Source organism: Elgaria multicarinata, chromosome 1, assembly GCF_023053635.1.
Source record: "Elgaria multicarinata webbii isolate HBS135686 ecotype San Diego chromosome 1, rElgMul1.1.pri, whole genome shotgun sequence".
Taxonomy (NCBI): domain Eukaryota; kingdom Metazoa; phylum Chordata; class Lepidosauria; order Squamata; family Anguidae; genus Elgaria; species Elgaria multicarinata.
Window position 1 is genome coordinate 54,839,778 of NC_086171.1, and position 144,179 is coordinate 54,983,956.

At 38.6% G+C, this 144,179-nt stretch overlaps 1 protein-coding gene across 12 annotated transcripts; it reads left to right on the plus strand.

Moving 5' to 3' along the window:
• The first annotated feature begins 657 nt into the window (after nucleotides 1-657).
• SATB1 (SATB homeobox 1) lies at nucleotides 658-103,832 on the plus strand. Of its 12 annotated transcripts, none has more exons than XM_063128439.1 (12): nucleotides 658-1,353; nucleotides 3,952-4,187; nucleotides 7,824-8,000; nucleotides 8,562-8,688; nucleotides 9,420-9,543; nucleotides 38,041-38,152; nucleotides 42,085-42,467; nucleotides 53,154-53,366; nucleotides 59,101-59,256; nucleotides 97,914-98,117; nucleotides 98,771-98,865; nucleotides 103,045-103,832. In XM_063128439.1, exons 2-12 carry the CDS (start codon nucleotides 3,977-3,979, stop codon nucleotides 103,544-103,546), a joined length of 2,304 nt encoding a protein of 767 aa, XP_062984509.1. In that variant the 5' UTR covers nucleotides 658-1,353; nucleotides 3,952-3,976; the 3' UTR covers nucleotides 103,547-103,832. The 12 variants fall into 12 exon arrangements, with proteins under 12 accessions (XP_062984509.1, XP_062984482.1, XP_062984488.1 ...); XM_063128412.1 differs by having other exon boundaries at nucleotides 42,085-42,539; nucleotides 98,771-98,866; nucleotides 103,049-103,831; XM_063128418.1 differs by having other exon boundaries at nucleotides 42,085-42,539; nucleotides 98,771-98,866; nucleotides 103,058-103,831.
• The last annotated feature ends 40,347 nt before the right edge of the window (nucleotides 103,833-144,179 follow it).

Consider the following 144,179-nt stretch of genomic DNA (forward strand, 5'->3'; position numbering starts at 1 on the left):
TTTTTAAAAGCCGGTGGCCCTCGGTGTTATTTTGTATTAAAATGAGGAGGAGGAGGAGGAAGAAGCAGCAGCGGCGGCGGCGGCAGCAGCAGCAGCAGAAAGCAATAGCGGAGAGGAAGGAGCAGGAGCAAGGGACGGCGGCAGCAGCAGCAGGAGGAGGAGTGATGAGTCAACTAATAATTTAATGGGGACAGAGAGAGAGAGCGAGAGGGAGAGAGAGCGAGAGCGAGCAAAGCAAGCTACGTCCGGGGGACACACACTCACACACAGCCCTGTAACATCCAGCAACAACCACCAAACCGGCCTAAATAACAATACTAGCCAACCGAGGGACAACAAGAATTTGAAAGCTCACAGGATTTATTTTATTACTATTTTTTGGAAACCTGATTACCCTTCTTCCCGCCCCCCTCTTTTCATCTTCTCTCCCCAACGTTCATTTTGCCTAACTCTTCGGAAGTATATTATTATTTTTAATTCTCTTCTAAGTGAAGTGATTGTTTTTATTTTATTTTTTTCACTTTTGGTGGTGACTGTTTCCTTCCGCTCCCCCCTCCCTTTTCCAAACGCAATCTCTCCGGGTAAATGAGAAAGGAGAGGTTGTCTGCATTATTATTATTAATAATAATGATAATAATAATAAATAGCAAGGGCAGTAGTGAAACTGAATTTTAGTGCCTTTACTTGCAACTTTTCTATAACCTTTAAATGTTTTTATGTTTCTTTTCAGTGGGGGCTTTATGCAGAAAGTTTTGGTATTAGTTTTTTCGTGGGGAGAAAGGCATGTCTTTAGCTGTATTTTCTATGTCAGTGTGCTATGTTTTATTAGAAAATAATTGTAAGAGACAAACTCAATAGATCTGCTTCTAAAAATATTAGTCAGAAAAGCTGTTTCACTCCCCCCCCACTTCATTCTCTTATTTGCACTTTTTTTGTTAATGAATGCAGACTTAGACAGGCTATACCTTTTCTCAGTTTTACTCTTTATTTTTTAAAAAGAAACTTTATTGTTGTCAGGATTCCGCTGTCTGATTACATTTTTCACCTTTTTCATTTACGATTATTGAAAAAGCTGCATTTTAGTATATTGATTATTGCCCTTTTTTCTTCTTGCCTTCCCTCCAATGGCTACTATGTTTGGCATATGTATTTCCCCTACCCCCTCGTAGAAAAATAGAATTTTGAGAAAAAAGTATCCTTCAGGTTTCCATCACTTTTAAAGATTTTTAAAAATAAAATAAAAAAGGAGTTAGAAAACATCAGTCTTGAGCTGCTGCTGCTTCTTCAAGAGATCGGTCCGCAAAGGAAATCTCCTTTGTTTCTATTATTTATATGCTGTCAAGTTTTGAAGTGGTGAGTTTCAGGTCTTTTTATAAAATTTCGCTCAAACTGCGGTGTTCCTGTTTCTAGATAGTGTTTTGCTTCTTTGTCTCTTTAAAAGGTCACAGTGAAAGCTTGGCCTGGATTATGACAGCCATATGGAATGGATAAGAACAGAGCCTCTCTTAAATGTGATTAAGGGGTTTTATCTGGAGGGAGGGGGAGGGGAAAGGGGAGGGGGCTAACTCTCAAAGTGTTAAAGATACAATACTCTATTCTACTTGCAGAAGCATAGCTCTGATGACTGAATTCCACTTAGAAAATGCTTAGAATGCCATCTTCCTATCCTGGTGGTGCACTTATGAAATTGTACCTTGAAGCTAATGTTGATGCTGGAAACTTGTAGATGGAACAAATGGTTGAACATGAAACCAGCAGAAGCTTTTGGCCTTGTCATCTCCAGAGATAATAGTTAACTTCATGGAGCTGTCACAGGCAGATCATGCTGACTATTGCTCATTACTATTTTAGATGGAGGGAGGCTTTGGTGAACTTTAGCCTTGGGCACAAGAGTTTAAATTTGTAAATTAGGTGTTTTATGTGCACAAATTTTGTTTTGCAACATCAATCTTTTTACAAGATGACTGAGTGAAAGGATGTATAGTGTTCTTAAGTCCAATTTAGAATGACCTACACAGTGTTTTTAAATCAACATACATACAATTCCATTTAACTTACTATTTTTGTTTGTTGGACGTGAGATAATGTTGATCTGGCACATGATAGTTCTGTTTTTTAGCCCAATTCTTGAAGCAGGTGAGTGTTTAAGTTGTAGAGTGTGGCAGTGATTTTCCTGTTCAAGGCATTTTGGGACCATCCGCTAATTCTAGAGAAGTAAGAGAAAAAACTAGAGTGACGGACAAAGTGATCTGGTGAAGCACTACCAAGCAGTGTAGATGTTAGTAATTTAGATGTGCAGTTTTGGGTTAAACAGCAGTTAATGTAATGAAAAAGAATAATCTTGATTAAAAAAAAGTGATTAAAGTAGGCATATTTATTGTTAATGAGACTCATAACCGAAAACAGATGGGACCACAATCAACGGTAAACCTTTGGTTCGCAGCATGTCACCCTAGAGTGTAAGGATAAATAACCATTATATTCTAAACTTTATAGTTATTCAGCTGGCATTCTTAAGGTTGTTTCTAAACCTTCAGATTAACACAGTTTTTATGAAAGACAAAGCAGCCAATGATTAAACAAGAAACAAATTACAAGGGGAATATACAGCATCTCAGCCAAAAAGATTTTGCCAGAGCTGGAAAAATGTGAAACTGTACATTCAAAATTGTTTGTTAATAGATCATGCTTTTCTTTCTATGTAATCCCCACCCCCACCCCAGTCATGTTTAGCATGTATGTACAGCTTCATAAATGGCTGGTCACCTGTTTTTAGTGATCAGGCTGCATATATAATAGAGCAGACATTGTAGTTAAACTTCAGTAAGGAAGAGTGACAGCTCACCTAGTATAAAGTAAGTATTCATTTAGAATAAAAGTACAACCAAAGCGCTTCACTAATTTTCCAAGAGTCAACAGTTTCTCTCTTTCTTCTCCCCCACCCTGTCTCTGTGTCCCTCCCCCCCCCCCCACCTGCCTCTCTCTGGCATGTCAATATTACAGTACTCAATGATTATATGGAACATGTATGGTGTGTCATACAACATTATTATTTTTTGGAAAAGAAAAAAAATAATGGTGCAAATATTACAGGGATATCTACTTCAATCTGAGTAGAAGTTGTGGATAGCTTTGTTCTTTGCTTTCACATCTATTCCAATATTGCTTTCCCATCTATTCCAATATTGTAATAGGCATCACATAGATTTCATAGGTGCTGAAAGGTTTTTAATTTGATACCCAAGAAAGTTGTAATTGTCTGAACAAGCTTCCATGTTTTCCTCCATATGGCTTTTATAAGATGACATAGTTGATCCAGCATTTCATACAGTGCTATATAACATGGAAAAAGTTTACCTACATTTTTAAAATCTGAGCTTGCTCAATCTTTTAATATATAAATTATGCTTAAAATGCCCAGAGACTGTCAAGCATCTGGGGCATTTTACTTTTATCTATGAAGGAGATGCATATGCATGAAAGATCACATTACTAGTTTAATCTGTTGCATGCCTAACTCAAATTTCATCCTCTTTGTTTCCTAAGGAATTGGACAATACAACATTCCCCTTACTAAACAAATATTTTGATAAAATAAGGAATTTGTATCATGATCATAATCATAGAACATGCACATTAGAGATCTGTAGCAGTGGGTATACTACTGTGTGAATGCTACTAAACAGTCACACCTACTATTCTCACTCATGATTTTCTAAGATAACGAAGCCTGTATATAAATTGGTTATTGTATATAGCAGATTAAGAAACTCCTAAAATTGTAAGATAGTTTGACAATGAAGCAAATATCCTAAAAGTGTATTTTTCTTTAAGAGACATTTAATATTATGTGAACATGCTATACAGATGTATTATGTACATGTGTAAAGCTGCCTACATAAAACTACGCACGCGTATACAACACATATATATTTTTTTAAATCATGGCAGGTGATCTTTAGAGGCGGGACTGAGTATGGATCATTTGAACGAGACAACTCAGGGGAAAGAACATTCAGAAATGTCTAACAATGTAAGCGATCCGAAGGGTCCACCAGCCAAAATTGCCCGCTTGGAGCAGAATGGGAGCCCATTAGGAAGAGGAAGACTTGGAAGTACAGGAACTAAAATGCAAGGAGTGCCTTTAAAACACTCTGGACACCTGATGAAAACACATACTAGAAAAGGTAACACAATAATTCTGAATCTGTTTTAGAAGAAACATACTTCCAAGATTTTGCATAATTTGTACTTCACTATGACATTTCTGTTCTACAAGTATCTCATCCTTAACTCTGAAGGAAATGGCACTTGGAAGATTGAACTGCATGCTTGGGTGGAGCATCTTGCTTTTCAGGGTGGAGTCTTTTTAATAGAAAAAAGAACCCTTATCTTCACATTATCTGCCTTATTGAGACCAAATAATGTTACCAGTCAAAGATAACTCTTGTAATAAACTCGTCCTGCATGGGGTGTTGAGCTAAACACTTTTTTATAGCATGTAAATGAATAATAGGTTCTTGGAACAGCCAGTTTTCTACTTCTATCCTTGACAAGGGTCCAAAATTGGAAGGTCAATAGCATTTCTAAAATATTTGCTGGTTGGCTTTAAGAAAGCGATACAAAGCTTTTTTGGTGTTCGTGGAAAACTCCTTTATGATGACCATTTTTCGCACTTTGTTTCCTTAAGTACAATTCATTACTGAGCAATGAACAACTTGGGTGTCATATTGTTCAATGACTGGTTTGCTGTAATTAGACATTCTCACAAGAAAAATAGGTTTTTAGAGCCATTGACTGATTGTGGTATGTGTGTGTGAGGCTGTGTTTGTATTATGATTATTTTAAAATAGAATTAATAGTATGCATGATCTTTTTGGATCATACACAGCAGTCGTGTTAATTTAAATCCAGATATGCTGTATATAATTTGGCATTTGTTTTAATACTGCTTTTCTCAGTATAATTGCTATATGTTTATAATTCAGATTTCTTCTTGCATTTGCTAAGCAAAGTATAGCATTCAGCCAAGACAATTAAACACAAAGTTAGAAGGCACTGGCATTTCATTCTGATGCATAACATTTATCATACAATCATTTATTTTTTCCTTGGATTGGCGAAAACAAAGAATATATTGATCTTAGAATGAACAGGCACAGCAGTCCGTATTGTTAGATCTGTATCTATTAAAAATGGAAAAACAGCACTTCAGCAAATTCTTTGGCCTCTGCTCGTGATTACCCTATTTATTGATTGTTTGCCAAGAATGTATGCATCTTAAGAAAGCCAGGGTAAGGCATTAAAAATATAATTTATTGCTGCTTTTTAAACAGAGTGCATTAATATTGTGCTGTGAAGCACTGGGACTATATAAAAAGGACTTTCTGACGCCTGCAAACATATAAGTTCCATAAATTCCTAAATAGGAGATTTCAGCTGTCTCTGGTATTATGTGATATTTGCACAGCAAACTTTAATGCCAGGACAGTTTTAGACAAGGATTCTACAGACTTCTCTGCTTCTTATGGCAGACATGCTGTTTACATAGACTCATAAACCTTCAGCAAAACCTCTAACACTGCCTTCAGGTTTAAATCATGCTGTATTTTTAGCATTGAGCACTGACCAGTGCTTTCCCCTTTAATACTAGAAGGTTATAAAGTTGCTGCTCTTGGAGATCTTGCCAAGTACTTTCAAGAGTGATCAGCTAGCTGAGATTGTGGTCTCCTGCATAACATTTTTCACATTTAACAGAAGGGCACTAGTGACAGGTTGTGGAGATTTAACATCTGTAGTCATATGGTACCTTTTGATAGCTACAGTGGATAAGAAGAAAACTTGTATTTAAGTAGTGATTTGAAGGCCTTTCTCACAATAGTAGAGTTCCCTGTCAATTACAGTATAAAATACAATTACTGTATTATCCATGTGGGGATAAGTTCAAGGAGTTTTAATTGAGAAATTGGCTCTTTTTATTTTGTAATGTAATTTCTTATTTTCTAGTCAGTCAAAGGAAATAATGACATACACAGTATTGTATTTCTAAGGTATGGAATAAGTGAATCTGTAGATTCTGGAATTAGTGTTCTAATAATGATTTCACTACCCCCTTCTTACTCCCATGCCTTGTTCTGTTTTGGTTATGATGGGTCAGAATATATTGTTCTATCTGTGATTTGACAAATGAAGCCAGGAAGAAATCAGCGGTCTACATTATAATAATAATACTCTGGTCTTTTTCCTTCCTGATACCTCTTGCTATGAGATGCAAAATGCTGCCAAGTGTTTAGGCTTGTGTTTCATGCTGAGCCTATTCAGCAAACCAGAGAGTTTGTGCACCTTTCCAAGCAAGCCTTAAGGGGATGGTTTGCCAGAGACTGACTCTCTAATGAACAGCTCACTGCAGATGTAGTTCAAATGGTGTTTGCGATTATAATCTACTACTATGTAGGAGTACAAAATGAACAAAGGGATTCTAGTACAAGTTACTTTGATGTCATCAATAAATCACTTTTACCAATGCAGTGTGCATTATATACCTTTACAAGATTAGATGACTTCTGTAAATGTAGAGGGCAGTGCTTACAGAGGCATTAATGTTGTAGGACTAATTGGCGATCTTAGGCGCCCTGTAAAAGTAACCTTTGCCATCATTTATGCTAAAGATTATGCCCTTCTGGCAGTATGCCATGAGACAGCTCCTGTGCAGCAGCTGTTTTAACTCTTTCACTTTTTGTCAGTAAGGGGCCTGATCTTCATCTCTGAAGTCAGTTGGAGTTTCATTGTTGGCTTACTGGATGTAGGTGTTATATTTACATACCACTTTCCTCTTATTTAAGTCCTCAGTTGTGATTTCATAAGAAGAGGTCCTTCTTATAGCAAATGTTATGTGAATGGTACTGCACAACGTGGTTTATTAATCTTCTATAGCTAGCAGAAAGTAAAGCAACATTTATAGAAACCTTGCCTTGTAAGAGTCACAAATATACACGTTTAAAAGGCTAAACATATTTCAGTAGCACTGCTATAATGCCACTGAGATCTATGAGATCTGTGCCTTATGATTTATAAACCACTTTGACTACAGTGGGACCACATCAGTATAATAAAGGAGGCAAATATTTTGTTGAAGTTAAAAGTTTAAAAATGTTAATTATGAGCTTATATTTATAGAACAGTGTTTATTTTTTAAAAAAAGACAAGGCACAACAATAACTTAGACAACAGTAAATACAAAATAGCATTGTGCACATTATTTTGTCTTTTCTGAATGTTTATCTTGTTATATGTAGCTTCAATGTGTCCTGCTTATTTCCAAACAATAAAATCAATTAGCATTAGGTTGGGTTGGGTTTTCTTGCACCGTTTTGTTAATGTAAAATTTGAAGAACAGCCAGACAAAGGTGAAATTTTGTAACAATTAGTAATTCAGTATTTTTGGCACCACTGAGGAAATTTTATTGTAAACAGAATTATGTAGATGGCATTGCAATGCTTACTCAGAAGGCTTCTGCAGTGTGTATTTAAGTAGACACGCTGCAGACTCTCACAACAAATCAGATAGGATAGGGACAACCAACATTATTTCTCTGCAACCAACCTTATAATTTCCACAAGGAGGTACTGAGTTTTAGAGCAGATGAAAAGCTATACTTAACACTTGATATAATGTTTATTAAATTTATGTGTGTGATGTATCCTATATCTGGCAAGACCCTATGGGTAGAATTTCAACCAAGTGATATTTATTTAGCAACCCATTCAGAAGGTACATGTAAATACCATACAATTTTTGATTTCTTCAAATTACTGTGTTACAGGAACCATGCTTCCAGTTTTCTGTGTGGTGGAACATTATGAAAACTCCATTGAGTACGATTGCAAGGAAGAGCATGCAGAATTTGTTTTGGTAAGAAAGGACATGCTGTTCAACCAACTGATTGAAATGGCATTGCTATCACTTGGATATTCTCATAGCTCTGCTGCCCAAGCAAAAGGTAAATATGTCTTGATAAATTGTAAAACAATCTGTATTTACACTTACGGGAGGGGTTAGAACATGATATTCATTGCTTTCAGGAATGCTGCACCAGTGTGTATAATCAACAACAAAGCAAAACGATTTTTTCAAATTTTGCTTAAATGCATTTTTGTAGTCATTTTTTTTCATTGCTTTGTTTTTAAATGCTTTCAGTGCAGTAATCATCATTGATAATCTGTACCACTGAAGAGCCACAAGGAAGTGTAGAGTACATTTCAGCAGATGTATTCAGCAGATGACTTCAGCAAAGTCAACTTTGCTCCAGCATTGAGTTTCTCTTTCTGTTCTTTACTGGAAAGTCCACAAACCCATATTTTGTAGTACAGTAATTCACACTAGGAGGTTCTTTAAGGTTTATTAAAAATACAACTTATTAGCTACTAAAAGGAAAAATATGTGGTAGGCATTGAATTAAAAAATAACATTTTTTATTTTACCTGTTATTTTACCTGTTTCCTTAAAACCAGTGACCTCATGATTAAATCCCCTTTCCCTGTCATGTTTCTGTTTGGTACAGGGCTAATCCAGGTTGGGAAATGGAACCCAGTTCCTCTCTCCTATGTGACAGATGCTCCTGATGCTACAGTAGCTGACATGCTGCAGGATGTTTATCATGTTGTCACATTGAAAATTCAGTTGCACAGGTATGTCACACAGAGCAGCAGTCTTTAGTTCAAAAGTATAAATAATATGAATATTCAGTTCCTGCAGAGTTAAGCAGATAATCTGAAAAATAATACCTGTATTCTTTTGTTACTGCTGTTCTTAAGGAAAAAAAATACAACTCCCCCCCCCCCCCCAATATTGTAGAAACCTTATATTCGCATAGCTCCGATTCATAGCTTTTCTTCTGGTATCTCATTAAAAGTATATTGCATTTTAGTCAATTAAATGATGCATTGCAAGAAGGCATTTTACATAAAGTTTACTTAAGAGAAAAATATTTTTGCATATCATGAACAGCACCATCTGTGTGCATTTTGAAAAAGAATGACTTGTTCGCTCTTATAGTTGCAGTCAAGGTTTTTAAATTTCACTGTATCTAAAAGTGGGGGGAAGCTAATATATTAATTCTTTTCATGATCAGTTGTGAGAAGGCATTACACCTTAAATTGTTTTACCAAGCGCATCAGAGCAGGAAGGTAGAAGTAACATGAAAAAATAGTCGCCACATGCAGCTGATGTATAATTCATGCATCAATACAGCAGATGTGTTGTATAAAGTAATTAACTAATCGGAACAATCAGGAGACTGAGAGCAATCTCCAGATGCATCTGCTTGATGCGCAAAATGAAATCTGTCTGTCTTAAAGGAATGTTCTGCAGCAGAATGCAATCTTGTAATAATCCCTTTTCTAATCTATGTCTCAAATAGTTGCCCTAAACTAGAAGACTTGCCTCCTGAACAATGGTCTCACACAACAGTAAGAAATGCTCTGAAGGACTTACTAAAGGATATGAACCAGAGTTCATTGGCCAAGGAATGTCCCCTTTCACAGGTACTTAGCATAACATGTAATAAATAATAAAACACTACAGGCAACCTTTATTTGAGGTTATACCGACTGTAGCTACTGTAATCTTTTACCAAAACTGCAAATTTGCACGACTACTTCATCAGCTGTTAAAATGCATAAATTCATTTTTAAACAACTATTGGAGTTTTGTATCCTGTGAAAGACTTTTAGCTGAGGTTTCACTGTTTTTTTAATGTCAAATCTTTGAACTAGACTATTGTTAATAGCTTTAATGGATCACATGTATGTCACAGTCGCTAAAAGGATCTTGACTTTATCTCAACTACTGGATTTGAATGTTGTGATACATCAACCAAACTAGTGTAAAATGTTGGTTCATAAAAGTAGAGTCATTTCCGAAAAGTATTAGATCTACAGAAAAGTATTAGATCCAATCCAAATATTGAAGAATACTTAGTAATAAGTAGAATTATACTTATGCTTTGTATGTGTGAGAAAGATTCTAGACATGCTATTTAAAAGTGCTTTTGAGCTCTTCCCACTGTAGGTGTGCATATGTGAAATCAAATGTACTAGTATCAGAGTCCTAAATAGATAGCAAATTTACCTTCCTGCATGACCATCGATCACATTTTAATGTTCCTGTGTTGTTGTTTTGTTACATGTCAGCATATCTTCTATATGAAGTGCTTTTTTGGATCCTGTGTTCACCATCTTTCAATATTTTTTCATGTTTAAACCCTCTTTCCTGTATGGAACTGTCTCTTTATTCACCGTCAATAAGCATGGTGTGGTTCCCTTACCCAGTTCCTTCTGCTTTTCTGTAACCCAGAGCATTTGACCAATAGTCATTTCTATCATTATCTTTCCATTCGGCTGCTTTGCAGTGAAACTGATAAGCTCAGAAAGAACAACATTAATTTAATCAATCCTTCCTAAAAAAATTGTTTTAAGTATTGCTATGCCACAGTGCTGGTGTGCCTGTGTGTGTGTGTATGTGTATGTATGTATGTATATATATATAGATACATACATACACACACACACACACACACACACACACTTCTTTGAACTTTTTTTTTTAATCACCTGAAATTGATAAGGCAACAAGCTTGTCAGTTCATCAAAGTTCAGATAGTAAGGAATAGTGAAGGAATTGGTGATGGACAGGTCATGCAGAAAGAAGAGGTTTCACACTGTCACGAATGATACCGTGAAGGAGTGGCATCAGACTCACAGTCTCACTCCAATTTGGGCACCATACAAGCTGTGCAAGTGGGGGGGGGGAATATCTTCCATGCTAGCTGGAGGGGTATTGTGACATTTGAAGCAGGAAAAGCATGACTTGTAAATAGTGGTAAAACATTAACTGAAGTGGTGCAAAAATTCCCAGGTGATCACAGAAAATGCATATTTGAAAATGCATGCGTGATACTATCCTTAGAATGAACAAAGCAGCTCATATATTTATCTTAGTTATACTTACAAAAACCCTGTAAGATAAAACAATATTTTTATTCCTATATGTAGGCTGAGGCTTAGAGCTGCTGGTTTGAAGATGCCTAAGTCCACCAAGTTTATTCAGGACAAAGGCAAGGTTTGGACTGGGAAGTTCCTGGTTTACAGCTCAGTCTTCTAGCCTTTATTCTAGTTCTGTTATTATTCATAGCTTACTTGCTGAACAGTGGTTTATCTATAGGTTTTAATTACACTTGGTTTGGAAGGTTTGCTTAAGTTTTATTATGGTTAAGATTACAGCTTTAATATACATAGTTGGAAATCAATCCTATTTGGATTAATAGATCTTGCTGCGGAATCAAGGAAAAACTTGCTGTAGTTTAGTTAAAATAAATTATGTTATAAACACTTGCTAGTTGTAAAGGATAAAATGGATGTTTTTAAGTCCTTCTTTTTTTTTGAGTTCCCATGGAACTCCTTTAGAATATGTTTATGTAGGCAGAACATTGATATTTAGGAAGTTCATAAGTTTAGTAGAGACTTTCCCCAGGGTTTCGTTCTCTAGTAATGTGGCTACTGAATAGAAATCTATCACTGTTCTCTTTAGAGGTTAGAAACAGAAGCAGTATGTGTTTGCAAGGTTTACTGTGTACATGCATTTGTTGCATTTATAGATATTTACCTCGCTTAAAGCTAAGGAGTTCTCATCCAGTTCAGCGTCTGGATGGAAAATTGCCTGGGAATTCCATGTAAACTGCTCTGAGATTTCCAAAGGAAGAGTGAGATATACGTGTCATAAAGAAATGTAACTAGAATGCATAGATGTTTCCCTTTTGTACTGCTTTTAACAGAGTCTGCAGATTTGTTATAATATACACAGCCTGGTGTTATGCATATTTACTCAGAAGTAAATTCCACTTTTTTCAATGGGATTAAGCGTGCACAGAATTGTACTCCCAGGTCTCCTGACTTTACTTTATGGGATGCTCATGGAAAGCAATTCAGTTATCTGAAGATGTATTATTTTGCTTATTTTGGCATGTTATTGCAGTGTAGTTATTGCAGTCTAGTTGCAGCTTGTCCACAGATGAAGGTATGATGCAATGACATACTGTGAAGACCTATCTTTGTTTTTATCTGTACCTTATATTATGTAGCACTCCCAGTATCGGCTGAGTAGCATTAATTTAAAAAGATAATTTGGAAACACAAGTTTAATCTCAGTACACTTTAGAACTGAAATTAAGGATTATTTATTTATTTATTACATTTCTATACTTCCCAATAGCCGAAGCTCTCTGAGTGCTTCACAACCATTAAAACACAACATGATAAAATACATTATAAACATTTAAAACTACAATATAAAATTAAAATAAAACTTATGAGCAGGGCAAAGATTTAAAATACAGTAACAGATTTAAAACAACAGAAACTTAAAATCTAAAATGCTTGGAAAAATAAGATTTTCACCTGGCGTCAAAAATTGCATATCATAACTATTGTTTAAATTATTGTAAAAGGTATTATTTTCCAGATTATTGTTCTCATCAACTAATAATTTAGATAGATATGACAAGTTTTACATGGTAAAACAAAGCTATGGCCTTTTGGAAAAAGTTACATTCCATTTGATTTGTGTACTTCATGTCACTGGGTTATTTAGTTATAGCTGAAAAGGGCATAGACTTGAACTGGTTGTTACATTGTGCAGAGATTAACCATTTTTGAATCAAGGATATTGTCTTATTATTGTATTCCATGAACGAGTACTGTGGGAAGACAAAGGAGGAGTTTCTCTACATTTAAGATGGGTCCAAATTCAGGCTTTGCAGCAGATTTCATTAAGAAGCCTGGTTATTGTCAGTCATGCTCAATTCTGCTGAAATCTTATTATTTAAAAATAAATTTTGGATTTCATATAAATTTTGGCAGGTTGCTTCATGGATTTATACAGCAGTCATATTCTTTAAGACTTACCTAACAGCAATAAGGGCTTTTTTTTGTAAATAAAAGCTGATGATCCATTTTATCAAGGTTCCTTGCACCAAGCAAAATTGCCTGATAGCCCTTGGGACACATCAACCCTGTAAGTTGCACTGCTTTGCTAACTCCCCTGATGGTTTTGGTTAGCATTTTCTACCCATCATTGTAAAGAAAATGCGAGTCTTTAATTTATATGTGTGTGTTATGTTGCATACGCACACACACTATTTTTGCAAAAAAAATATGCCATGGCGTTAAAAATAGATTTAAATTGTATTTATTTGTAGGCTTCATCTTTGAATGAAAGTGTAATCTTTTTGTGTAATTCACTAAGCAAATGCCAGGCCTTTAATTTGCTTTTCTTTTTTTTTTTTAATAAATGGAAACAGTGGTTCCTGAAACTGATTTTTTTTGGTCCAGTTAAAAAAATATTAGGAACTTACGTTAGAACTGAACACTCTCGTTCATTTGTACTCTCCATACTAGAATGTTCTGGGATGTACCATAGTATATATCCACTAGAACCTATGGATTCAGCACTTGTGCAAAATGACTTATGGCTTTCAGGGCAGGCACATTGTATCCACCCCCATGTTTTAATTGGGCTATGAAATGCAGGATAGTGGCTGTATACATACCCTTTTTTTTAGATTAGCTGAGCACTTTATTTGTATATGAAGTGTAAAAATGTTTGATTTCACATTTCAATATTTTAAAGCAGGGTTGTACAAGTTAAAGCCCCAGGGCTTCATGTAGCTTAATTTCATGCGGCCCTCTGCCTAATTTCAAAAGTCCTGTGCAAACTATCAGTTCAGGCCTCTGGCAGAAACTGTCCCTTCCCCACCAGCCCTCTCAGATGGGGGAGAGACAAGGGGTTGGTAGAAAGAGAGAGAGAGAAAGGGATGGCCTGCCATTTTTGGTTCTGGTCCCACCCACTGCTACCTCCGGCTCTGCCCACCAACAACATGTGTTCCCCATCCCTGCTCTGATATTCTAGGGACAAGAAGTTGAGACTCTCCTTCCAGAAGGTAGGGCACTTTAATTTATAAACTGGGCTGCATAGGTCTCTAGGGGTGGAGTAACAAGCATTGGTAGTTCCCATTGCCTTATCTCCATCAATAAATGCTGAGTTTGGTTAGAGGAAGTAGCACTCTAGGTTACAGACACTCTTTTCCCATTGACAGTTCTTATCAAAATCCTTTGATGATATCGCCAGAAACCCCAACTACTGTATTTCTTCGATTCTAAGATGCCGTCGATTGTAAGACGCACACTAATTTCAGTACCACCAACAGAAAAAAAGCTTTGATTCTAAGAAATAATAAACGTACCTGCGATTCTCAGACGCACCCCGTTTTTAGAGATGTTTATATGGGGGCGAAAGTGCACCTTAGAATCAAAGAAATACGGTATTCTCTTTTGTTTACATTAAGTCTAAAGTGTTCTACTCTTTATTGGTAAGGATACTGTATATTCAGATATTGAAATCCATATAAAACTGTTGGTTATTTTTGCTGATAACTTCAGTTGAGGCCATCTGGAGATTTGGACTGAGGGGCATCAATATGCAGATGACATCCAGCTCTATCTCTCTTTTTCATCAAATCTAGGAGAGGCAGTGGGTGTTCTGAATCGCTGCCTGGCTATTGTAATGAGCTGCATAAGGGTCAATAAACTGAGATTAAATGCAGACAAGATGGTGATTAGTGGATAGTTTTTCTTCCCAGCTCAGTGTTGTTCAACATGTTTTGGAGGGGGCTGCACTTGCCCTAAAGGTTCAGTTTTGCAGTTTGGGTGTAATCGTTGATCCAACATTGTCTCTAGAGACACAGGTCACCTCAGTGGCTAGGAGTGCCTTTTATCAGCTTTGGTTTATACACCAACTGGGACAGAGATTAAGTGGCTACAGTTATGCATTCTCGTCAAGCAGCCTCGGCATGCATTGTACATGAGACTATCTCTGAAAATGGTCCAGAAACTTCAGTTAATCCATAATATGGCTGAAATTTGGATTTCAGTGATTTCAGTATATGACACCATTGCTTTGTCAGTTATACTGGCTTCTAGTCCATGTCTGGGCTCAATTCTTGTGCTAATTTTTTTAATGGGTTGTGGCCAGGTCGCCTGAAAGATTGCCTCCTGCTGGATAACTGTAATTAATACCTATTCAGACCTTGATGTTATCCTTGGAGGAGTTCTCAGTGCTAATGCCAGGTGAGATCTGGTGAATGATTACTATCAGGAGGGCCTTTTCAGTGATAGCACTGTGGTTGTGGAATGCTCCCATCCCACCCCCGAGGCTCACCTGATGCCTGCTCTGTATTCCTTTTGGTAAGAAGCAAATATTATTTTTATTCCCCCAGGCTTTAAAAATACATATTTGGGGCTTTTCATAGATCTTTATGGTTTTTTTGGCTTTTAACGTTTTAAGACCTATCTGTATTGATTTTATTGATGTATCTCTGCTCTATTGTGTCTTTATTATTATTATTATTATTATTATTATTATTATTATTATTTATTTATTTATATAGCACCATCAATGTACATGGTGCTGTACAGAGTAAAACAGTAAATAGCAAGACCCTGCCGCATAGGCTTACAATCTGTATTTTTATTGCTTTGTATTGTGTTCTTAAACAATTTTATGATGCCACCCAGACAACATAGAAATGCCATAAATATTATTGCAGGACAGTAGCATCCATTCATATTTGCATATGTATAGAGAACCAAGATGGACATCTGGCACTTGCAGAGGGATCTTTCTCTTCTCTCATCTCACTGGTGTACACTTGTCAAGGCAGGTGTTAGAGGTCGGTACCTGCCAAAGCCTACATATTGCAGGAGTCCTGATGCCAGCTCCTTGGAGACTCCAGGCTCTGCAGGAGCACCTCCTCTTTGCTGCTGTTGCTGCTCCCTTTCTGTGCATGTAAACAGTGATAGGAGTGAAGAGATGGAGCAGTAACCTTTACTCACCCGAGTGTTCTACCTTTCTGCAGTTGTGCAAATTGAGCCCAGAGGGGGAAAAACAAGTAAATAGGCAGCAGTGACAGTGGTGAGGAGGATGTGGACCCACTTAGAAATGGAGCCCTTCTGAGGGCATTTTGCCCAAGCGTCCCCCAAAACATGTAGCCAGTATGGGCTATGGTAATACTATTGGTACAGACTACTTCAACAATTATTACTGTAATATGAAATCTTTCCTTTGTCACTTGAAGACAAATCTTTGCCAACACTTTTGAATATGAGTGTAGACGTGTAGCTACTTTTATCAGCATTAGTTGTCAGGTACCAGGGTAATTGTGAAAATATTAAAAATTAGATTTGTGATTCAACTTGGACCCTGCTGAAGCAAAACCTAATGAATGTCTAATAGGATAATGTTCCATAAAGCTACCTTCTCTTCTGACTTCATTGACCTGTGAAAATAATAGATAAGGTACTACAACTTATTTTCCCTCTCTCCCCCTTGATATGGAACTTTTTATTTAGAAGAACATTAGACAACACTTGCCTGAGGGTTTGAACAGGTAATAGCCAATTCTGTTGTCAGACAGGTCTAATGCCTGATATTTCACATCTCTTAAAGCTTTTAAAGGATGGTTTTTATTTCATTAGCAAAATCAGATTGCTTTCCAGAGCAACAACATACTCTCCTTGCCTCAACTTCTAGAATGACCTGTGATATCATTAAATTACAATGCATTTTTATGGACAACAGGATCCTTTTTCATCACTTTTACAAATGCTTATACATTTCAGGGTTTTCTTCTCTTTCGTAAGCTCTAGTGGCCTCATCCTTCTACAGAAGAATTGACTAGATTTACAGCATTTTCTAACATTTTCTTGTTTAGAATAGATGTATGCGAAGTATAAATTGGCTTAGCCTACACTCTCCTCTTGGCTTAATGAAAGCTAGTGTTGGAAAGAGATACTTCCTGTTAGGTTGCACTTCCTGCAATCATTGCTTATTGTGCCTAAATTTGGGCTTGAACAAACAAAATAAGAATTATGACGACTTGAGCCCAAAGCTTTCCAATCCCAAAGATCAGTGCCTGCTTGTAATGGCTCAGCCTTCTGATCCATTTCCCCAAAATGTACCCTTGCAAAGAAGAGGAGCTAGTGCTAGGGAGGGCTGGGGTAGAAGGCTTGAGTAATTGAAGATGTTCCATCTTTAAGGCCTGGGATGGTCCTATAGAGAATCCTTTGATGACTGGGAAATGAAGTTTCCAGTGCATGCTTAACATATTTAACTGGGAGGCATTGGGTACTCTTACTTTCCAGGACAGAAAGCCAGAGTCCTGTACGCTACTAAATCCCTCCCTCTCTCTTCCTTCTCCACTTTGCCAAAGGTGGACTGGACAAATGGAAACAACTGGGCATAGGAGGCATGGGTGGAAGGGTGCTGTTGCACCATATCCTGCTTGTTCATCCCTGGCCGATGGCTGGTTGGCCACTGTGTGAACAGTGCTGGACTAGATGGACCCTTGGTTTGATCCAGCATGGCACTTCTAACGTTCTTATGTTCATTTTCTTGTGCTTCATTTTTCTGAGATTTTGTAGACAACTCTCTAAACGCTTTACTACTTAAATGAATTTTCCATCTAAATACCCATTCGATGAAATTGATGATATGCCCACTTCCACACAGTCTATGGAATAACAACATCCTGTAGGAAGATTAAAGGATGTTGACAGAAACAGAATTAAAACACAAAACACTGGATAGAGGATAAGACTGAGAAAGGGTGTGTTGGGTAGGTGGGAGAATGCATCAAGAAAAAATCTCCCTCATTTCTTTTTTATTCCTGTCTTCTGTTTCCCCCTTCTTTTCACCCCCGAAGAACCTGAGAAATACTAGTAACCAGAGCTTGATTACAGAAAGTCATGAGAGGCAACCTTGCAAAGGATCCTCTTGTTTCTGTAATTATTAGGATCGCAAGGTGTTTAGACATGGCCAGGACTGTAGAAGAGTGTATAGACAGCTGTGGATACATATTGTTTAGAAATAATTGTGGCTTAAAACATCCTCTGTCTTTCTCTTTTACTTTCAGTTAGTGGTGCAATTAATTCTTAAAGTGGGTGGAGGGGAAAACTTATATTCTCTTCTTTTGCCATTTTAGCTTGTTCTCCTTTAGAATGTTCAGTATTCTCTCCTAACAGAGTAGATAAGTTATTTTGAATAATGTTGTGTGTGTGTGTGTTTTTTTCTCATGCTAAAAAAAAACCCCAAAAAAACCTTCTTACACTTCCCAGGAAAATTTCTCTTCCAACACCCTCTTGTACACGAAGTTGTTCTCTTAAATCTGGCAGCTCAGCAGCAGTATTACTTTTAAGACCTTATAGCCCTTGGAACATGTGCATATAAACTCTCCAGTTGAAAATGATTTGTACTATATTTTAAACTTCAGTTTCCAGTCCTGTTTTTGGTATCATTCTGTATAGTCGTAAGGGATTTTTTTAAACTTTTAAAAAGAATTCTTCATGTTCTAACAAATACATGGAATTCTCCCAATCCCCTCCCCCAAAAAAACTCTTAATTCCTAGAGCAGCAGCCTGGTCTTGATGATGATGATGATGATGATGATGATGATGATAGTGATGATATATATATGGTAGCATTTTAGACTTTTCTGTACTATAATAAAATGAAAAGCAATGAAAAATAGGTTGAGAAGGGAAAGACCTACTACAAGTGGAAGCCAACAACAGTGGGCCTCATGAAAGCACCCGGAATTTATTTATTCATTTTAAAAAGTCATCATTGGTTTTAAAACATGTTTAGAAATGCTAGCAGATTGCTTCTTTTTATTTTAGCAATCTTGAGGGGAGCCGCAGTAGCTATTTCTTTCCCCCTGCCCCCACTCTGGTTGCATGCTGTGGGTATTTGCATAATTACCCTTAATGGCACAGCCTGACGTGTCATGTGAACCTGGCCAGGGTGGCTTGTTGCCGTGGGTAACCAGCCACCCAGAACCCATGAGCGGTTGTAGGATTTGTATTTATGTAAATTATGCAAATCTCCCTGGCATGTGACCATCACATGTGAAGGAGAGGGAAATAAGCCACTGTGTCCTATTTCCCCTTCATAACCTTGTGAACCGGGCCAGTAGTTCTTTATAATGCTCAATTCAATTAAAAAGAAAATATACTCTGTTAGAGTGAAGGTAGTTCAGGGAGAACCCCCTTCTTGGGATCGCAGGAATATCCCTCTAACCTATGTTCTCTGAAATGTATATACTGTTACTGACAGAATCATCTTGAAAATAAGGTATATCGAATTTCTATCTTATAGTAGACTTTATGTAGCTACACATGTTAATTAAATAAAATATGAATGTTCCACAACAAGAGAGCTACCTAGTATCCACTTTTTAAAGATTTATTTTCCTTACACTGAGATTACCTCCAAGGACATATTATGTGAGAAATGTTCCTGAGAGAGCAGATAGATTATCTTCAGTTGACATGTAGATCCTGTGACTGTGTTTATGTATGTGTAAAAAACTAGAGTGTACTTTTGCTACAGCATTAGGAAAAAGAGACGGGTGGTTGTATATATGCACATACACACAATATGTAATGCCTGTTCTAAGTATCATTTTAATCTGTATTTTAGTCCTCTTACGTCTTAGCCTGTGCTAAGATATCATTTTTATTTCTCTGCTTATTGTCCTCTTGGATCTGTTTAGGAAATGGAGCTAAGAAACCTTTATCATGTACTAATAGTATAGAATGAGGATGTTTTTAACAGGTATTACATGTTAGAGATATGCTTCAGATTTGGCTGAACCCTGAGTCCCAAACTGAATTGTAGTGATTGGACAGGTTTGGGAGGAGTACAAATCAAAGTGGGATTCCACTGATGTGGACTGAATCTGAACACTCCCGAAGAGAAAGACAGACAATGTGTCTCCAAAAATTGATATATTTCCCCCTCCCCCCAGTCTCTACCTATAAGAGAAACACCTGGGTGGGGAGAGGGGAAGGGAGAGACGGAAGTGTTGTTTTGTGACTGTCAGCTCTGGCTTCTAATCATAGTGAATGGTTTAACCAGGTTTCTCCAATCCTAGTGCTTTGTGGGAGGGATGTTGAAGTAATTTAGTGTTAAGTGCACTTAGCTTTTTCGCACTCCCAGGAGTGCTAAAGTATTAACGTTAAAAGAGGGTTTGGGGGAAGGTGTAGCACTGAGAGTTTGCTTGGAAACTGTTGTATGTTCTAGTCCTTCTGCCACTGCATGTATCCATCATCTGTCCTATTATACTTTCAGTGACTTTGGTGTCAATTTACCAGAACACAAAAAAGTCTTAAACTGTTTTTCATTCAACATAATTACCTGGTCTCTGAAATTTTACTGGGTTCTTGCCTAGGGAAGCCTCTATGCCATAAACAATTTTCATACAGTTTGCCCCATACCCATGGAGGGAAGTAAATCACAAACCCTTCCCCCATTTGAATTCTTTTTGGAAATTGTCAGGATACTTAACTAAGGGCATTTCTATGGTGTGTGTTGAGGCTACCTTGTTGGGAATGGCCCAGGACTTCATGGCTTCTATGACAACCAATATCTGCCCATTCATTCGGCAGTCCACACTTTGGATCTGGTTTTCTGCACAGGGTAGGATGAAGGTATCTGGGAGTGTAGGAACCTTCTATAGTTCTCTTGTCAAGGACAGATCACTAGCTGGTGGGGTTTAGACTTGTTGGGGCTCAGAGCCTTTGCAGGGGAGGAGTGAGTAATTATGATTGTCTGCCCCAGGAGACTGATGGCTCTGGATGGTTTTCGGATGGCTATTGGGGACTTTAGTGTCACCTCAGCAGGTGATTCTTTTGAAGCTCTTGTTGATCTCACACAATCACTCCTGAATGTCCTCTCCCATGAAGTGGAGCCAAATGAGCTCCTTGGTTTTCTAAGTTCCTACGTACGATAAAATGTGTAGGCTGTTGACAAGTTACATTGGTGGAAAACGCGAAGCAAGTTGGATAGAACATGGGCTATCTGAAGGCGTACTTTATGGCAGTGAAGGCAGTGAAGAAATTGAACTTCCCTGCCACCATTGCATCTGTACAGAATCACCCTACAGACTCTGTTGGGTAGTCAAAGGTCTGTTACGAAAGAGGAAGAGGTGGACCACTCATTGTAATCAGTTTGCACACATAGATAAAACTGATTGTATCCATGCTGACTTCGATGCAATAGTTGATAAAGATCCAGTGGATGTAACTTTGGTCCCTGTTTGTCTGATTATAATGGATACTTTTCCATTTGTACAGCCTGAAGATGTGGACAAGATTGTTAGAAAAGTGAGGCTTATCATTTTTGTGCCACACACACACACACACTTTTGTTAAACATCTACTTAATGCTACTGCTCTAAACCTGTCCATTAATTTGCTATTTGTTTTTAATTTATGAACCTCTGTTCCATTTTATGTGGGGACTTTAAAATAATATTTGACAGTGTTTTCACAACATTGTGGTCTAGCTGGCCTGGAGAATTGCTACTGTGTCATCAAAAAAAGTTAATTTTAGCCTGAGTAAACCATAGACCAGGGAGATGATTTAAACATTTAGTAGCTTTCACTCCAAGAGGAGGATATGAACTAGCGATGAAGAATACTTTTAAGGTCCAGTGCAGGTAGATTCATAGACATTAAGAAGCTATAAAAGCTTCAAACTCAATATAAAAGAGAATTGTTTTAGCTGTAATAATAACCAGCATATCTAGCTACACACAGCCAACACTGATTAATTTCCTATCATGTATGGCCTTTGTTACATCTGTACTGCCACTACAATAAAAAAATAAGTTGTCTGTCTTTAAACTCATTACTCCCCCTGCAATTATCTTGCTTCTGTCTTAATATTTCTGACCTTCTGGAAATATCAAGACCTGTTATTCAGCCATCTTACAAATGAAACAGATTTCACATTGAGATGGGTAGTAGGTGATTTCACTCAAAAGTAAGAAAAACAATTTGCCACTAAAATGCTTATTCCCAGTACAGAATCCCTGCAAAACATTTCTTGAAAATCAGGAGGTGCACACTCCCCCCCCCCCATTCCTATGGTAGGAAACATAACTGTGCTAGATGTGGTCAAATGTTTGTAGATACTGTAAAGTTTTGCTAAATTGATGTTATTTTATACTGTGTTTGAGGCTTTTACTACTTCTTACCTGTGCATCTCATGTTTATAGAAGTTCCTGGCTATGAACCCTCACTTAATTTAATAGACATTTCATAGGATAAATAGTTCTTTTGAAAACATACTTTCCATTCTGTTGAAAGTTTTTATTGTGGAATGTTGTCAATACTATAAACAATATAAGAGAGAATTTAAACATGAGAGCTGTTTGTCACTGGTTTGTCGAGCCTTGGAACTTATTGCCAGTGAAGTAAAACAAGCCAGAAGCTTTTAATTCTACGTTTAAAATATATTTGATTATCATTTTTATATAATTCCATTAGGAATTGTTTATACACAAATTAATTTTTTTAATGTAATGACTGTAAAGCACCATAATTATTTGCATGAAAGGTGTTACAGAAATCCTAGCATTTGTACCATACGTGAAGCATTGATTCTGGAGTTAAGGCCATGGACATGGACAATTACAATTTATTCCGATAGGTATTCAAACAATCTCTAAATATAGGATAGAGTCTTTGGTCCCAGTCCTTTTCATGATCTTCTTTAGTGTCAGGTTCTCCAACTCCACAGTGTTAGCCCTGCCTCCCCTCAAGTCTTATGTATAGAGAGAACAATGTTAAGTTAACAGAACAGTAATATTCTTCAATTCCATACTCTGCTACTATGAAAGGCAGACCTAGTGAGCAATCCACCTGGCAATCCACCACCCAGCAATCCACCACCCAGACTTTGAAAGGTAAGCACTATAAGTTGTACATGCTCAAGAGGTCTCTCAACCTTGCATGAAGCATCGGAGCCCTGAGAGGCAGCTATTGCAGCTGCATCTTCTTAGCAACTAACAATGTCCTCCAGCCCCTTTCTGCTCTTTGATGGCTTACCGGGCTGGTAGTCATGGCTGGAAATTCTCCCAACTGTTCCCCCCTGCCTAGTGAAAGCCAGGTCTGTTTTCACTTCCATCCTGCACATTTTCCTTGCTTGTGGAGTCATGCTCTGGGGCTAGTACCCTCGGCACCCGAATATTTATTTTTAACTATGTGAATATGCTACTGCTCCCAATAAGTTAAAAATCCTTTACTTTTAATAAAAAAACACCTCAAAATATAAGCAAATAGGCAGAATCGTTAAAATCAATGTTAGAATTTAATTTCACTTTTCTTTGCGTATTATTTTGCTATGTAAACATACATGGAAATATTTTCAGTACTTTTGACCAAACTTCTTTAATTAAAAAAAGTTTATTGTTCCTCAGTTTATATAAAAGTTTATATGTCGCTCAGAAATGGCTACCTTAACATGCCAATATTTTAGAATTTTTAAAATATGTATAATATTATTGATTAGAGCTGAGTTTTGCATGACTACCTTGGCAGTATCACTAAGCACGGACTGCTGGGTAGATGTCCAGGGCTATGCAGTTCAAAGGACACCCACACCCACATATAAACACAACAGCACCAAAGAGGTGGCAGTGGCAAACCACAGTGCAGAAGCTGTATTGCACTGGCATCTAAAACCGAAGCTGTGTGTTAGTTTAATTTCAATAACTCTCCAGAGCAAGAAGGGTAGACCTGGATGTCCGAGGGGGGCTGCCACCCTCACTGTGGGAGGAAATAGTTTAAATTCAAATGGCATGTGGCTGCAGCCTCTGAATTGCCCAGTGCGGTGGGCTAGCTGGCACTTGCCTTCTCAGCTTTGACAGCCAGCGGAGGGGAGCTGAGCTGAGTTGAGCAGAGCCATCACTTTTTAAATTACTAAAGGCAATTTAAAAAGTAGAGCCATGGCAGTACAGAGGAAATAAGAGTGGTCCTGCCACATAACAAAATATTTTTTACAAAAACAATGGGACAGTCATGGTTGGGAGGCGAAAGCCCCTCACCCAGGGTCCCTTCAAACTTTGTCAGAGCCTCTGGGCTACATGATTTGCACATCCCAAAACCATCTTTTGTTAATTGCAGAACATATTGCAATCTTTCTCTGGTTCTGATGTTCTTCTGAAGTTATTTATTTACTATTGCTTCATTTTTACTTAATGATTTTCCCCTATAATCTTACATTGTTATCTAAGAATTAAGCATTTCCAAAAGGCATATCTAAATGATATTTTTGTACAATTTGTACCAATTAGATCATAATAAGACTATGGATTGTATCCAGACAAATTTAGTCATGCTTTAGTCCCATTGAAATATGTCGGACAAATTAGTCATGCCTCTTTTTACTGATTGTATATAAGCCGCTTTGGAAGCTTTTTTTGGGGGGGGGGAATAAAAATATTTTAAATACATAAACTTAAATCCCATTAATTTCAGTGGGGCTAACTAGTGTGGATCCATCCCCATATTTATAACCTCACTGTAACAGCTGGTGTTTGCTTTTGTGTGTATGTGTGTGTATTGTGTTTGCATTTGCTCTTGCACACACACACATACAGACCAGTAACAGAGTCATTGTTATACCAATGTCATTCATTAGAAACATATTCAAAGAAATCCTTGTGGTGAGGGTGAACATATAGAAGAGACTGCAGGGATCCCAGTATTCATGAGCAATAGATGAGCAGGGAGAATTCTAAGTACTGTCTATACCAGCCTTCCCCAACCTGGTGCCCTCCAGATATTTTGGACTTAACCCCCAGCATTCCTGACCATTGGCCATGCTGGCTGAGCTGAGTGGGAATTTAAGCCCAAAATAACTGGATAGTATGAGGTTGGAGAAGACTGGTATAGGAACTATGGAGAAGGTAAACGTAACTTAGCTAGTGGTTGTAGGGGAAAATGAAGGAGAGGAATATCAAGCTAGATTCTGGAAAATTAGGATGCAAAATGACACACTCTTGGCTGACATGCCAAATCCATCTTGCCCTTTGATCAAATAATGTAATGAAGGTTTTCTGATTTAATCCAGTTACACTGTTTGTTTTCTACAACATCACATAACAATGAGTCGATCTATCTATATACGCTGGTCAAGTATTTAACCTTTGAAGAGAAGATATTGGGCTGAAAGAACAATCTTCACACAGTATTTGAAGGCTTTGGACAAATAACAGTGAGAACTAGCAATTTAAGAGGAAAATAGTAGTGATATTTATCAGTTCTGTAGCCCTTTACTAAGACTGATTACTGTGGGGAATAAGTATCAGGTCTGATTTTTGTAGTTGAGATGAGGCCAACAGGTTCTGTATACTAATTTTGCTCCTGTTTCTGTGCTGCTCATGATTTTATTTTTATTATTGGATTGCTTTGCACACTAAGCAGCATAGAAAGCAATTTCTTCTTTTTAAAAAAATATCAATAATATATAGTACTGGAGGCATATCTGACCAAAGGTGTGGTGGTGATCTTGAGAAGAAAGGAAGTAGGTAGGCAGCATATATAATAATGAATTATTTCAATTATCTTCACATTATCTGGGCAAATGTATCTTCAGGTTATGAAAGAAACAGAATGGCTGGTATGCTAAATGTTTGTGTCCGTGAAGGTTAGTCATGGATCTGACAAGAGCAGAGGCAAGCTTTGATATTTAGTGGTACCATATTTAGTGGTACCCTGATCTGGTTAAAAATGTAACTGTTATTTAAACCTTTGGGAACAGTGATCATGGTGCTATCAAAGTCAACATATGTGAATAGAATATTGACTAACACACCTAAAAATCGACTACAATTTTAACATATAACATTGAATGTTAGAAGAGGAAATCTTTCAAAAAGGAATAAGAGGGATTAATTAAAAGGAATTGAGCTAGGAAGGTCAAATCCTTTCAGGATTCTCGGATGAGATTTAAAAGCACTATAAAAATGTTCAGATAAAATGTATAACACTTTAGATTAGAAAGGATATTAACACATCTGAGAGGTTGCCAGTATGGTTAAATGTCAGTGTCAAGGAAGCTATAAAGAGTAGAACCGCATCCTTTAAAAAGTGTCAATCTTGCCTTAATGAGGAAAATTAAGAAGAGCCCAACCTGCAAAGCAAATGAAAGTTGACAATAAAGCAAGACATTAAGGAATGTACAGTGCTAATTGTTAAAGGTGTAACCAATCAACAAACAGCTCATTCAATACATGCAAAACTGGAACTGGTCAGGGAGGTCTGGTATGTGAAAGGAGGACATGGGGATTGCAAAGGGGCTAAAAGTACAACTATATGCCTAATTTCTTGATCTTTGCCGGATCAGTCCAAAGGCGTATCTAGTCCAGCATTAAGTTCCCACAATGGGCAATCATTTTTATTGTTTTAATCAATTTTAATTGTCTCTATAAGATGCCTTGAGTGCCACTTTTGATACAAAGGCCAGATATAAATCCAATAAATAAATAAATAAGATACCTATGGGAAACAAACAGGACATGAGTACATCACCACCACCCGGTTTGGATTCCCCAGCAACTGGTATTCAGAGCATACAGGAGGTTAAATATAGATGTCATTACTATGGCCATTGATAGCCTTATCCTCCATGAATTTGTCTAATCCCCTTTTAAAGCTTTCAAAGTTGGTAGCCATCACTATGCCTTGTGGTAGCAAATTCCATAGTAAAATATGCCCTGTGTGAGGAAATTCTTCTTTTTATCTATCCTGAATCTCCCGCCATTCAGCTTCATTGGATATTATGAGAGAGGAAGGAAAACCTCTCCCTCTTTACTTTTTCCATACCGTGCATCATTTTATACACCTCTAAATTGTACCTCTCCCCCTTACTCACTTTTTTTTTCTTAACCTCCTCACACGGAAGGGCTCCAGCACTTGATAATTTAGTTTTCCCTTTTCTGCAGTGTTCCCAGCTCTAAAGTATCTTTTTTGAGAACTGTAGAGCTGGAAAAGTATCACAGTATTCCAAGTGTAATCATAGCATATATTTGTTATAAAGAAATAATGAAATTGGCAGCTCTATTTTCAGTCCTTTCCTAATAATAATAATAATAATAATAATAATAATAATAATAATAATAATAATAATAATAATAAGTCTTACCCTCTCCATTCTAATAGAGGCGGGGAACAACAGTAAATATAAAATACATAAAACTGAATTAAAACATAATATAAATTGTTAAAAACATCCTAAAAACATTCTAAAACATTCTAATGATCCCCAACATGAAATGTGCTAATCAGTCACTGCTTGCTGAGAACCTATCAGTGTATGTAAGAGAAGTTATGATTTTTTGGACCCATTGAGCATCACTTTATACTTGCTTACAGATTGAAACATTTGCAATTTTGATCCCCATTTCTCCAGTTTGGAGAGATGCTTTTGGATTTCTTTGCAATCCCTTTTTGTTTTTAAACACCCTAAATAATTTGGTGTTAACAGCAAACTTGGCCACCTCACCCCTATGTACAACATGCACAAGTCCCGATAGAGATCCTTGAAGGGACCCCACTGTTTACATCCCACCATTACAAGAACTGGCCATTATTCCTACTCTATTTCCTGTTCTTTAAACAGTTAACAATTCATAATAGGACCTTTTCTCTTAATCCATGACTGCTAATCTTGTTCAGGTTAAGGACTTTGTCAAAAGCCTTTTGAAAAGTCAGAGGCCCTGTTCATACAACATGCTAAGCGATGGATAGGCCGCTAACTCTTTTGTAGCAAATAATTAGTGATGTGTTTAAACCGTGGTTATGTAGCCACCATAGTTAGGAATGGTTCACACGAGATTCTAAGTTGTGGTTCACATGACATACTAAGCCATAATGTTTTGCTCAAATTGCTTAACTACCGCGGCTTAGCGTACCATCTGAACAGGGTCATTTGTTCACATTCTTAAAGAACTCTAAAAGGTTAGTAAGACGGGCATTACTGTTGCAGCATCCATAATTGAGTCTTCTTCAGTTAGACTTGTCCTTCTTTATGCTTGTAAGTATGCATAGAATTGTGCTGTCAGACATTGCAAAGAGTAGAATTATTAAACATGCAGAAGAACAATCTTTGCTGTGAATCTGGTAGACAAAGACCCTTACAAAAATTCCTTTGCCTCTCCTTTTGTTGCATTAGCCCTTTACCACCTACTACCAACTACTTTGAATGTCTTCCACAATTAACCACCATTTATTTGGTTTCCTGATTTTTGTGCAGTTTCCCCCATTCTAAAAGTTTGAAATGCCTCTCCTAAGGCTTAGTTACTGGCAGTAAGAGCTTTTAAGATAAAGTATGTTGATATTTTTGGCTCTGCTCCTTTTGCCTTCGAGCCTGTCAACCACTGAGCTTCTCTGAAACGGAATTCAGCTGAAAGAGGTTCTGTACCCCTAGGGTAGGTGGTGATGGGGGAACTGTTCACAGAAGGCTATGGTAACCTTGATTCTGCCTGCACCAATTTGTACAGGTGAAGGCAGAATTCTTCCCCTGCCTCTATATGGAAATAATTTCCACTTGTGTATATGGGAAGCTGAACCTCATCCATAACTGATACATCATGCAGAGGTGCTTAAACATGTCTGAGATTACTGCCATGACTGGAGTTTTAATTGGAATTGGACCAATAGATATTTTTCAACAGATTTTCATAGCAAATAGCTGTGAAATCATTATGAAAACGGGAGAGTCTGAAAGCAGACCAAACGAAGATTTGTTTGTCCTTGCAAGCATTTCCTGAATGTGACTGTAGCGTCCCTTCTTGTTTAGAGCCCCTCAGTTTGCTCAGCACATATTTACTTAGGTGGAATTGGGCATTAAGCTCTCTCCTTGCCTGAAAACCTCACCCCTCCCGTTCCCTGTATCCATCCTGTCTCCAACCATAATAAGAACTGATAGTTCTAATGCATTTTAAAAACTATATGAGCAATAGATTATTCAGATTACTCTCATACACATAAACTTTAACCTAAGATATTTCTGCTTTTTTAAAAAAAAATAAGACAGTGTGACTGCAAGTTGAACTACACCTAGAAATCGTTGGGGTTATATGTTGTTCCTACATGTAAAGAAAATTCCTACAAGTAGAAAACTAGAACATCAGCCAGATGTTATCTTTTGCTTGATATACTAGTTTGCCAAATGCAAGAAGATTTGTTCTTTAAACATTTGGGAACGTTTACATGTGCAGTCCTCAACCTGAAGTGTAGTGAATCCAATAGGGATTGAGGGAGGAAGCAGCAGCCAGGCATCTCTCCACCGTGCCTGGGTCCAGCTCCAGCTCAGAGCCCCCTCCCTCCTGCTACCAACTGTCTCTGCAGAGGCCACCAGTGAGGGAGGAAGCAGCAGCCAGGCATCTCTCCACCGTGCCTGGGTCCAGCTCCAGCTCAGAGCCCCCTCCCTCCTGCTACCAACTGTCTCTGCAGAGGCCACCAGTGAGGGAGGAAGCAGCAGCCAGGCACCTCTCCACCGTGCCTGGGTCCAGCTCCAGCTCAGAGCCCCCTCCCTCCTGCTACCAACTGTCTCTGCAGAGGCCACCAGTGAGGGAGGAAGCAGCAGCCAGGCACCTCTCCACCGTGCCTGGGTCCAGCTCCAGCTCAGAGCCCCCTCCCTCCTGCTACCAACTGTCACTGCAGAGGCCACCATGAGGGAGGAAGCAGCAGCCAGGCATTTCTCCACCGTGCCTGGGTCCAGCTCCAGTTGAGAGCCCCCTCCCTCCTGCTACCAACTGTCTCTGCAGAGGCCACCAGTGAGGGAGGAAGCAGCAGCCAGGCATCTCTCCACCGTGCCTGGGTCCAGCTCCAGCTGAGAGCCCCCTCCCTCCTGCTGTCCCCTGTAACTGCTGAACTTTCCAACTAAGATTGTAGTGCCTGAATTTGCTTTCCTTTTCCCCCTCCTCCTCCTCCCTCCCAATCCCCTTTCCTTTTGTGTCATGTCTTTTAGATTGTAAGCCTGTGGGCAGGGACTGTCAAGAAATACTTTTGTAAGCCGCCATGAGAGCCTTTTTTGGCTGAATGGCGGCATAAAAATACTTAAATAAATAAAAAAAAATAAAAATAAATAGAACTATCCCAAAAGATTGTTTTGGACTTGTAGATTGCAACTTAAACACTAATGAAGAACAATTCACACACTTCCTATTAGAAGTATTTCAAATTTATTTATTATTTCTTTTATCAGCTTGACTTTGCGTTCGTAGCCCATCAGTCACTTGTGTGAATATGTGACCTGAGTGTCAACATTCTTGAATATTGGTGAGTGTTGCCACAGTTTTGTACAGAGCAACTCAAGTTCACGTTCTGGTACTTGACAAACGTATTCACACAGTTGGTCATTGTGTGACCAAAAGAAAAGGGGGAAAAAAAGTGAATCCAACTCAAGTGTAGCATGATAATAGGTATTTTGGATTACTCTGCTATGGAGATATCTGTGCCTCTGTTTTGCAGTCATTATAGCCTTCTATTGCCATGTACATTGTAGCTTTTGGTACCCATAGTTTGTGGGAAGGGATAACTGTCTCCTGTTGTTGTTGTTTTTTATCATTGTAGCTCCAGACATTACCCAGATAATATGAATTTTATAATGTGAATCTTAAGAGAGTAGAGCAGTCTCAGGTGTAGTTACATCTCAAGAAATACCACAGGACATTGCAATTCAAATGCAAAAATAAAAACCTAACTCCTAATATTGGTGTGTTGTCTCTGAGATGTTGTAATTAGAGGATACAAAACTGTCTCATAGGATGAGGTGGTTCTTCTCTGAGCACTTTTGTTGCTGGGGAGAGCGGTGGGAAGTAACATTTGTGTCCATGTTGACTTGTTACATCAGATATACCACCTGTGCCTATTCTTAGAAAACTTGGAATTGCTCTCTACTTTGGGGTTTTTCTTGAAGATAGATCAGAAGATTCAAGAGCCACAGTAACAGAATGCTTCTGCCTACCTCCTGAGTGGTGAAGGAAAGCAGTGCAGTTGCACTGACCACCTATACATGTATGGCTGCAGTTTTGATTTATTACTGAGATTTATACCCCACCTTTCAATAATCCAAGACTGTTTACAATCAAAACACAGTCATAATAAAAAATACCAACACATCACGGAAACAATTGGGAAAATTAAACACTTTAAAGGCAGTACAAGCAAACCATACTAAGAATTATAATTTTCATAAGCTTACTGAAATAAAATTATTTGCTGTCAGTCTAAAAATGAGCAGCAGTAGTACCAAGCTTACCTCCTTTGGGAGGCTGTTCCAAATTTTGGATGCCACAGCTGAAAAGACTGCTTTTGGTCTAAGACACTATGTTTGATTTCTCAAATCCTTGGTGGCTTGTATCTATCAGATTTTTAAATTTTTATTTATTATGGTTTATACTGCTAAATAGCCAAAGCTGCCTGGGCAGTTCACAAAAATTAAAATGCTAAAATACAATATGATGAAACATAATATAAAAACATTTAAAACAGAATAAAACTCACAGCAGGGTAAAATTAAAAAAACACAGTAAAACGTTTAGAAACAACAATGAAGGATTACAAAGCTTGGGGAATTATAATTATGGATTCACCTGGACCAAAAAAGACTACAACGTAGGTACCAAGTGAGCTTCTTTGGGGACCCCCCAGAGAGCTTCGTCTTTTGGGTGGTATAGAAATGTAATAAATAAAGTGTGCGGCACCCAAAGGAGGCCTCTGAAGATGATCTTAGGGTCCAGGCAGTTACATATGGGAGGAGAAGATCCTTTTCTGCTCTCCATTAGAAAGTTGTGGGAGATACTTTCAAGATAGTAGTACTAAGCAGGGGTGTTTTCTTAACTTTATGCTAGATCTTGTTTTCAGTACTGTGTAACAGAATTTGATAGAACAATATAATCGTTGGTTTTTTGAGAACAAAATGCATTCATTTTCTGTTAGCGGTATATATACTAACGTTGAGACGCATTCTATCTTTGCCACTTTCCTTCCTCTCTTCGGCTGTACTCATGATTAGCAACTTTGAACATGTGCCTTCCTAAATTTCATTTGAAAATGTGATTAGAAACATCATAGGCTGCGTATTTGATAGGAACATTGAATACACCGATAATACAGCTTCTTACTACTGTCTCCAACATGTAGTTTACCCTCCACGATAGAAAGAAACATGTAAAGAAATATGTGAAGGCATTATGAGCAAGATGGGAATTTTTGGAGAAGAGGGCGGTTGTTTGTTTTTTACTTCAGGTACTAACAGTGGCCACCTTCGAGCAATCAAATCTTGGCTTAATGTTCCAAGATATGAACAAACTTCATGCAGCCACATGTAGCTGCTTTGTTCCTCTCGTCATGTAAATGAGGAAACTAGCTAGGAAGCCACTATTAGATATAACTTACCATTATATCCAAACCAGAAAATGATGGGTAATGGTTTCCAGACAAGCTAGGATATGAAGCTAGCTTTAAATTATGGCTTCATATCCTGGCCTGTTTAGAAGCCATTAATCTTGGTTTCCAGATTCTGGTGTAATGTGAAGCTATAGTTAACATTCACAGGAATGGAAAACAAAGCAGCTGTATGGGTGTACAGCAACAGTGTCCGTTTCTCAGCTTATTAAACTGAGATTTGATTGTCCAAATATAGCCATTGTGAATCTGTAGTAGGTGCTAGCTCCACACTGTGGAGACTGATTCTGGTATCAACAGTAGTAACGTGGGAAGTGGCCATCTTTACCTCTGTGGGTAAAAACAGAGAATTTATAGAAGTGAAAACATCCTTTACAAATTCGAGGAGGAGGGTAGAAAAGGAACCAGTACTTTGATGGATAGTTCAGTAAATGTCTCTTTTATTGAGAATTATAAAAATAAGGTGCTGCTTAACACTGCTGTGTCATTAATATGATACATTAAAAGGTTACTGTCAAGATAATGTTTCATTTTTGAAAATTGGCTGTAAGGGTTTATGGGCAGCACTCTTAATATTCTGCTCAGAAGATAAGATATCTTTTAACTTGCCACTTGACAAAATCATTATGTTGTTATAAGCCCTCTCATGATGAGTGAGATTAATGTTAAAGTATAAATAAAACCTTACTTGAAAATAAAAGGAAAATTAGACTTGGTTTACTTATAGCAAGCCTAATTTAACAGAAGCTGACATGTGCAAGGTGGTGGTGTGGAAATAGTGAGTGACAGGATAGTGTAAAATTAACCTTATTTAATTGTTTTACTGTTTTCCACTATAGCAAGCCATTTCAAATCATTTTCTTTTCAGAGGAGAGAAAAAATCCCTTAGCTAAAATTAATTAGCATTCATAATCCAGATACCATGTTTTTAGGCATTTGTAAGATCTCCATTAAAACAGAAAGAAAGATGTTTTAACTCCTAGAAATGTGTTGCAACACACAGATGGGAAGAAAGAAGAGAAAACTCTCCAGCAAGCTCTCTGTGTTAAAGGAATATTGCATCTTGCACACTCTTGATTACCCTGTATAAACAGTCTTTGACATCTGTCTTTATAGTTTTTGAGGAGACGAAGACTTCGTTAAAAGAACGATTTTTGTATAGCAGTCACCATTTCAGTCTTGCTTTACCTGTATTATGAAAGCAGATGGTCTGCATGTCTTTTGAATATTTATAACTATCAAAAACAATCTCTTGCTATTCACCCTTAGGCTTATGAGATGTCAGGACTGTTCTAGTTGGAGAAAAAATCATCTTGGGTGTTTACAGAAAGAGGATTACATTAAGCTGAAATGACTATACATTTTCCAGTTTAATATTTGTCCATCAGCTGTTTAATCGTATTTAGATAATTGTGTAAATAAGTTGTTGTAGCCTTGCCCCCTCTGCTGATAGAGCTTGAAAGCTTTCAACGCAGATGAGACAGTTGTATAAATGCTTCTTTTCTCCCTTTCTACTTTAAACAATCAGCAAGGAGTATGAAAGTTTTGGAGATGATACTTTGAAATATTTTGCACACACACAGAAAAAGCCTAATTTGATTATCTAAACATCTGTCTCTAGAGTTGTCTGCTAAGTTAGATAGTACATTTTTGTAAACATTGCAATGCCTTTGATTAAGCTATTCTTACTCTTCAGTACAGATATGTAAGAGCAACACTTAAGGTACAGACCTTAAAGATGGTGGAAAGGGGTTTGGGGGACAGTGGAGGATAAATGGTTTTTTGAACTGAAGCTGAACAATCACAGATAACAGATTTTGTAGAGGCTGGTTGATTTGGCAGCAAAGCATGAACAGTTTTGGTTTAGATGATTGAACTGACCTGATTAATTTTGTGTTTTTGTTGTGTCTCAGAAAGAACAACAATGCACTTCTAATCACAAGCCATTTATGAACAGAGTATCTACAGGTCATAGTTAAGAAAGGCCATCCTAAAAAGCTGTGCTATTGATTGCTGAAGAATGGGTCAAATATAAAGGCTTCCTCACACTTGGAGAGAAATACAGAATATAAATGCAGATAGATTACTGAGAATATTTAATTATTTTCTTTAACCTACAAAATGTATACAAAATTATTTTGATACCGCCTTTCTCAACGTATGAGAAGGTAGGATTCAGAATATAGAATACATTTTAAAGTTGTCTAGATGAACCAAAAATGAACTTTAGAAAAAATTCAATCCCTATTGCCACACAGTTATGGAAGATATAATTATAAATAATGCATTTGGCTGGGAAAGAAAGCTGAGGCTGTGGCAGATGGTGTCATCCCAGTGTAGTGGGCTTTTGCAAAGGTGGCACCATTTCAGATCAAATCTTCATCAGACTCTCAGAAAAAGAACTATGAGTACTGTGCATGTATGTATTTGGATACTTTTGGATCTTAGAGACACATGAACTCAAGTAATCTTGCAAGAGATATCCAGAGACCGAGAGAGCTATAGGCTGCTTAAACAAATTGCCATCAATTTCTCTTAACTTTTTAATTTTCAAGAAATTGAGAGGGGGGGAAACTTACCAGGTATTAGATAAATCTGTTTCTGGCATTGTAACATACTATGTTTTCTCTTAGTTCTCTCTTTCCTATGTATTTATAAGTTATTTGCAGCTATAGACAGTATGAAGAAATAATGGAATAGCTCTAAGATTGTGTACATCTTTTTGCCTAATGCTTAATATATGTTAACTTGCAAAAATATGTGAAGCTGAGAAAAATTCTGTGAACCTTTAAATATATAGCACAGGTATTTTCACTTAGGAATTGTACATTTGGGAGATAATACATACATGAAAATGTATTTTTTTTCATGTAAAATTGGATGGACACAAGATAGCCTTCCAAAGACATGACAACAGTAATATTTTAGCTATCTTTCTGGTACGACATTCAGCTAGTGCATGATAACAAGATTGACAGCCACTTGTCATTTTGTAGTCTTAAAAAGCCCTACTCATGCTAATTCCTTCAGGATTCAACCTGGACACTTCAATTTTGGACTTTTGTGAATAAGAGTTTCCTTATAGTTTTGTCTCAGACCACTGCTCTCATATTTAATTGGTCTATCTAGCCCATATTTTAACACTAACTAGCAGCAGCTCTCTAGGGTTTCAGGCAAGAATTTTTCAAACCTTCCCTGGAGATGCCAGGGACTTGGGACCTTCTGTATCCAGAACATGTACTCTAGCACTGGGCTATGGCCCTCCGCTTTATGGAGGACCTATACAAGATAGTATAAACAAGATATATCTTTCATTAAGTCCGACTGGTTCATTGTAATGATTCTGATTTAATAAATGTACTGAGCAGTCCTAAGGATGAGGAACCTTTCCTGCCCTAAACTCTGCCAGGCTCTTACCAACAAGGTAGAAGGAACAGCGGAGATATTTTTTTGCCCCTCAGACAACCAAAAAGGGAAATTCTATTAGACAGGCCTCAGAGCATGATTAGGGACTGGGAGGGCGTAAGACTTCGATCTACTCACAAGGCATGTCCCCAACACTCTCATTTGTCCCTCTTTATGAAGTCAGAATTCTGATATAGAGCAGAGATCAAATTTTGAATTCTTTTTTGGGGGGAAATTGTGCCTCTAGTAGTTACGGAGTGCCCCAAGCTTTAGCTTGGAAACATGTAACCATTGTAGCACTATGGAGTATTTTTCCTTTGTGGGGGAGAGCTACACGGACTTTGGTCCATGGGAGGAGCCAGGGACAAAAATGGGTCCCAAACCTCCTGAAGTCACCAAGCCCTGTCATAGAGGCAGCCATCATGGAAATCTCTGTAGTGACTAGGAAGAGCTAGGCAGAGACTCTGACTTTGGAAAAACCTCTAAGAGTTTTTTTTTCTGTACAGTCCTATGGTCTCTGGCATGCTGTCTAGGAACCATGGGATTGCACTCTTAAGTTGCAGCAGGATTTCCAACATGGCACCCATGGACGCCCCCAATTTTAAAATTTATTTTTAATCCTTTTTTAATATATGTACATGGATTTTATGAAATGCATGCAACTTTCTAGCAATTATACATAGGCTTCAACAAAAGCGAACCAAATATCCAAAGAAGTATTTATTTGACAGTGGTGTCTATATGCCACCCTTTAAATATTGAAAGAGTACAAGGTCCTCAATCTATTGCATTATAGGAGGTGAGTATTTATTGTTCCAATGTTTTAATATCAATCTTTTAGCTGTCAAAAGGGTAAATAGGATCAATTTTCACTGACCATTTGTTATATTCCATAAAAATGTGTATCAGTGAATATTTACAACTGTTTCAGTACAAAATTTATCTTTGTAATATCTTCACCCACAAAAGAAGCAGCAGTTAGACATTGCCAAAACATATAAAATAATAAGTAAATTATAAATAAATAAATGTTTAAAGGAAGCGTTAACTGTATCGCGCTGCCAACAATGATTTGAATTCGACAATCCCTTATTAAAGAGACATTGTAGTGGTGCCCAATAGACACTAAACAGAAGTTTTTGCTGAATAAGACACAGCCTAAGATCCACAGATGCCATAGGGAGACGCCAAACCTGTGATCCACTGATTAGGAATTTTGTGGTGGTGCCAACAGCAGTTTCTCAAAATCCCAAATGTGCCCACAGGTCCAAAATGGCTGGGGATTTAGTTTTTTTTTATTATTTAGTTTAGGGCATATAAGTGGGGATTTCTTTCCCTCTCCAAAATAGTATGGGTTGGATCCAGGATCTGCCTTTCACAAACGGAAGGGCTCAGCTAGCAGAAAGTTCCTCCGTCCAATTTTGGGGGGATCCCCCTGTCCCCCAGATACCACAGATCACTCCTTTCAATGCCATCTCCTGACTCTTTGCATATTTTCAGGGGGCTGGAGAAGTTGCTGTAAGAAGTGGGTTCCCCTGCTCCTTCCTTCCGTCAGCGCAGTTGATCCAGCATATAGCTTGATCCAACACATTATTTATAGAAATACTGCTAGAGATTAAATGAATTGTTGTAGATTATTTCAGTGGAACTAATAATCAAGATAACCTGGGCATTCATTCTGAATAGTTTTAGAATGGCTTCAGGCATCATTCCCACCCACCCCCATCACAAGTGTAATATTTGCTGCATTTTCTTCCCCTTCATAGCCTCATTTTCTCCCCTCTTCCCTCTCCATCCCCTTTTCCTCGTGTGTCATGTCTTGTTTAGACTGTAAGCCTGAGGGCAGGGACTGTCTTCTTTACTGATTGATTGTAAGCCGCTCTGGGAGCCTTTTGAGGCTGAGGTGTGGGATAAAAATACTATAAATATATAAAATAGTACAGCAGCTGTCAAATAGAAACTTTACATTATTTTTAATATGTGTTAAAGTACATGTTATCTTATGCCCATGTATGTTTGTGTAGAAAAAACAACCCATAGATTGTACATAGCTAGCTATATTTTTTAAAAAAGGTATTACCTAATGTTTACCAGTGTTGCGAGGCTAGTATTTCTGTCAAGGATTTGAGTGTAAAAATGTCTAGGGTCTAAAGAATTAAAATTCAATATGGTGTTGAGACTAAAAATATTACCCATCAAATAATTAAAATAGCTTCTTTTGTTAAACATCTCAATAATACAGATGCTTTTTCTCTTTCTTTTCAGAGTATGATTTCTTCCATTGTGAACAGCACTTACTATGCAAATGTCTCAGCAGCAAAATGTCAGGAATTTGGGAGGTGGTATAAACATTTCAAGAAGGCAAAAGATATGATGGGTAAGCAAAAAGATAAGAGCTGAAGTGTTGGTGACTACATGCTTATGATTTAACACATTTTAAAGTTTGTTTGAATTCTGGAAACACGGTCCTATCTTAGCTATAATGAAATCTCGATATAACAACTGATTATTTTTAATTTTGTAGAATATAGAGAGGAGGAAGGGGAGGAAGCTATGTTAGTCCTTTAATATTACAAATGTTTAGTTTTCAAAATTGGTATTCATTAATATGGGCCTACTAACACCTACTAGCTTTCTCCTATTTAATTGGGAGTTTCAATTCTGAACACATTTCAAATTTATTTATTTTTAAACCAAGTCTGTCTATTCACACCAATCTGTTGTATGCCCATCATAGTTTGGGTGTAATGATGATAGTGTGTAATCTTTGTGAAAATTATATTGAAAATATAATTTCAGGAAAACATCACTTAAAAGAATGAGTGAATCTACCATATTTTTAATTCATAGTTTTTCAGTGAAGCCTGTAGTAAGAGGAAAACTTGGGTGTGTGTTTTTTCTTTACTGTGTATAAACATTGCACTTGGTCCTACATTTCTGTTACAATGTTTTCTTACATGTTACAGGATTTACTCAAACATGTGTACTAAATTTGGAATGTGCAAAACAGCCTTAGTGAAAATGGACAGCATTTTTAGCGATAGCTTCAGTGACAACTTATTTCTATGAAATCAAATCATAGTCTAGTGACAGTTGTCTATAAAATAGAATTGGATCCAGACTTCATCGTACTTAAGTGGAACCATTGAAATCAATGAGGCATAAACTAGTCATGACTGAAAGTCCCATTGATTTTTGTAGATCTACTGTGACTAGATCTGGGTCCAAACCATCATTTGATCTAAATCGTATTGTAGCAGTGATATAGCCCACATAAGTGTCATATTAGCACATTTGATATACTGGGTTGGGTCCCACGCTGGTCACCCACTAGCGAAATGGATTTCCCTGCTACAGCTCCCTGTTGTGCTGGTGGAAGTCATGTTGCACCAGTGGAAATTCATTCACATGACATTGGATCCAACCAACTGTTTCTGGAGCCAGCAACATCGCAAAAGTTTAGGAGAATAATCTGTATAGTTGAGGTTAAGCATTTACAGAAAGATCAGTGCCTAAGGAAAATATGTAGCAGTTGCGAAGTGCACACCAGGCCCAATCACATGCAGAGCTGAGATTAATCTGAATTAAGAAATGTAGGAGGATAAGATCTGTTTAATGTCCTCAGTAGTATCATAGGATGGAAGTCTGAACTAATCCAATCCGACTACATTTTGAGCCACCCTCTGAGACTAAACCAGTAATGTAAACAGTCCACAATATTTTCACACATATCTACAGCTGGAACAATTATATAGCTGCCTAAGGCCAATCTCCTTACACAGATTATGTATATCTGTCTTTGTATTGTTTTAACCTTTTGAAAGAGTTTACAGAAGTTTGACCACAGAGAGTCAACAACGTGTATACATAGTGAAAATAAAATAGACTGAAGAATAACCAGGGGATTGGCCAATGACCTGCTCTAAGAATGAAAATGGGGCAGTTGAATTTAGTTATGAATGTTCACGCTCAATAACCAAAACATTAAGTTATGGTTTGCATGTGAGAAGCAGCTGTCATGGATAAGATAATACAGAGCCTTCATATTGCCTTTCACTGCTCTTTAGGCACAATATTTTGCAATGGAGCCAGTTCACACTATGAGCTGCAGTCTTTCTTTTCTCCTCATATTCCTCCCCAGAATGTGGGGCAGTGGATAAATGCTTGTGAAAACGAATGCCATATATGGCCAAGTCTGCAGCATCCAGTATTTCACAACGGCATCAATGGTTGCCTGCAGTGGATTCTGTAGGCAGTTCGCAGCCTGAATTCTCTCAGGCATTTATTCCTACATTCCCTGTATTTGGGGAGGGATTTCATTGATTAAAAAAAAGTGGCTATTTAAAAAGTGATTAGATGTTAAACGGTGTAGATGAATGTGTGAACTAGCCCTGCATTGAACCAAATTTGAATAATATCAGAAATGGCTTGGAAATGAGATTTTCATACTTCAATAATAAGTCCTATGAAGAAAATAGAAGTTTTGAGAAAGCATTCATATCTAGTTCTGTTCATTTTTTTAAAAAAAAGAAAATTACCTTGTGATAAATAGAGATGTGAGTGCGTGGAAACATTTGGGGAGAGTCGCATTTTAGTCTATCCTCCCCAAGGCCATTTTTTCCAGTGGAAACACTGAAAAAACTTACGTGTGTTTTTTATCTTTTGGAATGAATGAAATGCTGTTTAAGACACTGTTTCCACTTAAAATGTGTAGTACAAAGATTTTTATGTAAGAAAATGCACAGCATTAGAGAATGATAATTCCTATGTATACTATGGACATATGCAACACTGAAATACAAGATGCATATATGTCCCTAGAGGGTGCTCCCATCTTCATGAGAGCATCTTAAATGGCCCTCATTACTTGTGAATTGATGCTTGCGTTCTTCTGGGAACTTCTGAGATCCTAGAAGCAAGTACCTTGTGTCCGCTGTCAGTTTGACTGGCCCCTTCCTTGTGAGCAACCTTTTCCTCTTTCCTCCCAAAACTGTAGAATTGTATACGATAAGTAATAAATGATGGATTTATGTTATTTAAAGCAGTAAAATCAGTTTATGTTTGATAAGGAAGTATGATGTGGATCCAAGTGTGTCCATCCACTAGTGGAACAGAAGCCACTGGTGGAACAGGATTTTCCTAACCTATCCTGTCCTCCTGCAATCCCTATATGCTCCCCAAATCTGCTCCAGATGGTTCTCTAACTGTATGGAGCAGATTTGGGGACAATGGAGTGAGGTTCAGCAGGGAGGAGAGAATGAGGTCTTGATCTGTCAGCGGTTTCTGTTCCACAGGCACAAGTTCACCATTGGATCCAAGCCACTGTTTGGCGTATATTTCAGACTTTCACAAAATTTCCATTTTGAGTAAATCAAGTGATGTTTTGATCACTTATTGACTGATATTTTAATAATAGCATTGCATTCAATTTTCAAGATGCTTCTAGTAAATGGGAAAAAATAACCCTTAGTTCTTCTAACATAGAATACTTTTCTATGAGCTGTACTAGCTGGAATGCATCCAAAAATTAAGCTTCATCCAATATTAACAATAATCATGTAACTTTTAAGGAAATACATATGAAGTCATTCCAAATCTTTACATTCCAAATCATACTTCCAGTGTTGAATCCATGGATGTAAAACAGCATGACCCAATTGCAAAGCCCATTGTCATGGTGTTACAAGTGACTCCCATGTTCATTCATTAAAGATTTTGGGCTTGGAAATACCAATTGCAGTCTACTTTTGAATAAGATTTGAAAAGTCATTGTCCGGGAACATATTAAAGAAGTTGTGTATAAAAATATTCAGATGCACTGGAAAGATCAAAGAAAATTACTAAAAATATTGTATTGTATTAGCATCACTTAAATCAAATAGAGAATAAGATAACAATAGTCTCTTGAATATCATCAACTATGCTATTGTTTATCTGTAAACCAAGGGTGCAGAAGCTCCTGGGAGGCACATTTTAGTGTCAGACATAGTTGGAAGCAAAAGGGACGGGGCCCAGAATACCAGCATATTTTAGCTTAACGCTCTTACTGTCAGTAAGTAAGTCCTATGAGAGGCATGTCAGCATTATAGAATGTGGACAAAATTGCATAAAAGTCAGGAAACCACGAAATGTTCAGTAATTGGGGGAAGGAGGTGGGGCCAGGGGAAAGGGCATGGCTTTCTGAGGGGACCCCGGAGGGCTGGATTGGGACCCCAGAGAGCTGAAGTTGATCCCTGTGCCTGAGGTTCTGTATCCCTGCTGTAAACCATTTCATTTAAGTAAATAACATCTCTTATTTTTCCTCTGTAGCTGAAATGGATAGCCTTTCTGAACTATCACAACAAGGTGCCAACCACGTCAACTTTGGTCACCAGCCAGTCCCAGGGAACACAGCTGAACAGCCTCCATCCCCTGTTCAGCTTTCTCATAGCAGTCAACCATCTGTTCGGACCCCACTTCCAAATCTGCACCCTGGACTTGTATCTACTCCCATTAGTCCTCAGTTGGTAAATCAGCAGCTGGTAATGGCCCAGTTGCTAAACCAGCAGTATGCAGTGAACAGACTTCTAGCCCAACAGTCCTTAAACCAACAGTACTTGAACCATCCTCCTCCCGTCAGCAGGTCCATCAACAAGCCGTTGGAGCAGCAGGTCTCAACTAACACAGAGGTGTCTTCCGAAATCTACCAGTGGGTGCGTGATGAATTGAAACGAGCAGGAATCTCGCAGGCAGTTTTTGCACGTGTGGCATTTAACAGAACTCAGGTTAGACTTTTCTTTAAAAAAAAAAAAAGCAAGATTAATTTTCCCCCATCTGCCCGATTCATTATTCTATTATTTGCACTAAGGTGAATTTGCCATGATGGATAAATAAAACATAAAGCAAAATTGGTAGCTACTCTAACTATATTTAGGCTGTGATCCAAGCCACACTTACCTGGAAGTATTCCTAATTTCATTCTTGTACTATGAAATGTTGACCACACTTAGCTGTTTCTCCTACATTTTTTTAACCTAATAGCAATTGTTTGGTTAAGCAAGCAGTTAAAAAGAGCAGCATTTTAAGAAAGCTTTTAAGACACTGTTTGAGTGTAAAATAGTTCCCTTTGCTCCCATTTTGAGGAACATATTTAAAACAGCACAACTATAGCTCATTTGCATTTACACTCAATCAGAAGTAGTTCAGTTCAGTAATAAAGTTCTGTATTGTCCACACTGCCCACTCAGTTAACTTGCTGCTGAATTTACGACACTTGTCATGGCACTAGCCAACATACCTGTAAAAATTGCAGGTCACAACCTGGAAAAAAATTACCTTTTCCTTTAACACTACTGATGCAGTAAGAGAGATTAGCACTGCTACATTTCCTGCCCGAGTTCCTTCTTGGATTTTGACACTCATCCTGACTGCTGATGTTTGCCCTACAGATCAGGGAGAAAGATGAATGATGGAATCCAAGAAGAAACTTGGCAGGACGTGCAGTGGTAGCAGTCTCATTTCATCAATACCATTAAACCTGCAACATTAATAGTCCTTGCAGTTTAGATTTAGGCTGAGCAATGATCTCCCTCCCCTGCCATCCTTGAGAACCCCTTCCCTCTCCCCCCACTCCCAGCGTACCACAAAAGCATAGGAGAGTTCATGAAACCACAAAAATTAGTAACAAACATCAAGGTTACCTTGTCATTGTGCAACAATGTCCTGCCATTTTATGAGCCCAAAAAACAAAACCTAGAAGGAGGATCAACCACACTAGATCAGAGATACACCAACTAGAAAAGGGATATGAACACACAAACTGTAGCAAGCCATAAAAACAGACAATTGAAATCTATTAGACACATATGGTAAAGCAGAATTGCATAGGGTAACATCAAAACAACTTATGTAAATGGTCATAAGTGACAAAAGGTTAAATAAGTAAAAATTGAAGGTTACCGGTACAGTATAAAAAGAGAAATTAGTAATTCCAAATACAACACATTAAAATACATTACCTGATCAAGACGTAATCTGTCCAATTTTATAAAGTTTTATTAAAATCAATGAGAAGCTGATCCCCAGACCTATTTCAAACTGGGTTCTTCATGGACTAATATGTGGCCGTTTATTCCAATGTTTGTACCCAACCCATCCTAATGCTGTTAACTGTAACATACCATAGCAAGTACATGGATCTAAAAAACCAACACCAAATGCTATGAACTTTTTTAAAGCCTTCTGTTTTAAAAAGTGCATTAGTTTGTTTTTTAGGATCTTACACAGCTGCTGGTTTTTACCCTGGTTTTATTTTGGTTTTACTCTGTTTTAAACTTAAGGTTTTTATATTACATTTTACTATGTGTATTTTATGGTTTAAACTTTTATTTTATGAACAATTCAGAAAGCTTTGGCTATTGAGCAGTATAGAAATGTAATAAATAAAAATAAATTTAAAATTATTTAACTATAGAAATGTTACAATAAGCTATCAATAAAATTTAAATTCAATATCTAAGAAAAAATATTCAGTTTATGAACAACACGAAATTCATAAAATTGAATTCAATAAATTCCTACAGTATGAACATTTCAGTGAATAAGGGGGATAATAAAATACAACATATACTTCAGTCAAAAATACTTAAAAATTCATTAGGGGGGAAAAGTACATAGTCAATTAAATTCCTTCCGAAGCTGTAGCAATAGTTTTAGCCTTCTTAATCCATATTTGTAGCTATAAAATAAAGTTGCATGTGAGTTCTGTTACAAACGGCAGAGTTAAACTCAAACTACAAATAATCCCACTGCGTGAAAATATCTGCCTTCTTGAAAACCCAAGAAACATTCCAGAGAATTGACTTCCTCAAAGTTCTAAACAAAATATGAAAACAGGAGAAGATCCGATCAAGACATTTTGAGGGCCTGTTTTTCAGGGTTACCCCCTTTGTCCATTTGTGTGTTCACATTCCCTGTTTTTGTGAGTTTACCTCTGTATCATGTTTTCTTCCTTTTTGTGAACCTTTGCTTCCTGTGTCTAGTGGCACATCCTCCTTACTTTAAAAAAATGTATCTGCTTGGAGACAAAATATAAAAGTCAGCTTCATATGTATAAGCTGCTTGCTGATGTATAACCATTTGATTACATATTGGCTCTCCATTATGATTAATCTCTAGTCATCATCTGTGAGGCTTCAGGAACTGTGTCTCTGCACCATGCCAGAGAGACAGTGCTGTCTAGCACTCAAGCTCTGACTGTTGTCCATGTCCCTAAGTCTCCAAATGAGCACAGCTAGTTGAACCTGCCCTCTCATTCATTTTTAACCTTGAGCAGCTTGAATAATTCCCACACACACACTATCCCACACCTTTACAAAAATAAACGGTGGAGGGTGAAAGTTTGGTTTATTTTTCTTCATTAATACAATTAGTATTTGATTTTTATTACACAAACTTGATTAGCAAGGTCCATCAGCCTGAGCTTTGGAAAATGTAACTGTTTAATTCTTTAATAGCTCTTTAGAACAATATAAATTGAAAATACTTGTGGTTATTTCCAGCTCTGTGACTTCTTCCATTAAAGTAGAGGAATGATTTTTGGCAATAATTGCATTTGCTTAACTTTAATTAAGTTGAATGTGTTGAAATATAAATGTTGGGATGTTTCAGTATGTGTAATTTACGCTAAGGACTGAATTTATTTTTCATTTGCTTCTGGACAATCGAGAACTATTTTACTGAAAAATATAGATGTAGTTCAGGGAACTGTGTGTCTTTTAACAAGTTCTTTGGCTAGTATATAGATGTTAACTAACAGTTGGAAACCATGCAAGTTAATTTTTATTGATGTCATTAGGAAGTCTGCTGAAGTACTAACACTCCATTTTTATTAGTGGTCTGAGATTAACCACAGTGATATACTAATGCTGACCTTATTAGATGCTGTACAACTGCCATAGTGACATTGGTTGATGCCATCTTCATACCTTCATAAACTTTTTAAAGCAGTACAGACCATCATTTTGGTCACATTGTTTCTAATATTCCAGAAAAGACAAAAAGCCCAGAAATAATGATTGAAACTAAAACCTGTACAAATAAGTATAGTTTTAGCCATTGGTGTTCCTCTTGTGTCCAACCCATCTATTTCATCAATTTTTCTTCATGTTTTACTTTACAAGAAACATTGTGGTATTTTAATGTAAAACATATTAGTAAAAACAAATTCAATCCTTAAACAAAAAACAAATCTGATAAGGCAAGTTTATCATGTTTTATATTTTATATTTAGGCATAAGTAATTTCCTATGTAATACAAAGAAATGTATCATACACAAAGAAGCTGATACTATGGTTTGTAGGTGCAAATATATGATCACATATGGTTCTGAATCTTATCCTCTTTATGTTTTGTTCCACTGATGTTACTAGTAAGCATCTTTTCATTTATGCTCCAGACTTCTATATATACACATTTACCAGGTTTGCACAATTAACTACAATTGGTGTAGTTAATTGTGACTCATTTAAGCCACAACGAGCCATGGCACACATTGACACCATCCTGAAAATTCAAGTTGTGACATGACTTGTGTCGTCTGAATCCAGTAGGGGTGAATTATGGAAGAGTTAGACAACCTTCGCAGAACCCATGGCCTGTTCTAGGATTATGCAAGATTGTTTAACCCTCACAGAACTCACCCCCAACAGGTTCAGTTGACAAGACAAGCTACAGTCATGGCTTGAATACTCAAAATGGCTTATTTAAGCCACAGTGCACTGTTTGATCAGCCAAACAAAGTGATGTACTTATATGTGTGTGTTTTTTAAAAAAAATTAAGGAAGTTTTCCCTCTTGAGATTTCTAGATGTTAGTTCATTTCTTCCTTTCAATTGATATATGCCACTGATGGTACTTTAAAAGTGTGATCAATGGCAGTAAAGGTGGAAAAATGCTTTAGGATATTTTAGAATAAAATTCAATCATTTATGTTTACACAAACTATAATTTTCCTAAAGTGTGTTCCAGAAACAGTGACTGCAGTCCACACAACAGTACATGTTGATGGCTATCCTTCTAGATGTTGTCACTAGGAAGAGAGTAGTACATTGTTGGAGAGACCAAGGCCTAATCTACAACAAACAGGATATTGCATTATGAAAGCAGTCTATAAAAGGCAGGAGTCACGCTACTGCTTTATAGCAGTATTGAAATGCACTGACAACTGTTGGGATCCACTGACACCTACCATATACCGCTTTCATACCGCTATATCCTGCTTGGTGTGGCTCCTGACATTTATAGACCGCTTTCATACTACTTTCATAGTGCAATATCCTGCTTGGTGTAGATTAGGCCCAAGAAAGTCCCTAGCTAGCTTTTAGGCTCCTTGTTTTGCTTAGCAGTGGAACTGATTAGACTAGAGGACTTTCTTCTTATAAATACCTGCTTAGGAGGAAAGATTACACACGAGCATGCTAAGTGGCAGGCTGGAACTCTCCTAAACCACTTAGAGATACTTTTTAAAATAGTAAAAAATAGTAAAATAGTAAGCAGTATGTAAATCTATGATGATATTATTATTATTATTATTATTATTATTATTATTATTATTATTATTATTATTATTTCTACTTCCATGTCCTCTAACATGCTGCTTGACACCTGTAGAATAGCAAACGTGTGCAAGTAATTCCTGCATGTGGACTTCAGTAGCAGGGCAACTTATCTGGACAAAGTTGGAGCTATATACAGTAATTTGAAGACCACATCAAAGTTTTACCCAGATCACCCAGCTAGGCTTTCTTCATTTCTTCCTTTTTTCATTTTGTCTCTGGCACACTGCTTATTTTCCAGTAAAATGAAGAATGAAGATGGATTATTCAAAATTGATAACAGTAATGGACCATCCTGTAATGTTTTATTGAATTTCAGTTCTGTAAATTATGTGGTGGAGGGAAATTTGCCTGCTTAAGTATAACAGAAATTGCCACTGTGTTCATATAATTCTTCACAGTGTAATTTAAGAAAAAGCACACTGCCCATATCACTGTTAGAGTAAAAGGTAAAAAGGTGCTATTACACTATCACGACAGCTCTCCTCTTGCTAATAAGTGACAAAGATAAATGTGTCTGCTTATAACTTACTTGGCAGGACTCCAAACTTGCGGGTGGAGTTTGAAAATAATCTTCCACCTGGATATGAGATTTCAATCCACTGCAGTGAAGACAGCATATGAGGATGCTTTGCATATTTGTGGGGGGGGGAAGGGTTCAGCAAATCACATTTTCTTTGGAGAGCTTTGAAGTTCCCTGAGCCTGATAAAATCTATCTGAATAAGTGATTATGTTCAAAGAGCAGACAAACCAGGGGCCAGACAAGCTATATTTTAGTTCATATTGGCAGGCACTTTTATTTATCTCCCTTTTTAAAGAATCCATAATTAGCATTTGAAACCACTGATATTTATTGAACATTTTTGTGCAATTACTAATGAAATATACTTGTGATGATTTGTAAAGATTTTGCTTATTTTGTGTGTGATGTGGCTATGGCTTAAATTGGTTTCCACTGTAAAGGAAAATAGAGCTCTCAAATGAGCAAATACATGGCAGATATCTAATAACAGAAATATAATACCTTGGCTAAATACCTTGGTTACATTAATGCAGTAATCATTGGTATGGCTGGTTATGATATGTTCAGTTTATTTTTATTTATTTCATGTCATTTATAGACCACTTTTCTGCACATGCGCATTCAAAGTGATGTTCAATTATAATCAATAGTGCCAATAATTTAAACCAAACAATAAGTGAAGACATGTTTCAAACCCTAAAAGTCTGCTCAAATAAAATTGTCTTAGTACTCTGATTATAGGTGGGTGGATATTGGGCCTGCTTGATCTATCCAAGGAAGGAGTTCACAATAGCAGTACCACCACTGAAGAAGCCCTACCTCTTAGACCTCGCAGTCGTGTATCCAGAGGAAGTAGGGCTGGGGTGTTTTGTAGCATTTTAGGGTTTAAAAAGTGAATGGTTTACAATATCTGAAAGGAAATTATAGTGGCTTCAGGAAATAATTGAATATGTTCTAGACATTTTGGATACATTAAGGATCCACAACTGAAGTCCCAATTATCAGTTCTAGCCTCCTGAAGAGTACCAGCTAGCCCATTAGTTTCTAACACAGAGACAAGAGGAGTGTGGTATAGATGGGTGATTACACTTGCTGGCAGGAGGATGTGAAGGGAGGTCCTTGGCCCATTGCTCTCTGTCCCCTTGTAAAAGGGAAATATTGTTTCATGGGAAACTTGTTCTTTGATTTTGGTGTGGATAGATAATTACATATGGCTGCCAGCATACTGTCGTATATATTGAAATCTAAATGCACAAGCTGCTATTTACAGTGTGCAGAACACACAGTATGACTTGAGAGAAATATAATAATGATATAGGCTTAGGCATGACACCTTTCCAAGGACAGTGTCATAAACCGCCCAGAGAGCCCTGGCTATGGGAGCAGTATATAAGTGTAATAAATAAATAAAAAGTCTTATAATACACACCTGTCAGAAAGCTAGACATGAACTTTACATGAACAAGACCCATCAGTTTCTCCAGATTTCCCTGAGAGAAGCAGGCCCTCATAAACTACATTCCTCTTGGGGATGAAATGGGCATCAAATGTAGCCAAAATATTTTTCATAGTTTTGCTTGTAGTTCTCTTCAGCAAAGGTAAAGGATTTTTAAACATTGCTAGCGTCATAGAATAAAGGAGTGAATTTGCACTATTCCTTCTTCCTTGTGATTAGGCAAAAGCAAGCAAAATTTCATTCAGGCCATGCTGCAGGAATATTAAAGCCAAAGGTTTCTGCTGCAGGGAATTGTACAATTTTCTTTGTCTTGTTAGGAATTTGTGGGTTTAAAACTGGGCTTCGGCTATCATATCATAGAAGGGATAGAGGACACAGCACTCAGGAAGCCAGACATTATTTTATTATCTCTCTTAAACAGGAATAGTACACGCAGGAACTCAACCCAGATACAGCTAAGTCCAGGGCTACCTAGTGACTAAATTATATAGTGACATTATCCAAACAGACATATAATTCTGGAGTGTGTTTGTTTTGAGAGTGATTGGATCATTATCACTCCAGAGGAGGTCACCTTGCCATCTCTACTGTCTGGATATGTCTTTTTCCAATCAAGATGCATGACCAGAGCAACAACTCCCACAGAGATGCAGCTGAAGACCTCCTATGGGGGCATATATTCTCCATCTCGATTAGCATTCATTGTCAAGTGTATGTTCAGGATCAGAGGGCAAGTTTAAACTATTGTGGAAGGTTCCGTTTTCTGCACCTTCTATTAAAATACTGGAGCCCACCAAAAACATTGTGTAATGTGCAACAGCAGCATTTACAAGTCTCTAAAAATGTAAACATAGTAAATCACCCAGCAACCTTTGTATTAATCCTTGATAATAGAGTGACATTATACTTGCGCAATAGGCATACAAAACCAAATTTATAAGTTTTTAAATCAGAACTGGTGGGGTTTGCTCTCCTTTTGAAAATGCATGAATATGAAACTTGTACTAAAATGTGTTCTTGAGCAAATATCCTGTGGATATGTATTTAAGGCAACAATCCTAAGCACACTTACCTAATCATAAATTTCAATGAAATTAATCAGACCTACTTCCAAGGGGTAAGAATCTAGTTGCAAGTTTTAGTGATTTTGGATCACATTTGAAATTGATGTGATGTAGACAATAGAGCGTTGAATCTGGACTGGAGAAACCTGGGTTCAGTCCTCTATCCAACCTTGAAACTGACTGGGTGATCTCAGACCAGTCACACATTTCCACTCTAAGTTATCTGACTTGGTTGTTAGAGGATAAAATGATAACTCCAATGAATAGTGCCTTGAAGAAGGGTAGGATACAAAAATGAGGAAAAAATGTGAAAATGTGCAATCCTATACCCATTTTCTTGAGAGTAAGCCTGTTTGAACCTAATGGGACTTAACTTCCAAACAGACCATAGTGCTATTACTTAAATAAATTAATTAAATAAATTAAGTTATTTCAGTGAAACAGTGAAATAGGCCTCCAACTTCAATTGAGGAATTATACTTTGCCTCAACTATCAGAAGTTGGAAAAATACTGTTTTATGTTCATTAGTGGTAATCTGCCAGGATTAATTAATGTGCCCCTAATTATCATTAATGATAACCTGCCAGGATAATCTGCGCGTACCATTTTTTTCATGAGTTCTGACTTAATTTTTCTTCATAGGTATTTGAAACCTAACCCCCAAAGATAATAATCATACTATCATTAAAGCAATTTTGCAGATGTGGGAACTACTGTCAAATTGCTGTCCCACCAATTATGGGGGTTTGTGTGCGTTTGGTTTTCATGTCAAGTTTTTTATGTGGCCATAGGATAGTTTGAGCTGAAAGAGGTACAGAACCTCCGTTAACCCCAAGGACCGAATTCCATTTTGGAGAAGCTCCCGAAGGAGGCATTCCAGTGGAAGGAGGAGCCACAGACAAAAGGGGAGGGGCCAAAATTTCCAAAGTAGCAGCATAGAAGTGCCAATAACAAAGCTTTAGGAGAGTCATTTCAAGCTTTTAGAATGGGGGGGACTGCAGAAAAGCTGAGAAACCACCAAAGGGTTAGTGTCTTGGGGCGGGGAAGGGCAAGGCTTTAGGAAGGTGGCATGGGCTTCTGAAGAAGTCTGATGGGCCAGATTAAAACCCCAGGAGGGCTGAATTTGGTCCCTGGGCCTGAGGTTCTTCACCCTGCCATAGGGATAATGCATTCCCACATTTTAACAGAGTGGTTTTAGTTTATCTTACTTTCTAATTGTTAAATTTCCCACTCTTTTCAGGTTGCTTAATTCCCTCTTTAACCTTAGTTTCTATTTTGTTAATCAGATCGTGCATGTGTGTGTACACACACACATTCATGCCTGCCCTTGGTGACTGTTTCAGCCACATGCTCTTCGGGGCTGAAAGGGTCAGAATCTAAACTCATCCATAACCTGCAGAGAAAATAATCCCAGTCCACGCAATCTATAGTATGCAACACAAGCAAGTGCAGGTGCAATTCAGTAAGGATGCCGAAACAGCTAACAGTTCTGCTCTGTCAAATGAGCAAGCCATTTTTGTAAACCACCCAGAGAGCTTCGGCTATGGGGCAGTATATAAATGTAAATAATAATAATAATAATAATAATAATAATAACAGCAACAACAACAATACAGGGGATAGCTAATGATGCAGCGTTGCTACCCAGAGAAAAAAGTCCTTCCTGCCATCCAGATATGGTGATCAGGTAGATCTTGAGTGTGAAGTCGTGTAACAGCTTGATTGTATAAAATGATCAGCTATCATGGGATAAAATAAAAATGCCTAGAGATCCAAGCCATCCTTAATTATATAGCATTTTTGTCAGGTTTTTTTAAAAAACAAAGCTTTCTTGTGTGCATCCTAAACAACATGCCAGGACTCTGGATTTCTAAAACCTGTTTTCTCAAGATTGTGTGAGGGTCTTTAGCACCTGGGTGGCAACCAAGAGATGTCTACCTTCATATCATGAGTATTTATAAATGTATGAATAAATAGAGGGTTTTGGTTTTTTTAAAAAAACAATAAATAGGTAAGCCCTTCTGTGGGTCAGGTGTAGTTCTTGGATTTTGTTTAATAACTTTGTAAAATGTGTGTGCATATATATGTGTGTGTGTGTGTGTGTGTGTGTGTGTGTGTTGACACATGATAAATATGTGCCTTAATCAATTAAGAGATCTTTTTCAGTGATTACCAGTACATTTACTAGTTATTTTTCAAATATTTGGGAGGTGGAAGCAAAGTACTGCTTCTAAAATGACAATCTGCATGTGAATGTCACTCTATTTTCTACTTGTAAAGCTTTCTGTGCATCAAATCTGTAAGTCGTAAAGTGCCCCTAAATTTTCAGAAATGGCTTTGACCATGTAGGTTGAATATATGCTTTACGGCAGTCTTTAATTAGCGATTTAATAATGCTGCAGAATTACTTGGGTTTTATTTATACTTATTCTTGTATGTCTTAGAAAGATTTCATGGCAAGTTAAGTCAGTAAAAAAGAAGAGACCAATTAAGCAGATTCAGTTTGTATTGTGCATAAAGTATATGCTTAATATAATTAAGGATACAATTGACTCTCTCTTCTGCACTACCTAAATTGTCAGTAATATATTCCTATGCAGGATGAATGCATTTTTACCGTTGCATCCTCTGAAGTTAGTGAAACAAAGAGAAACATGATTAGCACTATTGACTGCGTGTATAAAACTGCATAGTGTAATGCGGCTTTGTGTGTATGTCTGTGTGCTTTTTCCTCTACAGGGCTTGCTCTCAGAAATCCTGCGAAAGGAAGAAGACCCCAAGACCGCTTCACAGTCCTTACTGGTAAACCTTCGGGCTATGCAGAATTTCTTGCAGCTGCCAGAAGCAGAAAGAGATCGAATATACCAGGATGAAAGGGAAAGAAGCCTGAATGCAGCTTCTGCTATGGGCCCCACACCTCTTATAAGCACACCACCCAGCCGACCTTCACAAGTAAACTATTTTCTAAGTCTCTCTGATCTACTTGTTGCTAAAGCTTTGGCGATCTGTGAAAAAGATAGACATACTGCAGAGTTTTTCCCTCCAGAAACATAAAGCAGCTGGGAATTCTAATTCAGTTTTTAAAATTATCATTGCGCAAGCATGCCACGTCATTTGTATTTTTGCATCTTTAAAAAAACTGGAGCAAGCAGTCAAAAGAAATTGTCAAATTGATTACAGGTGCTTAGCTTGTGTTTTGAAAGTAAACCCAGTACAAAGTTTTGAATCTAGATTTCTGATGATCTATCCACAGCCTCGCATTAACTCTGTGTGGCGTTGTATGTTCTCCTCATTAGGTCATCTTGCTTTATGCTGCTAGTTTTGTTTCATTAGTCGTTTTTAACTGTTCTGTAGCCCTCAGGGAATTAGCATCTTTTTTTGTATTTTAAGGACTACTCTTCTTGATGAATACTGCCCACAATACCAGAGGCAACTTATGGGAAAGCCGAGTGCTACTGGCTGGGTTTGGACAATCATAGAGGGAAAAGATCCATCGTGACTACTCCCTGCACCCCTGTGTGTATCACATGGGCAGGACTGCAATTTACATAATTACTCACAATGTAGCCTGCGTTGTCATGTTGTTCAAATATGCCTCAGTGGCTTCTCACCTACAGCACAACCCATGGCTTGTAGTACGGGTTGTGATGTGGGTAAGAAGTTAGGCCTGCCAGGTTCAGACAATATGGGAACCTGGACTGCATTGTGGGTAATTATGTAAATTGTGGTGGCATGCATGGAGGGAGAAGCCATGGTGGTTTCTCTTACCCCTGTGATCATCCAAACACCCTCAGTGTGTGAAGGGGAGGTGCATGTCTAAAAACATAATGTAGAATAGTAACTGGGATCTCAGCCAAGATCTGCTAATTATGGATGATTAGCATTGCTAGAAATACAGAAATCATCCAGTTCCCATATAAATTATTGAAGCTGATTCTTCTTCTAGTATTTCTAGATATTTGGCCAAAGGTGTATTGAACTAAGATAACTGAATAAGAGGTTTCTCAATAAGAGGTTTCTTAGACTCTCATGACTTCCTGTTTCTGGTTGAAGAGATTAAGCTGACCTTCAGATTTGCATGATAATTATTTCTAATTTCACTGGCTATTTTTCTGTATAGTTAGCACTTGATTAAGATTGTTTAAAAACCCGTTTGAAATCTAAATACCTAATCGTCCTCTATATTGAAAACAGTTATAGTTGATGATCTTTCCGCCAAGTCTTGTTTTAATGACACATATGAAATGGCCAAATTATAAAATACAGCCTTCTATTCTTGAGAAACCACCGTGGAGAGGACAGTTAATGGAAACACTAACACTTAAATATAACTATGCTTCCAGGCGCCAGTGTAATAATGGAGTAGTAAACTTTGTCCTGATAAAAAGCCATTCTGAAAGCAACTGCATTTATTATAACTCTTGCCATTTGTAGAACTGAACTGAAAAGTAGTTTGTTTTGCGTGGAATGAACTACTTTATGAATTTTAATGCATAATGTAATATTAAAAGCTGAACCAGGATTAAAAAAGATTTTTGTTCCTAAACTAAAACAGTACTTATGAGAATTGGTTTATAAAATGTTGTGGGTTTTTTTTTTCATTTGGGAAAAATAATGTGAGCTCCCATATTTGAGAAAACCTGTTCATTTACTTGTTTGAGTCTTCATCAGTTTGTGCTTTGTTCAGAAAATATGTGTGACTCCACAATTTCCTGTTTTTTCAGGTAGCCTTAAGTGAGGAGATGGGTAGAGAGAGATTTGCTAGGAGAGGTGTCTTTTTAAACATATTTAAATAGCTGCTAGGACTAAAAGCTTTTGATAGTATTATAGAAATGTTAGCAAAGTTTTGTCACCATTGCAAATGGTCTTTTAGACATAAGACATTAGGAGGCATTTGTTTCACATTTTGTGAAGTGCCTTGTGCATTGATAGCACTGTATAACACTTCTAGTTATGGCCTTTGGAGGAGCACCAGTTTAATGTTTTTATGTCTTTTGCTAGCACTTTTCTTCCAGAATTCCGTCTTGAGTTAATTTCTAGCTCTTTTAACACGTAATCCCCTTTCAGGAAACATAATGTTATAAACACCTCCTCTTCCCCACTTTTTTTTTTTGGGGGGGGATGTACAAAATATCACACTAAATTGTGCCTGATACTTTCAATATGAGTTATGAAAAAATCTTTATAGATAGCCTCTAAAAGGTTAATATATCACCAGAACACAGCAGACTAATAGTTCTTGCTATTCTTAATGGTTCAAGAGAAACTGTTGAGAAGGAAGGAAAATATTTTTGAGGTTAATCTGTTTGCAAGAATTTGGAGAGAGAAAACTTTCGCAAGCAACCTATATCTCACATTCATTTGTATATGTTAAGCAACTTCATTAATGTTTTGTCCTAAAAGTAATTTGGTCACACACACACACACTCACATACATACATATATATATATATATATATATATATATATATATATATATATATATATATTAAAGAATTGTATAAATCTTTCTTCACCATTATAATTCCTTATAAATAATGAAAAGTTTTCCATTGCCCTTGGCATTTTTTGGATATGGCCTTTTAGAGAATTGTTTACAAAAAATATTTATATCAAATCAATATAGATACATATGTATATATAAATAGAGATAGAGGTAGTGTATGTACATATCTATACGTATATGCATACTTACTCCTGTAGTAATACATATTAATATTGGTATGTATGTGTATATATACTTACGTGTGTGTGTGCGCCAACATTAGTGTAATCTATTCGGTTTGATGGTTTCTCTGATTTAGCCCATGTAATATAGGCCCACTTTTAAGAACATTATTAAATCATTATACTCTTTAGTCATGAGAAGATTATTGCTTTTTGAATCAAGACATACCCTCAATGCATAAACATTCAGTGCATTTGCCACCTTTTTCTGATAGAGAAACTACTGCAGAGGTAACTGATGGCAGTGTGGAGTATAAAGCTTAAAGTGTTGGTTTTATTGCTTTAAGACGTATTGGGGGGGGGGGGAAATAAAGTGAGTTCAAAATATCTCTAACCACATAGCTTGTCCAAAATGAAACAAAATAAAGCTAAGGCAAACCCAAAATGTTCAGTATACAAAAAAAAAGTCCGAACGAACATGTTTAAGATGGGGAATTGTGATCATATATAAATGTTCAGCAGTAGCATCAGCAAACAAGCTATGTTGTAACTTTGTTAAGTGCTATTAGCTGTTCCTTAATGGATTACAAATTGAACAACAGTATGACTTAAATTATATTCAAAAGAAACTTAACAAAAACTGAAGTCCAACTAATACATTATTAATTTAATTGCTTCTGAAAAATAATTCCCCTATAGTCTGGGTCCACATTGCCTTGGAAATGTATGAAGTTTTGATCATACATTCTCTAATCACATCATTACTTCTTTCACCAGTGCACCTGGCTATGAAGGCTAAAGTTAGGAATATTAAGACACTTTGTTGAAGAGTATGAGAAATTCCAGATATATTCCAAGAACTATGAAGGCCAAACTAGACGTGACATTCGTTACATAGTTTTCCTTTGCATAGGATGATGATGATGGTGATGATAAATTGTTCTAGCCATGGCAAATACATATTGCAACAAATCAATATATACAATGAATAAAATTCCAAACTCTGTATTATATCAGGAATGGAATACAGAGATACAAAAAGAACACACTGATTCAAATTAAGTGTTTATCTTCAAGCAGTTTACAGCAATTTTATCTTTCTTGTTGCCAAGGCAAAAAAGAGCCATTCAAGAGAAAACAAAGTTTCCACAAGGATAGTCAAACTCCCACAGATCTCTCTAGGATCCATATACAGAGGGCAGATTAAAATACAGTGCACTAGATCCTATCCTCCTGTAGCTAATTTTTCAGGATTGAGGATAAGGGAGGCTGTAACCCTTTACCCCACTGCAATCCAAATTGGAATTGTCCCAGGAACCTGCTTGCCCCTCCCACCCAAAAACTAGGCTTTGACTGCGCTGAAATTGACAAAAATGATGGACCAAATGGTTCAGTGGCCTACCTCTAGTAAAAACACAAAGTTGGGACAATGTTTCATTTCTAAAGAGAGATGTGCAAGGACTTAGATTTAGTCCACCCATTCTATAAACTTCTTATTGCTGATTGGAAGGCGAGACACAGGGAATGGTAGGTTGCATTTATTCATTGGAAAGGGAAGCACACTCTGCATTTGCTTAATAAGGATACTTACTATATTCTTATTCTGTTTGGCTTGTATAAATAATTGTTGACTACAAAGCCTGGACATAATTTGTTGAACACTGAAAAAACAAAAAACTTAGTTTTTAGTGTCCCAAGATCACCAGACTGTCCTAAGATCACATAAACAAGCCCTCACAATTCAGAGCATTCCTCGGACAGCATGGGAGTTGTAGGACTTTTTCTATCTAAACATGCATAGAATTTCACCCTAATGATATCAGGAGTAAGCAGGTAAATATCCTCAGTATCCCTCTCTCTTGCTTCAGCCTATCAATATTAGTAGCCTAACTTATGCAGTGTATACAAGATGATATTGTATTTGAAGCCCTTTAAAATTTGAAAGTTCTAAATAAATGCTGAGCAATATTTATGATTAATCCATCTGTTTCCTTGCTTTCCTTTATTGAGAGCCCATGTGTGGTGTGACTAGTGTTGAACTTAGACCGGGGAGACCAGAGTTCATAAGTCTGCTTTTCTAAAAAGCTTGCCTGGAGATCTTCTGATAGTCAAAACTAGACGAAGGTGATGATGATTCAGTGATTAACAAATTGTGTCCAGTCTCCATAGACAGCAGTTGTTTCTACAAGCCAGTTAGAATAAGAATATTTTATCTGCTACAGCTTTTCATAAACTGTGTGAAGGAGTAAAGTTCATTTAAACTGCAATCTTATACACACTTACTTGAGAAGAAGCCCCTTAGAATGCAGTGGGACTTACTTCTGAGTATATATTTATAGGCTAGTGCTGCCAAAGAACTGCAACTGCCTATTGGCCTTTTGTTAATTTTGATTATTTATTACATTTCTATACTGCCCAATAGCCAAAGCTCTCAGTTCCCAACAATTAAAACTATGAAACAACAGCACAATGAAACATAATACTAAAGTTTAAACCCATAGTATAAAACTAAATTAAAAAGCAGCAGTAGTGTAGATATTTAAAATACAGTAAAATATTTCAAAACAACAGAAACTGAAAGACTAAAATGTCTGTAAAATAAGGGCCTCACCTAGCACCAAAACATCCACAGTGTAGGTGCCAGGCGAGCCTCTCTGGGGAAATCATTCCACAACCAGGGTACTACAGCAGGGAAGATCCTCCCATTAATAGCAATCCCTCTCACTTCATTTGGAGGTGCACCTAAAGAAAGGTGTCTGAAAATGATATAAGGGTCTAGACAGGTATATATGTGACCTGGCCGCAAGCAGTTTAGGACTGTGAAGGGGCTTGTTAATAGAAGATATGTAATTCTTTCACTGTACTTCTAAGTGGGTTTGCTTGAAAGTATGTCCTCTTCATTTTAAGGAAGGTTATTTCTAATTAGCATCTAAAACTGTAGTGTGTACTGATAGTTGTAGTGGCTCTTATCTGGGCATTATTTCTTATCTGTTTGTTAATGACATTATATAATTTCTAGGTAAAAACAGCTGTTATTGCAACAGAAAGGAATGGGAAACCAGAAAACAATACTATGAACATTAATGCTTCCATTTATGATGAGATCCAGCAGGAAATGAAGAGAGCTAAAGTGTCTCAAGCATTATTTGCAAAGGTTGCAGCAACCAAAAGCCAGGTAAGGGCCTAAACTGGCATCAATGAATTAATTTTGCAATTTATGCTTTTCAACATCTGTACCAATAAGGAGTTGAGTTGGGATTCATCATGGGGAGGGATAGAATGAAGTATGGGCATAATCCATAAACTGTTAAGTATGGTTATGTAACAAGTTAACTGAGCTCAAATTCTATGAACTTCAAGGTATCTTAACCTTACTGAACTTTCCCTGAATTTTGCCCTGGCAAATGTTATTGAAATCTGCTAACCTATGGACCAGAGAAGCACAATTCAAACTACTCTAGATATATATCAGAATATCCATGGCTAAACCAATTTTAAACTGTGCGGGTTAATATCCTGGCTTGTAACCGTAGTTCCCTGGTTTGGACATAACTGGAGAGTATGGTCCTTTCTATACCAACGTTTTTTGGAGGGATCATCCATGTGTGTCCAAATGATGCACAGGGGATCCCTGGATCAGGGAGGGATGATCCCTCCATTTACCTGGGATAACAGACCTCAGTTATCCCAGTTTTACATGTGGTCCAGGGACAATCCCGAGGACCGCGGGCGGTGTGGGCGCCCGTCCCGGCTTCTTCCCTTTTCCCTACAGTCATGAGAGGGAAGGAGCTGGGACAGGGGGGAGTCCAGGGCCATCAGGGGTGGGGAGCAGGGCTTTTTGTTCTTCTTTTTTACCTTTTAATTTTCGCTGGAGCACGAGTGCGCTCCAGCTCTGTCCCTTTTTTTAAAAAAAGAAAGTAGACGGGCGCAACTCCCATGACATCGCTCGGCCCGTTTAGGTTGAGGGTGATGATCCCAGAAGCAGGTAAGTCCGGGATCACCTCCTCTCTCTCCGGTTGAATTGTGGCATGCCAAAGGAAGAGGCTTCATGCATGAGTACAAAACTTGTTCATACCTTGGCTTATTAGACTGAGATGTGGCAGTTGGAACCGCTGAATGTCTGTGTTTGCATATAATGCTAAACTGGTCAGTGGATTGGATCCACACTTAGTCATACATAGAGTAGACCTATTAAATTCTCTAACCTAAGTCACATTGATTTCTGCTCTACTATAAATTAACTCCACTTTACTTAAGTCCCATTAGGTCTACTTCTAATTATCTGAATACAGTCCATTCCTTTAACTGATTTCTTTTCCCCACACCTCAAAATTTTGGGCATCCTCAGATTCATACAAACATAGTCATCGAACCTGACATATATAGATAAGATACTTTTCCTAATCTTAGTTTGAGTTTGCCTTTATCACTGCTAGAGCACACTGAGCTGATGCCTTCACTAAACCTATGCAACCCAAAAATCTCTCTCCTGAGTTATTACAGCCAATTTATACCACCATCATACATTGTTAGGGCTTTTTGTGTCTCAGGCAGTAATCCTAAGCACATCAGAAAGTAAGGCCCATTGAACACCATGAGATTTACCTTGGAGTAAATATGCATAGGAGTGCACTATCGCTGTTTAGCTATTTGTACTTACGTAAAATCTCAGCTGCCATTCAGTTGAAGAAATTATTTTGGAACTCTGAAATATCTGCATGGGATGTTACCATCTTGAATAATGTGCTCTGCAACTTCTGAAGTGCAGTCACCTCTGTCTTCAGATCACTTATGGATAAGTTAAATAGCACCAGTCAGAATTTTTTTAAAAACTGAGAAAATCCACTTTCCATTATGTAAATTACCCATGTATTCATATCCCGTTTCCTGTTTTTAACCAGTTTCCATTTCAAAAGAGGACCTGCTCTGTTATCTTATGTTTGCTGAGCATCCTTAGCAAGAGATTTGGTCAAAAGCATTTTGAATATCAATGTATACACAAAATTCATCGCAGCATTTAGCAAATGTAACAAAATATGCTGAACAAAGACAAGTGTGATGTGTAGGAATTAGAGCATCAGACTAGGACTGGGGAGATCCAGGTTTAAATCCAGAACAGCCGTTAAGTTATCCACCCCAATAAGCCATCCTGGCTGGGTTTGGACAACAGAAGAAGCCACGTTGGCAAGAATAATTATGCAAATTTGGCTGGCATGCAACCAGCACATGCGGGGTTGGTTAACAGATCGCAGTGGCTTGTTAACTATCTCGCAATCATGCAAACTGGCCTGCAGTGGGCAACCCGTGGGTTCTGGATGGCTTGTTACCAACAGCAACAAGCCACCCTGGCCAAATTCTCATGATTTAACAAGCTGCACTGTTGATGGTAATTATGTAAATCCCACTGGCATGCGGGAGAGGGGGGGGGAGAAGGAAATAAGCAGCCATTGTTTATTTCCCCTTGCTGATCATGCGAACCTGGTCAGTGATTACACCTCTGTATGAATAGTCACTTTTAGTGCCAGGCATTCTAAGCTTCAGGTTTCTACCATTTGCATATAAACGCATATACTTTTTGTTCTTTAAATAACTGTGTGTGAGTAAGTGTTTTCTTTGCTACTTAAGTTGTTTTTAATTAGTTCTCATTAGATTAGGTGTAGTAGTTTTCACCTTCTTGCCTCATTTTAAGGTTATAAATCACTTAGATCATCATCCCTAAAAGATTAACAATCCCAAATCGGATGCTTTTTCTACGCTTCCTGACATTGCCTACAATAAGGTTCTATTAAAATTGAAATCGTCCCTATGTCAAATCTATGTGTTTAACCGGGGGGGAGGGGATTAAATAAAGTTGAATAGAAGTTTAGTGTGTATAGTGGTGATAATTTACTGCTGACAGAAATAGCTTGTAGAATTTCTGGACAGTTAAAATATAAAATTGATTTGAGAGGTAGGTTATCTCTAGCCATTAGATCCGTTAAGATGCAAACCTATATAATTGATCTGCTTCTTACAACTCCCTTCAAAAAGTGGGGGGCATGTTTGAGTTCTAGCTAGAGTGACAGAATAATGTGAACTCCCTTTATAAAGGGAGTATTTTGGACTCTGTTGTTGCAGTTTGCTTTGTTATTTAAGCTTCAACTTTGGAAATGTTTGCAGTTGGGAGTCGCTCCATCTTTCATTATATAGAAAAGATGTTTCTTTTTAAAGTTATATGCTGTAAGGAATACTTAAAAGGATATTTTGGAAATGTTATATCAGAATGATTAAACTCAAGCTGTGGACTGTAAAAAATTATAGCTTTACAGGCCACATGCCTGCCTACCCTTCAATCACTGTCAAAGTGATAATTTCTGCAATAATATGTTTCTTTTATTGTAGGATTCTAAACACCAAGTGCTGTTTAAACATTAAACTGAATTGTTTATGTTAGCGCTGTACTCACTGTGTCATACATCAGGCCACTATAATCTCTCATGGAATGTAAAATTCTGTCATGAATCATGGCTTGTGTATCGGAAATTACTGTAATTTTGATTGGAAATTACAGGGCTCTTGAAATGTTTCTAATTATGATAGAATGTTAACCGCAACTTCAAACCTGTATGCTTCTTTAGATGTCTTTTATTTTCAAGTGAAGGTTATGCATCAAGAAGAAATATCTGTTGTCAGCACCCCTCCATGTTATCCATCCTTCGTGTTTCTTGCTGAAATATAATATTGTAGCAATAAAGTCAATGGGTTGCTTGCCTGCTGTATGTGTGAGCATTGATACAAAAGCTTCATTTCCCATGAATTCAACCTGCAGTAAAAAAATAAAAAAAAGAAGCCACATAGGACATTTCTTCTTTTTTAGAAAAATCTAGCATGTCTCGTTTTATTTTTTAAATAGAAAAGACCCAAAGAAATAACAGCAATTTTAAGAAACAGGAAGTTAACATATAGTTGAATCCAATCAAGTTATCAACAACAGCATCAGGAAATTTGTCACTAAGAGCATCTCTAGTCTAGCATAATTTCACGCACAACAATGCACTTCCTTCTAGTTATTACTATCCTAAGAAATATTCCTATATGCATTTTAAAAATAGTTTGCTTAATATTAGAGAGCATCATCACCATTTTAATTTTCAGTTACCCTTTAGTCTTATTTCAAAGTTCCATTATTTGAATATGTTTCTTAGGATCCCTAGTTCTGTGATTCTTGGGATCCCTAGTTCTTATTGATATCTGATTGTCTCTATAAAGTTAAATGATCAGCATGACTTGGTAGAGTAGTACTCTAGTCTTTTAAAGCTTTGATCCTATATGTATTTACCTGGCAGTAAGCCCCATTGAAAACAACTGGACTTATTTATGAGTAGATGTGTATAGGATTGCAATGTAAGTCTCCTGAGTGCAAAAAGCATTTTGTCAGATCTGAAATGAAAGCCACAGTTGTGGCTGCTGCTGAGGAAAGACAATACGGGGTGATAGCCAAGCGACACTACTGCTAATGTAAAATACATTGCAGTAGCTTAATTGGCCTCTAGCACAATGCCAATAGCATTTGCTGGTGCAACAGTTTTTACAAGCAAAACCCATCAGGCCAACAAATGCTATTCGGTTTTGCTAGAAGTTGTTTACACTAGCACAGTGTAATTTACATTAGTGATAATGTCACATTGGATACTGCCCTAAGAAAGCCCAAGAATATGCAGTAATGGCTGTGTTCAGACAACACAGTAGTTGTTTATCTAGGGGGTACTCCCCACACAACATGATAATCAACCGTGGTATGGCTTAGGATCAGCATTGAGTTGATTGTTAGTCGATGCTGAGTTGACTCAGTCATCCCCTGCCCTCTCCATCCCCTTTCAGTCTTTCTGCTAGCATCCCATTAGCCATTGCTGCCGAAAATCAATCCTGCAACTCTGTGGCTGAAGAAATAATCAACAGTGGCCAAGGAAATAACCAATGGTGCCCTCCACATAACACGATAACCAACGGTGGTTCAAATAGCCAACTCTGCACAGCATTGGTTCTTTGCATGGGTTATTTCAGCCAAAAAAAACACCTCCGGCTGCACAACACAATAACCCACTGTGGGCTAAATAACCGAACTTCGACTTTAAACCATCATTGGTTATCGTGTTGTCTGAAGCCAATCAATACGTATATCTGGGAATACTACCCATTGTCTTGTAGTAGGCCTTCAAAAGGCTTACATTCTGTGCTGTCTTTGCTGTATTATTATTTCTCCAAAGTGAGTTTCTTCTTCTTTTTCCTGAATGGAAAAAAAACTGAATTTCCAGGTGCTGAAAATTGCTTTGTCAAAAAGACATGACCTGTTAAAACAAAAATGCCAATCATCTTCTAAGAATCACCATTTAATCAAATGACTGTTGCTATTACACGGCAGTCTTTTCAATAGTATGGATAGTGGGCATATTCTCTCACCTTGCGAACAAGGATAAAACATCACTATTTATAATTGTATAAAGTAGCAGAGTAAAGCAAAAAAATCTTTTCTCTTATTTTGGTTTCCCAACAGCAAATTATCATGTTGTTCTTATAGGCACTGTTGTCTATCTTTTTCATTCTCCCAGTTGCATGAATTATTTACATATGTAAGGCTGTTGCCATTTGAGGAGTGAGTGCCATCAGACTTTTCCACTGCCATGCACAATGTGGCATGAAGTCTACTAATCTGCAAGGATGATTTTCCTCCTTGTGATGTTGGGCTACAATGAATGCTAAGTAGAACCAAATACACAACAATTTAAAAGGCAGTTTGTGTTTTAGGCAAAGCTAATGCAGAGTTTCACTTTTACCATATGGTACTGCCATCACTAGAAACAGCTGTTATTTGGTAATTTGAATAGCGACATATATGGCTCTGCCATTTTGCAAAAAATGGATCCTCTTATTACCTAGTTAATATCATGATATTGCTTAAATTACACTTGTATTTATTTCCTGGTATGTATGTTCAATTGTATTTTTATGTTACGATGAAGAACTATTCATCTGGCATATCATATTGGATAATCATGAAAAAATTAGATTGGCTATCATATCTTTGATTCATTTGTTGCATTACAATAATATACCTCCTTGTATTAGCTTACCCACCAAATGCTGTATCCGGAATAGGCACTATGAGTAAAAACTGTTTTTATCCTGAGGAGCTAAGACATTTTTAAATGTAATATCATAGGGGATTTCTGTTGAGCTCTAGTAGTTAAACTGCAAAAAAAAGATATCAAAATGGGCATGATCCAAGTTGAGTTAAGGACTTCTTTGTTTGTTTTATTGATTTAGGCTGCAATCCCATACATGGTTGTTTGGGAGTAAGTCCTGTTGAACACAGTGGGAGTTAAGCTCTGAGTAAATATGCATAGGATTGCACTGTTAATAGATAAGTACATACTTAAACTTCTCTCTTTTGAACTTATGGAACTAATAAGGGATTAACTATGGCCAGATAGTATCCACTATATTTTTTCCAAAACATCCCTGTGCAACAAAAGTGTTAGTCCTAAATATATTATCTTTTAAAGAACAGTTTTATGTTGCTAAAACGTAAATACACCACAATACATACAGTATATTTTAAATACAAATATTTAAAAGCAAAACATAGTCATACACACACTTGCAAACTTAAACTTGCATCAAACATTGTGCTTACTGCAGTGTAATAATATGCAATATTTGGCCCTTGTTTGACACATCTATTTTTAGAATCTATATAGCATTGCATGTACTTTCAACAATCTGATAGAGTTAAAGATAATGTTGTCCCACTCCTTTGCTGCATGCTTACGGTCTATTGCTAACTTCCGGCCTTTCTATCTTTATCACTCCAGTTGCTCAGTCACTTACACCAGCTGAAATTAATAGGTATTCATGGATTGGTAAAGTACTACATATGCAATATTTGGCTGTAATGAGTATTTTAAATTATGAGACTTCATTTAGAAATGTTATATGAAATTATACTCCCCTTTTAAACTTACATTTTACAGGCACATCTTCTCTCAGGGAGCTTTATATGGGTTATAGCTTTACTGATCGTCTTTCCTGCACTGTTACGTTTTCTCTCCCCTCACTCACACACACACACTTCTTAAACATAGGTCGTTTCTTCCTCTGCCTACTCCATTTCCCCATCCAACTTAATCTATGGTTGATATAACTGGGCCATAGCAGTTTGGAACTTACTGCCCCACTCCTGCAGTAATCATTGTCCACATTTTGGCCTTTCCTATTTGTAAGCCACTTTGGTATAGCGGTTAGAGCATTCAGCTAGGACTGATGTGACTTGGGTTCTAATACCCACTCAGCCATGAAGCTCACTGCGTGACATTGTGCCAGTCACAATCACTCAGCCTAACCTATCTCACAAAGTTATTACTATAAAATAGCAGTTAGCATGTATGCCACCATGTATACCACCTTGCCATCCTTGTAGGAAGGACAAGTTATAAATGTAGTTAATAAAATAATAACAGTAATAATAAGCAATCTGCTAACAATTTTTCAGCATTATTAGTTACTCTATTTTCTCGGTGTTTCTCACACAGTTATAGGCTTGCCCATTAGTTTGACAAGCATTGTAGTAGAATCTTAACATTTATAGGGTAGCCTGTAAAGTAGCTAATTTAGTAGAATTGCTAAACTTTTTTAAAAAAAACAAAACTAAAAAAACACCTGCTACTAATATACAGATATCCTGCTTAGTCCAGACAGGCACACATTGGAAGTAGGCCATTAGGCTTCTGTTACATAATAGCTTGTTTGTAAGGGACCAAAACTGATGTTAATTTACTTCAATAATTTTCAATCAATGACTTTAGATTAGAACTTTCATTGATGTTTTTCTAATGTTTAATATTACAAACTTTTGAATATTATAACGCATGATTCTCATGAATCTTCACACATGATTTTGGAGCAAAGATAAAATGAGCCAAACTAGTACAAATGAAGACTTGCAAAATTTGATGCGGGGGGACACCCCACTCCCAAGTACAGGAAAACTTCCTTTGTAGCTTCCCAAGAAGAGATTTTAGGATACATCACATTCTGTCTGTCTTGTTCTATCTGGTGACTGTGGGAGTCATGACTTATGCAAAAGGAATTTAATCAACAGTGACAATTAATTTGTTTCTACTATTAGCCACCATCAGCTTTTTTCATCCATTTTACATAGTTAATTTTATTACCACTTTAATTATTAACAATATTTATATACCACTTCTCATTTGAGACAAATGATCAATTCAGATTTTCAATTCAGTTACTCCTATCCCCCAAGAACAGTAATAACCTTATTTGACTTCCACATTAACTAGCCACCAATCCATTTCCCAGCACTAAGTTGTGATTGTGACACAACTTGGAGCCAGGTGATCTGAAAGACTCCATTGTCCCATATGAGCCTGTCTGGGTTTTACAATCTCCCGGAGTGGCTCTTCTTTCTCTCATGCCAACATCTGATGTTCATTTGACAGGAACTCAAGAGTGCTTTTAGCTCCTAGGTTCTCAATCTCGTTGGATCTCCTGCATAATCATTTCTCTGATGAACATTTGCCAATAAGTCTTTGGTCTTATAAGCTTATGGCCATTGCAGATATGCTAATAAACTTGTTTAACTAGATCATTATTGGTTTTATCAATTTTATTAACTTTATGGATTTGTTTTACCAGCTTTGTTTTTATATTTATGATTGTTATTTTGTATTTTTGTTAGCTGCCTTGAACAAGAGACAGGATACAAATTTAACAAATAACTGAATTATGATGCCTAAATGGGCTTTGGATAGAGATTTCCAAACCTTTCTCCATTCCCATTCACCACATCTGCTCCAGAAGAGCCAGAGTGGACAAACTGTCCATCCCAATAGTAATAGCCTCAGTGATTAGGAAATGGGATGGATAGTTCTTGCACTCTGGCTCTGTCATTAATCATAAAACCATTAGCAGAACAAGAGGTACCTCTACTATCCCAAAACAACGGAAGAGTAATATAAGGTATGACTGGGAAAGGGCAGCACTGTCTCTTTCTACCCCTTTTTGCATAAACCTGTGGTGTGCAGGTTTTACCTTTACTGCAAAATTGTTCCCAATTGCAATGCTTTAGTTTTTCTCATAGCAATAGATAAAAGATGCTTTCAGAGGGATAGCTGTGTTAGTCTGTTGTAGCCAACAGGAGTTTTTCGACAACATGGAAGTCTTAATCTTTAAGGTGGGGGCATCGAAGCTCTTTTAGCTTGAGGAACAAATTCAATTTCAGAGAAGCTCTCCATGGCCATATTCCAGTGTTGGGTGTGGCCAAAGGTAAAATGGGTGAGGCCAAAAACTAATCATCTTTTAGTTTAAAACTAAACTAAAACTAGTTTTTAGTTTAAACTAGTTTTTAGTTTAAAAACTAATCATCTTTTAGTTTAAATCTCTTATTTCCAATAATTAAGTCTTAGGAGAGACATTTCGGCCTCCCTAAATTGAAGGAAACTGGGAAATGCTGAGAAACCATGAAACAATTGATGGTTGGGCAAAAAGGATAGGGCCGGGGGAAAGGGCTTGGCCATCTGGCAAACCCAGTTGGGTTGGATTTGGCCCATGAACCTGAGGTTCAACAACCCTATTTTTAACATGCCGCAAGACTCTTCATTATAGTTAAAAAATGGAATTTTCTACCATAAAATGTGGTGGTGACCAGCAGCTTGAACAGCTTTAAAAGGGGATTAGACAAATTCATGAAGGATAAGGCTATCAGCAACTGGTAGTCATGACAGCTATATAATGCCTCCAGTATCTGAAGCAGTATATGTTTGAATACCAGTTTCAGGGGAGTACAAGCTAGAGAGTGCTATTGCACTCCTGTCCTGCATGTGGGCTTCCCATAGGCATCTGGTTGGCCATTGTGGGAATAGAATGTTGGACTAGTTAAGCCTTTGATGAGATGCAGAATGTTCTTTTGTTCATGCATTTTTAAGTGAACTATAGGAAGAACTCCTCCTAGGCAAATACCTTGCTGGATTCTTTGCTCAAGCAGCTCTTTGGTGGTTCACACGATTGCTCCTTCAAAAAGATAAATAAATAGTAGAGGATATTTATGATCATTCATTAAGCCAAGGCATCTTCCTAGATCTTTTACGTCTGTCTTGAGCTCACAGATATGCACTGTAGTGTACAGAACGGTTCTGTAACTCATCAGGCTTCAGTGTTGCCTCAGTATCTCAGATTCAGAAAATCAGATCATAGGCTGCATGCTGTCATATAATAAGGTGTCTGATCCTTATTACCAGTTTGTTGATGCACAGACTCCTTCAAATTGACCATTGCAACACATGGTTTCCCCTGAAACTAGCTGTGATAATTAGTGTGGCTCTAATGAGACAGAATGTCACTGATCTTGTGCTGAACTGTCGAGTATCGACGCTACGGATGGCAACTGTCATAGCCTGCCATCTGTGACAGAGCCTGGCATATTCTGTTGCAAGGTAGAGCATGCTCAATAGACTGATTTTAAACAAATGGTTCGCTGCTTGATCAGAAAGAGCCGTGTTATGGTAAAGTGGATTATGCTTTTATATTGTGACTTTCTCTTGTGCTAAATCAATCACATAAAATGCTAATTAATCTCTTTCAATTTACAATTTGAAAAAAAATATTTATAGGTGTTTCATATTTTTGCTCATTGTAAGCTAACAGTCCAGATGCTTGTTTTCATATTTAAATGAAAGATGGTGAGGGGGAAATTCTTTAATATGAGAAATGGAAAATCGGTTGTCTTGGGCTTGTTTTATGTATTATATTCAATGTAGAAATGGATACCTCACAGTTTTGTGGAGTTTGGTACTGTTTGCATGTTACATTCATGATTGTTCATAGGGAAAGTGCAGCTTCTGTGGCAGTGTGTTGTTATAACCAATCAGTGGAGATAAACCACTGACAGGTAATATACAGATAGTATAACAGAAAATGCCACTTTGGTATGTGCCAAGTGGTGTCTAACCATAAATGAAAATATAATCTATGTAGAAGACTTTATTTCTGACACAGGGGCCTGTGTTAGTTAGCTGGTGCTTTCCGTTAAGTTAAGATACTGTTAGTACATTTTGCAGGACTGGAAGTCCAGCACTGCTTGTCATTCCAAAATATGCTTTGTTGCTTTTTATTTCCTCCTCTTCTGGCAGACCACACAGGGCTTGTTCTGAAGAACATTTTCGCTAATCTGATCAGGCAGCCAAATACGCCGGGAAAACTGCTTTAATGATCCCACTAATTACCTCAAGTCAATATGAACTGTATTATTAGACTGAGGGAAAATATTCCATTAGGTCTCCCCCTTGGGAGTTTCTCCGCTTTGTGATGTCACTGAAGCCTTCGCCCTCTCGCTTGTAATTAATTTTATTTACACACGCAGGCACGCACAAGGTCACACCTGCACAACCAGAGCTGGCCAGGGAGCTAGTGGCACTCAGGCTTAATCAGATCTGTCATAATTACCATTCTGCATGTTTCTGACACACGCTGTGAAATATTTCAATTTAACTGCCGCTACCAGCACAACCAGATGTAGTGCGAGTGTGGCTGCATTGGAAATATTGTTCCTCAGGATAAACTCTCTCCTCCTCCTTTTTTCCTCCCACCCCCTCTCCCTTTTAACAGCTAATGTGGCACAGAAGCTGATGTATCCTGTAAATCTTGAATGCAGCGCTAGATTGATAACAGCAGATTAGACAGTTTAACCACAAACAGCTTGTTCATTTTTCACAAATGAAAACCACATGTGGTGCAACTAAAATTTCAGGCTTCTTTTCAGTGGCGCTTCTTTTTCTTGTTATTTGAGGTGTATTGTTTGCCATAAAGATAGCAAAATCAGTTTCTAACATGCATGAAAAGGAGTAGTTATCCAGGCTTTCCAGATGATTTTTATTTAAGTACATTTTGTTAGGCCTGTAATCCAAAGCTTGCCTGCCACAAAAAGCAAGAATCAGAATATATTTTGCCTATGACATCGTCACCTTATTACCTGCTTTTTAAAAATAACCTGCAATAGCATTATTTTAAGAACTCATAAAATGGCAACTAAATTTTGTATTTTCCTAAGATACATCTTTTCAGGTCTTTTGAAAAATTTTCTGAAATTGAGGCAACAACTGTCCAACTTTCCTAGAAGGAAATGAGAACAAGTGATACAACGCTTGGATTTTTGTTTCTGGCTTAGAGAGTTGGAGGCTATAAGAAAGCAAGCACATTGGTGAAGGAACAGGTGCACACAGCACTCGGTATGCTTTAATGTAGCTGTGGGGCCTCAGGAACTAGCTTGTGAGAAAGAAGAGAGGGGCGCGCTCTGTAAGACCTCATGTGCTGACAGTGAGTTGACACAAGAGAAGAGGAACATAACCTCCAACTGGCAGGCTTGGTAAACCTGTCAGCTCAGTCAAGTAAATGGAAGAGCTTGCACTTCACTTGGCAAGTGGCTGTCCTTTCCCAGGGAAGCCTGCATAGGAAACCATTAAGAATCCTTGGCCTAGCATATGGAGTCTTGCTGAGAGCTTTAATTACTCAAAAATCTAAAGCCAAAGACACATCTTAGAACACTGATCACCTTACATAATTTTCCCAGTTGGGCGCCCATCCAGGCCCCAATCAGGTTTGCACCTGCTTAGCTTCAACAATTCTGTATAGCATCAGGAGTTCCTCGACTATTCACTAGGCCAAGTGAACATGCCCAGAGATCCTACTCATCTGACCCATCCTGAAAGCTAAAACACACCATTTTCTAAATATCTGCATTTTCTGAAGATGAGTTAAAAATATAAACATATGCTAAAAGCAAAATTATAAGAGCACTTTATATTATTGTATTCTTTCTTTTAATACTTCGTTACAAAACTAAAAATGTAGATCATAGAGTCTGTTATAGTTTTGTATACAAACAATATATGGTAGTAAGGTCATTGGCTATTTTACAAAGCTTGTAGGACATATCTTGTTTTTGCTTTGTGAATTCCCATCTTAAAGATGGTGTTACATAATCTCTTGTAAAACTTGCCTTGCTTGTCTATTGGCAGTTTGATTGTTTATAAAGCCTTAGAGAAGAAACAAGACTGTTTTGATAACACATCAATGCAGGGATGGGGAATGTGTGGCCCTCCAGATATTGTTGGACTGCAACTCCCATCAGCCCTCACTATTGGCTAAGGCTGATGGAAATTGCAGTCTAACAACATATGGAGAGCAGAATACTACAATCACTTGCTAATGGCTGTCAAACTCATGGAGGATAAGGCTATCAATGACTACCAGTCATTATGGCTATGTATTTCTTCCAGACACTGTGCCTCTAAATATCAGTTGCCGGAGATCACAAAGAGTAGAGTGCTATTGCCCTTATATCCTGCTTGTGGGCTTCCCATAGGTAATCTGGTTGGCCACTGTGGGAAACAGCATGCTGGACTAGATAGCCCTTTGGTCTGATCCAGCTCGTCTTACATTCTTACGAAGAACGACCAGAAAAGTAATATAAATAAAGGTAAGAGCTGTAGTCATATAGCCTGAAGATATAGAGTTGCTAGACTTGCAAGCGGAATTGTGAACCGCCCAGAGAGCTTCAGTTATTGGGCGGTATAGAAATGAAATAAATAAATAAATAGAAATTAAATAAATAAATAAATAAATGCATACTAGAGCTTTACACTCAATTCTACTTTGATAGAGCATTAGACCTGGGTATGGAAAACCTAGATTCAGAAACAAATTGAGGGGCCTTGGGTAGATAATTCACTATCTACTGGACCTCACCCATCTCCAAGCCTGGCAAAATTATGTAAGGGTTTTTATGTTAGAAGCACTTTTTAAAATGATTCATCATCAGGGACACAGAGCTCCTACAACTCTGTTGCACACAATGGGCTCATCTAAACCAAGCAGGATATTCCACTATGAAAGCGGTATGAAAGTGGTATATAAAAGGCAGGAGCCACACTACTGCTTTATAATGGTATTGAAGTGCACTGACAACTGTTGGGGCCCATGACACACACCATATACCACTTTCATACCACTTTCATAGTGTTATATCCTGCTTGGTGTAGATGTGTTATGGGCCCCAACAGTTGTCAGTGCACTTCAGTACCACTATAAAGTAGTAGCGTAGATCTTGTAGTGCACTTCTATACCGCTACAAAGCCGTAGTGTGGCTCCTGCTTTTTATATGCTGCTTTCATACCGCTTTCATAGTGGAATATCCTGCTTGGTGTAGATGGGCCCAGTGTGTGTCTGCTGGGTTTTACAATAGTGCTTCTGACATTACCAGGAATATGTTAATTGAGTGACATGAATAGGAAAGTCCTGCAGCTGTCAGTTTGCATTCAGCACCTACTTAAGGCCAGAACTCCAATGTTTTCGAGCATTTTATTACCTCAATTGCAATTGTCATTTCAGAAAGAGGATTTTTAACAGAGTTCAGTATATTTTTGTAACTTGAAGTAAATGAGACGATAGAAAGAACCTGAGTGGACTATACTAGTATCAATGATACACTGAGGTCAGATACAAATATAGCTAAGAAATTCTATGTGTCAGCTTTTATAGTCAGCTGTATATTCAGATCACTTGTGCCTGGAAATTCAATCAACAAAGTACTAGATAAGCATTGGAATACTGCAATAATTAGGCAAGCTATAGTTAATAAGCAAGAAGGAAGAGGTGTTCAAAGGGGAGGTAGTAATTTCCTTCCACAGGAACTGATCATTTGATAACAGAAGTATTATTGTTGTGTGTTTAAAACACATCAGTAAAAGTTACAATTATAGGAGGCTGCTTACATGGCACTTTGGGACTCTGTTTTATCAAGCCAGGACTGATTAAAATTGAAGTGAAATGTAGTTGATTACAAGCTTAAAAGAAATTTATTTTTCATTTAATATTTCACATAGGGGAAAAATGAGTCACAGCAAAAATATAGAACAATATCTGGACATAAGTGATAAAGGAGAAATCGGCACTGTACAAATGTAAATCCCAATCTAACCATGGTTAGGAGATTGGCAGTATGCTGTGAACATGCAACATCCCTCTTTGTTCTCTTGCACAATTCCCTGTGGAATTATTACAATTATATCCCACCCTTTTTCCTCCAAGGAACCCAAGGTGGCGTACATAATACTCCTCCTCTCCATGTTATCCTCACAACAACAACCCTGTGAGGTAGGTTGGGCTAAGAGTCTGTGACTGGCCCAAAGTCACCTAGTGGGTTTCCATGGCCAAGTGGGGACTAGAACCCAGATCTCCTGACTCCCAGTCCACCACCTTAGCCACTACTCCACACTGGCTCTCTTATAATTCTTCATATGTAGTAGTCATGGTAAAGGCAAAAAAGATTGCCCTCATAACCAGAGTGTGAAGCCAGGGTTTGAAGTGGCTTTACAAACCCTCATGATGAGTACATCTGGTTAGCATTAGACTATGGAAATTAGCATTAATTATGGACTAATGGAAATTGAGGGAGAGGGAGCAGGGAAAGAAGAAGTTGAAGGAAGGGGATGCAAGAAAAAAAAGACCCACATACATACTCACACACACGAAGTACAAATGTGCCTATGGACCCAAAAAGGTTGCCTACCCCTGCTATGGATTGAGAATTTCTTCAGGGAAATTCTAGATTACATGGACCTCAAGCAAATTAAGTTTTTTTATTATATGGAGCGTAATACTTCAATACCTGTTAACGTCTTACATAGAAGTAACATTACTTACATAGGAACTTACTTTTTGTTCATATGTTCTGCTGCAGTTGGAGAAGAAAGTATAATAGTGTGGGTCTTCACTAGGGGCGGAGGCTACCGTAGAGCCTGACCCACTATGGGAGTGGTTGCAGTGTCAGTTGTTTGGACTGAAGAGCACTTGGCTGCCTTTCTCTGGTCTCTACCTATTTCCTTGCCCCCTTAGACCTCAGACGTAGACAGGGAGGTACATACACTACTATCCATGCTCTTTCTCTCTCCTCTCAAGGTAAAGTCCTGGGCCATGGCTCAATATTTGGGCTGATACTCTCTGGTTCCTACCCCCAACCAAGTTGGCTTTAAATAAGCTGGTGCAGGCCATGCACGCTTCCTGTCTTCTGGGAAACTTAAGATATTTGGATTCAGACTTGTCTTGTTCTGTTGCCCTAGAAACAGAGGTCCAGTTCACATGGTTTAGCATTACAGGGACAAGCTGCACCAAGCCTTGGGCTTGCCTAGTCTGACCTTCCCTTTCCTCTTCCAGTATAGCCACAAGAAGTAGTTTGGAAGCTTTTGCTTTAGATTGACAATAGTTTACTGTTATGTCTGAACCCCAAATAATGATTAATCTGAACTGTGGTTTGTTGAAACAAGCCAACTACTTAGACTGTGGATTTGGATGTCAGATGAACTGTGGTTAATCTAAAACAGAGGCTAATGCTTCTGAATTCTTCCTTGCAGCCACGTTGAATAGAACATTTATTTATTTATTTATTTATTTATTTATTTATTTATTTATTACATTTATATACCGCCCCATAGCCAAAGTTCTCTGGGCAGTTTACAAAAGTTAAAACAGTGAACATTAAAAAGTATACAAATTTAAAACCATCAAAAATATAAAAACAACAGTGTAAAACAATATCCATTTTAGACAGTTCTGGAGTCTATTAAAAAACAAACAAACTTATCATAGGCTCATTCTTCTAATACTAAACTATGATTTAACCATGTTTGTCTAAACTAACCCTGTGCAACACCATCTTGTTCCTCTTTTCCCACTTGGCATGTCTTCTTCCCCTGCAGTTGTCCTAACAACCCAGTGGATTCTTCAGGATTTAGGGTTCCCCACATCACAGCAGTGGTGTTGGTAGGTGTGTGTATTGCTGTTAGCTAGGTGTGTGCATTGCTGTTGGCTAGGTGTGTGCATTGCTTTTCGGGAAAATCCCCATACAATAGATGCTTCAGTTTTACGTGAATATATTCTAGTAGTGATATCAAATACATTCTTCAGGAAACCATTATTCTGAATATGTTTTGTTCAAACCTTCATTTATCCATTTGATGTTTACAAAGTAACATATTTACCCTCCCCCCGCCCAATCAATCAAGATCTTCTTTGGAGCTTTCCAGTTATAGTTTAAAAGTGGAGGAAATAACAAAAGAGGGGGGGAGAAAAAGGGTAGTGAGTAAATATAGTTACGCATACTTTGGCCTGGTTTCAGTTGGGGATGAGCCATAGCTGGTGAGAGCCACTAGGCTTCACAGAAAAAGTGCCAATTTCCAGTGGGAGAGCAATCTAAAAATAAATATATAAGTAAATAACCATGTTAGAAAATAATTACCTGTGTTAGTTTGACACAGTAAAAACTATAGGTTTTGTAGCACCTTAAAGGCTAAGAGACTTATTATGGCATAAGCTTTCATTGGCTAGATTCCACTTCATCAGATTCATGAATCATTATCCTTAGTTGGTGGATATTTATTAGTGGTGTAGAGTGGGAAAGTGTAAAGATTGGAGTGAAATGGTGATGGAATGCAACAAAAAAAAGTATAATTTTTGTCAATTGAATTAAGTGGCCGACCAAGGTCAAGATGGATGGATGATATTCTGGAGGTGACAGACTTGACCTTGGGGGAGCTAGGGGTGGCAACGGCTGACAGAAAGCTCTGGCGTGGGCTGGTCCATGAAGTCACGAAGAGTCGGAAACGACTGAACGAATAAACAACAACACACAACTCTTAGCATTGCTAAGTAAATTAATATCTGTAGAGTGACAGGAAGCCAGTGTTCTTATCCATACTTTAATTGATGGGATTAATTTCTTGATAAATTCTAATTCAGCTTCACACTGGAGTCTCCATTTGAAATTGCTTTGCAATGGAATGGCATCATTTATGTCAGATGTAGATTATCCTGAGAACCTGAAATATTCTCATACTAGTTTCTGAGTGTTGTCACTGAAATTTGTTTAAATTTGCATTACACATGGATTACACTGACCTGTTTGTCCTATGTAAAATGTAGAAGGGAATTACTGATAGATTATAGCATATATTATTTCAGAAGATGTGCAGCTGAATAAACCTTTGATATTGTGACTGACATTATTAAGTCGTGTAACTGTTGCCGGAGCAGTTATGGGGGCAGAGTTGTCATCTGTGTTTCTTGCAGGATCTGATCCCTGTGTTTTTCTACTGTTGCTGATTAGTAGCCATTTTAGATGAGGGAGCTGTCTGTAGGCAAAATCAAGCCAGCTACTGAAGGCTGTGAGAGGTAAATATTGTTGTGCAGGGAGAGTGGTAGATTACTGATACTATATGGGAGTGATTTTAGCTGGTAGCTGTGACAGCCAGTGGTATTTTGTCACTTTGATTTATGTGGCCTTAGCTAGACCTAAGGATTATCCCAGGCAAATGGATGGGTCATCCTTGCCTGCTCCCGGGATTCCCTGTGTGTCATTTGGATGCACAGGGATGATCCCGATATAGGCCTGGTCTAGCCATGGCCTGCATCTGTCCTGGGTCTGAAGCAGATTATTCCTAGGTATCATCAGTCTGGCCTTCCTGATCTGTGTTTCACTTCATTTGGCTGGCCACATGCTTCCTACTCCCTTTCCTAGTGTGGCCCCAAGGTGGATAGTGGAAGCTTCTGCTTCCATTTTCAACTAATGGTTTTAATCCAAATTAAGAAATGTGATTTGTGTTAACTATTAAGAAAACAAGCTAGGATAATTAACCATGGTTTAAAGATCCATTAAACCATAGGTAATGATAACAACAGCATGTTATCATAATGGGTAACCATGGTTAATTGAAAATGGAAGTGAAACCTTACTATCTCCTCCTTGGGGACACCCAAGATGAGGAAAGAGGAGTTAAGTAGGGTGACCATATGACCGGATTTGTCCGGGTTTTTGTTGACAAATCCGAGAGGGGGAGGGGAAATCCGGATTTTCCCAAAGAGCAGCTCTAATGGGAATTAACAAAAATGCTTATAACTCCGTCATTTTTTAAGATAAAGACATGAAACTTGGCACAATGGTAGCTCTTAGGAAGGGCTTTAGTCATACCAAATTTGAAACAGATCTGTTCATCCATTGATTTTTTAGGATTTTTTTAAAATTGAGGTTTTAAAATTATTATTTTTAAAATCATCATTTTTAAAGATAAAGAGATGAAACTTCACACCATGATAGGATTTAGGTAGCGCTTTAGCCACACCAAATTTGAAACAGATCTGTTCATCCATTGATTTTTTAGGAATTTTTTTTAAATTGAGGTTTTTAAATTATTATTTTTAAACCGTCATTTTTAAAGATAAAGAGCTGAAAGTTGGCACCATGATAGCTTTTAGGTAGAGCTTTAGTCATACCAAATTTGAAACAGATCTGTTCATCCATTGATTTTTAGGATTTTTTTAAAATTTGAGGATTTAAAAAAAATTAAAAAAATATTATTTTTAAAGATAAAGATATTAAGCTTGGCACCATGATTGCTCTTAACAAGGACTTTAGCTATGCCAAGTTTGAAACAGATCTGTCCATCCATTGAGTTTTAGGATTTTTAAAAAAAGTTTGAGGTTTTAAAATTATTTTTTAAAAATGACATTTTTAAAAGATAAAGGGCTGAAAGTTGGCACCATGATAGCTCATAAGGAGATATTTAGCCATGCCAGGTTTGAATCAGATCTGTTCATCCATTGTTTTTTTTTTTAGGATTTTTTTAAAAGTTCAAAGTTTTAAAATTATTGTGTTTTAAAACAGCTGGAGCCATATCCTTCAAACTCAGCTTGTCAAACCTCCTCTTTGGGGTTTTGCATATTGAGCAGTTTCAGCCCTTGGCATTAAGGGGATCTCCAGTCTTTAGGTAAACTGCCACAACACCCACCCTAATGTTAGAGTAGAGAAACTTGTGACAATTCTACACAAGCTTTTTAAAAAAATTGAAATTAAAAAAAGCCAGCCATCTGGCCGGCCAGTAGCAAACCCTGTTAACAACAACAGCAGCTTGCAATGAATGAAGACACAGTCAGAAAAGGTATTTGAGGGAAGGGGAGACTGTAGCACACAGAGCAGAGCAAAAGCTTCAAAGTACAGCAAAACCTACAAAAGTAGGAGTGAGTGAAGTTAATTTCAGATACATTGAATCTCCCACTTGTTCTTCATTTCAGTGATTTTAACATTAAGATGCTATGTAGAACAGATTTGTCTTAAATGTGTGCTGTAAAATCAGACATGTGACCAAGGCTATGTTCGGGTGGGCACGCCCCCTTGGTGCTGGACACGCCCCCTTGGGGGCTGACCATGTTGTCCTCCTTTTTGGTTTCCAAAATATGGTCACCCTAAGTTAAGCATTACATATGAACCAGGACATTGTTTAGGTATTCCAGGAGAAGTTCCAGTTACGCAACAACAACAAACAATGGGGGAAGAATCCTATGTGACTTAGTTTGATTGGGGGTTTTCCCCAGACTTTTTATATGCTGCTGTATCTCCCACAAATTTTCTGTGGAACTATCTGCAGTAATTATGGAAATGCTAACCAAAACTTTAGTCATAACCAGATTTTGAACCAGAGCTTGGAGTGGCTAAATTTCTTACATTTTCAACTTACTATGAGTTTAAAGAGCAAGTTGGGAAATTATGTGGGGGAGCATAATATAATAGAATATATGTCTGAGCATGCATGGCATATCCATACAAGCCTCCTCCAATTTGATAGTACCCACACAAGCTTTCTTGCAATTAAAATTGAATAAGCCCACGAATAAATCTTTGAATATTTTTCCTTCTCCTGAAATCTCTTTGCCTTTCTTTGTTGAAACATGAAATGGCATTCTGATAATGTGTATTGGTAGGTTCCAGATTTCCTCTTTCAACACTACACAAACTTGCTGTGGAAACTGAAATGAAGTAGATAAGTATATGTTCTATCCATTGTTAAATTCCTTGTGCAAATGTTTCAGGAGACATAAGAAATATGTACTTGTAATTGGTAGCATGAAGTCACCTATCAGTCATTTGTCAAAATGGGTATGGATTCAGGAATCAGTTCACAGAAGTGTAGTGTCCATTTCTGTTGCCACATAAGCAGTAGGAATGTACAGATATTGTTCACAGCAAGTTTCACAAAGTGTGGTAGAAGTGCGGCAGGGTGAAGCCAAAGTGGGGAATTCCTCAGTCATTTATAACATCCCAATTAGCTCTTGGTAATATTTCAGTTTTCTTTTCCTGTTCTAGTGGCAGCAATGACCTCATATATACAGAGAGAGAGACTTTTCCTAATCAAGTACTTCTACATATATTTCTCTTCACATTTATCAGACAAAGAGATGCATATTTCAGCCACCTTCCGTAAAACCCAGCAACCCATTTTATGACCCGTGTTAAAAACTGTAATTTACCATTCCAAGCCTGAATTTATTAACTAACTGGCAGGTGTTTTTTCTTGTTTTGATTTTTAAGTACCTTTTTGTCCAGGATATTTTTTTCCTGTAAGTGCTATTTGTATTATGATAGTATTAGAAAGAACAGAGTTGGAAAGAGGGAGGAAAGGACGATCCGTTTCTCATATTACACACACACACACACACACACACCACATACACACACATCCATTGTTAACCTCTTTTTTGTCTTTTTTACATGTGAATGTAATTTGCACAAGAATGCCTATTATATTTTTGATTAGGGGCTTGTGCCTGTCACTACTCTACTGAAGTCAAGAAATTGCAAGAGAAACATAGTTGGAAGGAGGAAAATGAGAGGTAAAAGAGGATGAGATAAGAAACTAAGGTTAGTAGTAATACTGAGAGTACTTTGTAGTACAATATGAACAATATATCTCCCTACTCCTAGTTTAAGAATAGAATGAGGACTTTAATAGCTAGATTAGGGGGCATTTTGATTTTTTGTTAATGGATTCTATTTTCCCACAATCCTAAAAAGTGGACAGTTGTGTCAAACTTGGGCAGGTTATAAGCTGAATGAATGTTTTGTAGAGAAATAACTTGAGAGACTAGATTTTATTTATTTATTTATTTATTAAACTTATATACCGCTCTCATAGCCAGGGCTCTCTGGGCGGTTTACAGAAATAGATAAGGTTTTTGTTCATAATATACCTTTTAACCATAAATGATGCCTTCAGTTATACATTTATTTATCCTTAAAAAAGTAATGTATACAGATATAAAGAAGTTTTGGATATGGCTTTGTACCCAGGCTTCTGATGGTCTGGTTTTAAAACTATACTTTCTTTGTATGCATCTGTGGCATTTGGTAGCAATAAAAAAGGCCCTTCTCTGTCACTTCAGAGGTAGTGTGCAATAACAGATTATAATGGCAAGACGGTGTGACTGGTTAATGGATTAAATATGATACTAAAGAAAACAAAAAACTTCAATTACTTCATCCTCCAATAGCTGGGAAAAATAATTCCTTATCTTTTAAGTTTACTTCTGTTTCTGAAAATTCATGTAAGTTTCTTTAGATTAATTCCCATCTGTTCCTGTTGACAGCTATAAATTTGTTTATTTAAATCACAATGTACCATATCAACCCTTCTTCATTTTGGTCTTCTAGCACACAACAGAATTCTGAATTATAAACACAAGGTCTAGAATGCTACCATGATTATGGAACATGAAATCAAGCGAAGGCATAGAGAGTATAAGCTCCACTGAACTCAAGACTTATTTCTGAGTAAACATACATCAGATTTTTTTGTCAATGTAGTAGAATCAAAAGGTGTAGGTTTTAGCAAAGATTGTAATAAAGGGATTTCAGTTTTAAAATATTGGTAGGAATGCATCTAAAGGCTTGCCAGGAGAGTTCAACCAACTCAATAGTCTTCTGAATATAAAAAAGCAATAAAGACTGATTTCTTCCGGCAGGCCTACCCAGTCGAATTTTAAGATGTCTGGCTGGCTGTTATTTTAATAATGTATTAGTTTTTATACGTTTTAATCAGTTTTATGTATTTTATAATGTTTTGTATTCCATGTTGTTCCCTCCCTCGATCCAGAGGGAGAGGCGGGTAATAAATAAATAAATAAATTTATTATTATTATTTCTTTTGAAATGCTAAGCATTTGAGTAGGAATATGGTTTGTTACAGGGGTTCTTTGTGTGCTGACTTTCACACTTTAGTTTTGGGCATTCTTTGCAGTCTAAGCTAAGAGATGTCAAAAGTCTCAGGGACAGGTTTGCAAAATTCTCAGGGACAGGTTTGCATGTTCAAACCCATTTGTTCAAGGCATAAGCTTAAGAAGAAAGTTTGTTTCATTATTTGCATAAATTCAGCACTGATGATTCAAGAACTTGCACCAAGTGGTATGCAAAAGTGGCATGCAAAAGTCAAATTGTAAGAACTGGGTGAAGTTGGCTGAAAGTGTACCCTGCAATAGTTTCACTTTCTTAAAAAAAAAAAAAGTATTGAATTGGTACAAATCAGTGCACAAGGGAGCATTTTAGCTTCCCCCTTTACACAGTCCATAAAACCAGGCCCCTGCAGGTCCCAGCACACTACAGGCAGCTAGGTATGAGGGACTGCCATCAGAAAGGAAAAGTGGTAAATTCTCTCATTTATGTGTAGAAATGAATTTTGTGTCCACACAGACCTTTCTAGAGCTAAGCCAATAATTACTTAGAGGATGAGTGTATATTTAATACAGTTTTGAATATGTAACAGCAAAATATGTAGAGAAATGAGGAAATACGAAATACTTAATAATAATTCTTGGCACTTGTATAGCACTTTCAAGCGTTCAGAGTGGTTGACATGAATTATCGCTTTATAATCCTTACAACAATCCTCTAAGGCAAGTCAATATTATTATCTACCATATCACAGAAAAGGAGGCTGAAAGGGAGTGGCCGACTAATGAGTTCATGGCAGAGGAGTGTTTTCGAAAACTTGTATAACAGCTTAAAGATATTAGAAATAGGTATACCTTCCTGTAATATAAGCAAGATGCTAGGGTGTTATTTGGTGTGTGTCTCTCTGTGTGTGTGTGTGTTTAAAAGCAAAAAATATTCTTTTCCAAATCTGTCCGGGGGGGGGGAGGGGGGCACTTGCAATTTTCCTCACTTGACAAAGGCACAAAAACAAGGGGATTTAAACTGCAAATTTCCTAATTTGTGCTGGTCTTGCAACATTTTTGTCTATATGTAGTCGTAATCAGGAAAGAGCAAGCTGGAACAAATGCTGCAAATGTATGCAAATGAGAGGGAAAAGAGAGATTGCAGAAATAAAACGGTATCTAATATAAGGGAATAGATAATTTAGGCAAACAATGGCTCAAATTTAGATAATTGGAATATAGCAAAAACTAGAAATCTCAAGCTTGATTTGTTGTTTTTTTAATCTTAGTGGGACTTTTAAAAAGCAAAGTTGGAATAAAACTAATTATTAGCTTTTAGAAATGTATTTCAAATTACTGTTTTTTAATGTATTAGTCAAGTGTGTTTGTGTCATTTATTTCTGAATCTTCACCACAGCCCTTATCTACACATATTATATGAAGCTCAAATTTGCCCAGATATTGGTCCGGCTAAGATTTGTCTTTCCTGTCCTTAACATATAGTATTCTACTTGTGGGAATATGAAGTATTGACAACATTTTATACAGTCTAAATCAGTACTATTTTTTTTAAAAAAATGTCTTAAAACCATCTAGTAGTATAATTCATAATAGCTTATGGAATTCAGAATTTAAGTATATTTTCCCATATTTCCGTGGTCGGATATACCAAAGAAAACCATAATAAAAGTAAATTGAAAAGCAACAGTCATGTAATAACCTTTTAATAAGCTTTACTGATGGCTTTATCTTTTTCAAGGAAGTCTACCGTTTCTCTCTCTGTCTTAGTAGTACTTCATACAACCTAATACCTGTTTTGTATCTAACATTCTATAGTCAGACCTTTGTTGTTGTTGTTTTAAGATTTTTTCTAAGGACCAGCACAGCTACTTGCAATTTTTGTGGATATTAGGGTTTCTGCATCTATAGAGAGAAGTTCTACAAAAAAGAATCTTTGTCATGCTAGCTAAAACAGCCAGGAAGTTAGAATCATAGAATAGTAGAGTTGGAAGGGGCCTATAAGGCCATTGAGTCCAACCCCCTGCTCAATGCAGGAATCCACCCTAAAGCATACCTGACAGAGAATGAGATCAGTAATACAAGAGCAGGGGAGGAGGGTTTAAGAGTGAATGGATTTTGGTAGGCAGCATGGATCATATAGAAACAATTATTGGAGATTGCATGATGGCATCTGGAAACACGGAACTACAGCTGCCCAAAATTATACAGTGCCGTGGCTGGCAATTCTAACAGGTGATAGAGCAAAATACTTATCTTTCTTACTCAACTATGCCCTGGTTTGCAACCAATGATCATGTATTTAAAAAAAAAATTCAGGAACAATGCAACTGCTCCTGTTGCAAATGATAGCAGCTACACAAACCATGGATCTCCTCTCAGAACTTGGACCCATAACCTGTCTCTCTCCTGACAAGCTAGAAACCCATGGTTTGTTCTTGGGTTATTTTTTGGGCTTGTCAAAGAAGTGACAAACCAGATTTCTGGGTTTGCACATAATGCTAACCAAATCACGAAAGGAAGGTCCAAGAGCAACCAAGCACTGTGCAGCAGCGTGCACCTTCATTCCCAATAACCCAGATGTTTTTGTTGTATGCAATCCAGGTCTATATTTCTACTTGGGAGTAGAACTGGATGAAAACATAGATTGTTTATTCTGTCATTTGAGTTGACTCTGTATTGACCATTATTATTCGAATATTATTCCAAAATTAAAGCTTTGCCTTCTTCAAATTTCTTGGAATATTATAATGCTAAATTAGTATCTGAAACTTGAGAAATCCCCTGTCATTGATAATGGAGACATTGGTTTAAGACCTCCTTGCATTTTCATGAAGAATTTTATAATCTCTTAATCGGTAATTAATTCTTCTGCCTTACCTAGTCAGATTAGTTTTGGCAGAAAAGTAATTTTGGGGCCCAAGCTTCTTTGTGAACCTCTTCTTGGGTTAAGTTTCAAAATGGCATCAAGGGCGCAATCCTATGCATATGTAGACATAAATAATTCCCTCAACTCCCAGCATCCCCCCAGCCATGCTGGCTAGGTAATACTGCGAGTAGTAGGAGTTATTTCTGCCTAAACATACATAGGATTGCACCCTAAAATGATCTGGCACTGACTCGTGTCTTGTATTCCCTAAGCAACAATTCCAAGATCGGAGCTACATTATCTGTACATATATAAAATGTGAGAAGTACATTTGTTTATAGCCTATTATCTAATGGTGTAATTCTAATGCCACAACAGATTTCCTGTGTTTTCTGTTTTTAGAGCTATTCAAAATGGCCATGTAAAACCAGTAGCTCTCTGAACTGAAAATAGTCAAGTGTCTTCATGTAGATTTTGATACTGGAAAACTGGGAGGGAGTGAAGGATAGGAGTGGATCTCAAATCTTGGTAGAGGGCCTCTAAGGGCATAGCTAAACAGGGCGACATCCCGGGGATTGCCCCGGGATCGTCCCTGTGCATCCACATGATGCACAGGGGATCCTGGGAGCAGGGAGGGATGATCCCTCCCTTTCCCTGGGATCTTGCCCTACACTTCTAGCCCGCTTTTTCCGTGGTCTCGGGATGATCCCGAGACCACGGAACGTGTGGGCAGCCATTGCGGTTTGTCCCAGGTCTTCGCGAATAACCACGGGGAGCCGGGCATCTCCGTGGTGGTGGTGGGGAGCGGGGAATTATTTTTTAAAAAACGTACAGTTTTGCACACGAGTCCTTATGCACTCCGTCTCTCTTACAAAAACAAAAACAAAATGGTGGGTGTGATGACCTTTTCCTTTCTGGACATTGCACACTGTGTGTAGACGAGGGCGATGATCTTGTGATCATAAAATCATGAGACTGTCACCCTCCGCCCCCTCGTCTAGCTGAGGCCTAACTCTACAGAAAAGTAACTCCGGTGTCCACCAAAATCACACTACACAAGATTGAATATGTTTGCTTTCCACATGGTACCTCCAGCAACAGAGGCACTCCCCTTCAACCATGGAGGTGGGGAAAGGGGAAGAGAGAGGCTAAATCATGGCAGAAGAAGGAATTGGGCTCTGAAGGCTTGCACGCCATCAATCCTGGGTTAGTAACAGTCGCAGTAGCCGCAATATTTTTACCCGGCCTTCATATGCAGTAAACAAAAAACAAATATGCCATAAATGTAATACAATAAAAACACAAAACATTACAATAAAACAGGCTAGGGGTGTAAGCAAGCAGACCAGATGTAAGTCAAACAAGTATAACACTTTAAATGTCTAGGCAAATGAAGTTATACTGACACTGAAATAATAGCATCAGCACTAAACAAGCTTCAGTGGACAAGACATTCCACAGGATGCAATAGCCTAAGTGTCCAGTTCTTAGTTAATCAGCGTTATTTACTATTTCTAATAATTAAGGGAATCTTTCCCAGGTAAATAATGACTCTCAATGACTTTTCCCGCAATAACAGGTTTACCTTAGCTTCACCACAGCCAATCACTCACGATCAGGAGAAAAGATACTGTAAAGCAGTCTTCTTCTGCCTCAAATTCTTGCTGCAGCTTCTGGTTTGTAGGATGGTTCAAGGACTGTTTGCTAAGTTTCTTCCTCTGATCAGACCTTTGGGTGAATCCTTCTGGTGTTCAGCTATGCTTGCTTGAAGCTTCACCACAACCTCACAATACAGCTTCCTGCTTTCCAAAGCCATAAGCTCTGTTATTGAGGTCTTCTCCCAACAGGGTTACCTTACACTAAAAACTTGCTCCTTTCTGAGCTCTGCTCCCTTCAGTGACCAGCTCTAGTCTTCATGTCCTCTTCCAACTGACAACCAATTGTTCTCCAACTAACTGACCCTTTCCTCTTTCCTAGCCAGAATCTGACCAATCATGTCCTTGCTTCTTTGTCAGGGCCCTTACCTTTTGGTTATCTTTTAGTGTCCAGTCAGTGAATCAGTATGGACATTCTACCAACCAAATTTGTTTACTCATTGACCAATCCAAATTGTATTTTACTATCTACCTGGATAATAAATATAGGTATCTTCTCCAACTAGTTATTTTCAAACTGTCAGCTCGAAGCCTTCTCCTCCCCATTAACCCTTAACTTTCTAAGGCAGCCATAGCTATCTTATGCCCAATATAGAATAAAAGAACCTATTTAGTTACCTTATAATTTAACCCAGGTTACTAACAATTTTAAACCTTAAGTGGATAAAAAGACACTATGTTTTTGCACTACCCATTTCACTTCACTTGGCAGCAGCACTTGGAGCATGGCCTCTGAAGAGAATTGCAACATTGGGGTAGATATATATTCTTTTGTGATTGTAATTGTTTTATTTGTTGTTTCAACCATCGTGGTCATATCAATTTTACAGATGCAGTACAGATGCAAAACTCTACAATGCAAAGAAGTAAAATACAAAAAGATACTAAAAAGGTTTTCATTAGCAGGTGCCCACAAATATGTAAAAGTTCATTTTAATACAAAGAGCTTCGGCTATTGGGCGGTATATAAATGTAACAAATAAATAAACAACATATATATATATATATATATATATATGATCTTTCAGGTATTCTTGTTTCATACCATTAAGGGCTTCAATGGTTAAAAGCAGCACTTTGAATTGGGCTTGGAACTGGCTAGGAGCCAGTGCAGCTGATAAAGTACTGCTATGGTATGATCAGATCACTGGTAATTTCATTAGATTCTAGTCTGCCTTTATGGAGTTCATGAGGGTGGAGGAGTCACCACCTTTGGCTGATTGCTCTGCATATAAGTCTATATTCTTCATCTTTTAAAAATGAAGCCAATCACCAAAATATGCTTTATCTAAAAAGATCCTCAGATATGAAGCACTTATAAAACATTCCTCAGTTCTAAGAACTAGAGAAAAGTTAACCATATTAGAGACAAGAAATTCATATCAAGAGTACAAAACTATAATCTGTCTATACAGATATTAGCCTAACCCAAAGTAGATAAAAATTATGATTTTTTTTAAAAAAAATCAATTGTTTTTTAAAATGTATTATTATAAAACTATCAATTATACTGGCATTTTTAATAGTTTAAATGAAATCTGGTTTTAATAAAAAGGAACATATTAAAGCCTACACTTGTAATCTCTTAAAACTGAATTATCACTATCTGTGAAACATGAGTTAAAGTCCAGTTTCCTATATAAAACAACCATGAGGAAAACTATCTTGATTTCTGATGCTAAATGTCAGTTTATTACTGGACCAAGGGAGTACCAAAATCAATGGGAATAGGATACAGGAAATGTGATGTAACTAACCAGGATAAATAACTACGTCCATTTGGTTGATCTTGGGCTTCTATAACTATCAACTACATAAGCTCTGCAATGCTTTCAGGTCTCAAATTGTGTATATTTGTGACTTTATCAATCAAAACACATCTCACAGAAAAAAGTATTTTGCCAAGAAACTCAGATCCTTACAGACCAATCCAATGAAGAAGTAAATCTCAGTTTATTGAATAGCACATACTTTCAAATAAGTGTGCTTAGGACTACAACTTTAGTCTTCAAGTAACAGGACAGAAGAGAGAGAACCCAAGGCGATGGAACTGTCAAATCCAAAACCTTGCCATGATCCAAAGAATAATCCAAGATTATTATTTTTTGTTCATATATCTAAGAATGTATGCTCTAGTTGAGACTTCTCCAAGTTTATTCTTTGTGCCCATGGACTAATATGCAGGGTTTGAGATAGGAGAAAATATTTTCTTTTGAAATACTTTGTATAGTAGGGAGTCACGCCAAGAACCCAAGTGCAAAGGAACAACTTTTCCAGAGTCATCCAGTCTAGTAGCTTCTCTTTTTGGCTGATACAGCTTCCTAGTCCAATCCAGTCCCCAGGAAAACATCTTTGTGGTGGGCATATTCCATGGCAGCATGACAGAAGTCCCAAATATAAAGTACTAGTTTTAGACTACTATTTTTCTATAATAGCAGGGGGGAGCATCTACTCTTGACGCAGCAAAGCATATTAATTGCCTAACACTGAAGCTTGTGCATGTGTCTATGATTTCAGCATAATCCTATCTAATTTCTATTCAGAAGTAAGTTTCACTGAGTTCGATGGGATTTAATCCCAGTCTTGCAAACCCTAATTTTTTAGACTATATAATTTGGAATTTCTGAAAACACTTTTCATGAAGAAAATGGACACAATATTTTTTTTAAAAAACACACACAAAGAAGTTAAATTTCCAAAGAAATGTGTTCATATCAATTTTAGCTTAGCATGTGTTCTTCCACTCTGTTATAGAGAAACATCTAACAATACAGAGATTGTTTTAAGAACTTTATAACATTTAAAGGGTTTAATATCTTAGATAAGAAAAAAATCAAGACAAACATTTTTATTACTGTACATGAGGGGGTTGTTCTAATTAAATTACATTATTATTTGAATGGGATAGAAGACAGAGTGCATCATTTCTTGCCCTCAACTTTAATGCCTTTAATCAAATAATGACCTTCTGGAAATAGTTAATTTTAAGCATTTGGAAAGATCAATACCACTTTGCCACCAAAAAATGGCCCAGATGATGTGAAATTTGATGTATTTAAAGTACCATTTTACCCTTTTAACCTAGTAAATAATTTAAAATGCTTTCAGTAATCTTTTGCCACCATTATGTATCTCACTGTTCAATGTATTATGACTGCCCCCCCCCCCCCAAAAAGCAACCTTCTTGCAATATAAAGAGCTTGCAGGGCGAAGCCCAAGGTACTATGCAGTATTGAATTTAAAATACGTGGTTGCTTTCCATATATGCTATGTAGTCATCCAGAGGATATGCAAAAAGACTCACATTTTTGTTGTTGTTTCTAGGGTAATTTCTATATTTAGATTTTGACTTCACCCATTTTAGCCTTCTTGCAATAAAGGTGAAGAATTAGATGGCTTAGCTTGTTTTAGAAGTCCATTTTATCCAGTTTGTAGAACACTGGTATGAAATTATGTTTGAGTGCCTTCAGCTTTGTAAATGGGAAAAAATTACCCTCTATTAGCATGTTTGTGGGGAGATTAAAAACTGTCTTCATTAACATAAGGAACACTTACTGATTCTTTATAAAACTAGAAAATTATTTGCTGAATGATAAATTGCTAGCTTTACAGTTAGTTGTTGTTGACAATGAGCTCATTCAAAACGCGTATTGCAGTTTAGTCTACAACAAGACTGAATTCCTTTTTTACTCAGAACTGTTTAATGGATTATGTACTTAAACCCCGTTCATACTGCATATGAAATGTAATTCATGCTTTTCACTAAAACGTTTGTATCAAATATCCTTCTTATTTAGACTGATTTCTTTTAATACTGTATATTTTTATGATAGTCTACACCCCAGAGATTGCAACAAAATACTCCTGCATACAATTTTGGAAAGTAAAAAAAGCTCTTCAAATGTTAATACTAGAAAATATAAATTAGTCTTTCGATCTTACATTTTTTTAAGTTAAATGATTAAAAATAAGGCTTTTTTTGCTTTATAACTAAATTTGCTAGGCATATACATTAAAATCAGTTGCACTTTTAACAGGTTTTGTTTGCTTGGTTTTGGTGACTAGTTTAACCAGAAAGTGTATGGAAATAAAGATTCAAATGTATGTCAGATTTACAGCCAGGTTCTGTATAGATTACACTCAAAGTCCCCCCGCCCTTTTAACATAGCCATGGAGAATTACATTGCAATACAAACAGTAAAACAATAATATATATATTCATTTTTATTATACTTGTTTCATGAGTTCTTACACTTACTCATTTTCATAAGAAAAGTAGAAATTGGATGGTCCTTTTGGAAATCAAAGAGTGGGTACTGAAATAATTTATGCAAACCATTTATTTATTTATTTATTTATTATTGCATTTATATCCTGCCTTTTTTCCTCCAAGGAACCAAAGGCAGCATACATAATCCTCCTCTCCATTTCTATCCTCACAACAATAACCCTGTGAGGTAGGTTGGGCTGAGAGTCTGTGACTGACCCAGAGTCACCCAGTGGGTTTCCATGACCGAGTAGGGACTAGAACCCGGATCTCCCAACTCCCAGTCCAACACTCTAGCAACTACACCACACTGGCACAGATCTCTTTTGAGATCTGAAGTACTATACAGAAAATACTACGAAGAAGACAAATAAGAGTTGCTATTTTTTCAAAAAAAATGATCATATAGTTGAATTACAATATTTCAAGCACTGGATTTTTATATCCAGTGAATATTTTAGTAGCTGCTTTTCTCTCACTTAAAAAAAAATGTCCTATGTCTCTTTAATAGAATTCCTGAGCCCAAAAAACTTATCTGTTTCACCATTTTCTTGCTTACTGTAGCAAGACTCTTGCATATGTCACTCAGCTACTATAAAGTGCAAAGCAGTATTTCCTTTGTGGCAGATGGATTTAAAACTTGACTTCTCAATAAATGTAGGTTTACAATACATAACTTTACAGGATTTGTGTTGTATATAACAGGTTTGAACATATTATCTCAGAATTCATCTGCATGGCATTTTCAGCTTATCCCAGAGCCCATGCCAGTATCTTTAAGTAATAGGGAGAGAGTGTGGTGATTGAGATCAGCTAAAGGTGTGATTTTGAATAGAAACAAAGGCTTTAGAACAGAAGGTGTCAAATTAAACTTTGTCAGTTTGAAAAGTAGTAGCATCCTGAAAGTTCATCTACATATTTACATGTGACTAATGTTTATATTTTGCCTTTGCCTTGTTCCTTTTTTATATGCAGTGCAATGCTGCTTGGCAAAATTGCTGCACAATAATGCAGGATGTTCCTATCTGTCGTTTTAGGTTGTACTTTTCCCCCAAGAATGTACAAGGCCTAAGGGTGGACTTCCATATGTGTTATAGTACAATAATATGGTGCATTTGTAAACCATTTTAAGATAGTTTTTCCCCTCATTGTTATTTTTAATGGTACAATCTTTGATGCAAGAAAGACCTATTTCAACTTTTATTCTTGGGGCTCATCTACACCAAGCAGGATATTCCACCATGAAAGTGGTATATAAAAGGCAGGAGCCACACTACTGCTTTATAGTGGTATTGAAGTGCACTGACAGCTGTTGGGGCCCATTGACACATACCATATACCACTCTCATGCCGCTTTCATAATGCTATATCCTGCTTGGTATAGAAGTGTCATGGGCCTTAACAGTTGTCAGTGCACTTCAGTGCCACTATAAAGCTGTAGTGTGGCTCCTGCCTTTTATACACCGCTTTCATAGTGGAATATCCTGCTTGGTGTAGATGAGCCCTTGGTTAGGCTATATATTGATACATTAATTTGCAATATATTTTCCTTTGTATAGAGTTCAGCCCTGATTTTATTTCAGAAAAATATATGTGATAAAGAGATGTTTAAATCATATCCAGTTTTTCAGAATTATGGGCAGTATCCAACTGGACACTATCACTAACATAATTTACGTTGTAATTTACATTAGTGCTAGTGCCTAGTTGGATGCTGCCCTATATCTCTGACATTTTCATTTTTGTTGTATGCTGAGTTTGAACCAATCAGCTGTTTTTATTAAATGAACTTTGCTAATTATTCCTTGGCATGGGAATTCTATATGACAGAGTATCAGTTTCCCTCTGCAGTCTTCCTAGTAGGGTTAAGGGTAAAGTGGGTTTCTGTGAACATATTAAAATATGCTAGATAAATAGGGGCTTAGCCCTCTTGAAATATTATAGTTGTTCAAAATTAAATGATCATTTTGATTTTAGAATGAAAATGCTCCATGTTGCCAAATATTCTTGGTAGCATTTCAAAACATTTGCTATTTTAAAATATAAATAAATGAGAGGATATATAACTTTTAAATAAAATATATGAGACAATCAGTGTGTGTGTGTGTGTGTTTTTAAAAAAGAAGTTTTAACTTCAGTTTCAAATTCGTCAAAAAACAACAACCCTGATTTTAATCTTTCAAACTTTCTGAACTACCCTTGAAAACCGACTAAAGTTGTATTTAGACTTGTAATTCATCACATTATTTTGGGGTGAGGAATTAGAAGTATTATTTTCAGGGCAAAGGTTAATAGCAAACTACTGGAAATGTTTTATTAGTCATGGGCAATTAATAAAGATATGTCTGCACTCAGAACACAGAAGTGACAACAAGAGCAAAATACTTGCTAAATGAGTCAAGGCTTATTTTTCTTTCCGGAATTTACTTGCTAAACTCAGTTTAACTATGATTGTAAAGGAATTATTTTTTGATAACTGTAAAGAACAAATAGTAGTTTCTTTTTTCAAGTAACATATGTGTTCCACCTATTAGCTTTTTAAATTATATCTTAGTTCTACAGCACTATTAAGATTTTAGAGCACAAAAATTAGAGGTGGGAGAGAAATTACTTGTTAAAAACTTTAATTATCAGTCAGATCATTCTTCATAAGTATGTTCTCAATACCATGGACATGATCGAGTTAAAACACAACTGATACAATGCTTGTGTGCAATCAATCCCACTGTTCTTAATAGAGTTTTAACTCAGTAGATGTTCCTATGTGCAGGCATATAGCACATCTCCTATATTCTTTTTATTCAACCTTCCCTCCCATGAGCCATATACATTATTGGTGTTCTGATACATAAGTAACTTACATGGTACAGAGACAGAGTTGGATGGTGATATGGGAAGTATGCAGGGAGTAGCTCTTTGTTCAAATCAAACTATAATTTAAAATAGCTCAGGAAAATATATTATATTGCAGAGTGCATGTTAAATTCTCACCATCCATTATTTCAGAACATGAAGCCCTGTTCAAACTAGCAAGTAACCTTCTCCCCATATCAGAAACTCCCTGTTCTTATGGAACTAGCAGGCCAAGTATAACAGTTTTAACCTAGCTTTCACCTTAATATGCTAGCTTTCTATGTGCATAAGAACATAATATCCAGCCATGCTGGATCAGACCAAGGGTCCATCTAGTCCAGCACTCTGATCAGACAGTGGCCAATCAGCTGTCAACCAAGGACCCACAAGCAGGACACAGTGCAACAGGACCTTCCCACCCATGTTCCCCAGCAATTGGTGTACCTAGGCTTACTGCCTCTGATACTGGAGGTAGCACATAGCCATCAGGAATAGCCATTGAAAGACTTCTCCAGGAATTTATACAACCCCCTTTTAAAACCATTCAAATTGGTGGCCATCACCACATCTTGTGGTAGTAAGTTCCATAGTTTAACTATGCATGTGTGAAGAAGTACTTTCTTTTATTTGTCCTGAATAAATCGGGACAATCAGCTTTATGGGATGACCCTGGGTTCTAGTGTTATGGGAGAGGGAGAAAATATCTCCCTATCCACATTCTCCAGACCATGCATAATTTTGTACACCTCTATCATGTCTCCCCTTAGCCTCCTTTTTTCCAAGCTAAACAATCCCAGCTGTTGTATCCTTTCTTCATAGTGAAGATGCTCCAGTCCCTTGATCATTTTAGTTGCCCTTTTCTGCACTTTTTCCAGCACTACTATATCTTCCCAGCACTACCAGAACTGTACACAATATTCTGTGGTCGCACCATAGATTTGTATGAAGGCAGTATGACACTGGCAGTTTTATTCTCAATTCCTTTTCTGATAATGCCTAACCTGGAGTTTGCCTTCTCTACATCAGCCGCACACTGGTCTGCCACAATCCCAAGATCTCTTTCTTAGTCAGTAACTGGCAACTCAAATGCCATCAGGGGTTATATTTGAAGTTGGGATTTTTTTGTCCCAATGTGCATCACTTTACACTTGTTTACATTGAACCGCATCTGCCATTTGGATTCCCACTCTCCCAGCTTGGACAGATCATTTTGGAGCAAGCTTGGCCACTTCAATGCTCACTCCTAATTCCAGATCAATTATGAACACATTGAAAAGAATTGGTCCCAATACAGATATCTGTGGGACCCCAGTACTTCCCTCCATTGGGAAATTTTACCATTTATTCTTACTCTCTGCTCTCTGTTCTTTAACCAGTTATTGATCCATAAGAGGACCTCTCCTCTTATTCCATGATTGCTAAGTTTGCTCAGGAGTCTTCGGTGGGGGATTTTATCAAAAGCCTTTTGGAAGTCCAAGTAAACAATGTCCATTGGATCTCCCCTGTCTATATGTTTATTGACATTCTCAAAGAACTCTAAAAGATTAGTGAGACAAGACTTGCCTTTGCTGAAGCCGTGTTGATGCTTTTCAGTAGGTCTTGTCCTTCTATATGCTTACTAATTCTGTCTTTAATAATGCTTCCACTCAATATACCTGGAACAGACATTAAACTAACTGACCTGTAATTTCCCAGATCCCTCAAAATCCCTTTTTAAAAATTGGTGTTACATTGGCCATCCTCCAGTGCTCTGGTACAGAGACAAGAATATTCATATCTAAAGTTAACCAGTATTGAAATCTGAAAAGACAGTAAACGTCAGAAACAAAAGGTTTTGCTACTGACCTGGACCCACCTCTGACTCACTTCAGCTCTCACCAGACAAACACACATTTTTAAAAGTCAAACAGTGACAACCATAGATTCTATTATTCATGTGTTGAAGAGCAATCCTCCTCCACTCTTCTTTCGCCATCCTTCTAGACTACCAGTTTTAGAGAGTTTGATATATATGTTGCAGAAAACGTTTGTGCTTAAGTTGTTACTGCCATTGATTTCAGTAGGAAAATATGCATATTTTCCACTGGGTTGTGTGAAATCCATAACTCTCTGCAGAAATAGTAAAATGGTTTAATGGCAATATTCATCTGAAGCATTATTAATTAGGATGTTTTAAAGTTATGGCTTGTTGCCCTCCCTTCTCCAGCCCTCCCTAGAGAAAGCAGATTTGGTGTCAGACCTGCAATGGTCACATACAGTTTAAAAAATATTGTAATGCACTCTACATGGGGCTGATTTGAAGACAGTTTGAAAACTTTAACTGGTACAAAATTCAGCTGACAGTAAAGTAGTAGGGGCAAGATGGGACATTCATATTATACCTATCTTTATTCTGTTGCACTGATATTTTCCAGGCTCAATTGAAAGGGCTGGTATTAACCTTTACAGCCCTTAATAGTTCAGGACCAGATGATTTGAAGGACCATGTCAATCCACCTGGGCCCTAAGACCAGCCCTAGAGGCTTTCTTCTCTAGTCTTTTACTTACATGAAAATGTGTATCCTGCCCTTCTGGTGGTTAGTGATTACTAGAGACAGGGCCTTTTCAGTAGTGATCTCACAACTTTTGGCCCGGTCTCTTGGGTCTTGAAATCAGATCTTGAAAACTTTTTAATCCTGTCAATCTTGTCACTGATTTTATTGCTGGCTTGCTATAATTTAATCTGATGTCATTTAATACATTTTTTCATATTTATGATACTGTAATGTTTTAATCTTAATTTCCTATTTTGAAAACTGCCTTTGTAAACTTTTCCCTAAAAGACAGGATACAAATAACTCAGTTACAATAATTTAAAAATAAGAATTCCATCCCCCCATCTTTAAATAAATGATAAAGATTCTCTAGCTTAAAGCAGTAATAGTTAAATCTAAAATGGAATGGTCAATTATGTTGTTGTTGTTAGTATTATTATTATTGCTTCCTATATATTTAGACAGAACAAATCTAAACTCCAGTTCCTTTGTCCTGTTTCTTTAAAACCAATACTAAAAAAAAAAATCAAATAATGCTACGGATATTTAAGATGGCATGTAGGCAATTGCTAAACAGTTAAGGGGGGAAAATCTGTGCATCTATTTTAGAAGCAAATTAGCATTTGCTACAGTTCTCCTGGGACAATCTTTTGGCATACTTTCAAGCCTGTTTTTCCCTAGAACAAGCCTGGGTTAGAGCAGGTGCTTTTATAGATAGCTTGCATGTTCTCTGATATGAAGATGGTGAAAAGTGTGTCCTTGTTCATATCATATATAAAATCATCAGTTTGATTTTCAATTCTCTTTCACAATCAGAAGACTTTGAATTGGGTATGGATTTAGCAACAGGTTTTGGTTTGTCTGCGAAGCCACCTGAGCATATAGCAAGAAAGATCAATGATGTATATTCAAAAGATTGCTCCCTTTCAAAAAGGCATTAGAGAACTTCTGTATCATGATTTATGCGAGCCAGCTTTATCGTCAAGATAGATATAAGAAGTACTCCCTTATTCTAAATAAGAAAAATAGCACTGGGATGCTGTGGGGGGGGGGGGAGAGTAAAGAAAAATGAAAATAATACCTAATATATACAAGCTACCAAAATGTTCTTTTTATGCCCTCAGATAGCTATGGGTTTACATAAAAGAAAATCAGCAACAGACACACAATAGCAGAGTGTGATAAAACAGAATGCTCCCCTGTATACTTGAAATATGTGGTACACTGCTGCTGCTTTGCTCGTTTTCTATATTTTTTACATATATACGACAGCTATACAAATTAGTATTCTTTCAAAAGTTGGCACTGTCTTGCTAGATTGGTAAAACAGCATGACTTGGCGAACAAATTTATTTTTAGAATAATTCCTTAGATTGTTAAAAAAAAATGAAATGTGAAATGATAAGATGTAAGACACAAAGATGTAAGCTTTGCCCTCATTTTATCCCATTTGCCTTCAAGGAAAGGGGTGGGGTGGGGTGGGGTGGGGGACGATATATTTTCTTGTTAATATTGTCTAATATTTTGATGATATTATCTTATCTTAAGGGATGGCTTTGTGAACTTTTGCGTTGGAAAGAAGATCCCTCGCCTGAGAACAGAACCTTGTGGGAGAATCTGTCAATGATCCGGAGGTTCCTCAGTCTTCCTCAGCCTGAACGAGATGCCATTTACGAACAAGAAAGCAATGCAGTTCATCACCATGGCGACAGGCCTTCCCACATTATCCATGTTCCAGCAGAGCAGATTCAGGTTGGTTTACCTTGGCCTATTCAGTATAGCAGCAAGAAAACAAAAAGCCAGTTAACCTGCAAAAGAAATTGTTCCTTCTATTTCTGTTGTATTAAAGAGAAATGTCTTAGTATGAAAAAGAATGTTTCTTTTTCATCATTCACCTTTAGTTGAATATGTGAATTTCTGTGCAGTGCAGAGGCATGTATGCAGTATACACCATAATTAATTTTAGAGTTTCCCTATCAGCATCTCCTCTGCATTGGGCCACCAAAATGATTGTTAAACTTAAAAAGAAGAAGAAGAAGTTGGATGAGTGCAAGAGTATCTAAAGGTGGATACTCATAAAGTAATATATATGTGCTTAAGACATTTTTCCTTTTCAGTACCACTTGCACCAGCATCTGGGGTGGGGTGGAGGTGACTGCTGATAGTGATGCTTTAAAAATAAGAGATGTACATGCATACCTCTCACATATGGCCATAAATGTATAAATGTACAGGACTTAGTTATTCTAGGTGCCATAATTTTGAAATAAAGTCCAGTCAAGGGCCTGTAACAATGGTTCATTGAAGTGGAAATTGTGGGAATAGTTCAAGCCACAAATTTGTCGTCCCACTTACCCCCAGTTTGAAAGTTGGGATGAGTCAATGTTTGTTTGTTTTTCCTTTAGAGCCCCTCTCCTACCACCCTTGGGAAAGGAGAGCATAGAGGCGCTTTCATACCTGGCCTGCTGACCACTGGACCTTGGCTGGGTGCTGCTCCCCAGGTGAGCTGGCACGAGTTTAATATGTCAGGGAGCGACACGGAGGGGTTTCAGGACTTGATCCAACTGTTTCCTTCCATATAAATACAGAGCAGGGACTACTGCCTCTGGGAATGGATGAGGCTTAATTTTATTGTAAGCCAAACCGATAATGTCTTTGAAGGGCAGGGTATAAATCTAAACAATAAATAAATGTGGCTTTTAAACTCTATTTTATTGAAGACCCGAGGTCAACCATTTTCCTCCTACAAGAATAGGTAGTCCCCTAACTACACTCAGAGCCCAAGTTATTCATATTATTATTAGAGAACTATTTACAGTGCCAAAAAGAACTATTTACAAAGCAAAAAAGAATAGGTTTTCAGCAGCCCAGAAGCTTCACAACTGTGTCTGAAAGATAAAAAAAACAAATTGAGCAATAGGATATTGGCTGTTTGAAATTGTGAAAGCTGAGGTGTGTACTGTTTGATTTAGTTAAAGAAGGTAGAGAGAGGTCTATGCTAAGCAATGCTACTGTACATGCTTGAAAATTGCAAGGCTTAATGCATTTACTACCTCTAGGGATAAAAAGGAAAGGGGTTTGTAGCCACAACCATGGTAATATTTTCACCACATTCTCAGGTTGGCTTGCACCATTGCTAGAAACTGTTTTGTTTATGTTGTAGGTAATGCTCATAGCTGCAGTCCTTAATATATTGTAGTAAGAAATCAGTAAGGTTTAGTCTGAATAAACATGGTTAGGGGTGGGCTGCATGTGAGCAGTAGCACTATTCAAAGCTAACAAAGCTGGCAATCTATGCAAGACTCTGCCTTCATATATGCAGTATTACTGGTGGCATATTCCCAACTTTTTTGGCTGTGTAATAGAAATGCATGGTGTTTTTCAAAGAGTGCATATGTACACAGAAGCTGCATCCTTGTAAAACAGGAGGAAACAATTTGTGACTCTCCGTATATTATGACCTAAAAGTTCCAGCATCCCTCACTATTGGCTAAGCTGCCTAAGACTGATGGGAGTTGTAGGCCAAAATATCTGGAGGGTCACAAATAGTCCACACTTGCTGTAAAAGTTATACCTATATTTTGTGTGCAGAGCCTTGGGTTACTTTGCCTAATACTAAATGCAGATCTGCATTATGGTAGGGTTAAAATCAAATCAGTAGTGTGTCGTCGTCCCCGGGCATTTTCTAAATACTTAAATGTTATCCTCACAACAACTGTGTGAGGTAGGCTAGACCGAGAGTGGATGACTGGTCCAAGGTCACCCAGTGGGCCTCATGGCTGCGTGGGAATTTGAACCTGGGTGTCCCCAGCCCTACTCTAACCACTATGCCACACTGGCTCACTTGCAATTGTAAAAACTAATATACTGCTATAATCTATATAGAATATAACTATACCAATATGACAAGCTCCACATTTTGAAAGTGGTATCTGTTTCCTAGGAGCTAAACTAGAAATAAGACAACAGCTGATTGAAATTAAAATTAAGTTAATCTGATCTTGTAATAATTATTAGCTAGTGAGAGAAATAGTGTTGTCTTTTTACGCTTATCCCTGTAACTGGTCCCCCATTCCGTTGTCTGCTTCCATGGAATATTCTGGAGATTACCAGTGGCAACCCTGATTTTTCACTGCTCTTTAATTCAAGGTTGGCAGTCAATAAAACATTGTTTATTTATGATTTAATGCAGGATAAAGCTGCCAACTTTGTATGATATATTACTGAGACCTGACTAGCTGAAGTTTGCCGAGATGGTTCCAGTTTAAGTACTCAGAGAGGAAATGTGCAATAGCAGTGGCATGACAACTACAGATTTTTTTACTTTAAAATAATTTGCCCAACGCACAGAGCAGGAAATATAGATTTGTTCTGTTACTGCCTGAAAGACATGTTCTAAGAGTGGACCATGCTAAACATCAATTTTATTTTATTTTTTGCTTCCAGATCTTTTTTAATTCTTACTAATCATTTGCATAGTGAAGATGGTCCATGCATTTAAAGGGGCAGTGGGGTGGGCCAATGCCCCTGCCCCTGACAGTGTGCAGGTTCTCCTGCCCAGAGTGTCTATGCATTATGAGTAGACAGCTGCAGAAGAAAAAGCTATGCTAATAAATTTGTACATTTACCCAGAAGCTAGAGCTTTATCAAGCTTTGGATGATGATGATGATGATGATGATGATGATGATGATGATGATGATGATTAAAGCCCTAAACAATTGGGACCAAGATACCTTAGAGAGAGCCTTCTCCCTTACCAACCTGCCCGATCACTGAGGTCATCAGAGGGCAATGTGCTGGTGGTTCCATGTGGACCTGTGTCCCAATTGGAATCCACCAGGAGAAGAGCCTTTAGTGTAGTGGCCCCTTCTCTGTGGAACTCTCTGCCCCTGGAGGTCAGGCAGGCGGCAACACTAGGCTGCTTCTGGTGCCTCCTGAAAACATCTCTGTTTCAAGAAGCATTCTCCGACTGACTAGTGATTGTGGGGTTTTGGTGGGTTTTTTTGGCTCCTTTGTTTTTAAATTGAATAATTTTAATTTGCTTTTTTTAGTTTTCTTTCTTTCACTGTTCTGAAACCTGCTCACTGCTTTGAAAGCTGTGTTAGATAGTTGAGTGGTATATAAATGTAAATAAAAATAAATAATTAGTATTGTTGTTGCTATTATTATTATTATTATTATTATTATTATTATTATTATTATTATTATTTTGTCTATATTGTCCAATAGGCAAAGCTCTCTGGGAGGTTTACAAAAGATTAAAACCTTAAAAACACAGTATAAAACATGATGTAGAAATGATTTACATACAAAAACAATAAAAACACCTATCAAAAATAAAAATCCCATTTGATTTTTAGAAAGCTTAGATGTTCGTTTCTCATAATAATGCCTTACAATTCTGTATCTTTTCACCTTGCCCTTAGTAACAGTTACATAATTTTCCAAAACACTGTTAAGGATAGGTAAGTACAAGTGGAGCCTGCAACAAAATATTGCAGTGCGGAGTACCCCTGTTCAGTGTTCCAGTCAGTCAGTCAGGCTTCTTCCAGGATAGTTAATTCCATTTCTCCCTTCCTCTCCTTTTTTGCCTCCTTACGGTTGCTGTTTTTCAAAAGAATTGTTTGCGCTGCTTCAAATGCAGGGTTCCCGCAAGCCTTATGATACCTTATTTTTGTTTGTGGGTGGTGCCATTTTGGCTACAAAAGGAGCAGCACGTGAAGTATTGAATTCATTATTAGATATGCAGTTTATTACTGAAGAAAGTGGAAACCAAAGAGTGTTGATCATGAGCTCACATGGCTTTCCCTCCCCCTGTTCTATGATTACCTGTTTAAGGAGAATCTTTTTCAGAGTACTTAGCATTTAGTTATACCAGATTCCTTCCTTGCAAACCTTCTCTTGCATGCACCCCCAAAAGTATGTTGTTTCACTTCTTAAATTTAGTTTTGATGTACCTAGTAATGACCCACTGAGCACATAAAACACAATAGATAACAGCCACAGTTAAGAGATTGAAAATGACTCATATTGCTTCGTGCTGGATCTCCCTTCCTTTCCTTTTCATACATTCAGTGCCAATGAGGTAGTGTGGTAGAGAAGTGGCATGAAATCCTCCTCTCCACCACACAGCCTCCAGTGTGAGATGGGCCTTCTGTGTGAGTTCCAAATCAGGCAGAGGCCCCATTTAGATGACATTCTAAGTGCCTTCACACAATCGGGCACTCATGCATAAGGCCTGATTTGAGCTAGAAAAGGAAGGACTTATGCCAGTCCCGCTCCAAACTATTTCAGGACACATGCACTCAACTTAATAGATTAACTGGAAGTAAGGTGGAAATTGGATGGTTTTCTCACAAGGGTTTGAGAGCTAGAATTGCATGTTCACTAATCTTAAATTAACCATGGTTAATGGCAACCCATGGTTGGAACTGGATGTACAAGGTTGGAGTTAACCATGGTTACCATTGAAATGGGTACATGTGTCATGCTAATCATAGAGACAAAGAAGAAGAAATCTGTGCATGAGAGGGGCTGATATCTGCACAATGAAAGGCAGGCTAAGTGTGCAAGCCCGTGGAAATCGGATCATTGCAGTTATTTTGAATGGTGTTGATGAAACCAATATTTCTAAATTTTCATGCACAACAAAAAACTCACTGTTATTTTCCTTATCTGGCAGCAACAGCAGCAGCAGCAACAGCAGCAGCAGCAACAACAGCAGCAGCAGCAGCAGCCACCGCCACCAGGTCCTAGATTACCCCCAAGGCAGCCAACAGTAGCATCACCAGCTGAATCTGAGGATGAAAATCGTCAGAAGACCCGTCCACGAACAAAAATTTCTGTGGAAGCCCTTGGCATCCTCCAGAGTTTTATACAAGATGTAGGCCTATATCCAGATGAAGAAGCAATCCAGACTCTTTCCGCTCAACTAGACCTACCCAAGTATACCATTATCAAATTCTTTCAGAATCAGCGATACTATGTCAAGCACCACGGGAAGCTGAAAGACAACTCAGGCTTGGAAGTGGATGTTGCAGAATATAAGGAAGAAGAGTTGCTTAAGGATTTGGAAGAGGGTGTCCAAGACAAAAGTACGAACACACTTTTTTCAGTTAAATTAGAAGAAGAGTTATCAGTAGAAGGGAGCACTGACATTAATACTGAATTGAAAGACTGATCGAAAAAGTATTTATTCAACAGTGTCACTGCTATTTACTAATTCCATCCTGTGTTCTGTCAGCAACCTCGTTATTCATTGTTTGGCCAATGAATCTTCCAAAACTTGCACAAAAGTTGAGAAAATTAAAGGATAATACAGACTGCACTAGATATTTTACAAACTGCTTCAGAGCTACAGATGAAGCACTGAAGATTGTTTCGTATTAATTTGTGTTCACTGGGTACACCAAAATGTACCCAATAAGCATGATATCTGTGGGTTGTTTTTTATTATTATAATTATTATTATTAATTATTATTATTATTATTATTATTATTATAGAGCTTTCAGACAAGCGTTACTTTTGTGATTTATTGTTTTAGCTTTGGTTTCTTTTCCCAGTTATTACTGTTAACACTCCACACTTGATATTTGAAAGCTCATGTTTATTTAAATAAAAGGAAAAAAAGAGTTTGTTACTCTTGCTCTATTGTATGTTACAAAAGAACTATAGACTGTGGGATGCAGTTTAAAGTTAACATATGCCAACAAATGCCTTGTATTATATGGCACTGCCGTAACTCAGATTTGTTTTCTTTTCACAAATAAGAGGTCACTGTATCTTTTTCATTCTCATTATCATTGTTACATGATTTTTTGAAAACAAAATGTGAAACACGGTTTATCCCCATTATTTATTTATAAATCCTACAGCATCATGTTGTAATTAATTTTTAGAAGTTTCCGTTAAATGTAATATTGCTTCTCTTGTTATCATACTGATTTCTTTTTCTATTTATAAATGTATTTTGATGGGCAGTAAAACAAAGTGTCTTAAAAGTTTTAAATAGAGAAAATGTGCTTTACACAGTTGCCTATAAAAAGTGCTCTATGTTATCCAAGCAATTCATACTATAAGCTTCACTCTTATTGTTGTATGCAATTTTTACTATCATGCAAATAAGCTTAGGTAAATAAAACTAATAGATCACCTTAGAAACTTATGCAATTAATATGAAAATAATTGATGTTTGCAATGTGTCTTCCTTTGGTTTACAATCAATTTTAAAGCTACAGCTGTATAAATTTTCTGTATAAAGGTGTATTTCTTTTTTATGAGTTTATTGCTATGAAAACACCAGTTATTTTGTTACAGCTGGCTGTTTTTATAAGTGTATCACAATTTTCTTTATGCAGAAATGTTCTGACTAGGAGTGGTTATTGACTGTAACTACACAATTAAAATTGTTTGTATGGTATGATATGACAGGGCTTGTCTGCTTTTATGTGTATGTTGGAGACATGGCACCCTAAATGTATGTTGTACATTTTATTACCCACCTGAAGGGAAGCTTCTTTAATTGATCTCCTTTGTAGCACGCAGTTTTAAAAAAAAATTAAATGACCCCAAACAATGAATCCGACAAACAGATACTTCTGAAAGAAATCCAGTTTCCCTGTGAAAATCATAACCTGTCTCGTCTTGGTTTTAAAAGTTGCCTGCCCAACAGAGATAGCAGGATATTATTGAGTCAAAAGGCTATCAGGCAAAAACATATTTACAGTTCCTGGCAGTAATGCACTTATAATGGATGCAGCTGGTTTTGTTTTACAGTATTTGAATTTATGATAACACTGTTCCTTATACTAATGTATACACATTTAAAAAACAAAACACCATTAATAGTCACAAAGTAAATAGGAAAGACATATAGTCCCTTACTAGGCAAGATTATTTTTACTGAACGTTAATAAGGATGTTGATAAAGAAACAATAATTACAGGGTTTTGATTTCATATGGACTACATGTCAAAGCTTGTAATAGCTGAACTGGAGGAGGCAAAAGAACACTAAAGAATATTAGTATGTTTCTGAAAATAAAAGCTTGTTAAGAAACCTGTGAGTTCCATATAAATGTTTAATGGAAATTTAAATCATGCTGAAATGAATTTTTTTCCTTAGCAATAGAGCTAGAGTAATTCTTCAAGAATGTGTGTTTCAGGAATACATTTTTGCAATGTGTTACACAAAGAACATAGGTAAAATTCTACTTCTGCTGAAAGTGGTTTGTGTTTTTCCAGTATCGCCTAGGGTGAGTTTGCACTAACACTAAACTATGGTTTAACATTACAGGACAAACCACAGAACGCCTCAGGTTCATGGGCTTCTCTTCTCCAGTGCAGCCACAAGAAAACTGGAAACTTCTGCTTCCATTTAAGATTAGTCAGCTTATCAAGTCATCTGAATCCCGTGGTTTGAAACTCTCTTGTTTCAACAAACCATAGTTAAAATTAATCACAGTTCGTTAAGTTTGAATGACTGGCAAGTTGAAGTTCATCAGAAACAAGCAAACCTTTTGAACTCCTTGTAGCCACACCGGAGTAAGTGCATGAGGCTAAGGCTCATTGCAACCTGCCCTGGTAACACTCAACTACGGTTTTGCATTAAGTATGAACTAACTCCTAGTGTATATTCATAGCTCTGTTCTCTAGGAAACAGCATTTTTCTTTTGAAACAAATATGGCTGACAATTCAAGTTGTGCAGCCATGCAATACCTACTGAATTTGATGAATTTCAATAAGAAATTCTGCTTGCCAAGAATTTTTTCTCTTGACTATCTTATTTTTATTTTATTGCCTAGTTATTGCTTATTTAATTTTATTACAACTAATGTATTAACATAAATCCAACTTGTATTTGAAACTAGTTAACTGGCTCATGGAAACTGGGGGTACTTCTTTGAAATCAACCTGATTCTGAAGCCTGAGTTTATGTTAAAGTGCTCCTTGGCATATATGTAATTGAGGCTACAGTACGAACCATACTTATTAATAATATGGGCAAGTCTTTTGTCTAAACGCATTCAGGATTGTACTACATGTCTGCTTAGAAAGGAGGTGATTTTTATTGTTGCAGTTCATAGATGCAATTTGGCCTATAAAGAGACAGCAGATAAATTCCACTACCAATCCAAGAGGTAAGAACTCTATAAGAATGTACAGAATTAGTTCTGCAGTATGTTGAGAGCACAGGTGAATTCAAGGAGCAGTTCAAGACCTTCTGCAAAAAGCAATTGCAGGGAAAGAAATGTCAAGGGTCCCTTTGTCTATTTGTCCATCTGGAAATGTTCGTTGGCACTGTTGGAAGTCACGATCTTCTATTAAGCACAAACCGCTTTGTTTTGACTTAAAGACTCTTTGAAAAGCCAGAGTTAAGAGCAAACTGGGTAGACATTAATGGAAGATCAGGAATCATAAAAGGGGTGGGTGTGGGTGTGGATCTATATAGATATGGTGTGTGTGTGTGTGTGTGTGTGTGTGTGTGTGAACATACACACTTTCAAACAGATTTGTATCACTTGTGTGCTAACGTTTGTTGTTTAGCAAATAGTGCATAAATCATCATGCAGTAGTATTACTCACTAAACACTATCATTTCCTCTCATAGCAGTTGCTTACCTGTGATTTTTCAAGCAAAACAGGCTACCTAGAAATAAGTTTCTACATATGCTATAAGAAAAATTGAACATTAAAAGAAAATGTGTAAAAAAAAATAGAAGAAAATTTGTTTTAAAAGTAAAGATAAAACTAACCCAATGAGGTCTGGGTATACTCAGGAGTCTCCAGAACCCACAAAATATTGAGCATTAGTTAGAAATGAAAATGCAGCAAGGTGAATGGGCTGTTTGAGCCCCTACCAGTTTATACTATTTAGGTCATAGCTAAATGGGGCGAAACCCCGGGGTGATCCCTGGGATCATCCCTGTGCGTCCACATGACTCACAGGGGATCCCAGGATCAGGGATGGATGATCTCTCCCTTGCCCTGGGATCTCGCCCTCCCCTTTAGCCCTGGCTGGCTGGGCGCCATGGGTTGACCCAGCTCCTCGTGCTTCCTTGCAAGGAGCCGGGAGCTGCGCATGGGGCACAGCACTCCCCAGGAGCACTGCACCCATCGACGGTAAGGTGGGGGAAACGGGGGAAATAATTTAAATTTAAAAAAACTTACCTTTTGCGCATGAGCGTTCATGCGCTGCTGTCACTTTAATCCAAAAAAAATGGTGGACGCGATTCTTCTCCTTATGAGGTTGTTGCGCGTCACGTGTAAACACATCGCAAGATCTTCCCTCCTCCATCATGGGCTAACTGGTAGGTCTAGCCAACGCCTTAGAGTGGCATGGCTAACTGGCTGGCGCCCTGAACAGGAATTCCTGTTCATACACAAGGATATGCTGCATCATTTTGTTGCAGGTCCCAGTTCATACTAGTAAGCAACTATTCAACCATTTGCACAGGGACAAAGCCTTTCTTTTTGATGAAAAAATGTTTTCACTCATCAGAGAAAAGCAACTACAAAGTAAGTTTTGGGCTTTTATACAAAAAAGTGATGTATCTCTTCTACACTGCAAAATGAGAAAATGAAGTGTTCTGATGATGATGATGCAAGGCCCACGCTTTCTTTTTCTCAAATTTGTGAATAGATACTACATCTGTACTGAGGCGATGTCAGTTTTCCCACATACTATTTAAAGCTAGGTGACACTTTCAGCACATTACCATTAGTTCAAAATTTTGCATACCGGTTTAGTTCATGTCTCACAGCCCTAGAGTGGCGAAAAGGCAGAAATACCCATTCAGTCCCTAACAGCCCTGAAGAGTGAAACTGCTATCGGTCTGTGTTGTGTTACTCTAATTTGAGCCTGTTTCTAAATAATGAACATACCATCAATTGCATAGTATATACTCACATTGTCAATGGTGAATGATGACATTCTTTGGTTGATAATCTTACTTGAGTTTCACGTAAGGCATGGGTGTCTTAATTTTGGTCCTACAGCAATGCATGGTTTCTGGAGAGAATACTGGGTTAAAAACGTTTTGTGAGATGCGTCCTATGGAGCTGCATCTCCTTATCAGTTGCTGCCATATTGGGCAATTGTGAAATGTGAAAGTGGGTCCCATGTTGCAGGGAGTCAAAGCGGGGTCTTGAGTCTGGACCCGTTGAAGACCTAAGGCAACTTCCTATGTCCCAAAGCCCTCTTGGGCACGTGGATCTCTTTGACCCGCTCTTTGACTCTTGCAACAGGGACTTTGTCCTATTTAAAATCTGCGAGGAGGTGTGTTTCCTGCCTCTCTTCACTTTTACTTGAAGCTTCATCAAAGACTCTCATTGGTAGTTTGTGGAGGTAGGCAGAGAATATTCCCTACAATGACTTGGCCAGTTCTGGGCCAAACATTTAAAAGTTCCTAATGACACCCTGACTATTTTCCAGTCAACCCCTCTTCAGTCATTCAAAATGCCTCAGACCTTTGCCTGTTCAATGTGAAGCTCCCATCCCATGGGGACATTGGTGGTGAGGCTAACATGCATGACCTTGGTTCCTCCCTTTGTGTGTTCATTTAGAATGGCTGAGGGAGTCTTAACACTAGATAATTCTGTTAGACTTCAAAAGTAATGTCAAGGGGGAGGGTGTCACCATCCCTCTCCACAAACTATATAATGACCAGTAGATCCAACTCTCATAGATTGACATCTGTATTTTAAAAATGGGGAAGACTGACAAACAGGCAGATGAATCAAAATATAAGTTCATTTGGTACGATAGTCTGGATATTATTTGTTGCAGTGTCTTATATACTTTGCTAGTCTTTTGACATGGTACATTTCTAATTTTTAGTGGCCACGCCAGACTCTTTAGCATTCTTTTTGCTGCATTTGACTTACAGCAACTACTCTGGCTATTTAAGCGACCGAGCAAATTTTGACATGTGGAAACAGTTCTTCCTTCACACTAAGAAAAAAAATGATGCCAGTTGGAGAAAAAAGCTTCAGGAGGAAGAGAGAACAAGTTTATCTTTGGATGGAGAAGCGATCCCTTCCCTGCTGTGGGCCTGAATTAGAGCATTGCTCCATTATTGGGCCTCTGAGGGAAACATTTTCTCTGGTGAAAATGAACAAGTTGCTAAAATGTGTTAGATTTTTTTGTAACCTCTGATGTTTTCCACTTGTTGAAGTATCTGAACTAGCCAGACATTTTGCAATCCTTTTACTCCTCTCCCTCCCTCTTTTGGACAGATTTGTTATCTCAATGTTCTCTACTAATTATGGCCCTGAAAAGTCTAATAAATGTTTGTCTTCTTGAAACAAATATACAACTAGAGCTAAATTCTCATCCAGTGTTGCAAGAACCTGAAGCTTATGAAATACATAATAATTATTATCTAGCCAAAAACATTTCTTTGTGAACCCCCCAGAGAGCTCCGGCTATTGGGCGGTATAGAAATGTAATAAATAAATAAATAAATAAATAAATAAATAAATAAATAAATAAAATTCTTCTCTTACTGTGCTCTCAAAAAAACCCATGAAATCTTCATTAATAAAGAAATTGCCCTATACAATTTACTGCACAATCCTATACATACCAGTTCAGAGTACTATTAAGTTCAATGTTTACACCCAAGAAAGTGGACATAGGTATAATTCCCATTTTGCAGATAGAGAATTGAGGTGGGGGGGATAGAATGGCACATCTGGACAGATGAGATAAGGCAATACTCAAGCAATATCTTATCTACACCTCTTCAGAATATTCTCTACATCTAAAATTCTAACTTACTTTCACTGTATATCCACAAGCAGGCGAAACTTGGTTTTCTTTTCATCCCTTTGATTTTAATGAAGGAAAATGTCACTTTAAGTTGCCAAAGAAGATCTGATGCTAAGAGCAGCAGATTCACCGATACTTAAGGAATGGATACATGGATATGATGCCTCCACTAAAATTCATAGGGCAGTTCATTTAGGGAGCTGGCTGTGCATATCAGATTCCAGTTAAAAAAAATATCACAGCTTGATGATAAGACTTCCATTTGCTAGCCTTCCTTTCTTCAACCTGTCTCAGGTAATCAATCCAGTTCTGCCTTTTTTTAAAAAATAAATCTATCCCATCTGTCCTCTGAAACACCAACAGCCTATTATTTGAATACACATGGTACCTGTCCTTAAATTAGAATCACTTGCAACTTACCTGAGAGATGAAGCTCTTACTGCTCATTGCATAAACAAATATATGTTCCACATTCTATTTTGAAAAGTGCTCTTAGGTATATACTTTTTTTTTCCTTTTAAAAGCAATGGCAAATATTGACAACATTAATTATTTCTAGGCAAGGCAACAAAAATGTGCACCTGCCTTGCTTCTTTGTAACATACCAAACAACAACAAAACCCTTCACACATATTCTAATCAGTTGCAAATCCTTTCTGAAATACTTGTAAAGAAAAATGGCACCAATTTGTTCCTGTGCCATTTTCATAACAGAAATCTGCTTTCATGTGGTCCAGCAGCCTAAATATGCACATAAACACATCTGATGCTCTAACAATAAACACAATTCATTAGCATTGTGCAGTAAGTTATATTTATCATTCACTTTTGCCTCGTGCTCTGCCTAATAATCCATCACTACCGCTACACACACAAGATTACACATCTGCATTCCAAGTGAATTAACTCAGAAGTACTTATTTAGGTAAAATATTTATAGCTCGCCTTTCTTCTTTTGCGTTCAAGATGGCTTACAAGAATAATAAAATACAATAAAAACAGCCGTATACCAAAAGAACAAGCAACAATAACAGCCAGGAATAAAACGATTTAAAAGCAACTGCAGTAAGGAACATCATAAAACAAATAAGATCAGAGTAAAACAAAAAATGAGACATAAAATTGAGAAGGATCGCATTTAATTATGATAAGCAAGCAATAAAATCTAGCCTCTAAAGGCTGAAGGCTCGTGGGAGGTCAATAGGGAGGGGACAAGATGAATCTCTCAAGGTAGGTAGTTCCAAAATCTGACTATGCCAACATTTCTGTGGACATTCAGCACCAGCACAAGACCCCTGCTGCCTGAGGCAGATCAGCTAATGCTGCTCCCTTCCTCCTTGTCCTTCCATTTTCATTAGAGCAGCCATCACAGAAAGGCACCTACAGTAGGGTGACCATATGAAAAGGAGGACAGGGCTCCTGTATCCTTAACAGTTGTATAGAAAAGGGAATCTCAGCTGGTGTCGTTGGTATGCATGCAGCCCCTGGTGAAATTCCCTCTTCATCACAACAGTTCAAGCGGCAGGAGCCCTGCCCTCTTTTGTAAATGGTCACTCTGGTATAGCTCCTGCAGCTTTAACTGTTGTGATGAAGAGGGAATTTCACCAGGGACTGCATGCATACCAATGAAACTGGCTGAAATTCCCTTTTCCATACAACTGTTAAAGGTACACGAGCTCTGTCCTCCTTTCCATATGGCCACTCTAACCTACAGGCTCTCCAGGGCCCCAAACTTATGCCACAATGCCTCGCTCTGAAAAAAGACTGAATGTCTCTGAGTGACCGAGACGGAACAGTCTCAGAGAGCCCTGTGAGCTGCCTTTGTCACGTTGCTGCAGCAAAAGATAATGTTTAAAGTTTAACCATATACTGTTAACCTTTAAATGGTATTTTGCCATAGGCCGGCAAAGGCCGGTGACCATATGGAAAAGAGGACAGGGCTCCTGTATCTTTAGCAATTTATAGAAAAGGAATTTCAGCAGGTGTCCTTTGTATGCATGCAGCACCTGGTGAAATGCCCTCTTCATCACAACAATTAAAGCTGTAGGAGCCCTGTCCTCCTTTTTTGTATCTGGTCAAGAGTGTAGGGCTCTTGCAGTTAACTTTGTGATGAAGAGGGCATTTCACCAGGTGCTGCATGCAGACAAATGACACCTGCAGAAATTCCCTTTTCTATACAGCTGTTAAAGATACAGGAGCCCTGTCCTCCTTTCCGTATAGTCACACTACACAAAGTGGTGGCAGGCTGTTCTTCACCACCAAGGTCCCAGATTGGTGTAATGGAAGGCCAGGTATCAGCAAGTGGCATCTTTAGGCAGGTGCCAGGGCTCCAACAGTGCCCACCACTGATGCCTGCCCTGGGCCTTCCTTTTAAAAATTATCTGGTGGAATTGGGTGCTGCTATTTTATGGAGGTTGCCATTTTAATTTCTTACCATGCCCCAGAGTTATGCTATGTCAGCAGCATGGTAGGAAGTTAAAATAGCAGTTCCCAGGAATCCAGTAAGCCTATCAGGGACCACTGAAGTAGGAGGGACCTCAACACAAATCTGCTTGCCAAAGGCTGGCTAGACCCAGAGCCAGCACAACCATGCCGAACTCTCCCAGTGTTGAAGGGGAAGGTTTGGGCCTACAGATTTGAAGCTCAGCTATGAATCAGGCCAGAGCACTGGTCTGGATCCATGAAATAAAGTATCTGCATCAGCAAATTACACAGAAGAAATCCTGAATGCAGTGATGCCAATGCATCCAACTTAGTTGGATGCATCTAAACATCTGGGCTCCTTAGTAAAGTCATTGTCATGACTGATGCCATCAGGAAGGATAAACAGATGTGTTTTAGATTGTGAAGTACAATTTTAGATTGTAAAGGACTTCCTACTTGGTCATTAAATGCTTCCCACCATTTTTTTCATATATTTTTTTAGTCTCTATCCTTCCATCAGTAGTGCAAAAGAGCTGGTTTGATTGACTGCTGAATGTTCACCCACGCTTCTCCAAGTCCTCAAGTTGGCCTGTGTCTAGGCAAAGGGGATTACAGCCTGCATCTGGAGCTATCTGGCAGCTCAAACACCACCCGCCCTTGAGACTGCCAATGTTGTAGGCTGGTGCGACACATCAATTGAAGCATCCTGCAGGTGCTCTCCTTTTTTTGCCTGGGACTGGTCTAGATCTCAGATGGCTTTTGGGCTCGGTGAATGAAGCCTACTCAGCCCACTCTCTTTGGTCCTCTGCCAAATTTAGCACAGCTGTACTACAGAAGCGGATCTGTTATTATGGTGAGGCAAGGGAGATACTGTTGGGAAATGAAGCCCTGCAGGTGACATCTTCATGAAATATGATTATTATTTTTTCCACTAAAGGGTGTTAAGTTATTTGCAAAACCCAGCAAATACACATAATGACTATACACCTAAACTACCTATATCCTAAAAAAAACTTGATTTTCCTCCTGTTTTTGATTTTGTCAGCTGTGTCTAGTTTGAATACTCCTGCTCTCTGCCCCAAGGGTTGAACACCTGGTGATTTTCAAGAGAAGGATTTAAAACTAGTTGTGAAATATGTTAGCTAACACATGCTAATATATCCTCATATCTTGTGTAGATAAGGCAACATGGACATATTTTGATCTAGTAAGGATGGAACAGTCTTTAACCTGTTCACTGTGGGATGTGCCATGCTAATATTCAGCTTGTTTTCCCTAAGCTGAACACTTACTGCAGAAAATTTTCATTAGCCTTACTGTGCAAAGCAGAGGAAGAGGATGCCCACTTTGGAATTTGCTTCTCTGGATGATTTATTCTGTTATTTATTTTGTCAGAGTATTGCTCTAACATATTTTAAAATGCATTTGTTTTGATACATATTTTTGAATTATCCTTACATGTCTTCCCTTTTCTGACATTGCTACAATTAATAACTAGAAATGTTTCTAATCTTCTACTAAAGAGAGACAATATTGTAAAACCTCTTATTTATTGATTGATTGATTGATTGATTGCATTTCTATACTGCCCAATAGCCACTAAACTCTGTGAACTCTTTGGGTGGTTCACAAAAATTAAAACCATGAAGACAATTCAAAGTATAAAGCAAACAACAGTATAGAAACACATTTTAAAAATACAATATAAAAGCGCAATCAGGATAAAACCAAGCAGCAATGCAAAGATTAATACAGATTTAAAAATGCAGATTTAAAACAGCAAGGTTAAAAGACTAAGATGATAAACTGTTAAAATACTGGAACAAAAAGAGTATAATGTAGGTGCCAAGCAAACATCTCTAGGGAGCTCATTCCACAGCCGGCATGCCACAGCAGACAAGGCCCTCCTCCTAGTAGCCACCTGCCTCACTTCCTTTGGCAGAGGCTCACGGAGAAGGACCCCTGAAGATGATCTTAGGGTCCAGGCAGGTACATAAGAGAGGAGGCGTTTCTTCAGATAACCTGGCCCCAAGCCATTTAGAGCTTTGAACATTAATACCAGCACTTTGAATTGGGCCTGGACCTGGACTGGCAGCCAGAGAAGCTGGAAAAGGACTGGTGTGTCGTCGTTGGCCAATCCCTGTTAACAAACGAACTGCCCTATTTTGTACTAGCTGAAGTTTCTGGACCGTTTTCAAAGGCAACCCTAAATATAATGCATTGCATCATGCCTTGAATACCATACTATCGAAGAAACATAACAGCTTCAATCCAACATGTGCTTAAGGGGGATTGATGCATTTGTATATGCAAATACAAAAGTCTGAATACAGGTTTGTTTCCCCTTAAGAACCGTGTCATCACAAACTATCAGTGCAGTGAGTTGGGCCACTAGATTAAAAGCCCTGTGACTGCAATATCCCAAATAAAAGACATCAGAAAGACTCACCATTTCCGAGTGCAGGATGAAGAATCAGCACAAAAAGGTAGGGTGAGGCTTGTAGACAGGTAAGGGGAGTGGGCAGGAGAAGAAGAAATAGGGTAGGATACCCAAGTGTATTCTGGACATAATTTAGAGCAATACCTTTTTCCAGTGCAGCACCTAGATCAGGGCTAGGTAACGTGGCACCTGTGGGCACTAGTGCACCCTTGCAAATTTTCTTGGCAGCCACTGAGATGCACTACCCCTCCTTTTTATTTTATTTTATTTTATTTATTTTATTTATTTATTACATTTATATCCCACTTTTTTTCCTCCAAGCAACCCAAGGTTGCATACATGATCCTCCTCCTCTCCATTTTATCCTCACGGCAACAACCCTGTGAGGTAGGCTGGGCTGAGAGTCTGTGACTGGCCCAGAGTCACCCAGTGAGCTTCCATGCCCAAGTGGAGCCTAGAACCTGGATCTCCCAACTCACAGTCTGACACTCTAACCACTACACCAGACTGACTTTTATTTCAATTCATTTTATTTAGTGGTGGCTGTGATCACTTTAGAGAAAAGTCAGACCCTCTAGGTGCTCCCATCTTCTTTTTTTCTGTGAATGCCTCTGCGCCACATGTGGGGCTTAGAGATATCCTTAGGCAGTGGCAGCAGGACGATGGTTTCATCTGCAGTGTGTCCATTTTGTGGCAGCACCCAGAGCAGTTTCTCAAATTGCCAAATGCACCCACAAGTCCAGAAATATGGTTTATCCCTGATCTAGAGAATTCCTAGATCAGGATTGAAAGATGAGTGGCCCTCCAAATGTTTTTGGACTGCAATTCCCATAAGCCCTAGCCAGCATAGCCGTCCAACAAAATCCATATGACAAGCCAAGAACATCTGCAGGGCCACATGTTCCCCATCTCTCCCCTAGATGACCCTATGGATCCCAGTTCCTGGAACATAACTACGCTAAAGCTCTCTGAGAAACCGACGGCATGCACACAGTTAATGAACTCCCTCCAGCTGTGTCCACCATCTCAAGTTGGCAACACAAAGTGGGAAGGTCCCATTTATGGTGTGAAGTCTGTAAAAGAACCTGAGAACCTCCAGCCTGCCATGTAGCTTTGCATCTTCCCTGGTCCCTAAGTGTCCTGATCTGGACTTGGGAAGTCTGGCTTGAAATAAATCTGTTAGAGATTTCTCAAATCCAGGTGGGGAAAGGTCTGGATTATTTCAGAGTTTGATTATAATGTTCATAAGTATTTGCAGAAGGAGATTCACATGAGTTATTACAGCTCAGGACAGTAGAATCGGGAGTGCAGAAACATGTCTACAACTGCCTTCCAAGCAAGCACTGCTGAGATCTATCTGAGTGCTTGTTTGTTTATTACATTTCCATATCACTCAATAGCTGAAGCTCTCTGGGCGATCGAAACTTAAAACCACAAAATACAACATGCTAAGACATAATATAAAAACTTTGCATTTGAAAAGAATAAAACCAAAGTAAAACCAGAGTAAAATCCACCAGCAGTGCAAAGATCTAAAAATGGACGAGCACTAGTTTCAACTGGATTTTAACAGTTTGATGCTTTAGTTTCCTTTTGTGGGTCAGCTAATGAATTACCTTACACAAAGTTACATCCAGTTATATGTATAATTGTGTGTGTGTGTGTGTGTGTGTGTGTGTGTGTGTGTGTGTGTGTGTGTGTATACACACACTATATATATGTGTGTGTGTGTGCAAATTGGATGCTCCTTATTTTTAACAGATGCTGATCAAAAGTAACTGAACTTTGGAAAAGATTCCTGACAAGGAAAAGACCCACAGAAGAAAGCAAAACAAACAAACATAAAGTTGTCAATATTTCTATACAATTATATGGACAATAATCTATAGATACTTTCTCAAATATCTTTTTTTTAATTCCCAAAATTACTCCCATGTCTAGTGAAACTTTGCCAGCTCATTATTCAGTTGGAAAAGCAGCTTCTGAACATGGTCTATTTTTATCCCCCGTGTATTGAAAAGCAGCATTTTAATTTAGGTGGGTTTACATTCTGCTGTGGCCCTTTAAAAACACGAGCCTCCTGCCACGGTATTTAAATCATCAGGGAGGGAGAGATGGGTGTGCTTCAGACCTGCAAAGAATTGGCAGAACTCTTTTGTTTCTCATATATATTGTTGTCACAGGCACCCAAATATCATGATGATTAGCACAATGGAATAAACACATGGTCTACAAATACTGTTCACATGTTATGGCTTTGCATACTTGGAGCTTGAGGAAAAACAGGCTTTTCTAATATATATATATATATATATATATATATATATATATATATATATATATTATTATATTATATTCTTGGGCTGCAACCACGAGCCCCTCTGCCACAAAACAGAATCTGGGCAAGAAAGCAGCATGTTCTTAGTTTCCACAAACTCATCAACAAGTATAAATGTTTTTGCAATAATCAGGGAATTATTGACCAAAGACAACACCCCCTTTCTGATAAACGGTAGAAATGTTAATACTCTTGGCAAAATTGTTTTTGCTCTAATTACTGTATCCATCTGCTCCGCAAGATTGATTAGACTGTGAAAATGTTTGTTCTCTTCTCTCCGGCAAGGATGGGCTTCTTCTTGGCGCTGGACTAGTCCTGCCTCGTGTCTGTGCCGAGATGGATATGCCGTTTTAATCAAACCAAAGCCTAGTTCGTTTCAGATGAAACCAAGGCACGCTCCTTTATGAAGGGAGTTAGAAGGAAATATCTGACATTTCTGCGGGCGGTATATTGGGAAGCTGGTGTCTCCTGCACCACAATTGTTGCAAGCTTCGAGAGAAGGCCTTTTACGGTAACACATGCCTTAGTTACATCTCATTTGGATTACTGTAAGACGCTCTATGTGGCGCTGCCTTTGAGACGTGTTTGAAAAGCTGGCCCTGAATGCTGCGGCCAGACTGTTGACCACAGCCCATTACAGGCAGCATGTGGTTCTCTTGCTACAACAAGTGTCATTGGCTACCAATCTGTTTCTGGGCACAATTCAAAGTGCTGGTTAGGACATATAGGGCCTGTTCAGACAACACACTAAGCCATGGTTAGGCTGCTAACCTTTTGCAGCAAATGGTTAGTGAGCGTGTTTAAACCATGGTTATGTAGCCATCATGGTTAGGAATGGTTCACACAACAAGCTAAGCCATAATGTTCAGCTCAAAATGCTTAACCTATATATTTTGGCGTTTCGGTTGAACAAGGTCATTAAGCGCTGTGTCTTGTGAACAGGCTATTTGAAAGACGGAATTCTTCCCCATGAGCACACCTGGGTTTTAAGATCCTCAGGAAAGGCCCTCTTCTCTGTCCTACCACCATCAGAGGCACATTGGGCACAGTGGAGGCTGGTGGCTGGATGTCAGTGGGGTGGTGAATCTGCTCCATGTTTCTGTCAGAGCCAATCAGAAATCTAAAGGAGCTATCCAAAGTCTGGGATTTACTGCCCCCATTGATCTCGGAGCCACCAGTCTCCACTGATTTGGCAGGAACATGAAAGAAGGCATTTTCAGTGGCCACTCCCATGCTCTAGAACGTCCTGCCTCGCGAGGCAAGGCTTGAGGTTCCTCTAAATGAGCTATTTATTAGATGCTCGTGATTGGCCACTTACGAAAGTTTGTGGGTCTTTTAAACAATGTTGTGAATGACCAGGATGTGTCCTATGGAATCTGTTGGAAATTCCATCATGAAAAGAACCACTTTTAAAGTGGTAATAGCTGCCACTAGATGCCGATGTCTTAATGAAAGTGAAAAGAGCTTGCTAAGAGGGGAAGTATTCAGTTCAAGCCACGTGGTTGACCCTCTCTGTCCATGTAATGCAGCCTATAACAATCACGCCAAAAACCAGGAAGCACAAGCAGCCTGGGTAAGCAACACGATTCCCCTTAAAGATGCCCTTGCATCTTTATTGTCCTTCTGTTGGCAAGCAGAGGCATTTTTATTCAGGCAGGCATTTGGCAGATTGGTATTTCTGCTGAACTACATTTTTAACTGCTGGGGTGCCGTTTATTTCTTTTTAACAGATGTGTTTTAGCATGGTGATGTTTGAATTAGGTACCATTTCACCTGCATTTTATGATAGCTGTCTTGGAGCACCCCCTTTTTGTGGACTGGCGGGATGTACATTCGATGAACAATTAAAAAGTGCACATACAGTTTATGTTTTGCCCAGATCCTCAATTCCAGGCCAAATATCGATGGTGGAGCCCAGATGCCCGTAAAGTCTTCCTTGCTCTGGAGCTCAGCTGCAGAAACACAACCTGCTTTCCTTCCCACCTCTTGGCAATGCATCTCCCAAGTGTAAAGCTACATGTCAATTAGCTCTATGCCTCCACCAGCACCTGCAAAGATGGCTGGCCTGTGATTGGAATGTGAATGCCAGCCAGCAAGTAAATCCCTTAAAGAGGTGCAGAAGAATAACATCCTCTTCTCCAATTAAGCAGAAATCACTGTCTGACTCTCCCTGGATCTTTCCTAGCTCTAAGTTCAAATGCCACCTCTCGAACAGATGGGAATTACACTTTACAAGCGGGGCTAATGTCGTACAAAACCTATACGTTTGCCAGAAAATCTCTATAGCTCTTTGGTGTTGGGTCCAAAGGGAATGTGCACAACCTGAACGAAAACCTCTTAGCAGAAGGGGGTGGGGAGAAATCACCCAGTACCTGACAAAATCAAACTTGGCATTCCCCCTTACTTTACCAAGCATGACACAAATGGAAGGAAACACACACATACACCAAGAGAGAGAGAGAGAGAGAGAGAGAGAGAGAGAGAGAGAGAGAGAGAGAGAGAGAGAGAGAGAGAGAGAGAGAGAGAAGCAAGGGGCAGTCCAAAAGTTAAGCACAAGGAAAGAGTGGTGGTGTCAAGGAGTGTGTGGGATGGGAGGAACAAGATTCACTGAAAAACAAGTCATATAGAGGTGATAAATGGGACTACATTTATCAGAGGGTATAAAAAAACTGAACTTTTTCTCTAGTTGGGGAACCTCTCAGTACTGTAGGAGATGGTGCTATATAAATAATAATAATAATAATAATAATAATAATAATAATAATAATAATAATAATGGAGGTTGCTTTTGAAGATTGATTTTATGTCTTCCGTAGAAGAGGAAGTTTGCAAATGTATGAAACATTATTTCTTTCATGGTGAGAACCCAGAAGGATAGTTGAAACTTTCTTTTCTGAATCTCTTACAGAATAAATACCTTTATAAATTATAGAATGCATTAATCCAAAGCATTAATCTCAATATTTTATTTTTTTCTAAAGCATTTGTTCTATGTCTATTGCATTTATTTATTTGACTTGCTATGTGATGTCCTTCTATCCTGCTACTTCCCATCATGCATTGTAGGGGGGCACACAGTGGATCCTGGGCCTGCCTCCTGCTTCATTCTGCACAGAATTATTTACTCCCGTATCAGTCCATTTAGGGAAGGGACGCTGGCAGCTCTGCAGTACTGACTGGGAAGGTGTGGTGTTCCTGGCAATTGTTTAAATTGATATACACTGCCTTGATACCTTTTTAGCAAATAAGGTGGTGCGTAAATGCTATTAATAAATGCATGAAAGGTGTTTGTTTTTTAAAAAAGAAAGCTACTTTGACTTATGGTTATTTCAGCTAGATCTATGCACACACATTCCCTGATTCGCCTCAGAGGCCAATCTGGAACTTACAAATCAGCCCCGATTCGATTTGGGTGCATCGGAACTACCCCGGCCCATTTCGGATCCAGTTCCGAATCTGAAGCAGGTCAGCTGCTGTGGTTTGCAAGCTGTGAGGCTGTCCGGGTGTCTATAGGATTCCCTTTCTGCTTGCTTGTCCCCTCCCCTCCCGCTCACCCCCTAAACCTGGTAAGCTGCTGCCCCCTGCCCACAGGACTTACCTGAAGCCTCCACTCAGGGCGGCAAGCCTCCTGTCCTCCAGGACAGCTGCTCTGACCTGCTGTAGATCGACAGCTTTAAACTATGGTAGCTGGAAATGGGCCGGCAGGGGCAGTGGCTGGCCATCTTGAAGTGCTTCATCTTCCAATCTGGTCCAATCTAGCCCTGAAACTATTTAATTTAATCCAAGGGGTTAGATCCAGGTTTAAATGCATCCATCTGGTCTGGCAAAAGCAGAGTCCCCCCCCACCCCCCCACACACCAAGAATACTATTCAGAGGACTGAGAATGAGATGAGCGGTGGGGTGGGGAGCCTGAAAAATTCACCTTCTGGTAGTGAAGACCTTCTCTCAACAGAAGATAGAACCTGGATCTATCCCATCGAACTTTTGATATATGTTCACCTGCTTCTCATTATTGGCTGAAGTTGCAAAGCAAACCCTTTCCGTTTTCAGCCCCATATCTTGAAAGCAGATTTCAAAGCTCAGCATTTGACCTAAAACTTTATAAACATTTATTTAGCTTTTGTCACCTGTTTAAAGAGATGCTCAGTGATTGGTAAAGCTTAATTTCAGGATCACACAATTTCAGATACTGGGCTAAATACAATTGTGTTGTTCTGCTAATGGGAGCAGTTCTGTTAGCAGAGTCAAGAGGGGGAGATTTGCTCTCCCTTGAACCTCCAACCCCCCCCTCCTGGGAAACCCTCTGAAGCAGATTTCCAGATGATGCAGAAGGTTGAAGTGGGGGGAGTGAGAAAAAAACCCTGTAACGCTAGGAAACATTCCCTAGCACAACACTAGATTTAACTTCTAGTTCATGCCAGCTATCATAGTATATGTCAAATGCTATATACTAAGGCTGTGCACAAACACCACAGCCTGCTTTGGTGGCTAATTCGGACCCGACCCACCTTAGCCCAATTCAGATGTGGAATTGCCAGGTAAAGAGCAGGGGGCTCACATGGCTGGGCAGGTGGCTGTCTGAAGTACTTTGGATTGAACCAACCCAGTTCAGACCAAGCCCCCGTCATGATGATCTTGGGTATGCACCCCAAGGCCTCGTTCACCCAAATTGACGCTCCTTCCACGCAGCTGCTGTTACCTCTGATCACAGATTCTGCAATGGGAGATAACCAAGGGGTTCTCTTGTGTGCCACTTGCCCTGCATTGATTATATTGTAGGTAATACTAGAAATTGGGAAGAGTAAGTAGGAAGGATTGAACTTAAGGCAGAGTCTAGTAAATTTCCAGACATGCCTATAGAAAGAAAAATTTAGGGACTTCTCTGTGATGGCAAATTTTCATGGCATGAAGAGGGGTGGGGCTGGAAAAAAAAGAGAGACTGATCAAAGTACCAGGATACGAAGAAGAGATGCCGTTGGGGTGGGCATTAGAAGGAAGCTGAAATATAGTTGCATTGCACAGGAACAGATTCTTTAGAGCCAACAGATATGAAAAAGTTCCCGTTTTCTTGAATAGATCCATGGCTGACCGAAAAGCTAAACTTTCTCATTAGGGTATAACTTAGACATTCTGCCATTTTTTCTCTTCCCTTTCCTTTTTATTGCCAGTATGAGTCATCTTAAAATTACTTTGTGTTAGTAAGTATTGTAAAATGTATGTTCCAGTCCTCCAGCTGAGTTGCTACTATTTCAATCAGGGGAGATAGAAACACTCATTGCTGCCTTTTACCAATGAACCTCTATTCAACCTTTTAATTCATTGGCAGAATTGTGCCAGCCTCCTTATCCGTATGGACCTAAACCCTCAGGATAACGAATAAAAGGTGGCCTATGGCCATGCTTAAGTGACACAAGTTGTGGCAGCTAAGTCAATAACTGTACAGTTCTTGTTTTGAAAGGACCCACGGCCTAGTTATTTTGGGACTGATTATATACTGAAACTGCCTTAGCTTCTTTCTTGAATTGTCCCTTGGTTGTTTCCATCAAAATATCTTGACCTTTTAGATTGCCATGAGCCAAGAGTCATTTACTTAATGACAGATTTTTCTCTACTTATGACTGAATAAGTAGGCCCAAGAGGCTGCTGAGGCAATCTATAGTTGTTCCGAAGAGCAGAGTTTCAGCTGGAATGCATCAGCTTTGGAAGGGCCAAGAAGCGATTTCTAATTGTGTGTTCACATCTCTTTGAACAACAGACCTATTTAGTGCTAGTGTGCCTGCCGCACGTAACCCCAGTTTTCCCTTTTGGTTCGCCCACTCTTTTTTATAATTAAAAGTCTGTCCATTTTAACAAGGCAAGAAAAGCATGCTTCCAAACTGTACCAGATGAGAGTAGAACAAAAACTTGCTCTACTTACGCATGACCATAGTCCCTCTAGAGCGGTCTAAAGAGACCTGGAGATTGAAGAGCTGACAGAAGAAACTTATGAGATCATGGAATGCATCAATGGAGAAGAAAGAAAGCACCACAAAAGAGAAAGGTGATAGGAAAACACATTTTGCTTTCTTTACCTGTTGAGTAGCTGTAGATTAACCCTCATTCACACAAATACATCTTAAGCAATTCCAACGCCAAAGGCTACAGATATGCATCCTAACAAGGCTTCCACTGCCCCCTCCCCCACTTCCATTTATAAATGGGGGGGGGTATTTTATTTTATTTTTTGATCATTCATGGCACAGGCACACAAAACATGAAAAAGTCTTAGTCAGGATTTGGGGTGTCCGTCATTGGGAAATTTGTTTCTGCAGAGCTCCTACAATAGAAAGCTCTACAATATATTTTCTGAGATGTGGTGACCAGACTTGTACCAGTATTTGGTTGCACCATAGATTTCTATAAGCGGAGTATGATACTAGCAACATTATTCCCAATTCCTTTTACAATTAGGCCCCACATGGAATGTGCATTTTTCCCAGCACCCACAAAATGGGTTGACAGTTTAATGGAACCACAAATCCAAGATTTGCCTCATAGACGGTCACTGCCATCTCACACCCATCAGCATATACATGAAATTCAGATTTATTTATTTATTTAGCGTCAATGCTTACACTAAACCACATTTGCCATTTTAATGTCTTTTCCCTCTACTTGGGTAGATTGTTTTGGAGCTCTTCATGATCTCTTTGTTTTTTAACCACCCTAAATAATTTGATGTCATCAGCAAACATGGCCACCTCCCAGCTCACAGGTACTGCTAGACGTCTCTGTAACACCCCTTGTGGAAAAAAGTACCCCCAAAAGCATCCTAGAAATTGCTAGGGGCAGGGTTCTGAAAGAGTCACTCCTCCTTACGGTGACCATACGGAAAGGGCTCCTGTATTTTTAACAGTTGAATTTAAAAGGGAATTTCAGCAGGTGTCATTTGTATGCATGCAGCACCTGGTGAAATGCCCTCTTCATCACAACAGTTAAAGCTGGAGGAGCCCTGTCCTCTTTTGTATCTGGTCACTCTACAAAAGAGGGCAGGGTTCCTGTAGCTTTAACTGTTGTGCTGCAGAGGGAATTTCACCAAGTGCTGCATGCATACAACTGATACCTGCTGAAATTCCCTTTTCTATACAACTGTTAAATATATAGGAGCCCTGTCTTCTTTTTTATATAGTCACCCTACTTCTACGGAAGGTATTAGACATAATATATAGCAGACATAAGTGTGGGCACATGAAAAATAACTATTTGTTTTACCAAATGTGGTTTTGCTTTTGTGTGGAACTAAATTACGATGGTGATACAGGAGAAGGGAAATCTGTTAATGGTACATTTATTTTAATATATTACACATTCAAGGATTTAATTCCTGTTTTTAATATTCTTACCCAGCCTAAATGTTTGAAGACAGGCACATAAGGGTTAAATGCTAAATAAATACTCAAATGTACTTTAATGTAGGGAAACCTATAATTCTTTTGGATAGGCCACATGTAAAAGCAAAATAATAATAATAATAATAATAATAATAATAATAATAATAATAATAATAATAATAATATCCTCTTTCCCTGAGTTTATTTTGCTAGAAAATAAATCTCAAGGTTGGGAGAAGAAGAGCACCCCTTTTACCTCATATGCAATGGAAGCTGCTCAGTCTCAACTGCGTTTTGTTTCGCTTTCGTTTCTATTAAAATATGGCTGTTATAAACCCTCCTTATATTTTGCAGTAGCCGTGCGCTCTGCTCGTTAAAACCAGTTTATAACTGCTGCTTGCAATTGATTTGTAAAAGCACTAATTGCCTCAGGTATAAATGCCCAATTTACAGTAGCTGACATCAGAAAAATAACTACCAACCCCCAGGGATCAACTATTGGCTGGCCTAGTAGCCCTTTGAAGTCACCTGCCAAACACCTAATAATCCCCAGGGGATATGGCCAGATAGAGGAGGGATCCTCTCAAGAACAGCTGAAGCAACAGCACTTTGCCCCTTTGTATCACTAGAGAAACTGTGCTTGCAGAGGCCTTTTCCTAGCCAGCTCTGGCAGTGTCCTAATTTTGACCAGAGGCAAGGTGGCCATGGGTTCTGCTTGACAGAGGGCAGCCGTCTCTTTGAAGGGCTCTCCAGTCCAGGTTCACTTCATAGCTAAAGGACCACAAGAAGGGAGAGCAGCAGGCTTGAAGCTGTCTATACAGTTGTACCATCTTCTCTGCTATGGGGAAATTATAGTAATTATTTCCAGATTTGCATATCAATTTTATGCAAATCTCTGTTCCTGTTTGTGGTCTTTTTTTGGTCAAGCCTTAGCAAGAGAGGAGAACAGGATGGGCAAACAGGACCCTGGTAGTGTTCTCTTCGATACAGAAATCCAGAACTGGAAAGCTGTCTTGGAGCCAGTGTGGTATACTGGATAAGAACGTAAGAAGTGCCATGCTCTATCCATCTAGTCCAGCACTCTGTTCTCACAGTGGCCAACCTGCTGTCGACTAGGGACCAGCAACTGGTGCACACAGGCCTACTGCCTTGAATACGTCCTCAAATAAGGTCAGACTAGGCTCAGGGGGAGCTGGGTTCAAATCCCCACTTCCCTGTGATGTTCACTGGGACACCTTGAGACAGTCACTATTCATGTCCAAACTTTAAAGGATAAGATTGGGAAGCACGTGTGCCACTCTGGCTCTTTGAAGGAAGGGCAGGTTAAACATAAAAAATAATCATAACTTTCCACCATGAGGAAAGGGCAGAGTATAAGGCAGAATACTTTTCTTCAGAGATAAAGTCAGCAGCAATTGGACTGCAAGAGCTTGGCAAATGTCATTTCCAGAAGGCCAGGCTGTGGGTGGGGGGAGGAATTCCCATGGAGATAGTAGGGTACTATTCAGAAGTAAATCTTAACAAAATGACACTGAGGACAGGGGACTAAATGAGATTGAGGACTAAGGGCTTTTTCACAGAATATACTCCCCCCCCATCACCACCACATAAACACTTCCAATCAGCCTTAGATATGTGCTCATGAAAACAAACATAATGGCCCAGTTTGCACAAAACCTTACCATAGTTTAGCTGCATGCATGACAGGAACAAGCACAGACCCTCTCCTCTTCCAGTGTGGATAAGAGACTGGAAGGATTCATGTCCAGGTTTAAGCTAACCACAGTTTGTCGTTATGACCAAACTGGGCCAAACTGGGGTTACTTTGTGTGATAGTTTATTGAACCAAGCCATCATTAAACTGTGGTTTCTGATCTTGGCTGGTTTCAGTAAATCATAAGATAAACTAACACACCTTTGGACTGGTTTGGGCATAATGACAAACTGCAGTCTTTTTAAACCAGGAAGCAGATGTTTCAGTCTCCTCCTTTGGGGCACTCCAGAGGAGGAGGAGGAGGGGGAGGGGGAGGGGGGAGCTGTCACACCTGCCTGAGACCCAAGTAGGTTCATTCCTGTAATGCTAACTACAGATTAGCCTCTAAACTTTAGTGTTACATCCAAGCCAGGCCTATATGTTTACCAAGTATCTATGGATTTCTGCAACTATGGTTGCATTGATGGAATTCTGCATCAATTCCTGCAACTATGGTGTCTCACGGCAACCACCCCAACTGCTGGGGCAGGTTCTTCTGACACAGGCTCACAGGTCCTGTTTGTCTGTGCAAAGGCAGGACACATTCATAGATTGCAGAGACAAATAAGGCATTGTGGGAACTGGCCTAAAATCCTGACACAAGGAGAATTCTGATTTGAAAACCATGTTTACAGAATGATACCTGCTGAAATTCATTTTTCTATACAGCTGTTAAAGATACAGCAGCTTTCTCCTCCTTTTTTACCTTATTTACTACTATTAAGACAGCAACTATTATATTTCCCAATGGGCTACCTACTTTGTTACTCAGAGCATGGTGTTCTATAAGGCAAGATGGTGGACCTAGAATCACCTGCTGTTGGACATTGTGCGTTGCTTCCAGATTTATGCTGATTCAATGGTGCTGACAGAAGTGGAGTTCCCCACCCTCCTTCCCACAGCACCGCTCCAGACCCCTGAAAATGCTTCATAATGAGTCAGGAGATCCTGCTGAATGGGGTGAGCTTTGGTGCTTGTATGGAGGAGGAAGGGATCCCCCGAAATTGGACAGAGGGACCTTACATGAGTAGAGCCTGTCCTCTCATGACAGGCAGATCCTGCATCCAATCCCATGACATTTTGTTCCCTTCCCCGGTGTTTTTGACCTGTGTTTCAACTTCAGCAGGAGTCCAGTGCCTGCTCTTAGATGTCCATAGCTGTGTCTTCTACATTAGTACAGTGTTCCAGCAGTGACATCCTCCTGCAGAAGTAAATTAGATGGGAGAGGCCTATTCCAGCTCTGCGGGATTCTGCTGCAGTTATTAATACCCAAAGGGCTGCTTTAAGTATGGCGCGATTAGAGGCCTGCACAGTAGTTCCGCAATCAGCAGCTCTTTTCCTTCTGTCTCTGGCTATGCTTTCATATCAGCCTTGTGAGAAGAGGCTATTTTTCTCATAAACTTTTCAGTTTGTTCTAATAATCACGGTTTTGAAGTATTGCTTCTTATCCCGTGGTTGATATGTATGTGCATTATGGATGGGGCCATTGTCAACCATTCAACATGACAATGAAAAATGTAAGGGAAGAGAAAAAGTTGCAGTTTTCCCTTTCAAAGCTGTCTCGAACTGCCTAATTAGGGAATGAGCAACCAAGAACATTTAAAATATCTCTACATAAAGAATTACAGTCAACAACAAAATATTGTTTGGCCATATATCTTCAATGGCAAGAGGAAAAGAGAAAAAAACTAAAGTCGAGAAGAATCCCACATAATCAGGGATAGAACAATATTCTAAACCAACCATTCTCAGCCTGGTGCCTTCCAGACGTTATGAACTTCAGCTCCCATCAAACCCAACCAGCATGGCTGAGGGTCAGGAATGCTGGGGGTTGTAGGGCAGAATCCAACAGGGCACTTACACCCCTGTTGATTCTCTTGCACTCCACCAATTCCTGTCCATCAGCAGCGCCCACTGCTTGAAGAACAAAGATTTGGAGTTTCCGAGGCAATCAGAAATGAGCGAAAACTGTCATTTCTGGAACAGGGCAGGTTGGCATCACTCACATAAGGGATTCCGTTGTGCAAGCATGACCCACCTTCTCTCCTGTACCCACCAGCTATTTTGACATCCTCCCACATCAGATCACAAAAGAAAATAATTTTTGCCCTATTTGACTGTTCTGCCATGACATTTACGCAATTCTCTCCTTCGTGTTTCACTTCTTTGTCATGATACTTGCATATGTTTAGCAATCCTGCTCACTGCTTTGTAACCCATATGTGTTTATGACAGCTAGCAACTGAGGGAAGCAACAAGCAGGAAGTGGAGGGGCAGCCCAAAGCAGCGGGAGAGAGGGTGCTTGGCAAGAGTAACTCAGTGTAACATGAAGCTGCCTTCCCACCACCCCCTTTTTTTTTTTTTTAAAGGTGTTTGGTAGCAAAGGAAGCACTGAAGTGGCGAACATTAACAAGAGGGTTGTGATTGGCTAAATATCCAAGAGGCTAAATATCCAAGAGTGCAAATATTTTGCACTCTTGCACAAGAGCGTAAGTCCTAGATTTTTAATTTGTTTTTTAAGCTGGCAAACATGTTCAGGACACTCTCTAGTTTTCTTTCTTTGCTATTTTTAAGAGCACAGGGCGGAGCAGACTAAGAAGGGTTGGGAGAATGGTGGCAGCACTAGTGAGATCGCGAGGAGTGGCAGGGTTTTTCACCACTCTTGCTGGGCAGCTCTGTATCTGTTCCCAGCAACCCATGATGAAGTTGCCTTACCAAGTTCGGTGACACAACAAGCTACCATAGGTATCAACAACCCTAAAACAAGGCATGGGTTCTCAGGGTGGCTTGTTTGTAAAAATAATAATAATAATAAGGCACCCTGCAGAAACCATGCCGAATATGCACAACATGACAGCCCACCATGGTTGAGCCATGGTGGGCTGTCGTGTTGCATGAACCAGGATTTTGTGTTGTAGCAACTGTCACCAGTTTTTAGGCTGAAAGAGTCCTACCTGCTCAAGGAGTCCTGCTTGCCCCATCTTACATATGAGTTTTTAACTGGCACTTAATTTCTCATGTGTTTTGATGACTCCACTCCAAAACATGCTGTACTGTAAAGCATGAAATGAATTTGCTGGCAATCATCTTTACTACTGTGTGTAAAGGAGACGGATCAACTTCCATAAGATGACAGCCATGATCAAACACTGATAACAGTCCTTATTAATTAATTAAGTGCATAATAAAAAAAATACTCTGTAGGAACTTGCCAAGGAGATGTTTTCTAGGTCAAGTCATTACATGTGCTGTAAGCAATGTGCAACTCCTATAACTTACATACGATGAAATAGAAGGACAATAAGCAGAACATATTGAGCTTTGGACCTCAATTCAGTATATATCTATCTAATTCTTAGCCCGGGAGCAGCCTTGGGGTCAACTAATATGCATAAAGGCATGTCCATATTTCACCATCTTATGGAATCAAGATTTTTAAGCAGCCGACGGAAGGGAAGATGGAACAGTAATAAGCATTCTTTCAGCTTCAGGCTGATAGATGTGCCATCAGCTCAAAATGCAGATTTTCTTGGTGACAGTTGCTATGTGAAATGTTATGAGATAGAAATTACTGTCATAATTAATAATAGGTAAAGGTTTTCCCTTTGATGTGCTAAATTCCATGTTGCTTGATTGAGACTCCACGGCTGTGTTTATTACTGTAACTTTCTGTTTTGTCTTATTGGTTCGATTGCTATCCAGAATCTAAACTCCCACAGGATTTAGACAAAACTATTAATACTTTAGTTGTTCTTCTGTGCCTTTCCCAGCAAGGCAAAGACGCCTTCTTAATGAGATTATTAATACACCTTTAATTGCAAAACCTTTACACATGATACATAAAAATATGGACCTCCACAAATGCTATCTGAACACACAAACAGATAAATAATATATTTGGCAAGCCTGCCTGAATGCTGGGATCATGTAAAATAATAATAATGCCTTTTAAAAAGGGTTATAGTAAATAAGCTGCACCATTTGAAAAACAAAGAAGAAACAGACAAAAATATTACTTTAAGAGACAGCAGATACACAATAGTTCTTGATCATGGGGAATAATGAACAAAGCTGGTATTGGGAGGGCAAATTGCACATGTAGGAACAAAGACCACGAAGGAATGCACATCAGCTGTTTTGAGAAGCAAAGCACACTTTACATTCTTCATGGAATGGCACCCAAATGAGCAGTGATCTCAGTCCTGGGCGTAACATACATTGACTTTGTGCATGTCCCATACTGAATATCTGGCTGTGAGTTGGATCCAAATTTATGCTGGATCAACTGCACTGGAGGAATGGCCTCATCCTTTCTATGCACTAGTCTAGCCCCCTGAAGATGCTAGTCAGGATACCCTGCTAAATGGGGTGAGTTATGGTGTGTGGGTGGGGAGTGGGGGATCCCAAAAATTGGGTGGAGGCACCTTCACCAAGCAGAAGCCTTCCTCTCAAGGAAGGCAGATACAGAATCCAATCCTGTGTATATTTCTATTGTTTTGTGTGTTTTTCTGTGCTCTTACCAGAATCTACCATGAATATAGAAAGAGCACCTAGCAACAGCCCAGGAAGGTGGGATCATTCCTCAGGGACCAGGTTTGTTGTTTATTTCTTTGGCAACACTGCCATTACAAGTGTAATGTATGCCCTAGACATAGTTGAGACAGGGGATACTTCAAACAGCAGTTCCCTCACTCATCCTTAGATATTTTGAAGATGGGATTCTCATCCCAATCCTCTCAAATATATGCTGGGCCCTTTCCACCCAGGCTTTTGAACAGATGAATGTATAATATTGGTTCCTGATTGGCAGCCGTGCAGCCTGCATTCGCAGTGTGCATGCGTAAACCAGTCAGGTTACTAGTGATGTTCATGAAGGCTATGAAACCACATTTTGATCCTGGCTTGTTTTTCAGTAACAATAGTTTAAATAAACCACAGCTCCCTCTCATGGGGAATTGTGGTTAATTTAAAAGTGGGTGATTACAACCTCTTCCTCAGCCATACAAAAGAGGAGAAGAGTGGACGGGGAGTGCATGAGCCTGAGGTTTGTGCAGATTCATTCTCAGAGTGGGAATTAATGGCTTCCCGCTACATCTGAACTGGGCCAAAGCCAAGAAAATGAAAGTCTCTTTCTGAAGGACGCGGTTATGGTGAATAGTTCTTAACAACCTTAGCATTTGTCTGAGAAAAGTTTTGCCAGGAAGTCTTCTGTACACCAGGAGATCTCTACTCAGAGGCCCTCAGCCCTCAACGTATTATTCATTTGGTGGTCCTACTATAAGGGCCAATTTACCCCATCAAATGAGGTTGTTATTGCAAAATGCTAAACGTCTTTCTTGATCAACTTGCTGCCATCCATGGATTCCACACCTGTTGATCTATGACAGTCATTTCACACATGTCTTTGTCATGTGATGAGAATATAATTACTGGAACAGCCCCAGATTTATTTACTTTTTTAAAGCTTTGCTTGCAGGCTGTTAGCATACTGTCAGATCTGATGCTCTGAAGTGCCATGAAGTCACGTTTACATGTGAGGGCATCAAGAAGAGGTTTTACCACATTCTGCAAAGCAGATGGGCAGGATGTCAGAGTAGAGCACCAGGGCACTTTGCGGGTGGAGCTGGGATTCTCTTGAGTGGAAGAGCCAGAGGATTGCCGATGAGCCCTCAGAAACAAAATTTCTCATGCAGATTGTCGAAACGGTGCTGCTTGTCTAGTTCAATATGTCCGCAAGCCATCGGTAAAGTAAGCAGCAGGATATCAAGATCAGAGTGGTTCCTCAGCACTACAAGGGCGCCCACTGCCATAACTCTATCAACTGTGGCAGAATGAAATAAACAGAAAGCCTATAATGTGGATGAGGGAAATGCAAAGTGTCACTCCACACAGAAAGCACCAAAAAACACTGGCGCATTTGAAAAGTCAACCAGAAGTATCAGTAGAGTTTATTAGACATTCTCATGTAAACACTGTCCTCAGGTACCACAAGGATCACATAGAGCCCTGAGGCATTTCAGGATGCATCACAGAGAACGCTGTCTGTATATTATGAGAATAGTTGCCTCTCCTAAGTGCTGGTAGGATGGGTTGGCCAACAAAGAGGCCCACGGAGGGCACAGATTTGATTAAATATGCATATGCTAATTTATAGGCTTAGTAGTACATTTACAGATATTTATTATAATTTAAATGGAAATACAGTACATCTCATTGTGGTGAGGCTGGCCAAGGGTTGGCTCAAGACTTAGTAGGTCCTGTTGGCTCCAACAGATCTACTCTTAAGCCTGGATCTAATCTCAGGTGACCTGTGCACCTACCTGTTCAGTCATTTGTCCAGGTGTATTAACTGTTGATGGGCAACTTTAAGACCCAGCTCTCCCTTCTGATGGTTCTTTATCTTTGAATAAGACATGGCCAGGACAGCCTTTCAGATGGAAAACTGTCCTCCGCAAAAGAGAACACATGATCACCCTAGCTGATTGTTCCACAGTTTTCTCTTGTGTTGCTCTGATGCTGATGCCAGTACAGAATACTATTGGGCCTTTATTACACCAGCTATGGTCTGCAGGACCAAGTGCATCAGATACACATGTAAGTATATAGTCAGATTTAAGGATCTCCTTCACCCTCTGACAGTGAGCCTATTTCCTCAAGTCACATAAATGGCTCCTTAGGGCTGCTGTCACTTCATAAACAGAGTCTCAAACAATTTTTACCACACTACTGTAAATCAGATGGCTATTCCAATGGTGTGGAAAAACCCATGGATACAGATGTCTCTTCAGGGGTTGGATCCAGATTTTGTCATACTTTAGAGTAGGCCCATGAGACTTAAGTTATTCATGATTTACTTGTCCCATTGGTTTCACAGGGCCTATCCTAAGTATGACTAAATCTGGATCCAACTGGATATTTGTAAGCTTGGAGGCAACGAGGACACATGCTCTACTCTTGTCTCAAATGCCTGCTGGGGCATGCTGGGAATTGTAGGACTTTTTTTCTGTCTAAACAAGCATAGGAGTGTACCCCTAGAGAATCTACACACACTCCATACTTAGAAAGTCTCCACATACACCCCCCCCAAAAAAGTAAAAATAAATCGGGAGGGTCATCTTACTACCTCTCTCAAAGCCTTTTGCCTTGTGTCAGGCATTTGGCTTGCAGATATGTTGGTTTTATTTCCCGCTGACATTTTTATTTTTATTTTAGTCTCAGGTTGTTAGTTTTGAATGATTATATCTTCTGCCTCCCTTCTCCCACTCCTCGTGTATCATGTTGCATTTGATTTCATTGTTTTTCATTGTTTTATTACTGTTAGCCACCTGATTAATTTTTATGGAAAAGTGGAATATAAGTCTCCTTTTAACAATAATATAAAATAGCTAAAGAAATGGAGTTTGAGGAAGTATGTGAAGGAGAGATATGTGGATTGATACAGAGAGAGTGGGGTAGGCAGTATTGAATACAGGGACTGCCATGGCAGAAGGCACATGGAGGCAATAGCTGAAGGAACCAAGAAAGCATGTGCTAGTGTAGTGCACAGGGCAAGAAAGACAATGGGGCATTGGCGTGCGGACAACAGGTTCAAAGGGTTCAGTTGACCACCTTAATCCGCCACTGCCACCATGTTGCAGTAGCAGGGCCAGTGCTAGCTATAGGAAAGAGTGACAAATTCAGCTGCTCCCCACCCCGCTCCTCCTCCGGAAGGCTTTTTTCACAGGTGCAGCTGCTGCCCCCGCCCCCAGCTCTCTCTCTCTCTCACTCACTCACTCACTCACTCACTCACTCAGCCGCTCCCTTATTATTTATTTATTTATTTATTTATTTATTGCATTTTTATACTGCCCAATAGCCAAAGCTCTCTGGGCGGTTCTCCTCATCAGCCCTGCAGGTACTGTAATGTTTGGGAGAAAGAGAGAGAGAGAGAGAGAGAAGCTGTGTGTTTACATGCCTTCTCTCCTCATCGCAGCCCCACCGCCTACCCCACCCTGGCCTCCAGGAAGAGAAAAGAAATGGGGAAGTGGGGAGAATTGCAATGCCCCCCAGGACCTCCTAGCTAAGGAGGGTTCATTCAGCAGCGCCTTTTTCAGAATGCTTGCTAAAACAATTCCTGTCTGCCCTTGCTTATTTTAGAGTGTCCAACCCCCTTTTTTCAAGCCGTTCTTTTGGTAAACATGGTATGTGTGTATCTTGTGTCACTTTAAAACAGAGCTGCAGCACAATCCTATGTACGTCTACTCAGAAGTAAGCCCCACTGAGATCAATCAAACTTACTCTGAGGTAAATGTGCATAGGATGCAGCCTGAAAATGAAGAGAGGGTGAAAAAAAGACAGGAGAAAAAGAATTGTAGAAATAGAATAGCAAGGTAACTGTGGGATATTTAACCATATTTAAAGACAATAAGTACAGTAAAATTAGTGCTCCTCTACTTCAGTTCCAATCAAATAATTACAACAGTGCAGTACAAATTATTTGTTAATTAAAAAAATACAGTTTACTTCAGTTTTTGTTTATTTCGTTTGTTTGATAAATGAAAAAAAAGTCCTTTATTACTGTATATTCAATCAATGTTTACCTTAAAAAAAATATCCCTGGCCGAACCACCTAATGAAATGTGCTGCGCACGCCTATGCTTGACAGATGGAATATAATTTAACCCTCAGATTGTAAGCACTCTGGACGGACATTTGCACCTTCCATGCACTGGAATACAATACTTACTCAGCAAACTGTTGGCATTAAATAAATATTAAAGCACAGTGGTGGTTGCAGCCATGTGGCAGAAGACTAATAATTGGTGGACACGATCCAATTAAGAATGAAGCACAACATTGATTTCAATGGCTTAAGTGAGCCTAACTCTGGCCTGGTTCAGATAACACGCTAAACCATGCTGCTTAACCACAAAATGGTTAAGGGACCATTTTGTGGTTAAGCAGCATGGTTTAGTGTGTTGTCTGAACCAGGCCTCTGTGTTGGACCATGGCCTTAATATTCAAAGTCATGCAAGAGCCGGCACGCCTGTTTGACTCCTCATGAGTAGGTGCACGTCGAGCAGGGCTTGCTCAGCTTAAACGTGGAGCACCTGCCTCCCTTCCCCTGCCCCCCCCCAAGAATTTACCTGTAGTGGCTGGGAAGGTGAAAGATGGTGGATCTGACAGCAGGCTCTCTAGGTCCTCAGGAGAGCATCCTTTCTTGCCAGGGAGAGAATGGGATTACACATCCCAGAATCCTCCTGGCAGGAAAATTGTACTATTTGTGTCCTTTCCCACCAGATAGAACTCCCTCAGACTTGGTCCATTCCCAGGGGTCTACTCAACCCTAAGATGTGCTAGTTTTCTTTCTTTTACTATTTCAAAATTATAACCTCTTCCCCACATTCTGTAATACTACGTTCCCAGGAGGGCTTTACCACATGCTTTTTGAAAACCGGCTTGTCAATCTAAGCATGCACAGAAGGCAGAACCACTCACTCTGCCTGGGAAAGAGTTATACAATCCTTGCACATGGCTACATTGGCCTTACACAATGTGTAAATCACTCCCATTGCTCCTGATCTGTGCAGTTCTGTGCAGGATCAAGCAGTTAGTATTCTATTCACAAAGGTTTGAATATAAGAGGATGAGAGAGAGAGAGAGAGAGAGAGAGAGAGAGAGAGAGAGAGAGAGAGAGAGAGAGAGAAACACACCCTGAACTGTTTAAAGCTATCACTAGAGGATAAAGTATCTACCAAAGTATTAATATTAACATGATTATGGGAGTTTTATCAAGAGTGCCTTTATCTCCTGATTGCAAACAATAGACGCCTGAAGGCGAGTGATTCCCTTGAGCGTTGCGGGATGAAAACCAACCGCAGCTTTACAGCCATATAAAGTCGACTTGTGGCTTCAAAAATCAGGAGGAAAAAAAACAATCTTGAAGCCACAATTATGTGCAGTTAGAGAGTAAATGAATCTATTTTTCATCACCTTGGGCGGCGAAGGGAAAGCATTTGAGAGTTATATTGATAAGAGAAAGAGCAGACATATTCAAACACATTTAATGTTTGTTTAATTGATTAAGCGAGATCTGGAGCATTTGAGACTTCATAAAGGAGGGCTTTTTTTGTTTTGTTTTTACATAAATGTTCCAATATTTGTATCAGTTCCAGAGAACTAGTTCCTGTGGTGTGGGATGCTGTAACCTGACAATGCCTGCAGTTCTTCTTTTTTCTAAATGTATTTATTTACTTATTTTACTTGCCTTCACAACAAATCTCAAATGCCATGAGAGGAATGTTTCTGTTGGAGATGTGTATGTCTGTATATATAAATATGTGGTTGTTGTGTTGTTGTTTTTCTTTTTATGTATATTGTGGGGGCCTATGGCTTCAAGCAATAAAGTTCACCAGACCTATGTATTTTAAACACTTCTTAATTTGTCATCTAATTGATCAATGTGTGTGCAATACCCCATTAGAAGTACCTATCCATTTTCCTTAGTGTAATACAGAACCCACCTCTCCTGTGCAGCTTTTGGAAGAACTCCCTCGTTCTCATGCCTTACTGCCCAATGGTTATCTTGGCTGAGAATTATAGGAGTTGTAGCTCAACACATCAGGCGAGCACCAGGACGGGGGGGGGGGGGGAGGCTTAGTTACTCAGCCAGTAACTAAGCCTAAGCACATGCAACTGAAACACCTGCCTACTGCTTCCAGTTTCCCCTCCCCTTCTTCCATTGCATTCCCTTTATCAGATGTTAGATGGTAAGGTCTTTGGTGCAAGGACGGGCCCTCTTGTACTTCATAAAGTGTCATTGAAACAGATAGAAATCTATGTCAAAATTTAACTTGCCATGAGCAAGATTGGGTGGCCACCAGCCAGAGGTTGCCTACCCCCGAAATAAATAAATAAATAAATAAATAAATAAATAAATAAATGTTGGATCCAGGTTCTGGAGCAAATGCATCTGGCTGTGGGGAAAAAAAATTGTTGCAAATGTGTAGGGGATAGGTAGGGGGTTAATGCCCCATTTCCCCCAGATATAAAGATGTCTCTTCTCTGTTTTCAGGGGCTGCTATGGGGAAGAGGGGGTGTAGGAGTTCACTTCCACCAGCCCACTTGCATGCACCTAAATCTGGATGCAACTCATGATATGGCCATGGATGCTCACAGGGTAATTTTGGGAAAGAGAGCACAAATATCTTCTTGCTTTTCCAGCTTCCAGTCTTTCTCCTACCCCCTGGCAGCAATGCACTAAATACTAGTTCGGCAGAAAGCAACAACAGCTATTATATGTACATTAATCCTGGTTGAATCTGATCTGGTATGACATATGGACACTTGGGTGGATGAAGCCAATGGATAGGTTTTGGCCCAGCCACCCAGCTGGGCACTTTGTCCATAACAGTATAGAATATGTAGGTGGGGTTACTATGGCCTCTAATGATTTCATCTCCCTTGTCAGGTACCTGGTGACACATTCAAGGCCTTGTATGGTATAATACAAGGACCTTCTCCGCAAGCCCCTGCCAAAGGAAGTTAGGCAGGTGGCTACTAGGAGGAGGGCTTTCTCTGCTGTTGCACCTCGGCTGTGGAATGAGCTCCCCAGAGAGGTTTGCTTGGTGCCTACAGTGTACTCCTGTCATCGCCAGCTGAAGACCTCTCAGTATTTTAACACTTAATTTTAACTTAAATTTAAACTTTTCTGTTTTAATTCCATATTTTAACCTATATCAATTTTTGTTGTGTGGTTTTAATCCTGGTTGTGCTTTTTATCTTGCCTGTAGGTTTATCCCAGGATCATCCCGGGTTCATCCCTGCCTGAGCGCTGGATGCCCTGTGTGGCACTTAGATGAACAGGTTTGACCCCAGGACAATCCTGGGATAAACCTTAGGTCTAGCTACAGCCATTGTATTTTGTATTCGTGTTTTTAAATTGTTGGTTGTTTTTATGCTCTTCATGGTTTTAATTTTTGTGAACCACCCAGAGAGCTTCGGCTATTGGGCGGTATAAAAATGTAATAAATAAATAAATAATGGTGAACATGTAGGGCCAAGGAGACTCAGGTCTATATTCCCCTAAAACTCACCTGGTAACTCTCAGCCTAAACTAATTCGTTCAATTTGCATTTTAAAGTGAACTTACCTAATTTTGCACTTTTGAACCACTATGTGAATCAGAATTCAATTACCCTTCTATGAATTTTAAAATGAGGTCCTCCAATTAAGAAAGAAATGCATACAGAAATGCATATTTTAGGAGAAATAACATTAAAATATGCATAGTATTTGAAGGAAATACTTGCAAACCTGTATATATTTGGCAAAAACGCATAGAAGAAATGTATGCATTGGGAGAAACGTGCATAAAAATACTTCCATGCAAACCTAAAAACAATTCTCAAAGGTCAGGAGAAATCAAAACAAAGACTGGAGATATGCTCAAAATTTGTGATGAACTGAATAAGCTTGGAACTGAGAGACATTGAAAGTGGCAGGCTCATCCATCTCTAAATTATAGCATGGTTGTGAGAATAAAATTAGGAATGGGAGATACTATATGCTGAGTTGAAGTCTTTGGAGGAAGGGTTGGATTTTTTAAAAGCAAGCTTTACCTCACCTATATGGGGGTGGTGAAATCTAAGAAGCAAATTCTGAAACATTGAAAGACAACAAAGTCCCCACTGCTGCAAATCTCAGCAGACGTATTTTCTTCAGGGCACTATTTATGGGATGCGCCCGAGCCCTGGGTACTTGTAAGGCTCTGAACTCAGAGGCATACGTGTATCCAATGCAGAGACAGGAAATTTTAGCTAGACAGGCAATTTCACCTGACTAGTGGAGGCCTTTGGGGGCAGGGGAGGAAAGGAGGCTAGGGGTGGATGGGGATACCTCATAGCCGTAGGTCACCAGTCTCCTCTCCTCCCTGCCTTGGCCCCTGGAATGCCTCCTTTCCCCCATCTCTGCTCTCCATTTTGCAAGTGTGTAGAATAGCCATCATGGCTCTCTTCAGGCCATCTAAGAGGGCAAGGGGGAATGGTGAGGAGTGCAATTTTCTGGCTCCAAGCTCAGATCCCTGTCTACATCGAGCTCGGAGCCAAGAAACTCAGCAATCCTATCTGCCCTTCCCCTGCCCCAGATGCTGTCTAGGGGACATAGATTTTCACCAAAAATCCCTCCATAGATTTTCACCAAACTTCACAGCAAGGGATTTTCCAACTTCAAATAAGATGACTCTGAGAGAAGATATTGGGTTTTCCAGAAACTGACAACAAACTTCATCACAAGATTGGAGAAAATCCTTTTTTGTTTGTTTTTAAAGGATTTTTACCAAATATTCATGGGAACAGTCAATGCCACTGAAGGATCCAGCCTTTGCATCCCATTCATTTCAGTGGGAGAGATGCTTAATTCTTCCATTAACACAAACAAAATTTACTAGTGCTTAGCTGTGGCTAGAACTTGCCCTAAAACTTTTATTTTATGTTGTTGCCTTGTTATCCCAAACCGTGATCCTATCTCTTTTTCATGTTGCTATGTTTCTAGATTGCAGTCTTAGGACAATACCATTACAATATGACCCTGGTTGTGAGGAACTGTCACAGTCCTATGCCTAAGTCAGTATCTGTTTCTGTGATACTTTGAATGAATGGATATATGTTCATAGAAGTCATTTCTTCTAGAGTCTCTCTATAAAAAGACTTTTTAGTGAGGACCTATCATTTATCTTGAGCCTAGGAGCTATTGGCAAAGGTAGGAAAATGGTCCATTGAAAAACTGCCCGAAAGACAGTAATAGAATCATTTGTCTCTCTTTCATTAGCACTCCCCCCTCTCTCTCTCTCACACACACACACACACAACACAACACATCAAATCAAGACTACAAAAAACAACAACAACAGGCATTTGTGCAGCACAATCCCCACAGATGGAGCTAGAAAATGTAAATGTCCTTAATAATTCTCAGATAAATAACCCTGAATATATTGCCTTTAAGTGCTTCATTTATTTTAACGAAATACTTCTCAAAGAAGTGCTCCAGTGTCAGGCCATAGAGAGCACTTTATAAAGGGATATTAATTATATCCTGAAACTTACAAGTGTCACCGCGTAAGAGTCCTGCTGTATAAAATACCAATATACCATCTTACCCCATGACTAATTTCGGCTAGTCCAGATCCTGAATTTCCAGCTGAGAACTGGAATTATTTAGCAATTATTTAGTGGAGCATAAATATTTAGAGACAGTTTGTACTAACAAATCTTGTCTCCAGGAGCCAGGCCCACAACAATATTCACAGTGTAAGTTTTCCTCATATAAATCAAGCCTTTAACTTCACACCTTCCGTATTTCATCTTTACAATTTTTGTTTTTGTTTTGTTTTTGGTTTTTTGCAGGCTACCCACGCTTGGATATTTAAGTGCCACTGAAGCTAAGGTTCTGTGTAATGCTAGCACTTTGATATATAAATATATAAAGCAGCGAACTGTGTGACCCGTGAAAGAATCTGTACAACGTGTTTGGAAAGTGGGAGGGGATTTATTTATTTATTTTCAGGAAGTGTTAGTCATGGCCTCATCCTATAGCTGCTATACTGTCAAATAAGTGAGTGGAATAGAGCTCGAGGACAGCTTTGTCGCTGTGATGTCGCTAGTTGGGACATGGCCCTTCCACCAGTGGAGGCTGGTGGCTCTGATGTCAGTGGGTTGGTGAATCTGCTTTGGGTTTCAGTCAGAAGCAGTCAGGCCTCTAAAGGAACTATCCAAGGCAAAGCACCTTGGATAGCTCCTTTGGAGTTCCGACTGGGTCACCTACAGCAGATATCAGAGCCACCAGCCTCCGCTGCCTTCCCCAACATTTAAGCTAAAGTTAGAAGTAATGCAGCCTGACCCAGCCCACATCAAGCCAAACCCTTACAAAGGCACAGGGGGTGGGAAAGGAATTTAAAGCAGGCAGCTGATCCTTTCCTGCCCGTCCTCACACCACCACCTCCTCCACCACCACCATCCTTCCCAGCCATCTTTCTCCTGGTGGTGGTGGTGGTGGGTTACTTATGGTCACTGAACCCTACCAGCAGAATTTGTTTTAGAAAGTTTCTGGGAGGAAAGTGTTGGTGGGGAAGGCCCTTACCTCTGATAGAGCACATGTTTTGCATGCAAAAGGCCCCAATCCCCAACATCTCCAGGTATAGCTAAGAAAGACTTCTGTCTTACATCCTGGAGAGCCACCTCCAGTCCTAGCACACAATATTGAGCTAGATGGACCACTGGTCCGACTTGCTATAAGACAGCTTCCTCCGCCTCTCTCTTCCACTCACGCTCCACTTTCAAGCTCCCCGCAGGTACATAGGCAAAGAAGGGGCATGCTGGAGGGAGGTGAGAAGGGGCAGGAAATGACTCACCTTTGGTGACTTCTAAAGAAGGTTTGGCCATCTCTTCTCACCTCTCATTCTCTCTTACTGTCAACGATGTCATGCTTACTCCAATCAAGGAAGCTCGTAGTCTAGGCTTTATATTTGACTCCTCGCTCTCCTTTACTCCTCACATCGAGGCAGTAGCTAAATCCTGTCGTTTCTTCCTGTATAATATTGCCAGGATTCGACCATTTTTGTCTGTCTCTTCTGCCAAGACTCTCGTTCACGCACTGGTTATCTCTCGGTTGGACTACTGCAACCTTCTTCTCTCTGGCCTTCCTTCGTCTCACATCAGTCCGCTGGTCTCTGTCCACCACTCTGCCGCTAAGATCATCTTCTTGGCCTGCCGCTCTGACCATGTCACTCCACTTCTGAAATCTCTTCATTGGCTTCCAACTCACTCCAGAATCCAATATAAACTTCTCCTGCTGACCTTCAAAGCTCTTCACGGTCTAGCTCCTGCCTATCTCTCCTCTCTCATCTCACACTATCGGCCCGCTCGTGCTCTCCGCTCCTCTGATGCCATGCTTCTCGCCTGCCCAAGGAACTCCACTTCCCTTACTCGGCTTCGTCCTTTTTCTTCTGCTGCCCCCTACGCCTGGAACGCTCTTCCAGAACACTTGAGAACTACAAACTCAATCACTGCTTTTAAAACTCAGCTAAAAACTTTTCTTTTCCCTATAGCCTTCAAATATTGAGTTTGTTCTGACTCTATACTGTTAGCTTCACCCTACCCGGTGCCTGTTTACACTTCCCTGTGCCTGTTTGCATTCTCCTCCCTCTTTATTGTTTACTACAACTTATTAGATTGTAAGCCTATGCGGCAGGGTCTTGCTATTTACTGTGTTATCTGTACAGCACCATATACATTGATGGTGCTATATAAATAAATAATAATAATAAAATAATAATAAATGGGCTCAAGATGCAGGAAGCCAGATTCCGCCTGGACATCAGGAAAAACTTCCTGACTGTTAGAGCAGTATGACAATGGAACCAGTTACCTAGGGAGGTTGTGGGCTCTCCCTCACTAGAGGCCTTCAAAGAGGCAGCTGGACAACCATCTGTCAGGTAGGCTTTAGGGTATTCAGTGGGGGGTTGGACTCGATGGCCTTGTAGGCCCCTTTCCAAATCTACTATTCTATGATTCTATGATTCTATGTATTGAAAATGGGCTGGATCTATTTATGCTGGGTCAACTGTGCTGACGGAAATTGTCCTCCGTACCCTCTTGCTTTCCACAGCAGCCCTTCCAGCCCTTTGAAAATGCTACGTGGAGAGTCAGAGCCCCTGCTGAATAGGCTGATCTGTGGTGTGGAGGGGAAGAGAGATCCCCAAAATTCAGGTGAAGGGACCATCCATGGGTGGAGCCCTTGCTCCTGTGGAAGGTCCCTTCCACTCACAGAAAGCAGAACCCTGCGTACAGATGTGTGTGTGTGTGTTGTGTGTGTTTCACACAATCTGCTATTAGTGGTTGTGCAAGCTATGGCTAGTATACCCCAAGAATTGCTTCCATACGGTCGCGATCTCTGTTTCATGCCACTTTCTTTCTTGTGGGAAGCTATGTGCATCACGGAAGCAACGCAAGCTCTTCCACTGTTGGGAATTTTGCGTTAGTTGCTTCCTCATCATGTCAATGGGAAAGCCACAACATTCTGGCTGAAGAGTGGCCATTATGTTTTCTAAATAAGTGAATAAAGTAACAATATTGTAAACAGCAACATGAATGAAATGTGGCTAAAGACTGCTGCCCGGGAATGCCTTGTGGGCGTTGTGATTTACCAGATGTGCTGCCTCTATGCATTTGGATCCTGTAGCATACGCCGCATTACATTTTTATCCTGTTTTTTCCTCCAAGTAGCTCAGAGCAGCACAGAAGGTTCTCCTCCCCCATCTTATCCTCACAACAACCCTGTGAGGTAGGTTAGGCTGGGAAAGAGTGTTGTTTCCAAGTTCACCTGGTGAGCTTGACATTCTCGCCCAGCCTCCCCAACCTGGTGCCCTTCAGATGTTTCGGATGACAACTCCTAGCATTCCTGACTATTGGCCATGCTGACTGGGGCTGATGGGAGCTGAAGTCCAAAACATCTCAAGGTTGGGGAAAGCTGCTCTAGCCACTTGTGCTTCCCATGATCCTGAGTGTTCTCCTCCTGGTCCAGGTGGCTGAGAAGTTATATGACAAAACTGCGGGCTCTTGTCTTGTGGAAATATCCCCACGCAATGCATTACAAGGCCTGACCATATGCATGTACTGTAATAGTAATCAGTTCCCACGGCTTTGCAACAATTGTTGGGGCCAAATTTGTCCCCACTG

What these genes read in the sequence shown, in the direction of transcription:
- SATB1 (XM_063128406.1), top strand. Translation starts at nt 3,977, where the DNA reads ATGGATCATTTGAACGAGACAACTCAGGGGAAAGAACATTCAGAAATG. An exon ending in CTCTGCTGCCCAAGCAAAAG is followed by an intron (nt 8,001 to 8,561) that starts GTAAATATGTCT and finishes TGTTTGGTACAG; the next exon opens with GGCTAATCCAGGTTGGGAAA. An exon ending in TTCCAGCAGAGCAGATTCAG is followed by an intron (nt 98,118 to 98,770) that starts GTTGGTTTACCT and finishes TTTTTCCTTTAG; the next exon opens with AGCCCCTCTCCTACCACCCT.